General features: G+C 37.2%; 6 protein-coding genes and 2 long non-coding RNA genes across 19 annotated transcripts; 3 read left to right on the forward strand and 5 right to left on the reverse strand.

Annotated features, from left to right (window-relative positions):
• Positions 1–18,863: 18,863 nt before the first annotated feature.
• On the reverse strand, positions 18,864–27,675 carry LOC126624982 (uncharacterized). 5 transcript variants are annotated; one of them, XR_007624279.1, is made up of 4 exons: positions 27,623–27,675; positions 20,676–20,797; positions 19,856–19,914; positions 18,864–19,026 (listed from the first exon to the last, which is right to left on the reverse strand). It is a non-coding gene; the product is annotated as an uncharacterized LOC126624982 (long non-coding RNA). The 5 variants fall into 5 exon arrangements; XR_007624278.1 differs by lacking the exon at positions 20,676–20,797 and adding an exon at positions 27,366–27,487; XR_007624277.1 differs by lacking the exons at positions 19,856–19,914; positions 20,676–20,797 and adding exons at positions 26,547–26,605; positions 27,366–27,487.
• A 13,343-nt stretch (positions 27,676–41,018) lies between these two features.
• On the reverse strand, positions 41,019–45,442 carry LOC126626502 (uncharacterized). The gene is made up of 5 exons (XM_050295847.1): positions 45,014–45,442; positions 44,842–44,919; positions 43,503–43,584; positions 42,453–42,595; positions 41,019–41,302 (listed from the first exon to the last, which is right to left on the reverse strand). Exons 1-5 carry the CDS (start codon positions 45,317–45,319, stop codon positions 41,099–41,101), a joined length of 813 nt encoding a protein of 270 aa, XP_050151804.1. The 5' UTR covers positions 45,320–45,442; the 3' UTR covers positions 41,019–41,098.
• Positions 45,443–53,895: 8,453 nt separating this feature from the next.
• On the forward strand, positions 53,896–55,550 carry LOC126626501 (pentatricopeptide repeat-containing protein At1g77360, mitochondrial-like). Its single transcript, XM_050295846.1, has one exon. It carries the CDS (start codon positions 53,954–53,956, stop codon positions 55,400–55,402), a length of 1,449 nt encoding a protein of 482 aa, XP_050151803.1. The 5' UTR covers positions 53,896–53,953; the 3' UTR covers positions 55,403–55,550.
• A 2,951-nt stretch (positions 55,551–58,501) lies between these two features.
• LOC126627531 (uncharacterized) lies at positions 58,502–68,359 on the forward strand. 2 transcript variants are annotated; one of them, XM_050297119.1, is made up of 17 exons: positions 58,502–58,706; positions 58,919–59,080; positions 59,886–59,984; positions 60,144–60,235; positions 60,816–60,916; positions 61,623–61,713; positions 61,792–61,850; positions 61,996–62,116; positions 63,399–63,467; positions 64,704–64,756; positions 64,881–64,989; positions 65,126–65,296; positions 65,386–65,544; positions 65,967–66,062; positions 66,420–66,599; positions 67,237–67,442; positions 67,845–68,359. In XM_050297119.1, the coding sequence occupies exons 2-17, from the start codon at positions 58,948–58,950 to the stop codon at positions 68,215–68,217; spliced, it is 2,112 nt and encodes a 703-aa protein (XP_050153076.1). In that variant the 5' UTR covers positions 58,502–58,706; positions 58,919–58,947; the 3' UTR covers positions 68,218–68,359. The 2 variants fall into 2 exon arrangements, with proteins under 2 accessions (XP_050153076.1, XP_050153077.1); XM_050297120.1 differs by having other exon boundaries at positions 58,927–59,080.
• A 14,357-nt stretch (positions 68,360–82,716) lies between these two features.
• On the reverse strand, positions 82,717–87,178 carry LOC126627534 (uncharacterized). 2 transcript variants are annotated; one of them, XM_050297124.1, is made up of 4 exons: positions 86,833–87,178; positions 85,817–86,144; positions 84,538–84,717; positions 82,717–83,482 (listed from the first exon to the last, which is right to left on the reverse strand). In XM_050297124.1, exons 2-4 carry the CDS (start codon positions 86,057–86,059, stop codon positions 82,832–82,834), a joined length of 1,074 nt encoding a protein of 357 aa, XP_050153081.1. In that variant the 5' UTR covers positions 86,060–86,144; positions 86,833–87,178; the 3' UTR covers positions 82,717–82,831. The 2 variants fall into 2 exon arrangements, with proteins under 2 accessions (XP_050153081.1, XP_050153080.1); XM_050297123.1 differs by having other exon boundaries at positions 85,817–86,149; positions 86,833–87,176.
• A 7,716-nt stretch (positions 87,179–94,894) lies between these two features.
• On the reverse strand, positions 94,895–95,922 carry LOC126627537 (NDR1/HIN1-like protein 12). Its single transcript, XM_050297132.1, has 2 exons — positions 95,007–95,922; positions 94,895–94,956 (listed from the first exon to the last, which is right to left on the reverse strand). The coding sequence occupies exon 1, from the start codon at positions 95,706–95,708 to the stop codon at positions 95,094–95,096; it is 615 nt and encodes a 204-aa protein (XP_050153089.1). The 5' UTR covers positions 95,709–95,922; the 3' UTR covers positions 94,895–94,956; positions 95,007–95,093.
• A 1,177-nt stretch (positions 95,923–97,099) lies between these two features.
• On the reverse strand, positions 97,100–101,842 carry LOC126627535 (alkylated DNA repair protein ALKBH8 homolog). Of its 6 annotated transcripts, none has more exons than XR_007625036.1 (8): positions 101,441–101,841; positions 100,579–100,680; positions 100,388–100,474; positions 99,601–99,726; positions 99,093–99,383; positions 98,706–98,771; positions 97,386–97,572; positions 97,100–97,301 (listed from the first exon to the last, which is right to left on the reverse strand). XR_007625036.1 is itself a non-coding variant. In XM_050297125.1 (8 exons), the coding sequence occupies exons 1-8, from the start codon at positions 101,741–101,743 to the stop codon at positions 97,280–97,282; spliced, it is 1,059 nt and encodes a 352-aa protein (XP_050153082.1). In that variant the 5' UTR covers positions 101,744–101,841; the 3' UTR covers positions 97,100–97,279. The 6 variants fall into 6 exon arrangements, 5 of the variants coding, with proteins under 5 accessions (XP_050153082.1, XP_050153086.1, XP_050153085.1 ...); XM_050297125.1 differs by having other exon boundaries at positions 97,511–97,572; XM_050297129.1 differs by having other exon boundaries at positions 97,100–97,385; positions 97,511–97,572.
• Positions 101,843–111,504: 9,662 nt separating this feature from the next.
• On the forward strand, positions 111,505–112,724 carry LOC126627538 (uncharacterized). The gene is made up of 2 exons (XR_007625037.1): positions 111,505–111,590; positions 112,524–112,724. It is a non-coding gene; the product is annotated as an uncharacterized LOC126627538 (long non-coding RNA).
• The last annotated feature ends 6,094 nt before the right edge of the window (positions 112,725–118,818 follow it).

Raw genomic sequence — 118,818 nt, forward strand, 5'->3', positions numbered from 1 at the left:
ACCCTTATGCTTTTCTTTTTACACTCGGAGGAAGCTAATTAGGCACGAACGACGGCTTGATCACATAACTATACTTTTTTAGAAAATGTTCTCGCACTAAGAGAATATGAACTCGAATAAGTGATAATCATGTTATCATTTTATTTGATCGAGTGTTTTTTTATATACAATTTAACAATAGGACACACTTATATTATAATGCAACTTTGACAAGAAAATAATACTATTAGGAAAAACAAATTCCTTATCATTAAACGTATGCATTTGCATGATGAGTGAGATACCCATAAGACACAGATTACATATACTGGATGGCATCCAAACTTCAAGCTTTGCTCATAGTCCTAGCTAGGGACCGTGTATATAATGCATTACGTTACATACGTCGACTATACACACACACACATATGTATATAATGCATTACGTTACATATGTCGACTACACACACACACACACACACACATATATATATATATATATATATATAATTAAGGAGTGATGTGTTGATTAGTTATTAAATTCGTAAATATATAATCGAAGTGATTAAGTACGTAATTAGTAATTAAACCAACTCAAAATTCAATTGAAACTAAAACTATATTAAGGAAAAGGATCATTGCCGGATCCTTTTCCGGAAGATCTAGGAATTCCGTGATCGTGACCGTTCATCATACATCGTGCTTTCAGAAATCATTAGATACTATTTATATTTAATTTTTAATTTTTAATTTTGAAATGATTTCTAACCCCATGATGTACGATAAACGGTCACGATCACAAAATCTCATAGAATCCCAAAAAAAATGATTCGGCAAGGATCATTTTCCCTATATTAATATATGTAAAGAAGCATGCTCAACATGATTCACGTGATCATAGTAATTTGGTAAAGGCACCATAGGTAGCTAGCTAAGCTAAGCTAGGCGGTTGTACGTACGTGGTCATTGCGGATCTACATGTTGACTGCTATGCATGTCCCTGGACTTGAACGAACACAAAGGCTAAGTCAGGATTTTCCAAGTCTTAAAAGATCTCAGGCATAGGATGGTGAGGGCAGTGATGGAAAGTAATAACATAATATATTTTGGTGCATGTTTAATTCTCGCCGATTTTCTTTCCTCTTAACATTCAATTATATAACTCACTATCGTTATCGTATGTAAAAAAAAAACAACATTTTAAAAAGATTGAGACAAAGTTATTAAGAGATAGACTATGAAATGTAGATAGTAAAGACTAAGGATTAAAATGTTCTTTAGGAGCATACGAAAACATGTAAGATGAATTTGTAAAATCATTCCAAATAAGAATTTACAAGTCCTTCTCATGATTTGCTTTTGTAATGCTTGTGTAAAACATTCCTAGTGCTCTCGATCTAGCATTTTTTTTTTTTTCAACTCTCGACTTTACGGGACTTGGAAACCTACCCAAACATAACTTAGGAAACCAATAGTGCATGTCTAGCTCGCTCCACCACTCAACATATTATAAGAGATCATTAGCATCTAAGATTTTGTCGGCCTTAAATATAATTAAACACTAATAAAAAATTGGTCAAGTTGTAGAGTTGAGGTAAAAAAATACAAAAAATGTTAAATGCTAAGGAAATTCTCAAAAGTAATATTTTTCATAGACTTTTTGTAACCTCACGTTTTTTACTAATGTTTTATATTATTGACATAAGAATTGACATTCAACTGTAAAATGACATAGAATTTATAGAAAGTTTTATTTTAAGATAGTCTCATTGGCATATGTGTGCTTTGTAACCTCATGTTTGTTGTTAATGTTTTATATTATTGACACAAGAATTGACGTTAAACTGTAAAATGACAGAGAATTTATAGAGAGTTTTAATTTAAGATGGTCTCATTGGCATATGTGTGCTCTTCTGATATCATGGTCTTACTACCCGCACACGGAAACTTGTAACCATTGATGGTGTTGGGGTTGGCGGGTGGGAGAGGAGGTGGGGTGGGGGTTCGGGGTTCACAAAGCTGCTACTAGGGCTCACATTTGTAATAAAAAAATATTTGGGCTTATGTCATTTCTCATTCCTGACAAATTGCATTTTAATATGTGTGCTCAGTGGTTGATAATGGCATATTACCCCTTTAGCCTGTCAAGACTTTTCTCTTTTCGCTCTGCATGTATACCTAATATTGGACTTGGATTCTCTGCCCTCCAATTTTTGTGCCCTCCTCGTGCCCTCCTGTTTTTGTGGTCACGGTTAAGCCACGTCAACATTTTATATTACTATTTCTTTTTATTTTATTATTTTTATAAAAAAATAATATAAAATATTGACGTGGCTTAACCGTGACCACACAAAACAGGAGGGCACGGAGAGGGTACCTAAATGGGAGGGCAGACAATCCAAGTCCCCTAATATTAGGCCTTTCAAACTATGATATAACGTGATACTCTTTTTAGAAGAGTGTGTGATACTTATATATAAATTAGAAGATCAGAGTTCGATACTTATAACGTTATTGTTACATTATTTTAAGTTTAATATATTGGTATTACATTTATATTAGACTCATGAATCAATATATTAATATTGCACTCAATTTTTTTAATCTATTTTTTAATACTAATTCTTTTAGAGCAAGTTCATCCCTAAGGACTTTGTGCCAGCACCCAACCCATTTATCCACTAAGTGAACAGTAATAGACCCCAATAAACAGTAATAGGCCAAAGCATCTCCACTCTTAACAAAAAATAGCCTAGTCAATTTTATTAAAATATTATTATTTTTTATTATAAAATAATAATTTTATTAAAAACAAAAAAAGGATAAGTCAGGTTCCACTAGAACTCTCCCTTCCTCACCGCCCCTTCCGATCTCCCTTCCTCTTGTTCTCTCAAAATCCTAATGGAGCGGCTGCAGAGATGCCTCTCTGCCCCTCTCTCCTAATCGTGTCTTATCCCTCCATGGTCAAGCTGCTCACTTCTCACCAGATCGTCCCCCAGAAGGTCCAAATTCTCGACTCAGTCCAGACCCTCAACTTCTAAGGCAAGCTTTTAAAGGACGAGGCTGCAGCGTTCAAGCTGGAGACCACTACGGAAAGAAATGCGCCGTCTTTGAAGCTAGAATATTTCCCTTCGGCCAGCGTCATGGATGGGCTGGGTGTGGCGTTGTTGGCAGCGTGCGAAATCATGAGCCCCCCCCAGGAACGAGACAAGTCAGTCCCAAGGTGGCTAATGTCATGCTGGCGTCAGATAGGGCAGTCCCAAGGTCTATCAATTTTGGGCTAGCTTGGAGACCAACTTGGGCTGGGTGCCAAGCAAACACACGGGCTAGAATGGATTGGCTGAGTCCGAGGCTGTTTTTTCCACTGGGTGCTGGCCTCTTTTTGCTCCGGTGGAACTGCTCTTAAAGCAAGTCCACCCCTAAGGACATTTTGCCATCACCCAGCCCATTTATCCACTCCAGTGAACAGTAACAGACTCCAATGAACAGTAATATGCCAATGCATCTCCACCCCTAAAAAAATGCGCTGGCACGAACGATCTCCACCCCTACAAAATGCGCTGGCACCCAGCCCATTTAAAATATTTTTTAATTTTTTCTAAAAAAATAAAATAGTTTTAATTTCGGATAGGATTTTTAACCAATCTCGTCACGCCACGTGTCATTATCTGAACGTACTATTTTGTGAATAGATTTTCGCTAAGATTTTCAACCAATCTCGACACGCCACGTGTCACTTCCGTTGTACAATAATTTAGCCAAGATTTCAATAAGATTTTCAACCAATCACGTCATGCCACATGTCATTATCCGAACGTACTATTTTGTGGATAGATTTCCAATAGGATTTTCGACCAATCCCGACACGCCACGTGTCACTTCCGGGTTACAATAATTTAGCCAAGATTTCGATAAGATTTTCAACCAATCACTAGTGCCACGTGGCATTGTCCAGAACCTTATCCTTTCTTTTTTTTGTCCATATAAACCCTACATCCCTACATCCATCCTCACACCAAGCTCAATCCTTCTTTTTAGCTCAGAATCCTTGTTCATTGTTTTCAAATCTTGAGTTCTTATTACAATGTCTTCTTCAATAAGAGTGTATAAATAGTTGCAGGAGCAACAGAAAAGGTTGTTGGCATAACAGGCAGAATTGGCCAATCTCGAGGAAGGTGGAGGTGGAGATGAGGCTTTCTTCATCGAGGAGGATGAGGATGATCACCATAGAAGGCAGAAGGCCTCACATTCCCGCCATGTCATGGAAGCCGTGAGTCAGATAGCCAAACCAAGACGTGCTGCAAACCTCGATAGAAAAAGGGAAAAAAGAGGTAAAGATCTATTAGAAGATTATTTTATTCCCAATAACATATTCCCTGATCATATTTTTAGATGTCGTTTTAGAATGCAACGAAATTTGTTCGACAAAATCATGAGTGATATTTGCAACCATGATCCATACTTTGTGCAAAAAGAGGATGCTTTTCATGTTCTAGGTCTTATTCCTGAGCAAAAAATTACGGTATCCTTGCGAATGCTTGCATTTGGAGCATCTGCAGATCAAGTGGATGAGATTGCGAAGATGGGAAAAACAACTGTTCTGGAGTCCCTGATGCAGTTTTGCTCTGCAATTGAAGCCCTCTACACCAAAGAGTACCTCCGAACACCCACGCCAAGGGACATGAGAAGGCTTCTGAGGAAGGGTGAGATGCGAGGCTTCCTTAGCATGATTAGAAGCATCGACTGCATGCACTGGACTTGGAAAAACTGTCCAAGTGTGTGGCAAGGAGCATATGGCGACAGAAAAAGAGCCAAAAGCATCATTTTGGAAGCGGTGGCTTTATTTGATACATGAATTTGGCATGCTTTTTTTGGTGTTCCAGGAGCTCAGAATGACCTAAATGTCCTTGCCCCAATCCCCAGTGTTCGACGAACTGCTGCAAGGAAAATCGCCGAGATGCACATATTGGGTTAATGGTACCCAATACGAGGGATCATACTACCTTGCAGATGGCATTTACCCAAGTTGGTCAACATTTGTCAAAACAGTGCCACATCCACATACTGAAAAGCAAAAACACTTCGCAAAATGTCAAGAAAGGTGTAGGAAGGATGTTAAGCGTTGTTTTGGTATCCTGCAAGCTCGTTAGGCGATTGTCAGGGCTGCAGCTAGAATGTTTGATGTCAAGGCTCTTCGATCCATCATGATGACATGTATTATTCTCCATAATATGATTGTTGAAGATGAGTATGATTATGATGCCGTCGATGAATATGAGCCGGATCCGATGAATAACTCAAGAACACGTATCTACTGTGCTCATGATTGGACTGAAGATCCAGTGCAACATGAGCCGTTGGAACGCGATGGACGTTACAATGAATTGATCGTTCAGCGGTACACTGATGTGCAAGAGCCATACTGGCACGTAACCCGCCATAATGACTTGATTGAGCACCAGTGGGGATTGCATGAAGGCAAAGATAATTAAAATGAGGCATGTGGTTGAAGAATAAATTGTAGTTTTTTTTTTAAGTTTATGTAATTCTATGTAGTGTGTTTTGTTTTTAAGTTTATTTGGTGAGTTTATGTAATCTTATTTCATGTGTTTAAATAAAGTACAAAAATAAATAAATAATTACATTAAAATTGCATAATAAATTAAATAAAAATAAATAAAGTTTTAAAAATAAAAAAGAAATAACATAAAAATTACATAAGAAATTAAATAAAGTTCAAAAAGAAAAAAAGAAATAACATAAAAATTACATAAGAAATTAAATAAAGTTCAAAAGAAAAAAAATAGAAAAAACATAAAAATTACATAAGAAATTAAATAAAATTCTAAAAAAATAAGAAATTACATAAAAATTATACAAAGTCTCTCGAGTTAGGATATGTGGTGCTAGGATCTTGGTTGCCATGATTTATGTAGCTAGAACCCCCTTGACTTGTTTCTGCATCTCTTGCATGCCTCATTCGCATGACATCGCTTTTTTCCGATGGCCAAAAATATTTAGAATTCGGAGACAGCCGTACTAGAGACTTGCTCATAGTGTCACGATCTGCTTGAGCCATCCTTTCTTCTCTAAGCATTTCATTTTCTCGATGAAGTGCTTCTCTAACCAGCTCGTTCTCTTGATTAACTACTTCTCTTTGTCTCTCAGCCACCACACCACGGGCCTCAGTAGTTGCTATTATTACTGCCATAGCAGCAACTTTTTCCTCATCTCTAGCCTTTTCCTGTGCCATGTTCAGTTCACCTTGGCGAGTAAGTTCCTCCATATATTTAGTGTAGTCATTTTTGGAAGAACTACCTTTTTTCTTTGATGCCTTTTTACCTTGAGGCCTGAGGGACTAACGAGTCAGTTGGGTCTCGGGCACTTGTTCAGGCATCCTTTCCGTGTCTTGAAATGTGTCGGCTTTTTGTTCGGCCATGTCTGGTTCTGAAGAACTATGTAGACCCATATTGTGCATGACAACTTCTGGACCGGTTGCCACAATTTTGTATTTAGGGCAATCTTTGACAATTTGCCAACATTCCCATCTGGTGAATGATTTGTTCTGGTTCTTTGAATTGTAGAATGCTTGAGCTTGTAGTGTCTATAAAAATGTGGGATAAGATAGTGTTAAAAAATGCAGGTGTAACACAAATAAATAAATTCAAAATATTGATACGGGTGGAATGCATAAAAATTACATAAAAATGACATAAGAAATTAAATAAAAATTACATAAGAAATTAAATAAATTAAAATATTGATACGGGTGGAATGCATATAAATTACATAAGAAATTACATACAAAATTAAATAAATTAAAATATTGATGTGGGTGGAATGCGTATAAATAAATAAAAATATCGTCACCTGATCCGCTAAATTTGTCCCAATACGGAGGTTACCAGAAGCATGAGAGATGGCGTTTTTCCAACAAGTAAAGGTTGCGTTGAGTTTTTTCCAACGACCTTGAAGACCTTGACTAGTTCTGGCTTCTTTTCCATGTACATCGCAAAACGTTTTTGTAATTTTACTCCACATTTCTCACTTATCCATCTCATTACCCGTAATCGGGTCATGAGTAGTGTGAACCCAACATTCACACAACATAACATCTTCAATGAGCTTCCACGAAGACATTTTTTTCTCTTAAAGTGTAGAAAATATTGAAATGTAGATAGTATAGAAAGTGTAGAAAATATTGAAATGTGGTGTAAAGGTGGAAGATGAGGGTTAGGTATTTATAGAAAAAAAAATAACATTTTTTTAAATTTTCTGTATTTTTTTTTAATTTTCTATATTTTTTAATAATTTTTCTGTATTTTTTTATAATTTTTAATAAATTTTAATATAGTTAATTAATCTGGACTGTTGGATTTGAAAAATATTCAAATCCAAGAACCAGGGAGTTGCCACGTGGCCAACGGTCATATTTCTGACCGTTGGGCCTTTTTATTTATTTTTTTTTTTTGTGAAAAAAACGTGGACCGTTGATCTGTGATCGAATGGTCCATTTTAAAAGTTAAATTTAAATTTTTTTTACCGTTGGAAATCCAACGGTCTACAAAAAATAGCCGTTGGAAATCCAACGGCTATGAGCATGCCGCTTCACTCATGGGGCTCCGGAGCACAAGTGGGCTGACAGCCCTCTGCAACCTTGTCAGCTACTCGCCCTGGGCACGAGTGTCGTGCATGCGCCAGCCAAATAGGCCGGCTCTTAGGTCTGTCAAAATTGGGCTGGTCTGTTGCCTGGCATGGATTGGGTGCCAGGCAACTTTGTGGGCTGGAGCAAATTGACTAAGGGCCAGTTTGTTTTTTGGACTGAGGGCTGGGACATTTTTTCTCCGGTGGACTTGCTCTTATGAGTTCAATATATTAGTCACTTATCTTGTACAATCAAAATCAAGGAATGCGAAATTAAACTCATATGAGAGAGAGAGAGAGAGAGAGAGAGAGAGAGAGATTACATGCGTGCTAGTGTAAAGGGTCGTGTCCCACCCTTACTGTGATACGTTTTTGTATTTTGTGAGCTGCGTTGGTGGATTGGTCATTGAAAACGGCAGTTTAAGGAAAATGAAGCATTAAGAATTTGACAGGCACTTAGAAAACACTTGGGTCGCCATCAACCGGATCCTCCTTTTGTTAAAGGAAGCATAGTATTAACCCTAAGATCTGTGTACGCTGATACCCTAGGCCAGCCTTCATTGCTATTGTTACAAAATAATATTAAAAAAAATAGCTCCACCACTCAACATTTTATAAGACAGATCATTAGCACCTGATATTTTGTCGGCCTTAAATATAACTACACACTAATAAAGAATTGGCAATAGTCAAGTTGTAGAGTTGAGGTAAAAGAAAGACTTCTTGCCCTTTTCTCTGTGTGCTCTTCTAGCGTCGTGGTCTTACCACCCGCACAAGGAAAACTTGATACCATGATCGTTTGTGGGGAGGGAAGGGAGGTGTTTTCCACAAAGCTGGTACTAGGGCTCACATTTGTAATAACAAAATATTTGGACTTATGTCATTTCTCATTCGTGACAAATTGCATGTTAATATGTGTGCTCGGTGGTTTATAATGGCACATTATCCCTTTAGCCTGTCGAGACTTCTCTCTATTCACTCTGCATATATACCTAATGTCATGCTAGGCCTTTTCTAGTAAATTGAATGAGTGTGGTACTTTTTTTTTTTTTTTTTTTTTTTTTTATAGAAGAGTGTGTGATGCTTATATATAAATCAAATAACTTAAGTTTGATGCTTATAACACTACTACTACACTAGTGTGAGTTCAATATATTAGTACTACACTCATTTTAAATTCATGAATTCAATATATTGATATCACACTCAAATTATCTAATTCATTAGTGATTTATCATTTAGTACAATCAAAATCAAGAAATGCTAAATTAAGCTCATTTGAGAGACAAGGAGACATTTCATGCGTGCTATTGTATGCTTTTGTTTGAAGACATTGTATGAATGGTACTGAATTACCATTTAAGGGACCTTAAATTCTCCTTGTCGTTGAGTTTTTAAGGATATTCAAGAGAACAATGATCATCAATGAAACCACTGAAGAAAATAGAGTGAAATATATTTGCACCACCTCCAAAAATGAGCCTGAAGCTTTGATTTGGGGCCAATAAGTTGTCTCCCAACTGGGAATACACCACATGTGGCCGGCTTGGAGCCTGGTGATTGAGCAGTTTACTTGCTTTGGCACGACCTTTTGTAACACTTACATCGAACAATGATGCTACAATGCACACTTTGCCGAAGCCCGCTCGTTTGGGAAATTGATTTATATATCATTCCTTGCAAAGATACGACATAACTCTCTTTTCACAGCGGATTCAAGGGAATATATGTGGACTAATCCAACCAAAATGTGGACCATATAAATACTTATGGTTTTGGTAGATAAATAGACAAACTGGTCACATGTTTATCAACACACATTGCTGCTAAACCTCCTGGCAGATTAAAAGGGTTCACCACCCTACTTATCCCTTAAGGTTTGGGAGACTAGATAATGCCGGAGAATTTATATCGACGGTTTTTGATAAAGTATTGCATGTATTTTGGATTAATAATTGAACATCAAATTCTCATGTTCACCCCAAATAGCCTCGCCTAGTGATCATAAAGCACAAATTAAATGATCGCCCGAACGTTGGTGAGCGTACCAAGCTTTTTCGATTTTTGCCTAGGGCTATGCAATCTTGTACACAACTATGTTGGTCCTCCTTAAGGCCCATTGCCACCCAACCTATATGACGTTACAATTTGTTACTGGGTACAAACTTGATGATTTTCGTATTTACGCATTTGGGTATGCATTCCATGTGCCAAGTTGCACCACCGCAATGTACCAATATGGGTCCTCAAAGAAGGATGTGTATCTTTTGTCAATCATGATTCTCCTTCACACTAGCTCTCTTCGAGCCCTTGTATGCGATCTCTTTACCGTTCATTTGCGGGTTGTCACTTTAATGAAACAGTCTTACAGCCGTTAGGAGGAGATAAGAACGTCAACATTATTGTAGAACGGCTCGAATTTACGTGGACGTTGCCGACTATGTCTCATCTCAATCCCTATACCGCATAAGTATGATAAGCAAGTGCGATGAATTCTAGATTTCAGAATGTTACTCCAAACGCATTCCTCTGATCTAGCTAAAGTGATGAGATCATATATCAGCTACAAACATGTCTGCAAGGATATACGTACTTAACGGACGTCGAGTCAACATCCCTGAAAGGTGTGCCGTCCTTGTTGGACTGTTTGGACGGTCCGGTACACCGGCGGATAGCCAATCAATCTGTCTTGGCCTGGAGCACGACAGATTACTCGGTTCGTCATATTCAATTCCCTAGAAGAGGAAGACACAACACAATAATGAATTCATACTTGATCGCTGTCTCAAATCATTTCCATCTCATGAGATTAATCCGGATTACTCCCAAGACTTGAAGTTCTTGGTCCAGTATACTAATTTGGATGAGCTAAATGGATTTGAAATGAGATTACCATCGATGATGTTTTTACTTATATGGTAGCTACCGACATAAATGAAAAAAGCCACGATATTGAACCATGTTCCGTTGATTAAGTGACAACGTATAACTGATTGGACAACTGAAATTACAATCCAGGTCAAATTTCTTACCAAAGTGTGTTTGGACCTGTCGTTCCTACACTGCCCAAGGTAACTCTGTTCTGTTAAAAGTGGGAAAAGAAATGTTATGAGATGAATGAAATAGTGTGATACGATGCATGTCTTACGTCGTAAGGTTTCTCTCAAACGTCTTGTGATTGATAGCAGCATTATGAAATGTGGTTAGTGTTTTTTCCATGGGGATATAGATACGGAGATTTACATGTAAGTTCTCGAAGAATTACATGGACTGGTTCAAATAGTTCCTGTTTGTACCATACTTAGGGCCTCCGTATTTAGAACTCGTATAAATACTCGGGGGACTCAAATATAATTATGTAATAAATGAAGGGGAAAATATGTAATAAGTGAGGAGCCCTTATTCTATAAAATGACTCATCACTCTCCTCATTAAAGGGGCAAAGATTGAGGTCAAAGTTTAGGCCATAGAAAATGGGCTAGAGAGAAATTAGGCTAGAGAGCACACTGCCTCTAGCCTTCTTGTATATTCACCATTCAGAGTGAAACAATATCAACATCAGTGTGGACGTAGCCCAAACATTAGGGTGAACCATGATACATCTTGTGTTCTTTACTTTCTTGCAGATTTACGTTATTCCAAGACCCCTTTGATTTTGTGCATCAACGTTTGGCACCGTCTGTGGGAATCGACACGAAAAGCTATGTCAGTTTTCTTTCATTTTTTTCACCTTCACCATGAATCTGCAAAAACCCAAGAACCCAAAGCTTTCCCAGAAACCCACGGAGCCACCTCCTCTATCTCTCTCCTTTATTGGGTCTGATCGATTCTACAGAATAAGGCTATCGGATAATGAATTAACAGATCGAATGGGAATGGCAAAGTCTTCCTCCACTTGACGACTTTGTAAAATTGTTTTCTTCTGCTTCGCCGCGCTATTGGCAATCATTCTCTTCACAGCCCTAACGTGAACTTTATTGCATGACGCAAAGCTTAGCCCTGAATTCCCTGAGTTCTGGGTCGACTTGGTAGCCGTGTTGCCGTGCCCACTCACATCCACATCCAGCAGCGACTACTTAACAACCACGTGGAACTTGACGTTGGTTGCTATAAATCTCAACCGGAAGCTGGACTTGTATTACGAGAACTTTCAAGCTGATATCTTCTACGGCAATGTCGACGATAAGGAAAACAACAGCAATCTCAAGTTAGGAACGGCGTCGTTGCCTCCCATCTATGTATAATACTACATTGTTTGGACTGGATGCTTCCCAACTGACGCGCTGCTCTTGCGACCTTTTCCCACCGAATGGGATGGCATGGCAGTCAAGGGCATGCCGAGCTTTTTATCGAGGTCATAGTCATTCAGCTGCCCAGTAAGATCCAAGATCACCTGCTCAAGGTTTCTTCAGGGGATCAGAGAGAAGAACCAATGGCAGCCATAGGATTACAATCATCTGCGACCATGGCTACAGTTCTCGACTCCGTCATCTTTCCTCGATCCTCCGCTCTCCCTTCTTCAACCGCGCCTTCTCAGATCAACCCTCGTTCCTCGAAGTGCCTACTGTCAGTGATGCAACATAGCAATCACTTGTCCTAGATTCTGAATCCCCTGTTTTGGTTGAATTCTGGGCTCCGTGGTGTGGGCATTGCCGTATAATCCACCCCATAATTGATGAACTGGCAAAGCAACATGTTGTAAACCTGCAATGCAGCAGAAAAAGAAAAAGGGAAGAAAATGAGTACATAAAGGAAAAAGCCAGGATTGTATTTTTGCTTTTGTCGACCACCAAAGATAAGAAGATGCCCACCAAGATTCCCTATCTCCACATTCTGTTGGACCAGAAGATGCCCATCAACATGCTGAAAAAGATGAAACTTTCATCATGAAGGTGAGTGTAGTCCCCAATGACTGCTTTATTTTTTTTTAATGATATGATTTATTTTTCTTACCTTTCGGAGACATCTGTATAAACCCCATCAGAGGGTAATCATAAAAAAATAATAAAAATAATAAAAATAAAATAAAATAAAAAACGGCAAGCCCAAAATATTGAGCTGGAATGTTATGTGGAGGGCGAATGCCCATATGCCCAAAAGAGCCAAGCCCTATGGCTTCAAACTCCAACCTCTATCCCTCCACTTAAGGTTCACCTTCTATTATCACCAACCACGTGATCAAAAGTACGTCTAGTACTCCAATATTATTCGGCAGCCTGCCGCGATTATCACCAACGAGGTGATCAAAAGTACGCCCAGTACTCCAAAATTATTCGACAGCCTACCGCTATTATCACCAACCAGGTAATCAAAAGTACGTCCAGTACTCCAAAATTATTCGGCAGTCTACCGCTCTTATCACCCACTAGGTGATCAAAAGTACGTCCAGTACTCCAACATTATTCGGCAGCATTCCGTTATTATCACCAACCAGGTGATCAAAAGTACGCCCAATACTCCAAAATTATTTGGCAGCCTACCGCTATTATCACCAACCAGGTGATCAAAAGTACGTCCAGTACTCCAAAATTATACATAAGCATCACTCATGTCAAACATACATAAACATTCATGAGCATCACTCATGTCAATCATACATAACATTCATGAGCATCACTCATGTCAACATCCATGAGCATCACTCATGTCAATCAACATAAACATTCATGAGCATCATTCATGTCCATCAACTTTGAAAGCTTCATTTACAGAGCACCAACTTCGAGAGCTCCAGAGCTTCATTTACAGAGCTCCAGCTTCAAAGCTTCACTTTAAAAGCTTCACCTGCAAAGCTTCAGTGCATGGTATACAAAGACCGCCTCCGAACAACTGCCACTTCGGCCCATACATGGATTGAATTTGAAATCTCCAGCCAACAACCTATATTGACTGAAGACTTGGGGGACTGCACTATGTACCAATATATTGGGCTTCCATAACTGGGCCTCATGAAAAATACTTGGGGGACTCTAACCTATTATTCATGTATTGAGGAATGAACCCTTATTTTATAAAAGGGACTCCCTCACCTTCATTAAAGAGAGACTCTTGGCCCATCACTTATGTATTGAGGAGCGAGCACTTATTCTATAAAAGGGACTCCCTCACCATCATTAGAGAGTATCGCCGCCTGCTGAGCAACCGCCTCGCCGTGAACATCAACTCTAGCCTATTATTTATGTATTGAGGAGCGAGCCCTTATTCTATAAAAAGGACTTCCTCACCTTCAACACCACAAGCCGAGCCAACCAAGGCAACACAAGCCACAAGCCGAGCAGCCTCGCAACATGTGCTAGTTCTAGTTGAGCATCATTTCACATTGCACACCGCCTCATATTGAGTATTCAGTTCTAGACGACATCTAGCTATTTCAACCCACACATGAATTGAATTTCAAATCTCCAGCCAAAAGATTATCTTAACTGAAGACTTGGGAGACTAATGTTTGTACCATACTTAGGGTCTCCGTATTTAGACCTCGTATAAATACTCAGGGGACTCAAATGTAATTATGTAATAAATGAAGAGGCAAATATGTAATAAGTGAGGAGCCTTTATTCTATAAAATGACTCCTCACTCTCCTCATTAAGGGGGCAAAGATTGAGGTCAAGGCTTAGGCCACAGAAAATGGGCTAGAGAGAAAATAAGCTAAATAGCACAGTGTCTCTAGCCTTTTTGTATATTCACCATTCAGAGTGAAACAATATCAACATCAGTGTGGACGTAGCCCAAACATTGGGATGAACCACGATACATCTTGTGTTCTTTACTTTCTTGCAGATTCACGGTCGGATTTACGTTGTTCCAAGACCCATCCGGTTTTGTGCATCAACCGTTCCAAAACCACGGAACACCCTCTTAACTTGTTTAAGGCGTTTACTTACAATCCAACGAATGTGGTATACCTGTCTAAGTGATTATTTGATCAGTTAGGGATATGAATTATGCCATTGCATGTTAAACTATGAAGTCTTATTCCAAATTGCTAGAGTTATAGTTTATATCGTTGACACGAATCTCACTAAGACTTCGGAAGAGCTTGAGAAAGCTGTCTCGCAGCTGAAGATGGAATTTGAGATGAAGGATCTTAGAAAAACTCGTTTATGCTTTGACATGAAGTTCAAGTGTTGTTTTGACGGTATTTTGGTCTACCAGTCGAACTACACCCTAAAGATGTCACCTTTTGAGTATACCTTTGATCATCTATACGTTATATGCAAATGAGACCCTTAAAGAGGTTATGGAATCCAAAATTCCATATCTAAAGTTCAACTTTGCGCTTCGTTGTACTTAGCTCATTGTATTAAGACAGGACATCTCCTTCGTTGTTGATCTTGGTAAAGATGCAGCACCGTGCCTACACGCATCCACTGAATTGGTATTAAAGACATACCCTGAAGGTACTACGAGGGTAAATCCCAACGCATCTCGAGTGGATCCAACCCTTTGATCCTCGAAATGGTGCTTACCTTGTTTGTTATGCTAACGCTGGTTACTTATCAAACCCGCACAAGGAAAAATCCCCAAATGGTTATGTCTTTACCGTTAAGGATATCACAATATCTTGGAGTCCACAATATGACCTTAGTTGCAAAATCTTCAAATCATTCCAAGACTCACCTTACTTCACTACGTCACAAGTGAGACATGGTTAGGAGTTCTTGTTAAGCATATTCGAAGTACTTGCTGTGTTTTTCATCCATCGTTGAGTCTCAACGACGATCCATAAAGACTATGCCACATGTATCAACCAGACCAAGCCATGATACATCAACAAAGTCAACACCAAGACATATTCCGTCTACATCTACATCAGCAAAGCATCAGGAAATTGAAGTCATGCAAGCCGATCCCAGATAACCTTCCCGGCCTCTACACGATATCACTGCAGAAGTCAACCTTCCAGAAGCTTGTCCAAGGAATTGGTATGCCTAACTATCATATGCAATGCTTGTAGTTCTCATTTGGAAGTTATGTCAAACTCAGTGGGAGTATCCAGAAGTATACTCACTTGATCTTAATGTACTCTTTTTCCTTACAATTATGAGCATTTTTCCCATTGGGTTTTTGCTACCTAACTAGGTTTTAACGAGGCACCCATCCTGGGCTGATCATACCCTTGTGAGATCTTCTACTTGCATCCAAAAGAAGTATAGTTTTGATTTAATGCAACTTCTCACTTTTCTCCTTAGACTATGGGTTTTTCTCCCACCTTGGGTTTTACCATAGCGAGGTTTAGGGTTTTACCTTTTTATGCATTCTTCCGTTGATCTGAGACTTGCATTCGCTCATTGTGCCGACGACTTCATCAACTGTACTTACTTCATCGCTGAAGACCTGATGCGCCATTTACTTGAGTATTTACACACTCAAGTGAGAGTGTTGCAGTCCTATTAGATTAGGAATGTGATTGTGTAAATCCTAGTTTATCTTGGAATATCTCTTATATTTCTATTAGGAGTTGATTACCTATAAAGAGTTATAATTCTAAAAGGGTAAGGAATTAACCTTCCCTACTACTATAAATAAAAGCACAATAGGGTGGAATAGAACACCCCCACAATTACACATCTCTCTCTTCTCTCTACTATTGCCGCACATTTCTCTCTCTCTCTATGGCCTTCATAATCGTTCAATAAATTATACTTACAACACAATCGAAATAATACAAATAGCGAAATAATACAATTAATTCCAATAATACAATATATTGATATTGAACTCCTTCCAACATAACTCAACTTTAATCCAATTATGTAACAATCGAAATAATACAAATACCTATAAAAAAAAAGGAAAACTAATGAAAAGGGTTTGAAAACTTTGAGTTTTAATGATAAGGACAAAATAAAGGGTAAAGTGAATAGTACCAGGATTGACTTTTTAGTGTAAAAATATGGTTTTTCGTTAAAGTGAACAGTACCGGGTGCTTTTCGTTAAAGTTCCCTAAAAAAAATGGAACAACTAATTCCATGATTAACAGTATCCAAAATAAACAAGATACTCCTAATTTGTAGGCAATTCAAACTGGTTCCTAAAGAATAGGACTGCCACTATTTATTTGCAGATAATTAAACATCAATTATTAAAAAAAATAAAAATTAATACAATTAATTCCACTCGTACAACTAATTTTCAGAATAGTGCTCAATGCATTTTAGCGGTAGATTGGTGAAGATGGGAGAAAAACTTATGTATGGCTCATTTTGTCATTAGATTTTACTGAATGACACTTCAATTCACTCAAAAATCATCGCGTGGTAAGTTTAAATATAATATTTTATCATTCTTCTATTTTGAAATTTTTATAATTATCTTTTCTACTAATTAATATACACCATCATATCTGTCTAACAGTTCATATTTTTTGTTCTCATTCCTCTCTGTTTTCTTCCCTCTCTTCCATTGCAGTTTTCTTCGCCACTTTTTATTTCCTTTCTTCATAAGATAAAATATTATATTTAAAACGCATAACCTGGCAAGTTTTGAATAAATTGTACTGCTACTCAACAAAATCTAGGGCCAACCTAAGTTCCACACAATATTAAATAGTTCTTAATATTAAATATTAAATAGTTTTTAATATTATCTTGTACGCATGGCAATTATAACAAGAATAAAAAATACAATCATGTCACATAAGCAAATTTAACTATTATTAACTGAACTAACGGAATATGGTAAAATGATGTAAAAATTGAGTTTCAAAGTGCAAAATAAGATTGATAGTTTGAAGGACATACCATAAGATAAGCCTTTTTCTCCCTTCTTTTTCTTTGCTTGACCAACCCTAGTTCAGAACCATCGCACCATCAACTGCTGACCTAGACATCAAGGATAATATATTACATATTGCAATTTACAACTGATCAACTAGACATGAAGATTGAAGAATATTGCAACAGAAGTCCCGGTAGGCCGTAGTGGACCAGTAGCCACTCAAACCTGTGATACTTGAGCTCTCTTGAACTGCACTTTACACATACGCAAAGGCATAAGATTCTTTGGAGGCCACAAAAGCGATTTTAATGATCATCCTCGTATATAGTACAAATTTGGTAAAGTTCGAACGACTGGTTTGTTAAGTGTCGATTATTGTACAAATTTAGCATATACTATAATTCTGAGTTATATTATATATTCAAGTGCCGAATAACACTTTTTGTGGGTTCAATTCAAATAGTATTTTAATATGTCAAGCTGTTCAAGCTGTAATTAAAATGAGTGAATTGTCAATTTAGTCATTGAATTATCATCTGAGTGAAAATTAGGTCCTTAAATTATTTTTTCAGAAAAATCAGTCCTTAATTATAAAAATCTGCCAATTACATCCCCAATATTAGATTCGAAGCCACTATATTCAATTTTCCGTCAATTTAAATCACGTTACTTGTATGTGATACACAATGGAGGGTAGATTGGTAATTTTTCATAAAGAAATAGTGTATGGAGTTAACTTTGGATGGTAAATTAGACGTTAGATTCGTAACCTATATGAAGTGCAAAGGGCTTAAAGTGACTTAAGTTGACGAAAAATATGATAAAATAGCTTTGAATACAATAGTAAGGATGAAATTAACAATTTTAAATAAGTTTAGGGACTTATTTTAGCGAAAAAATAATTCAATGACCTAATTTTGCATTGAGATGATAATTAAGGGCCTAAATCAACACTTATCCATTAAAAATAGACAAACACGATCTTTAAACAAAACACAAAAGTGACAATCATATTGTTGAGTGTTTAAACAAATTCATTTTTAATCTCCGGATATATTCTTCTAAACTTTTTTATTCCAAAGCATATGAATTTTATTAGGTTCTATCTGTCGCTTTTACCTCCAAAGCGAAAGAAATATAGAGCCAAATTGACTCAAAATTATCCCATCTAAGATTTATTTTTATGCATTTTATTCAAAATGGTTGCTGACGTCCATGAAATTTGACATCAATAGAAATGGTCATTGAGTTTGTTTACCGTCAATCATTTTAGTATTTCCATATAAAGCTCTGTTAAATAAGACTAAAATAACAAAAATACTTTTAATTTAATAAACAATGGGCCAAAATGATTTGACAAAATTAAGGGAGTTTTGTCATTTTTTCCTCATTTAATATAGATTTTTCACTGAATGACCAAAATAATTGATTATGGACAAACTTAGAGACCAATTCTATCGATTTTAAATCTCAGGGACAAAAGTAAGGAGTTATGACACACCCCGTCCCGAATGAGGGCATGCTGGCCGTCACATGAGAGTGACGTAACCATTTACACATTTCGGAAGCTTTTAAAATACAATTATTAAAATGGAAACCCTCGAGGGTGAGTCCTACTTTTGTGAATTCTGTCAGAATACCGTTGGATTCCTCGTGGCCACCAAAACTCTGCTATCAAGAACCTGGAGGGGCGAAAAACAAAATTGAGTGGGTCAGTAAAACCAAGCTTTTCAAAAACATTTCGCCAAAAATAATTCTAACCCCTCACTGTAAAACCTGTATACTTTTCCCAGAAAATAGTATAATAACATAATACTTTTCATAACTCTCGAATCATCAATTTTTCTTTAAAACCCGAAAGTATGCCATGATTTAATTTCGAAAACAAAATAAATGATGCATCAATGTAACAGGTGAAAAGTTGAATTAACCGGAGACCCTGCAGTTGGTCCTATACGGTTAATTCCATAGCTCAACATCCAATCCAACCGGAGTCACCTCGATGACCTGTACGGCACTACACTGCAGATAAGTCGGAACTACCTGAAGTAGTCTGTACGACATGGATGGTGTAATAATACGCTCTAGTGCTTCTCTCATCAATCATCTGTGCACATAATCTAAGGTCACCCACTAGTCGGAATCACATCTAGTAATCTATACGACTAGCATGTCGGAACCCTCACTTGGTCTGTACGACATCCACCTACTTGGATCCAAGACGAGCGTGCGGTGTGGTGAATAATATAAGCACTAACACCATGATTGCAGGTTATGAGCTATCCACAATATACACATCAACAATGCACATGAATAATATAAAACTCACCTGATACTTACATGTGCGTCCACAGCACCAATTCACATATATATATATATGCATCATATATCAATTCATGCTTTTCATATACTTCTATGCATGGCATTTCAAATCATACTTTTCATTTAAATTCAATTTCTGGGAAAACTCAATAGTATATAGGTAATACGAAAACAAAACTGCCCACTCACCTGGAGTTCGCCCTACAACTCCCTAGCACAACACATCAAGGCGTCATGACGATCGCCGCCTAGAACAATAATCAAATCCAACCTCAGAAATCATATCGATAGGATATAACTTATATAAAACACATCACTACGCAGTTCGATCCGAAAGATCTGCAACTCAGATTTTAAATCTATAACTTATAGAGATCCACAATATATCTCTAGGACAACATCCTGAAATTTCATTACCATCCAACGGTCGGATCTCCGTCAATTTCCAAAACTAAGTGACGGTTAACATTTTATTTTATGAACTTACAACTCCAATTCCGGAAGATCCGTAACTCGGATTCCCAATCCGTAAGTTCCAATAATCCTCAAATATTACGTATTACAACGTATCAAAGTTTGGTGACGATCCAACGGTCGGATCGTCAATTCACATTTTCACCTAAATGCGAAAACTATAAAACGTTATTTAAAGCACCTAACCAATAATCGTAATAACTTTTTCATACGGTGCTCAATTTGGGTATATGAATATACCACAGTGATCTACTCGATGTCACGAACGTCGACATATTTTTAGATTATTTGTTTGATGTGCCACGCGCCCCCACGCGCCAGGACAAGCACGGGGACACGCGCCCCCACGCGCATCATCCCCAACCCTGGGTTCGCCGGACTGGTTTTTCCGGCGGCCGGTTTCCGGCCAAACTTCAAACGCCTTGTTCTCCTTCGTTTCTCAACCATTTTATTCGTATAATATATCAAATTGAAGCCCCAAACATGTAGAATCACAATACACTACTTTAAGGCTCTAAAAACAACTAAATCTCACCGGAAAAATCCAAGCAAAACCGGCCAAAGTCGAACTCGACGATCCCGACGTCCAAACCTTCCAAACGAACGTCCCCGAGCTTCCTTAGGACCTCACTAAGCTCACTATAAGCTTATAATTCCCTGAAAATCAACATTTCACGTGTGCATGAACAATACTCAAAAACTGGGGTTCGGGTTTCAGGGGTTTTTCGAAGGTTTCACTTCCTAAAACTAGCATCAATGAACTCAGGACGTCGAAACGATGAAGATACATACCTTATTTGCCTCGATCCGTCGAGTTTTTGGAGGGTTTGGGTGTGTGCCGTACGATAGGTGTGTGTGTGGGTGCGAAGTCGAGAGAGACAGAGACAGGAAAAGCACGGGGGAAGGAGAGGGAGAGAGTGAGGTCTTGTGTGGTCCAAACTAATCCACACCCTCCATTTCATCCTAATCATACGTACCAAAGATCAATTTCCAACACAAATCCCATCCAACCATATGACATTCTCTCAATTAACCAATGCCTAATTCAAAATAACGTTACATACTTACGTACCTTAGTAACGACAAGGGCATTCCCGCCATTTCATATTCCCGTCAACAGTACCCCCGGGACGGGCTGTGACAATCTTCCCCCCTTATAGAATTTCGTCCCCGAAATTCCCATAACCAAATAAATCATTTAATACTCGTAGAATAATCTTGGGTACATCTCTCTCATCCGGTCTTCCGTCTCCCAAGTAGCTTCTTCTACAGAATGGTTTCTCCATAACACCTTCACCAAACTCACCGTCTTGTTCCTTAGAACCTTATCTTTCCAATCCAAGATAGTCACTGGTTTCTCATCATACGTCAAATCTGGATTAATCTCTAACGGTTGAGGAGGAATCACATGAGAATGATCGGAAATATAATGCCGAAGCATAGAGACGTGAAACACATTATGGACCTTAGATAACTTCGGAGGCAACTCCAACCGGTAGGCAACTTCACCAATTCTTTCAGTGATCTCATAAGGTCCAATATATCTCAGACTTAGCGTTCCTCTTTTCCCAAATCGTACCACACCTCTCCAAGGTGACAATTTCAAAAACACCAAATTACCCACATCATAAACTCGATCAATAGCATGTCTATCTGCTATGCTCTTATGTCGTTCTTGAGCCGCTTTCAGGTTAGCCTTAATCACCTGAACATTTTGAGTAGTCTCATCCACAATTTCTGGGCCTTCCAATACTCTTTCACCAACCTCTGACCAACATAATGGCGTACGACACGCCCTACCATAAAGTGCTTCAAATGGTGACATACCAATGCTCAAATGAAAACTAATGTTGTAGACAAATTTCATTAAATCTAGGCGATCAGAAACAATATTCATTGGAACGCCATGATACCTCACAATATTGTGATGAACAACTTAGCCAATTTATTCAAAGGATACTTTTCTCCCACTGAAATGGAGTGTGCTGGCTTGGTAAGCCGATCTACAACCACCCAAACGCTATCAAATCCATTGTGTACGTGGAAGCTTATACACAGAATCCATAGTGATATTTTCCCATTTCCACTGAGGAACGGGAAGTGGCCGCATCCGACCAAAAGGTTTCTTTCTTTCTGCCTTCACTTGCTGGCAAATAATACATCCACTCACATACTCAGCAATTTCTCTTTTCATACCAGGCCAATAATAAAATGGTCGAATGGTATGATACATTTTAGTTCCTCCCGGGTGCATCGCATAAGCTGAACAATGCGCTTCATCCAAAATTTCCTTCCTCACTTTTCTAGGCGTCAAGTAGACAATCAACTAAAATCAGCCTAACTTGAAAATTAGCCAATAAAACTTCTTCTTAACTTTTACCTTAAGTTTCACTCCAGGGTCCCAAATCTGCAAGAAGGGAAAACACAACAAGCATACAAAACATTAATTCTTATTGGAGCCTTCCTACCAAGTGCATCAGTCGCAACAATTTCACGATCACCCTGGTCGTGTAATCATAATTATTTAGTAACTCAATCCACCTTCGTTGCCTAAGATTAGATTCATCTGAGTAAACAGATATTGGAGACTCTTATGATTCGTAGAAATCTTACACTTTTCTTCATAAAGATGATGTCTCCCAATCTTCCCAGCAAATATGATAATTGTTAATTCCAAATCACGAGTAGAGTAATTTATCTCATGAGGTTTCCATTTGTCGCGGTGCATAGACAATTACCTTAATACTTCCACTTTAACACATCCAACACCATACAAAGAAGCATCATTAAAACCTCATAATTACCGTTATCGTCTTGAAGTGTTAAAACATACGCATGAGTGAGGAAATACCGTAACTGTTGAAAACTTTACTCACAATTTCCTTCTCACTCAAACTTAACCTCTTTCCTTATCAATCGTGTCAATGGCAAGGTAATAACTAAAAAAAAAACTTCAACAAACCATTTATAACACCCTGCTAAGCCAAGAAATTTCCAAACTTCAGCCACGGTTCGCAGTTGTTCCAAATTCTCAATCGCTGCTACCTTTTAAAATTTCGCTTGAATACCTTAACCATATATAACGCATTTTATAATTGTTGTTTGATTCATACAACATTGACATTTGCTAAACTTAGCATACAATCAACGTTCCTTCAATCTTTGCAACACCAACTCGAAATATCTAACATGCTCTGCTCTAGGCTTAGAGTATCCCAGAGTATCGTCAATGAAAACAATAACGAACCTGTCAAGATATTCTTGGAAAACTTCATCCATCAACTTATAAAACAGCAGGAGAATCCGTCAATTCGAATAGCATCACTAAAATTCATAATGACCATAATGAGTCCTAAAAACAATCTTAGGAACATTATCACTAACTCTTCAATTGGTAATAACCCGACCTTAAGTCAACCTTAGAAAATCCGCAGACACCTTTAAATTGATCAACAATTCATTAATATGCAACAATGGATAACGGTTCTCAATCTTTACCTGATTCAATTGCCTATATTCAATGTATAGCCTTAATGTCCATTTTCTTCCTCAACAATAAGCTGGTGCTCCCTCTACGTGATGTACTTTGAATGAACCTTTATCAACTAATTCATGTAATCGAATTTCCAATTCCCTTAACTCATCATGAACCAATCTCTAACATAAAATTTGTACCTGGAGACAATTCAACATTGAACTCTACATCTCCGCCCGACAACAATCCAGGTAATTCCTCAGGGAAAACATCAAGAAAATGTCTAACCACCTTTACATTTTCCAAAATACTAGAAGCAACTCATTTAGCACCACACGAGCTAAGTATCCTTGGCAGCCTTTCAATAACAATATCTTTGCTCTCACAGCATAAATGATGGCCTAACTCAATCCACTTTGCTCAATCACAAAGGTAACCTTTGATAATCCATATTGGCAAGATTATAACCTAACCAATCTGTGCTTAAAATCACATCGAAATCCACAATGTCTAACAGGATAAGATTCACTGGCATAACTACTTCTTCCACCATCACTGGACACCCTGAAGGTGTATTATTATCATCTTGTTCTTCATTAGAAATACATAAATACGCCTCGATCGTGCTCCAACATTACTCTCTTTGGCAACATCGTCCATAATAAGAAATATATCAGCCGGAGTCAGCTAGAATGACCTGTACGGCTTACTCCTCAATTTTCCAAATAATATGTTCGCCGGATCCACCTCTTGTGGCCTGTACGGCTGGACTTATAACTCATCAAATATCCATGTACTCACGGCCCATCTGACCAAACTATTAAGTCCATAAACCTGCTGGATCGATATTGTGGTGTCAGGGAAGACTGCTGGGTAATAACTGATTCTAGGGACCATTCATAACTCTATGTCCCATCCGTCCACATGAACACATTCACTGATCCCCACACTTTCCAAAGTGTCTAATATTGTACCTATGGCACAAAGGTACATTTCTCTTATTCAAATCACCTTATCTCTGAGATCTGGGCTCACCAATAAATCTATCCCTTCGCCTCTGACCAGTGGCATCAAAATCTCAGCTGGAAGAATTAGTTCTAACTTCACTTCTTTTGAAGCTCTGAGTCTTTCGATGTCCTTGATATGACGGATCTTTAAACTTATCGTCTGTCCTCTAATCACCATTCTTTTCTTATTCTTCTTTACTCTCACTGATCATGTTCTCAGAGTCCTCAATTCTCAACAACATCTCGTAAATTCTTGGTAAATAGTACATTGGATAGTGATCGCCAAAGAACGCCACTTCCTCTTATTATCCAGCCTAAAACAACATAACACCTCAACCAACTTAGCAACAATATCCGAATGGAAACGAGGCAAGTCTAAAAACTTTCTATAATACTCATTTGTCGTCATCTTCCTTGTTTTCCATATGCAAACTCTTGTTTACTACCATCATAATATGCCGGAGGAATAAATCTTTTCTTTAACAATTCTTTAAACAATTCTCAATCGGCTGTTTCCTCCGGTGACGACGAATAATACTCCTGTTTCCACCATAATATAAATTCATAACCCACAACCAGGTAGTCGTCTCGACCCGACTGTCAGAAGGAAGATTCCTTTGATTGGCATAACCCAAAACGTCTTTTCCAAGTGAGTAAGCCAACACTCTGCTCCCTCGGGTTCATAATTTCCATAAAGTGATTCAAATTCAACTTATAACCAGTCTCAAAGAGTTTCTTAGATAATAGACTGAATCACAATAGTAATAGTTTCCCCCTAAACTGCTAAATTAGAGAAACTAAGCTTATCTGAACGGCGTGGCTCCCTACGAGGTGGTATAGTTCTGACAGAAGGCACTAGGGAATTCTCAAGATGTTCAGGATTGCAACCTATGCTCTGATACCAACTGACACACCCCGTCCCGAATGAGGGCATGCTGGTCGTCACATGAGAGTGACGTAACCATTTACACAGTTCGGAAGCTTTTAAAATACAATTATTAAAATGGAAACCCTCGAGGGTGAGTCCTACTTTTGTGAATTCTGTCAGAATACCGTTGGATTCCTCGTGGCCACCAAAACTCTGCTATCAAGAACCTGGAGGGGCGAAAAACAAAATTGAGTGGGTCAGTAAAACCAAGCTTTTCAAAAACATTTCGCCAAAAATAATTCTAACCCCTCACTGTAAAACCTGTATACTTTTCCCAGAAAATAGTATAATAACATAATACTTTTCATAACTCTCGAATCATCAATTTTTCTTTAAAACCCGAAAGTATGCCATGATTTAATTTCGAAAACAAAATAAATGATGCATCAATGTAACAGGTGAAAAGTTGAATTAACCGGAGACCCTGCAGTTGGTCCTGTACGGTTAATTCCATAGCTCAACATCCAATCCAACCGGAGTCACCTCGATGACCTGTACGGCACTACACTGCAGATAAGTCGGAACTACCTGAAGTAGTCTGTACGACATGGATGGTGTAATAATACGCTCTAGTGCTTCTCTCATCAATCATCTGTGCACATAATCTAAGGTCACCCACTAGTCGGAATCACATCTAGTAATCTATACGACTAGCATGTCGGAACCCTCACTTGGTCTGTACGACATCCACCTACTTGGATCCAAGACGAGCGTGCGGTGTGGTGAATAATATAAGCACTAACACCATGATTGCAGGTTATGAGCTATCCACAATATACACATCAACAATGCACATGAATAATATAAAACTCACCTGATACTTACATGTGCGTCCACAGCACCAATTCACATATATATATATATGCATCATATATCAATTCATGCTTTTCATATACTTCTATGCATGGCATTTCAAATCATACTTTTCATTTAAATTCAATTTCTGGGAAAACTCAATAGTATATAGGTAATACGAAAACAAAACTGCCCACTCACCTGGAGTTCGCCCTACAACTCCCTAGCACAACACATCAAGGCGTCATGACGATCGCCGCCTAGAACAATAATCAAATCCAACCTCAGAAATCATATCGATAGGATATAACTTATATAAAACACATCACTACGCAGTTCGATCCGAAAGATCTGCAACTCAGATTTTAAATCTATAACTTATAGAGATCCACAATATATCTCTAGGACAACATCCTGAAATTTCATTACCATCCAACGGTCGGATCTCCGTCAATTTCCAAAACTAAGTGACGGTTAACATTTTATTTTATGAACTTACAACTCCAATTCCGGAAGATCCGTAACTCGGATTCCCAATCCGTAAGTTCCAATAATCCTCAAATATTACGTATTACAACGTATCAAAGTTTGGTGACGATCCAACGGTCGGATCGTCAATTCACATTTTCACCTAAATGCGAAAACTATAAAACGTTATTTAAAGCACCTAACCAATAATCGTAATAACTTTTTCATACGGTGCTCAATTTGGGTATATGAATATACCACAGTGATCTACTCGACGTCACGAACGTCGACATATTTTTAGATTATTTGTTTGATGTGCCACGCGCCCCACGCGCCAGGACAAGCACGGGGACACGCGCCCCCACGCGCATCATCCCCAACCCTGGGTTCGCCGGACTGGTTTTTCCGGCGGCCGGTTTCCGGCCAAACTTCAAACGCCTTGTTCTCCTTCGTTTCTCAACCATTTTATTCGTATAATATATCAAATTGAAGCCCCAAACATGTAGAATCACAATACACTACTTTAAGGCTCTAAAAACAACTAAATCTCACCGGAAAAATCCAAGCAAAACCGGCCAAAGTCGAACTCGACGATCCCGACGTCCAAACCTTCCAAACGAACGTCCCCGAGCTTCCTTAGGACCTCACTAAGCTCACTATAAGCTTATAATTCCCTGAAAATCAACATTTCACGTGTGCATGAACAATACTCAAAAACTGGGGTTCGGGTTTCAGGGGTTTTTCGAAGGTTTCACTTCCTAAAACTAGCATCAATGAACTCAGGACGTCGAAACGATGAAGATACATACCTTATTTGCCTCGATCCGTCGAGTTTTTGGAGGGTTTGGGTGTGTGCCGTACGATAGGTGTGTGTGTGGGTGCGAAGTCGAGAGAGACAGAGACAGGAAAAGCACGGGGGAAGGAGAGGGAGAGAGTGAGGTCTTGTGTGGTCCAAACTAATCCACACCCTCCATTTCATCCTAATCATACGTACCAAAGATCAATTTCCAACACAAATCCCATCCAACCATATGACATTCTCTCAATTAACCAATGCCTAATTCAAAATAACGTTACATACTTACGTACCTTAGTAACGACAAGGGCATTCCCGCCATTTCATATTCCCGTCAACAGTACCCCCGGGACGGGCTGTGACAAGTTACGCCTAGACCCTGCAATTTCTAACACGACAAAAAAACGACATGAAAATAACGGGTTTCGGGTCAACACGATAACTAATTGGGTCATTATCAGGTGACCTGTTAAGAACCCGTTAATAACGTGTTCTTAACGAGTATACACACGGGTAACACGTGGGTAACCCATTAAGAAAAAAAATATTTTGATAATTTTAAAGTTTAATTACTAAAAGATTTATTATAAAATACAATAGTCATATTAATATATACAATATATTCTATATTAAATATATAGTTTTGTATTATTATTCTATATAAGTTATAAAAAAATGTTTTAGTCATTATTTATTTTTATTATGAGAGTTCCTTATTATCATTACTAGGATAAATTTTACTTAACATGTTGTTGTCCAAAATTAAAATAAACTAGTATAGTATTTGTATAGGCAAGAACTAAGAAGACATACATACAAGTATGAAAAATGTGAAAGAATATATAAACACTCGTGATTCATCGTTATTCCTCCACGAGTAGATAACGGTTACACTTACATTATCGTTTAGATTTTTAAAATCCTCCAAACCCTCATGAATAATGTTTTTATTTGAGGGAAAAATTAATAATAATTATTGTAGAAGTGTAAAAAATGTAAAAACAAATATACAATCACTCATAGTGACACGCTTTACAACTTTCATGAAAGGGTCAGCTTCGAAATCCAACACTAAAATCCATAAACCTTAAATTTATATTTAACCGTCAATTATCATTTACGCTTTAATATTCTTACTGATTTTTCTTTTTTTAATTTTCTTTTTTTGAAAACATGATCATCTGGCGGATGTAAGAAGATGAACAGTTCATATCTTTGATATCACGTCTCGATATTTACGGTTAACTGAAATATGAGTCGATGTCATATAATTTGTAGAAACTTTATAAACATCAAGCAATATTTTCAATAACCGTAAAACTCTGAATATAATATCGATGATCCAAACCGTTCATCTTCCTGCATTCTCTAATAGATCATGTTTTCAAAAAAGAAAATCTGAAAAAAACAAAATTTGATGAGAACAATGAAGCGTAAATGTAAACAACAATCAATGGTTAAATTTTGCTCTATGATTTATATGATTAATGTGGAGAATTTCGAAGTTAAGCTCTTTATGAAAGTTGTAAAACTTGTTATTACGAGCGTTTATATATTTTATATATATATTTTAGATTTCTACATTAATTAAAAACTATTAAAGATTTTACTTAAAAAAAAGGCGTAAGATAAATGAGAGTAAATATGTACCGTTGGATTCTATTTCACTTATATTATTAGAACTTTTTTGGATGAAAAAACCCCTTCTCTATTCCAATATTTTCCAATTTTACCTTTTGATCAATTTAGGTAAGCGAAAATATACTTAAAAGAAAAATACTTTTTTATGTTTTGGATATGACAATATGGTATGTATATATTTATTTAGTATTATGTTTTTCTTTTGATTATTTATTGGTTTAAAATATATTTTCCTTAACAGATAACGGGTCGAGTCATATTACATGTTAATATTATCGGATCGATTTCGGGTCGGGTCATTTTACCTTTTTATTTTAACGGGTGTTACACAACACGACCCATTAAAATATCGGGTATGACACGAACACGGAAAACACGACACGAATGCCAGGTCTAGTTACGCCAATCTCAGAGACCATTTTGACTAAAAAAAACCTTATTCTTATAATATTTATTTACTTGCACTAAGGGACCATTTGATAACAATTCCTTTCAATTTGCACTCCAAATTTTCTAGAATAAGTAAGAAAATTACACTTGTGAGGGATGTACAATGAGATATTTGAAGTGCTAATAACAATTTTCTTCAGTTTTAATAAATTTTTTTTACATTTTTGAAAATTGAAAACTAAAATCTTATTTGGTAACTACTTTCAGTTTTCAAAAAAAATGAAAAATAAAAACTAGAAACAATTTTCTTGAGTTTTAAAATTTTAGCCTTGAGTAAATGAAAACTGAAACTGAAAGTAATTATCAAATAAGATTTCAGTTTTCATTTTTCAAAAAAGTGAAAATTGAAAAACCAATAACTAAAAACTAAAAACGAAATGATTATCCAACGGCCACCCTAAGTCGATCATAATCGTGAATATATATATTCTTTCTAAAATATGGGTTTGACGGACCCATATATATATAGTAATCATTGTACACTAAACAATACAATTAGTCATATTTATACGTTGTTCAACGCTATATCGATTTCATGTTCCTCCCTTCTTTTCTTTGTATCTCTCTTGTTTTCGTTCTAGAAGGGTAATGTTTATATCCCCTCCCCTTATTTTTCGTGTATTGTTTGTGTTATCTATGATGTATGAGTGGTAAGTTTATGTCCCTCTTGATAAGATGTAATTTCTTTTTTTGTTATTAATAAAATTTATCTCCTACCGTCGAGGTTTTTCAAAAAAATAAAAAAAAACAAAAGTTTATCGATCCTAGGGTTTTCAAGTTTGTTTTGGTCTTTAGATTTCTAGGGTTCTTTCCTTGTGCCATGTCTTCCTTCTCTATACCTTCCATATTCCCGGTCCTAACATCATTCACTTTTTCAAACTCATTAGTTATAAGGAAAATTAATGAAAATTATTTTAAAACTTTGAGTTTTAATGATAAAAACAAAATAAGGGTAAAATAAATAGTATCATGATTGACTTTTTAGTATAAAAATATGATTTTTTTGTTAAAATGAACAGTACTAGAAGTTTTTCATTAAAGTTCTCAATTTATTACGTCGTCTGGTTTCGTCAAATCAAACCATTTCTTATAGGTCATGATCTTTGGAAGTTGTCGACGGTTCACATCCTATTCGACCTCCTACATACCAGTTCCAAGAACAAAGATAAGGATGGAGATCCTCCCGCCAAAGATCTTAACCTTGCTTATTCCCTTTAGATTCAACAAGATCAACTTGCTATCTAAATCAGAAGTGACACCGCCATTGATGTTTGGAATTTTCGTCAACAACATTTTGCCCAAAGTTTCTTTACTGGTGAGGCCAACCTTCGATTCCAACTCCCCGAAATGTCCAAAGGCTCTCTGAGTGTAGATGCATGTATCCAACATGCCAAATCCATCCAATAATATAAGCAGTCATTTCTACTATTTCGTTTTTGAGTACTTTTTGCATGGATTATCTTTGAATGGGGAAGATCTAAAATTTTGACGGTTCAAAATATTAATATAAAGTTGTGTGAAAAGTAAAAAAAAATATAAATATCACATCCCTTGACACTATGCAAAGTAGCTTTACACCCACATTCTTTTTCTTACCATCTATTGAAAGGACTTGGATTCTCTGCCCTCCCAATTCGGTGCCCTTCCCGTGCCCTCCTGTTTGTATGGTCACGGTTAAGCCACGTCAATATTTTATATTACTATTTTTTTTGTCTTATTATTTTTATAAAAAACAATATAAAATGTTAGCATGGATTAACCGTGACCACACAAAACAGGAGGGCACGAGAGGACACCGAAATGGAAGGGCAGAGAATCCAAGTCCCTATTAAAAAATGACTTCTATGAACTAGGGACACGGCTACCTTGGGGTTGAAACCTATCTGGAACGCCAGGCAATTAATGTTGAAGTACGTAAAGAAAAATAAAAGGTTTTGGATGCCAAAATGGCGGTGTACAAGCATGAGTGGTTCTATAAAAGGACCAATATGATCCTTTGGGCTCGTTTACTTATCAGCAATGAGAAAATAAAGAATTAATTAACTTTAGAATGAGAAATAGTAAGGAACTATGATGAGAAGAACTCATTCCTATTAAGCTTTTTACCAACCGCATCAGAATAAAAATGAAATTGATGCTCATGGTTATTGTTTACTAATCCTAATGAATCGGAATGAAAACAACTTGATTACTAATATACCCATGCATAAAATTATTCAAATCACTTTAAAAATAAGTGGACAAGCTAATCGAAATTTGAAAGCTTCTAATGAGAGTACAGCAAAATCGTTTGACATTTTAGGGGTGATGAGTCCATCTTTAATTGTTCAGATACTTTTTGTTTTTGCTTTTAACTGCTGTGAACAACAAAATCTTTGGAATTGGATCCTCTCCGAGGCAATGCCTCGGGATCCTCCTAACCAGACAATATGACTTCAACGGCTACAAACAGCAAGTCCCTCTAAAAGATATAATAATTGTAGCCGTTATATCAAAATTCAATGGCCCGTGTTATCGGGTCAAGAGGATCCCGAGGCTTTGCCTCGAAGAGGATCCATTTTATACTTTTTGTTTGTATATCACGAATGAGGATCCTCTTTGTGAGGATTCCGGAAATTCTTCAATCACATCCGTTCATCGTGTATCAGTCAGAAATCTTTGTAAATCTTTTTATTTAAAATTAAATATAAACAATAACTGACAAAAACTAACCGTACAATATATAATGAGCAAATGTGATTAGAAAATTTTCGGAATCCTACCTAGGATCGGGAGAGGATCCTTTCACCTCACCTCATGGCATGCTTTACTTGCATGTTTCTCATATCGTACATCTTGAAACTAGCAGTAGAAAGCTTCATAATCCAAGAGGGTATTTTCTTAGGTTTTGCCAGGGTATTTTGGATTATTATAGAATAATTAATGAGGATATTATCGGAAGACAACATGAGAGAAAAGGAATGAGAATCAGATTAACTACTCCCTCCAAGTCAATCAAGTTCCTGAAATTTGGCTATTCCATTACGAATTTTAATTTCTTACATACAAGTAAACACGGGAGAAGTCATAAAGAAAACTCATTCCCTTTCTTTTACAAGAATCCCATATAAGAATCTATGATGGAGAATCACTTATATTTTCCGTTGGATAAAACCGTTCAAAATGAACTATCATATATATGACCTAGAGTCAACAGTTGCCATTTCCATTTGGAAACCGAATGGTACTTCTCTGTGGAGAAATATGTCCAAATTCTTATTTAACCTTAGAACTTCCCAATTTCACTTATGGAAAGAGCTAAATTTCTAATAGCAGCATTAGAAGAACTAAATTAGCATCTATGATTGCACTATCGTGGATCATTCCGGTTGTGCAAACGTAATTATTAAGCACCGTAGCAACCGTTGTTTCTACCCCTAAACATTTTTAGTCTTCCTTATCCTATTCTAGTTGAAGTTCACGAGTATTGATATTGCGTTACCTCTAAACCATCAAGAAATCGTTTGAAAGGTTATAATCACTTTTTGTATCCAAATGCAAATGGGAAATATCACCATAAGCTCCTGGTACGAGGTATCTTGTACATGTGAAGATTATGATGATGTTTCGATGTTTATAGATTGATTTGACAAGTCAACCCATTTTTCATAGGTTCAAAAGGATTACATTTTAGACTACTCGGTAAAATTACCCATTCTTGAATTTATCGAATTTTCTGGCATTCCAATCAACATTTTTCTGATTGTGACTCCATATTCACTCCTTTGTGCTGGAAAGATATTCTAGTCAACTTTGAGTACGTGCCTACTCTACTGCAGTTTGCATTATTTCGAAGACAGATAGATTGTTCAAAAGAATTGCTTGGATGTTGAAATCGGGTTGTGATCATTAATTCTTCAATCACCCGTCAAATACTCCGTTGAATGGATCATTTCCGTTGGTGATTGAATATTTCGGAAGTCGTTTGTAGTGTGATGGCAGGCAATCAATCTAGATCTCTTGAACTTTAACTTTGATGAACTTGTTTTGATTCTCAAATTCTTGAGTGTTGAGACAATGATGAGTTATCGGCATTACAGGTTGCCGACTATAATATTGATGGCTTAATTGTTGGATTCATTAAGCAAGTGAGTAAGTTGGCTCCTCTACTACAACACTTATTAATTAGCTATGGTTCGGACTCGATTCATAACATACATGCTCATTCTCGAAGTTCATGACACGACAAATGTTTGGCAAGGTCCATTTTCATTTTGGGTTTTGACTTTTCATACAAATATTTTCTTACTACATTATTTTATTTATATGAGTATCTCTACCATTACAAATTTTGGGTGAGTTATTTCCACTCTTGGTTTTAAACTCCATACAAGTATTTTAATCATACATTTTTATATCTTGTTCTTGTCATTATCTTATTATATGCATATATTTTTGACCTTATGTTGTTACGTAGTATTACATATTTTTTACTCTATATTTTATACGGGTATCATATTACTATACTATTGAGGAAGGAAGAAGGTATGAGCTTGGAGGCATGAAAGAGGAATAATTGCAATCCGATCATGACGGAATGGCATTCTCTTTTATGCAGCTGCTCTAACTTGATTTCTTCTTTGTGTATGTATTTATATACATATTTTCTCCCTATTTTCAAGTATTTTACATTTAGCAAGTTATTTTAAATTTCGGGGACAAAATTTTATTAAGGGGGGTAGATTGTAACAACGCGTCCCCAATTATTAAGATTTTTATAATTTAAAAATGAGAAATTACGAAAATGCCCTTTGAGGCAAATACATTGATTTTTATTAACCGTCTTTTCGTGTCACGTAAGACTCGTTTTCTTGGCATATCCTCGTAGTACTCATCGCTACGAATGCGTGGGCGAAACGGAACGTGATTTGGAGTTATAACGAATGAGTTATTAACGAATCAAGTCGAGGGCAAAATTGTAAATTTATTATTTTCTGGAATACTTCATATTTTTGGAGAAAAATCTGATAGCCACGTGTGTGGCCCAGATTAAAGCAAAGAGATGATGGGCAGTGGAGATAAAGGATAAAGGAGAGAAATGAGGAAAAGTTGAAGCCAATCGGGAAAAGAGAGAGAATAGAGTGATCAATAGGGAAGAGAAGAAAGGAAGGGAAATGAGGGAGTGGAGTAGCACCGGATCACCTTGACCCGGTTCCTTATCGCGCGACCTGACCCATATCGACACTTCCCGTCACATTTTTCATCGGTTTTCCGACGATCTAAACCTCGCCATCACCTAAAAATCAGCCAACGTCTTCCTCTCTTCCATTTCCACTCAAACTTCATTGTGTTTAACCATGAACTCATGAAGAACAAATCGTACGGGTTCGTGGGTGCACGGCGGTGAATCCGCCGATCCTGCAACAATTTCCTTCAATTTTCACCACCAATGTACTCTGCCTAATCCCAGGAACAAGTCCCAGGCATTGGTAGTGGCGGCAAAGCACCATCGACATTGAATCGAAAGCCACCTATTCTAGGGTTTTGGCGGATTTTCATGAAATTGAGGCTTTTCCCGGCCAAATTGGTCTTAGTCATAGGTATGAAAGTTGCTCCACTCACTGACATCTTCATTTATGTGAAGTTTGAGAATTTTTAGAAATAATTGAATTTTCCGGCGAGTCAAAGCGGCCGACCACCACCGGTGGCGGCGCGTGGCCAGTGGACCACCAATGTTATTTTACGTTAAATCAATATATTGATCTCATATTTGATATCCATATGATGTGATTTATTATTGTGAATCTAGTTTGATTAAGGTGTGTTACTTGATAATTATATGAATCGACAATCCGACAGTTGGATCGTCACCAAAATTTAATATGTTGTAGTACATAATATTTGAGGATCATAGGAACTTAGAGATTGGGAACTCGACACATGGATCTTCCCGAATTGGATTTGTAAGTTCGTAAAATAAAACGTTGACCGCCATTTGAATTTGCAATTGGCGGAGATCCAACTGTTAGATCATATTAAAATTTTAGAATGATGTTTTAGAAGCATAATGTGGATCCTTGGAAGTTATTGATCAGAAATCCGAGAAGCGGATCTTTCGGATCGAGTTACGTAGGGTTGTGAACCCTACTGTTGATCGTTGACCGACGGTTGACTTTTGGTCAATGGGTCTCAAATCATTCTAGAACGTCCTTAAGGATGTTTTTTACGTAAGTTATATATTTGATCGATAAGAATTATGAGATATGATTTGATAATTGTTCTAGGCACCGATCGTTCAGGATGCCTCGATATTCGTGCTACGGAGTTGTAGTGTAGACTCTAGGTAAGTGGGCTTTTGTTTTCTATATATATGTATATATGCTTTACGATTTCCATAAACTATTTATAAATGAATTTACGAATTAAATGCCATGTCAAGGATGCATTATATCTTAGTATTTGCATTAGTATAGTTTTGCATATTATGGAATAATGCTGCGGAGGCCCAAGTAAGCTTCAAGTGAGTACATTATGATGATAGTGGTTGCATAGTGTATGGTTATGTTTACATGCATTTAGTGCTCATTATCCTGCACCCCAGTGTTAGTGTTCCACCCGAGGCCAGGGCCAGCCTTCACGTGATCGTTCACCTCCCACACCGTATGCTCACCTTGGATCCAAGGCAGGTGCCAGCCTTTCGTACAGACCACATTAGGTGGTTCCGACTCATAGGTGACTTACTTCACATAGCCTTCACATGATCGTAGCACTTGAGTGTATTTATTTACACCCAGCCTGTTGTACAGGCCACAATAGGTGGTGCCGACTCGTGTGCAGAAATTGGTTATGAGCTATAGTTTATGCCATATAGGTCACGTTAGGTGACTCCGGCTGATATATCATTTTATATTGATTTACATCACATGGATTACATATTTATCATTAAGATACTTGACATGGCACATACTTTGGTTTTCATTGCTTTTGAGCCTGATTTCTTTATACGTATGTATTATTATTTTCTATGAAATTATACGGGTTTTACGATGAGAGGTTATTATTTTTGGAAAGAGAAATGGTTTCAAAAAGCTTTGTTTTTTCCCACTCACGTTTTCTGTTTTTCGCCCCTATAGGTTTAGCTGATAAAAGTTCGTATCGACGAGGATTCTTGGTGAATCTCAGTATAGGTGGCTACCTCTGAGGGTATGATTCTTACCCACACTATTGTACCTTACTTATGCTCTAACGTCGCATGTGAAATGGGTTCACACCCTCTCACCGTGCACTCTTGTCTTTAGGCACTTTTAGGTTTAAATTTGTTCACATTTTCCACATCACTATACTTTATGGCTTCGTCACCTTCCAGGTGTCGACCAGCATAGCTCGATTCAAAGTCCTAGTGGACATTCCGGGTCGGGATGTGTCATAATAACCCTTCTCTTATTAAAAAAAAATCAAAAAATAAATAAATACATAAACATTCACACAAAACAAAAAAAAAAAAAAAAAAAAAAAAAAAAACCCTCACGAAATGGGAATATAGGTGATTTGTAAGTTCATTATTTTTTATGATAATTTTAAAAAATAAAATTAAAAAAGAACTAATTGCCAGGCTAGTCTATGTTATTGATGATTACTTCATCTTCAATACACTTTAATAGAGGGTGTGCTATCCACACATCATTTTTACTTCTCACACACTCCTTATTAATTTATGTTCTTTGATCGTATTCAATTCATCTGATCTGATGACCGAAAATTAGAAGAGTGTGTGAGAAGTAAAAAGGGGTGTGTGGATATCACACCCTTTAATAAACAGCAGCACCATCCGCCCCTTCCCCCACCTCTCTCTCCCTTCCCCTCACACCCGTCTTCCTCATCTCTCTCTCCCTTTCTCTTTCTCTCTTTCCTCCTCTCTTATGTTGGAAAATGACTTATGGGACATCAAACCTCACCAACTCTTAGATAAGAGTGGAGTTGGCAAATACGAAAATTAGAGTTTGCACCTTGTGGCAAAGTTAGGAATTGTCAAGTAGAGGGCGAAATTTAAAAGGACAAAAGGTCCCATAAAAATATAGACAACTATTCGATGTCTAAATCCATGGTTTGCCGGAAGATTAGACAATACTTCATTCAACTAAGTGACCTTACTTTATTGTGAACTATCTAAAATATTCGAATGAAGATTTATACTAACGAGAATATTCGATTGAGGATTTAGACTACCCGAAATATTCGAAGAAGGATTTGGACTAACGGGGAATATTTAAAGGAGGATTTTAAGCACCGTTTCTTATAGTATAGTTCCATTACATAATAGTATAATGAACATGGTTCTAACAAATGTTGTAAGACCCAAACTACAATCTCCCTGGAGTGAAGATAATATACGCTCGCTCCCTAGGGCCGGACCTGGAGTGAGCAAAAGGCTAAGCCTTCCCCCCAAGGGATATTGATCTAATTAGGTGGTTCCCGGTTTGATCGAATATAACTAGCTTAGCCTCCAAAGTGGGATGGTCCACTCTACAGTAAAGACTCAGCCAACTGTTTCCACCCAAGTAGTAGACTGTGCAGTACCTTCTTGCCTACATGAAATGTCAGACTGCATAGTCTGGTGCAATCGTGCCTCTCTCCCACGATGGAGAAGAGACAAATGGTCATTCTCCGACATGGCATCCGTACGTCAAAATGGTCTCCTCGCCAACCTCCATTATTCCTGGCAATTCAGAGGAATATCGGGTGACGTGGACTGACTTCGCAAGGTCTATAAATACACTTGGTGACTCCTCACCAGAGGTAAGACATGCAACCCTGGAACACATTATATCATTCTCTCTACAACTGCTAACTTAAGCATTAGAGCCTCCACGCCAGAAACTACCCTTCCCGGCGCTTGGACTCATGGTGTTTGCCTATTTTTGGCTTGCGCAGATTTCACCCCTTGACGGTTGAAAATTAGCTCCAACAGATGTTATTCGCTAGCCAGGTGAATTGATGTGCCCTAATGCCTAGCACCTAAGCAGTACCTAGACAGACTAGCCTGATTTAAGTAATTTATTATATATTGTATAAATAAGTGTTATTTATTATGATATATTTTCTTTAATATTTTTGTCAATTGTAGTATGAGATAATGGTTCAAGTGATTATGGACTTGTAATCCTTTACAGAATGTTTTCTGAAACTCGTATGAATTTATAATGAATTTCAAGAGGAATAACTATGTCAAACATGTGTTAAAAAAACATTGGCAAAGTAGGACACATAGAAGGGCACAACTTAATTAGACAATAACTATATTTAAAATAAAATATAAAATAAAAAAAGAAGTGGTGTAACTTGATTAGACAACAATTGAAAAAACAAAAAAATTGGTAGAAGTTAAGAGGTCACGTGGGTGGGAATTGGAGAGATAAACTCGCTTCTCTTCTGATCTCTTTTTAGTTGGAACCAAAACTGCAAAAATTCCATTTTTTTTATTCTCGGGTTTTAAAAACAGAAATCAAATTTTGATTTCAAATTATAAAATAATCGGATTGAAAAAATAAATATGGCGTGCGTAGCGCAGTAGCAACGACAACATGCTTCATTTAAGCATTTATTCAAACATTTTTCGTGCAGGTTTAGATGGGCAGATTCCTCACTTTTCTTTGGGATTTTGGACTACCAAGGGGGCGACCATCCCTCTTTGCTCTAGTGCAGCTCCACCCATGTTTCCACCGATCATCCCTCGTGTTTCATGTCAAAGTAACGGTGAGAGAAAGAGAGAGAGAAAAGGAGATAGAATAGTGAGATTGAGAACACATGGAGGTGGGTGGTCGATGCGTGATTGGTGCCTAACGTCACTTACATAAAGGGGTGTTGGTTGGGGCATTTTTTTTAATTTTAAAAATGAATTAGACAGGTGTCAAGTTTTTATTTATGGTCAGTTTTTTTATAAAGACATGTACACCACATATGCATTTGTATTTTTTAATACATGTCAGCAAATTCGATTGATGAAACGAAAACAAGTTAACATGGAGCGAATTTTGAATTTTAAGTAATAAAATAACCACTTTATACAAAAATAGGGTATGCCGATCTTATCAAAATTATCGATGTCCAATGATGGAGACAGTTTTAGGATAATCAGAGAGAAAGTGGATCTCACTAACTTCGTCTTGTTACGTTAACTCCTTATTATGCATGGATTAGTGGTAAATCTAATTAGCGTTATCCATGGACCCACTGGATTGGGATTAGTGTTAATCCGTCGATCAGTAATTTTGCGTGTGCCTAAGCTACATGTTGGGCACTGGTTCAACAAAAAAAAAAAAAAAAAAAAGCTACATGTTGGGCTTGAACTGGCCCACCAATTGCCTTGATAAAACAAGCATGGTTGAACTTGCTGTAATTAGATCCTAGGCCGAATTAGATCCTAGCCTCAAACGGACATTTTTGAGCTTCTCCTAGAGTTTCTTTAAATTTTTGTTTCACTACTGAACATGATTAAAAATTTATTTTAGCTACTCGGTTTAACATCCTCACTCTTCTCAGAAACTCTTAAAATTCGATTTTCTCCCTCCTGCTCCCGAGGACAAATTATGAGCTCGAGACTGAGACCACATGTCCGTGCGAGCTCTAGACACAAAAAACACCACATATCCATCCACTCTGATTTGTCATTCTAATCTTACCCCACTTTGATCCCCACTCTCTCTCTCACCCTCCAATCCGATTTCCCTATCAAAGAACTTCCTAGACTTAGGGCTGGTTTGGTATTGCGGTGCTTTGAAAAAAAACTGCTGTGAGAATAAGCGGCTGTGCTGTGAGAATAAGCGGCTGTGAAATAAATCAGCAGAGTGTTTGGTAAACTTTTTTGTAAAAGTGCTTTTGGAAAAAAAAAAAGTCTGATAGTGGGTCTTTTCATTAAAGGAGCACCGTAGTTCTGTGTGCTTTGAAAAAAAGCCAGTTTTCCAAAGCTACAAATGGCAGCTTCAGCTTTTTTCTTTGATTTCAGCTTATTCTCATAGCAGCTTCCAAAATAAGCCCTTTTTTTTTAGTTTACCAAACACCAAAAACACTCCCAGCTTTTTTTCACAGCAGCTTTTTTTAAAATCACCTCAACCCCAAACTGGGGCTTAAAAGTGCCACTAATCATCTTCTCAAGTTAAAACACCCTCTAAAGAGTCATGGAGATCAAATTTCTTGAAGTAATGCTGCACTTATCACATATTTGTACTTCTCTAATAGACGTAGAACCCAACTACACATGGATTACATCTCTTCCTTGTAGTTTATATGCCTGGAATTATGATACACGATTCGAAACAGCTCAAAAAAAGGACTCCCGCAAGTGATCTTTACGCATAAACATTTCATTGACAAGCTGTATGAAAGATATATGTAGCTGTGTCTATAGTGTGTCTTTTCAAGTCTAGTCGCTGAGCTTAGACAATAAAAAGAGGCAAACAGAAGAAAGGAGGACAGACGCGGAAAAATAAAGCAAGTCCAGAGGAGATTGTATAACAGCCTTCTTACTCTTCTCGAACAACCCAATTAGAAGTAGCATCACTATTACATGGCCAAGCTTCGTTTTCAGCTCATTCACGCTTGTGATATCCAACCATTTCGGTCGCTCCTGTAAAAACGAAATGAAACGAAATGTTCAATACAGGGAAAAGTTTAAGGAAACCAAATCAATCAAATTTCCTTCTAGTTTCGATATGTGACTTCCACGCGACCCCCTATTGAGGATATTTCAGTTCCTATCTTTATTCTCCTGTTTTATTCTCTCCTTTCCCCTTTCTTTTCCACTCTCTCTTCTGTGAGCTCTCAGAACAAGGGTAAAGGACTTGGTCATTTGGAATGGCTACGGTGGCTGTGAAATGGGCATGCCGAGGCAGCGAGACCAATCTGGTTGAACCACTGGCCAAGCCAACCAGGGAAGTCTGATGAATACTGATTTTGCAATTTTTATAACCACTTACGAAATCAAAGACCGGAATCAGTACTACCCTCCCCAATGGATGTCATAAGAAAGCTGCTCCAGTTGAGAACCACAGATCTTTGTTTTTGTCTGAAACTATGGTATGAAAACTTCAGGAGCCAGAATAAGAACTTCAAGAAGAACAGAGAGTGCACCTCAAAGAATAAATTTTGTTCCCACCTGAATTGTAGTGTTTTACTTTGTTTAGAAACTATTTCTTCTCAAGTCTCAACTCTTACGTGAAGTTACTGTTTCTCAAGTTTGCGATCAATCCTACAGCCACAACAGCAATTCCAGATGCACAACCACTTTACCCCAGTTCTGAGAATTTGCAGAAGAGAGAGAGAGAGGGAATAAATAAAATAAGGACTTAACCTAAGGCTAGGGGTGTGCATTGAGTGTTTCAAATCAGGTTGAACCCCAACCTGCTGACCGGTACAGTAAGCTCGGATTGACAATATTAAGGGCAAGTTGCATAAGATTTTATTTTTTCGGTTGACTGCAGAATAGCTTTTAAGTGTTGGTAAGATAGGCTGTTTACAGCATATTACGTTTCCTTAATTCAGGGCTACCTTGTTCACTTATTCTCGCCTGTTCTTATGATGCAAGGCTGATTTCTTAGAGCATCTTACTGGATAATGAACTACTAGCATTCTATGTAGATACTTGTTAGTTGGACACACGTACAATTTCATTCTTTTATCTGCTAGCAGTGTCCACTAATTCTAGAAAGGAATACCATTATTAAAAATAAATGTAGCTAAGAAAAGGGCTTGCATCCCGAGAAAATTCAGAGACGGACCTTTAGAATGAACATGCCAAAAAGATTCGATTTGTGAGAAGCTTTATCATCTGCCGAAGATTCCGAAGGACCAAGATTACTGACAAAGAGCTCATAAAGACCCATTCCAAACACCAACATCACTGTTCCCAAAAGATAAACATCTAAACATGCCATAAGAAAATAGTTAGTGAGTCATTTGCAGAAACATATGTTGTATTACAAGAAAAATTAACAGATGTTGGTCCTCTACCATCTCAAGTTCGTAGGGAAGTTCGATATCTAATATTGATGGTGTCAAGTATAGCCCTCCCTTATATGCTCCTCCTTAAAGTGCTTTTACGCCTAGTAAAGAACTCTACATATGACCTCCTTATATCAATTTGGAACTAAGTTGAAACAACAGTGGACATGTTAGTCCTATTTTTTAGATTAGAATTATTTTATAACCATTTTTGCATGCGAAACTTTTAAAGACATGAAATTCTAGAAACACAATGACCACCCAGTGCATGCGGGGATTATGGTAAAAGTTTACAATCTAAACCGGGGTCAGATAACCCGGAAAAAAAAAGAAAAGAAAAACAAAGAAACTAAATTCACCAACTAAAATGCAGACTGTCGTGATTGAACAGAAACTACAAAAGAGTTGTGCAACAACTATAACAATTGTCTAACAAGAGAGCAAATCATCAACTGTCTTAGTCATAACTCAACTAATCTTAGTTAAGCCCAATGAATGCAAATTTATTTCTTAATTTCCAAATCTCTAACATCTGATTGGTGAAAATCCATTACTTTTGGGGATGTGATAAAGTTTTATTAAGTTTTAGATAATATAATACGGACTTTTAGAGCTTCAAAAAAATCAATTCCTCTAGAAGTTTAAATTTCTTGGCCGTCTAATGAAAAAAAACTCTCTAGGTTTTCTTCTTGTTTGCTCTGTCTTTACGTTGAAAAATATCTCTAGTAAAACAAATGTTTGTTTCATGGTTCTTAAATCAAAGACAATAAAAATAAAAATAAAAATAACCATAAATCATGGAAAAAATATAATATTTATATACTCACCAATAGCCTCAACCAGCAACCAGATTACTTTACTGCGATTTACAGAGTACTCCACGAAAGACTGTATTACATAAGTGCAGCCCTGCATATTTAGGTAAGATTTTAAATCAGTGCATAGAAGAGAAAGCCCATATGTGTCAAGAGATCAACATAAAAGCATCATGTTATCCTGTATCATGTGATTCATAATTTCTAATCCCTCTTAAAGTTTCACTTCCTGAATCGAACAACAGGATGGCTATACATCGACAGCCACATACACCACCATGCATAATCATATCACGTGATACCCAAATTGTTGGGTATAAAAATGCAGATTGGCAGGTTGCTGATTTCATTACAAAATTACAAACCACAACTGGCTACGCACATTTGTTGAAGGAAACTTGGTTACTTGAAAGAGCTAAAAATATAATGTTGTTTCACGCTCAAGTACTGAAACAGAATATAGGCAATGGCATATAGCGAGCTAAATACCACATGTTAGCTAACAACTTTGGATTCATCTAATCATAGCTTATGCATATGCTCTGTTACAATCAAGCTAACCTGCATATTGCTTGTAATCCTGTGTTTACTGGAACAAAAAGAAAAAGAAATATGCGCTAGATTGTCATTTTGTACCGGGAAAAGGTTGAATATAACACTATTTAAACTCTGTACGTTCATAGTGATGAACAACAAAGGTAAAACACCAGCTCAAATTCAAGAGGTACTGTCCTAGCTTGGCTCAATTGACATTTTTGAGGGGGGATGTAAATGAGTTTTTTCAAAGCCTTATTTTTGCATTCATTGGTCTTTTATTAAGTGGCAGACGAGCTTACCTCATTTCGTCCTTACGCTATATTTTCTACCATTACCAAAATCTTCTTTTCTTGCATAATGCATTCTAGCCTTATCAACCATGCAAATCTGGAAATCGTCCCAATTGTGAGACCTCTCTCAACAACACAGGAAATTGGGCTGCCTTATATATTTTGAAAGAAAGAGGAACGAAACTCGGGGTTGCCAAGTAAAAATAACAATCATAATTTAGCAAATAAAACAAAAACAAAAAGCATAACTAAAACATGGTTCGGCTAATGAGCTACTTTGTACTGCAATATAAAGTCGGAGATTTTAGGTTCGACTCTCCTTGATTGGACGTTTGATACCAAATGCCCCAACCTTAATGTAATATATTCGTTGTATTTTTCTTTAACAAACAATATTATCTACACTAAGGAAGGAGTAGGCTAAACCTCATAATGGGCCAGCAAATAGGTGGTTCAAATTCATCTTTGGCCAAAATCGAACTAAAACCTCTTGTGTACAAGCGAAGAGGATTTAACAATCATACCTTGATGAAACAAAGAAATGACCCAATCAAAGACCCCAAAACTCCCATAAACGCCAAGAACCGAAATCTGTATACCACCTACAAATCCACCCAAAAAAACAGAGAAGTTAAAATCAAAGTATGCCAAAACCGGTAGAAGTTACATGATTGAAAAATGTAAACTTTTTCGTACCTTGTCTAAGTATTCCTCGACGGCTTCTACTTGATTTGCTGAATTTGCTGAATTCTGACCGACTCCGGCATCGGAAACGATATCGGAACTGATGGGCGGGGAGGATGAGTGTTGTGGGGCAGAAGAAACGCCAGGCCTGGAGCTGGCGACCATGAAGACGATGGGTCGGAGAGCATGGAAACAGTACCCAGATGCCCTATTCCAATTTGGGCTCAGTTTTGAGGCTTTGTTGAAGGATGATGGCAACGGCGGAGGAGGTGTCGTTGCTCGGATGGGTTTTGAGAGCAGAGGCCGAGGCGGTGTCATGAAGGACTATTTGACTGGTTTGCCGAGTTCGAGTTCTGACACTTGGGCGAGTCGGTTTCGGTTGAGGAACTGAAAAGCGGTTCGGAATTTGGAAGGAACGGCCTAAAATTGGATGGTAAAGTCGTCTTGTATGTTTGGGACAACAACAAAATTCATTTGGAAAATTTGGCCCATTGGGGCCCAAAAGAACTTTGCATTTTTCCTAACATTCTCATAATTTTTCACTTTTATACACGTGGAGATACTTAACGATCCTGTGTATTCTCTTCGTTTATAAATAAAAAGTTTAGATTTAAGTATCAAAAATGATGAGTTCGTAACTAATTTATTCGTTCATTTCATTAGTGTAAATATATGTGTTGACCTTAAAAACTATCAAGCCTACGTGGCGCACAGACCAAGTAACTAATGAGCTAACTACGTCATTCGGTTGTGTACGGGGCGTGCCAACTCGACAGCCAAGCTCGGCCAAGGAGTAAATTTGTTGATGTCGCGTTGAGCACGTTGTTGACTTCTTATTCTTGCGACTGCAGCCGAGGAAGGAACACGTATCGGCCGTCGAGTTCTAGAGCCTGAAGATAAGGCTGCTAGTTCTGCGAAGTTCAATATCAAATTCGACTCTCAGGGTGCCGAATGTAGTAATCTGGTAACATCTCACTTCATCGAGAAGGCTGATGAGATGACATTTGCCAATAAAGATTTGAAAATCCTTCTCGACCGAGACTTGGATAAATAACCAGTCGGCCTCGTCGCAGTGCTGTTTATCCAAACTGAAGGTGCTTCGCAATCGGCTGATTCTACGGCAACAATGTTGTTTATCCAAACTGAAGATGTTCGCCGGTTGCCTTCACATTGCTATTTATCCAAACTGAAAATGTGTTGGCGAAAAATAAAATAAAAAAATCTCAAGGTTGTTGAGTTGGACTGCTAATGAGATGACTGCCACTTGGTATTTATAGAGACCTGCATACCTAAGTCGTGGAAAACAATCCCAATTGCACTGTGATTCCAAATCTTTAATTGTTGCTGCTGACCACGCACTTATCTCATGCATAATCACAATAAACGAAACTCTGAAAACTTTATCTTTTATGCACCTAAGCCCACGCCTTAGGCCTTATCCCATCAATCAAAGTTTAATCCCATCCTTATCACGACCTTCCTTTTCAAAGATTCAATCTAATTACGTCATCACCATCGTTCAAAATGGTGAGATAATTTGTAACAACCCAATGCAATCTGTGTAACTAGATTATGCCAAGGATATTCGGTGGTGCTACTTATCCCATCACCTCTTCATAAGCTTTATCCATGCATGCATGGTAATTAAAATATCATGGTTGACAGTTTCACATTATCTGCAAAACCAACTGATTCCATCACATCACTTCATTTTGATTACTCCAAATGGCATATCCACATACTGATCATCCAATATTAACTACATTCTTGTAGTATCGTTCCCCGTGGTTTGCATGCAGGATAGGACTCTAATATTCACGACATTCCACACTTTTAAGGATATTTTCAAGATAATTACTATGGTAAAAAAAACAATAGTAATGTCAAGAAAAACATCTAATCATCCAACGACCTTGATTAATTGGGCCGATGGTGTAAATTTGGGTCCAGACAATATGATACATAAAAAATCACGCGAAGAGAATTAACTAAAGAAAAAGCTCATTCCAGCATAGTTCGAGCTTTGAAAATCAGTTGATTCTTAGTACTAGTTTGGTACTGAGGTGCTTTTATAAAAAGTGGGTATAAAAAAAGGTGAGCTCAAAAAGGTGTTTGGTAAACACTTAAAAACAGCTTATTTTCACATTTTTGGGTGAAAAAAAATACTGAAAACGTGAAGCAGCAAAAATGAGCTTATTCTCACAGCACATAAGAAGCAGTTTTTTTTTCAAAGCACAGCAATACCAAACCAACCCTAAGAACTCGCAAAGAAGGCGAGTACATTTTATACTTGCACACATGACTGCACATGGAAGCTGCAATGCCTGCGTGTGGGGTACACGGGCCTTCCACTTGAGGATGTGTCGACGGTGACCACGGTGAAGTTTGGGGAACTTTCTAGCGACATAACTCCTATGCGTGTCGGCGCGAGTTGTCCCCACGTGGGAGAGCATGAGGGGCACGTACAGTGGCACGTTGAGGAATCTGAGGTTGCTCCTTAGGTTTATTGACATGCCAAATCCTAATACGCTCTTTGTTTCTACAAATGCGACAATTTTAATGTAGTTCCTTCAATGACCATTGTTGATGCACAAAATCAGTGAGGACTTTGGTACAACAGAAAGTGTTAAGTTTGTGACCTTCGCTAGATTGCTCCGGTCACTAATGTGGATAAGTATGTAAATGGATAGGGACAGGGAAGCAAACACAAGATGTACGTGGTTCACCCAGATTGGCTACGTCCACGGAGTAGATGAGTTCTCATTAATTGTGAAGGGTTTACACAAGTACATAGGTTCAAGCTCCCTTTTAGTGAGTACTAGTGAATGATTTAGTACAAATGACATTAGGAAATATTGTGAAAGAATGATCTCTATTTATAGAAGAGAGCTTCTAGTTTCATTCTGACATTGACACGTGTCGTGTTGTGATTGGCTTCTGATGTTGACACGTGTTGCGCTATGATTGGCCTCTGATGTCGACACGTGTCGTGCTGTGATTGGCCTCCTGGTTGTAGGGAAACTCTTCTGGGTCCTTGATGGTATAACGTTGACCGGTGCTCAGTAGTTTCGGGATTGGTCAAGTATGGTACAAACAGTGCTTCCCTAAGTTCTCGAGTGAGGGAAGCTCCTCGGTTAGGGACTTGCAAGATCCAAGCCATTGAGTAATCACGAAACTTCTAAGTACCGAAGTGTGGTATCATTTTCACTTGCCTTATCTGTCTCATACGTAGATGTGGCATCTTCTCTGGAAGTATTTTTCCTCCATCTAGGGGTGGTATCTTTAACCGATGAAGATGCACAAGGTAATGTATCAATTTCACTTAAAGCTTACTTGTAGTTTTGGGCTTGGTCAAGTGCGATACAAAACCCTATAGTAGGAGTCCCCCAAGTCGCCGAGTTAGGAGATTTGCCGAAAGAGGTAACAGACAATGTAAGCAACCAGACTTCCAAGCAAGCAACCTGAATCGGAGGTTCGACTTCAGCTTCCGGTTGATTGTTCTCATTCTTCTTGTGTCGTAAACAGCAACAAGGATAAGGAGAAGCAAATGGAGAAGAGATGATATGAGATACTTTTGCTTTTGAAGAAGTAACTTTCAACAGGCTTATTCTTGAACTAGGCTGGAAGGTTTTCTGGTTTCCTCCAGAGTATAAGGCCGACTCAAGAATTTGAGGGTCAAAACAAGTCCATCAAATCAAGAATGCGTTCGACCTTGATGATATGGGATACTTTTGTTGTTGACGAAGTAATGGATGAATCGACATGTGTTTTGTTGCACTTGTCTGCACATGCTTCCTTGTATCATTCTCACTTGCCCTATCTGTTCCTTAGGCAGATGTGGTATCTTTTCTGGAAGCATAAGATGTTGAAGATGAGTACTCGAGAGCAATGCCAGGTAAGTAATCAGGCAAGAGGTTCCAGGCAGTCAGTTCCTGACTGGAAGCTTGATTCCAAGTGCTAACTAATTGCTCTCTTTCTCCTTGTCTTGCATGTAAGAACAAGGGCAAATGAAAAGACAAGGAAAAAGCATGATATGGGATACTCTTACTTTTGACCCTAATGATATAAGATACTCTTGCTCTGGTGTGGCTGATTTGCATAGGTGTTATTGGGGGGAAGAAAGCTGAGTATTTCGAGAGGCTTCGTTAGGAGTGCCCTCTCAGATATGAGGAATGGTTGAGCATTTTTGCAAGTCTGCCTGTCCGTGAAGGATGGAGGTCAACATATATAGGAGTCTCCCTAATAACAAGTAGTAATGTTATTCCTTTACCCTTCTTGGTCATAGCAATGTAGTGGGAGCTGCAAGCTTCACGTGTTTTAACTTTGTCAGAGCACTTTGAAAAAGTGGTACGTGGTATCTGGAAAGCTGATGTTGTGTGTGAAGATTATAGACAAGCTTTATCCAAGGAAATCTGGCTCTCGAAGTTCGGAGAGCGATGCCTCTTTGGTTTTCGAACAAGCAATCATGTCCGGGATCTGGCTCTCGAGATTCGGAGAGCGATGCCTCTTTGATTTTTGAGAAAGCAATCTTGTTGGGAGTTTGGCTCTTAAGATTCGGAGAGCGGTGCCTCTTCAATTTTTGAGAAAGTAATCCTATTGGGAGTCTGGCTCTTTAGATTCGGAGGGCGGTGCCTCTTCGATTTTTGAGCAAGTAATAATGTTATTCCTATACTCTTCTTGGTCATAGCAATGTAGTGGGAGCTGCAAGCTTCACATGTTTTAACTTTGTCAGAGTGCTTTGAAAAAATGGTATGTGGTATCTAGAAAGCTGATGTTACGTATGAAGATTGCAGACAAGCTTTATCCAAGGAAATCTGGCTCTCGAAGTTCGGAGAGCAGTGCCTCTTGGATTTTCGAACAAGCAATCATGTCGGGGATCTGGTTCTCGAGATTCAGATAACAATGCCTCTTCAATTTTTGAGAAAGAAATCATGTTGGGAGTCTGACTCTTGAGATTCGGAGAGCAGTGTCTCTTCGATTTTTGAGAAAGTAATCCTATTGGGAGTCTGGCTCTCGAGATTCATAGAGTGGTTCCTCTTCAATTTTTGAGCAAGCAATCTTGTTGGGAGTGTTTTCTCGAATCTGATTAAAGGTTGGACATTTTTGCCAGTCTACCTTGCCACGGAGCACTGAGGTTGACACACATTGGGACTTTCTAGTTATCAAGTAGTGGTGATGTTCCTTTACCCTTGTGGGTAATAGTAGGGTAGCTGGACCTTCAAAATTTATGTGTCTAAACTTTGTCAGAGATCTTTGACAAAGTTATCTGTGGTACCCGATGAGCTGATGTTGCGTGTGGAAAATGGTGCCTCTTCGAAATCCGGAGAGTGGTGCCTCTTCGATTTTTAAACCAACGTCCCTATTGCCCTTTCTTTTATAAGGGCACCAATTGTGTGCAAAGAGTACATTCAGAGAGTTATTGCTTGTAGAATTTTCCCCTTACTTCAGAGATTTATTGCACTTCATTTCTCCTTCATCATTTCTGAGAATGTCTGGCCCATCCGACCGTCGTTTTAACTTGAACTTTGGTGAAGAGGCAACCATGCCTTTTCAAGACAACATATGGCGCTTATCCTTCTTATCCCTTACTGGTCATCTTACCGTTGGGGACTCTGTGATGAAGAATTATATGACCGCTGCGGTGGTGGCCAGGAACCTTCTCACTTCCAAAGATAACAGACTACTTTCCAAATGGTCTGATGAGTTGGCTGTTAAGGATTCTCTGGCTCTCAGTGTTCAGTGTGCAGGTTCTGTGTCTAATATGGCCCAACGCCTATTTGCTCGAACCCGCCAAGTTGAATCATTCTTCATTGCTCCTGGAGCGTCTCAAATAGCTTCTCATACTACTCCTGGAAAACCTCATTCTTCATTGCCTTCTTGTTGTTTTGAGCTTCTAGCTCATCGATTTTAGCTTGAAAAGTAACCCTCTTTCTTTCCTTCTTTCATTGCTTCGCATTAGGTGCAAGAAGGGTGTCATTCTGTATGTTGTGGCTTTCTTCGCTCCCCATGTTGGAGAGGGATACTTGGTCAAAAGAGAGTGTACGAATGGTGGAAACCAGCTTGACAAAGCTGAAGATAGTGGGATTAAGTGTCGTTCCCACAGACAGCGCCAAATGTTAATGCACAAAATCAGTGATGACTTTGGTACAACATAAAGTGTTAAGTTTGTGACCTTCGCTAGATTGGTCCGGTCACTAGTGTGGATAAGTATGTAAATGGATAGGGACAGGGAAGCAAACACAAGATGTACGTGGTTCACCAGATTGGCTACGTCTACGGAGTAAAGGAGTTCTCATTAATTGTGAAGGGTTTACACAGTACATAGGTTCAAACTCTCCTTTAGTGAGTACTAGTGAATGATTTAGTACAAATGACATTAGGAAATATTGTGAAAGAATGATCTCTATTTATAGAAGAAAGTTTCTAGTTTCATTCTGACATTGACACATGTCGTGTTGTGATTGGCTTTTGATGTTGACACGTGTCGCGCTATGATTGACTTCTGATGTCGACACGTGTCGTGCTGTGATTGGCCTCCTGGTTGTAGGGAAACTCTTCTGGGTCCTTGACGGTATAACGTTGACCGGTGCTCAGTAGTTTCGGGATTGGTCAAGTATGATACAAACAACCGTATTTCATACAAATACACGATTTTACTTTTGATCTTTGTATTTACCGTAGTAGTTACATTTATAGGTGAAACGCAACTCAAGGACCTCTAAAACCTGCAAAGCAATGTCGAGTCGACGACTCAATTGTAAGTGGGTCTTTGCTAAAGACCTTTATGAGAACAACTAAGTTAAACCAAGAAACGATCAACAAAAGGCTCTTGAATATCTAAGTTAGACTTGATAAACGACATTAACCTCCCATTGTGAAATGTGATGTCCTTTTATACTAGTAAAGATAAACACGATGATAGAATGTAGAGGTGCATGTGGCATTAGCTTATTGGTTATTGTATGTGATAAACTTAATATTCAAGATGTATCTCCACGTCAACAATCCATGCCAAATGACTCCCCAAGTCAGCATCAACTCCAGCAGTTTGAATTAATCAACTCATGTTCATCAACTCAACAACATTGTTGGATAGCAATCCAACTCTTCATCAGATATAGAGGAATCACAATCCTTCCTCATCTGAAACTTCTTCTCAAACTTCGTTTTTAACGGTAATTGAACCTAAGACCTCTCACTTACAAGTTAAGAGGAATACCACTATATCGTAATACTATATAATACAACAAAAGAATGCTAACAACCCATATTTAATGAAATAAGCACATAAATTGGCATCAGTAACGGATCACACATTAGAATCATAAGTTCCCTAATGTTAAAGGTTCAAATTTTTTAGATAGATACAGAAAGGGAAGTGCGCAAAAACATTTTCAATTTATTCATTAAGGCATTTCGTCAAACAGTCGGCTTGTTTTCGCTGAACTATGTTGGGCAAATGTCAACAGACATCGACATATGTTGAAACAATCTGATAAGTGTTATCTAGAGCATTTGTTGAATGCAGTCGACGCAGCCTACCAAATGTTGTCAAGATATGCCTAGCAGAAAACCTACACGAAATGTTGGGTAAATTACCAATTTAGTCAATGAATTATCACCTGAGTGAAAATTAGGTCTCTGAACTATATTTTTTTTAGAAGAATCAGTCATTGAATTATAAAAATCTATCAATTACATCCCTAATATTAGATTCGAAGCTACTATATTCAATTTTCTGTTAATTTAAGTTACATTACTTGCATGTGATATACATTGGATGATAGATTGGTAATTTTTCATAAAGAAATAGTGTATAGAGTTAACTTTGAATGGTAGATTAGATGTTAGATTCCCAACCTATATGAAATGTTAAGGGCTTATAGGCGAGAAAATGACGGTATTACACTCTAAAATGTGTCAAGTGACTTAAGTTGATGAAAAAATGGATAAAATAGCTTTGAATATGATAGTAGAGATGAAATTAGTAATTTTTAATGAATTTAGGGATTTATTTTACCAAAAAATAATTCAGGAACCTAATTTTCATTGAGGTGATAGTTTAGGGGCTGAATTGACACTTCACCCAAATGCTTGGACAGTGTGCAGAAGACCTTCACAATATTTTTTGGCTTTCCAGTGACCTTGAGACCACTTGATCCTATGTATATCCCCTTTTGGCATGACATATAACACCTTAGAGCATTTCTAGCGTGCCCTAATTCCCTTGGGAATTGGCTGTTTAATGACCTAATGCCCCAACACTTGGCTCCAACCCATTCAAATAGCTTGGGCTCTAGGTGAGCTCGGGCTCTCCACCAGGCATAAATCCACGCCCCAACACCTAAGGGATATGACACAAGGTTGACGTCAGCCACTAATAAAATAAAATAAAAAATATTAATAAAAAATAATTATAAATACAATAAATTATAAAAAAATAATTAAAAATACAATCAATTACAAAAAATTAATTAAAAATACAATAAATTGTTTTATAATGAAAATAAAATTATTTTATAAAATAAAAAATACTAATATTTTATAATGAATTGTCTTGACTATTCAGTTTAGGGATGAAGATGCACTTAGACAATTACTGTTCAATAGAGGTAATTACTATTCATTTTAGGGGATTGGTTGCCTTAGCCCAGGGGAGCCTAGCAACACTGTAAGTGCTCTTAGAAGTTATACCAATATGGTAAAAATGTAAATGTAAATAAAAGTTTTTAAAATATTAGGAATTGTTATTATCTCTTCAAAAATCTCATTCTACACTCTTTCTTTCTAATTATAAAAAATTTAGGATGTTAAATGAAAATTTTAAAATGCTAATAATAATTCTCAAAATATTTAGGATTAATGTTTCGGTCAAGTTACCGAATTATAATAAGTTATCAACATGGAAAAAGTGAAAAGAGGTCCTCGTCCAACTTCATCTTCAAGGTTAACATGGAGGAGGGCATGGCGGAGAATGAAATATCACCACCGCACTCAATTCGCCCTCCCCCTTCTTCGCAAATCCCCATCTCACCGGAATCCATCTCATCAGCCGTCAAGGTCTTCCTCGACATCCTAATCCGAACCTCACCCCAGCAAATCGGCGCCGCCCTCGCCTCCACCGGAATCATCCCCAGTGCCGAAGTCGTCATACAAGTCCTCAAACTCTCCTACGACTACCCCTTCTCCGCCGTAAAGTTCTTCCAATGGGCCGGGTTGGCCCACAAGCACTCGGCTCAGGCCTGGAACCTGATGGTCGACGTCCTCGGCCGCAACCGGCTTTTCGATTCCATGTGGGACGCCATCCGCTCGATGCGACAAGAAAAAACCCTCTCGTTGCCCGCCTTCGCCGCCGCCTTCTCCAATTACTGCGCTGCCGGGAAGTTCAACGACGCCGTCATGACCTTTCAAGTCATGGACAAATATGACATCCCACAAGACGTTGTCGCCGCCAATTCCCTCCTCAGCGCAATGTGCCGCGCAGACGGAGGCGTTGAGAGGGCTCTGGACTTCCTCGAGACCATGAAATCGAAGCCCGAATATGGTCCGGATGGCGATTCGTTTGCCATTTTACTTGAAGGACTGGAGAAGGAAGGGGAGGTGGCGAAGGCGAAGACTACGTTTGGGGAGATGGTGGTGAAAGTTGGGTGGGGACTGGAGAACGTGGCGGCTTACGACGCGTTTTTGGCGACGCTGGTGAATGGGGGACAAGCGGAGGAGGCTGTCAAGTTCTTGAGAGTAATGAAGAAGAATGGCTGCTTGCCAGGTTTGAGATTCTTTTCCATCGCTCTTGATACTCTTGTTAAGCGAAAGGATTCAACGAATGCGATTTCGATTTGGGATGTTATGGTTGGTAATGGATTAATGCCTAATTTGTCAATGTACAATGCTATGATTGGATTGTTGTGTGATTGCAATGAGATCGATGACGCGTTTAGGCTCCTTGATCAGATGGTTTTTCATGGTGCTTTTCCGGATTCTTTCACTTACAATGCGATCTTTAAGTGTTTGATTAAGAACAACAAGGTTCGCGAGGCCGGTAAGTTTTTTGTGGAGATGGTGAAGAATGAGTGGCTTCCGACTCATGCTAATTTTGCTGCGGCCATCACCATGTTTTTTGATGGGGACGACCCCGAAATGGGGGTTGAGCTTTGGAACTCTATGCTTGAAAGCAAGGTCGAGCCTCTTGACGCCGCTGCCAATGCCTTGCTTTTGGGCCTTTGTAAATTAGATAGGTTGTCGGAGTTGAAGAGGAATGCTGATGATATGCTTGATAGAAGGATCAACATATATGAATCGACTATGGCGAGCTTGAAGAGTGCCTACTATAAGGATGGGAGAGGTGCAAGGGAGAAATATGATGGCTTGGCGAGGAGGTGGAAGACCTCACTGGTTCGGTAGAAATATTATTTTGATGTATATAGAAGTTATGTTCTTTTCGTTTTAGGCTTTCCTTGCATAGTATAATCACTGATGAATAGTGCATATTTCGTTTTCCATAACAAGCTGATTGTTTTTCTTTTGGTTGTCTAACCTCTTTTTAACTCTATCTTGTGGTTCCTTCCTTTTGTCTTTGTTTTCGATTTTGCTTTTCTTTTTCGACATATTCAGTTCAGTTTGATTTTGATTCCTTAGCGTTCAATCTTCAATGTGACTGTTTCTACTTGTCATATTCTTTCCTATATTGAGTTCCTGATATGAAAGCTTTCTTGTTACGTGTTGTGGAGCTTTTATTTTGACAATAGAATCACCACACTGGACATACATACTCAGGGTATTAGTTGCCGCCCTCTTTACTGCATATTGGTGCTTTGTTCCTTTATGATTGTTGTTGGTCCTTTAAGCGCCTTGTTGACAGTAACTATGCTTGACTTTTTCTAGATGGATTCTCATCCTTGTAGACTTGTAGGTTCCCGTCCTGCAACCGTAGATTGCGAGTAATTGCATGATACATCTCTCCTTTTTCTTCTCTTTGAATTTTTTTATTTTTATTTTTATGAGAAACGAGATTTTGTTAAAGATCTCAAACCTCAGTTCATGACTTGGTGAACCAGAGGTCCACCAACCAAACGAAGCACTGCCAAAAAACAAGGGAAGTTTTGTTAAGTTCCCTTTCCCTCCCACTTCCAACTTACCAGATGCTGATGCGATGCCTCACCAACGCATCACATCTCCCCCTCCCCGTGCACAGTTGAGAGCCACTTCTGCTTACGCCTTTGCTGCCTGTGTGTTATATGGGTTGTGCAACTCAAAATCCTACTTCATGAGGCATAATGAGTAGATTAAACACTCCATTCTTCTGCCTTTTTATTTTATAACCCGTCATCAACAAGAATCTATTTCCTTTCGCACGTTGTTTGCGCATTTGCTTTTTTAGAATATGATTTGTTTTTCATCTTAAATCGTCTTGCAGCGCATGATATTGTCCCAGTGCATTAGTTGATGTTATTCATATTTAAAGTCCGTTTTGAAACTTACATTCGTATATTGGCTGTCCCTGTGTATTCACTGCAGGAAGTCCCAGCAATGTACCTGACCATATACATCATTTTCTTTTGTTTTTCAGCAATTCGCTTGATATTTCATGTGTCAATTACAACCTACTAGTTATCAACACACAATAAAGATGTCGTCGTTAAGTCATTGATATATAATCTAGATATCGTTGATATTTCATGTGCTCTCAGTTTTGATATGCAAACGGTAATCAACACCGAGCACCCACAGAGTAGACATCCACATGCTTGCTTAATCCATCTCAATTCCTTATAACTTTGACGTTGCATCGACACATATCTATCATTAGTTGACTCAGGTGCCTTGCAAATACAGAGATATGCAACGAGAGATAGCTACGAATTTCGACGACTCACTCATCCTCTCCTACAAATATAGCTATTGGTAATGGTTTGTGACCGTAGTCTCTTGGTAAATTCATTCCGACTCTAATCTGGCCATGATCCTGATTTCCTGAATTTGTTGGACTCTATTTTGGAAATTATCCCAAATCGTGTCCTTCTGTTTAATTCTTTTTAGGTCTCTTTTAGTCTCTACGTTGTTCTGTTTAATTCACCTTATAAATTGTAACTGGAATCGTTCAATTTCGTAATCTTCATTAAAAAAATTATCCTTACAAAAAATCATTTGAAACAAAGATCGTTTAATTATTCATAAACAAATATACTTTGTTAACGTTAAAAGATGGGAGGCTAACAAAGACCAGTACGGTCGGTCCTTGGTGGGCTCGTAATTAAAATTGTAATAACTTGACAACAAGGATTAAGTAGTTCACCCCTTACAACTGGCTGTGTTCATTGTAGTGCTCGTATATATATTGAAGATTGGTTACAAAAAATGCTCGGTAAGAGTCTAATCTTTTTTTTCTTTCTTGTGTCCGACCGTTGATAAGAGGTGCTCATTCCCCTTATATAGGCCCTCAATGAGCCTCAAAAGCCCTGGGCTCAAGTATTCCATTGCTTTTGCATATAATGAACCAGATATGTCGACATAGCTTGTTGGGTACTCCTCTGCTCTTGTTGGGTACTACTCTGCTCTTCAGTCGACATGCAGTGATGAAGTGACATTTGTTCATGCCTAATTGCATGGTTTCATGGGCCAATGTGTACCGAGTGCCTTGTTCGGCCCTATTGAATCAAAGGTACACACCTCGAGCAGTGGGTGTGACAACCTTTAAGGTCCCTTCATAGGCTGGATGGTGCACACATGGCTTAGGGTTAGTGTCTAAGTAGGTTGGCTCCTAGGACTTCGTGCTATAAAGTTGTCAATTTGCCAACTTGCCTTACATAGTCGGAAAGTACTTTATAAGAAGGTGCTCGGCTTACTTGTTGAGAGTCAAATCAGACCATTGAGCGGTCGTTTATAGCGCTCGAGGCTATTTCCTCCAGTTTTTTTGAGCTGGTCAATGGTCCCTTTGTCTTGGTCTTATGTTCCTTCCTTGGGCCTTATTTGAGCCTTTCTCAAGCTTGTATTATTTCATGAGTAAAAAAAGACCCAGTAGTAACATACTTACAATGTTACATCTTAAGATCTTTGTTTGGTCTTCTACTTGAATCTTACATTTTAATTAAAAAAACAAATTTTCAGATTTGAATCCTTGCAAGAGTATTTTCAAAAATTGATGTTAAGACGAACTTTAAAATAGCTTTCTTGAAAACACTCAAAAGTGAGTGTTTTAAACACAAACCAACTCAGACTCAAATAAAAATAAAAAAATAAAAATCACAAACCCACTCCCACAGAAATCGCGCCTGAAGGCCAAATGAAAGAGGGGGGACGACCAACGTTGTTTCGGAGTACGACGTCGTTCCTCGGGAAACCAGCCCAAAAAAGGAAAAATCAAATTGTGACCGCAAGATTTGAGGGGACGGTCTGGATTACACGATCCGGACAAGTCCTGTTAAACAGATACGGATAGGAGAATGGGTTCTTTCCAGTTGGTTCCGGGTCAAATAGAAATGGGTCGGTTTGTGTTATAAACCCTAAACCCTCAACCGAAAAAACGTAGTGTTGTAATCGTCTGCTGCTCCGCACCACATCCCCACTCCGTAATAGAGAGGAGCCGCTGTCCGTCTCTCCCTACGCTCTCTCTCTCTCCGCCGCGGCCACCGCCAGCCGTACCTCCTGTCACGAGTTCCTCCCACCTAACTATCTATCCTCTCCAAACCACCACCGATTTAATCCCGAGGTACACACTTTTTGGTTTTTCATTTTTTTTTAAATTTTTATTTGTTTGATCGGTACAGGGTTTTGTAATTATTGTATTAATAGGAGAAATAACCTCAAAGAGATGATATTTTGTATTTGATTTCTGAGTATTTGTTGTTTTTGTATAAGAATCACTATTTGGATTAATTGTTGATATTTTTTTATTGTATTTTTGTTTGTTTATGCTTTAAGTTTATCAGAATCTCATTCCTTCCGGTTCCATGGCGTACGACGGAGGCAAACTCAAGTCGACCTCCATCAATGGTGTCAAGATGTACAGCGTTGCTTCCCAGCAACGCTCTCTCGCCACCTGGCTTAACCCTAAGAAGCGTCGAGCTCTTCGCAAAGACCAAAGTACCTTTTTTTTTTACTTAATTCTCGACTTCAGCTGCTAAGTTTTGGATTTGTAAAATGATTTGAACATTATGGTGGAATCTGTGATCAGTAATTGGATGTTATAGAGCACTATCTGTTTGTTTTCTCTTGTTTTTGAAATTTTATATGTGCTTTACAAATTTAACATTTAAAATTTGTCAGTTTGGGTCTTTGGATTATACCAAACGTTGTCTAATTTGCGTGTGAAGATTGAATCCCTGTTAAAAGGAAAAATAACAATTCTTATAGAAAGATCCTCTGTTAATTAAATGTTTAATATTTATTATGTAAAATAAAACCTGTTTATAGTGATACTCTGTGAGGATAACGTCTATTTAGTTATACGCAATTTTGGTCCCAACTCGGGCCAATTATATGAATAAACTCCACATTGTAATAAGTTATAATTTTCAGAGGTCCCGTCTTAAGAAACTTGCTTCTACATAGTGATAATTGTCAATAAGACCTTCAACATGACCCTTCTACTTATCTTTCTAACCATACATACATACACACAGTAGCTATTTGAGATAAGGTGTTTCTTTTTTCCTAATGCCTATATCTTTTAAAGTTGACATACTTTACAATTAATTTAGTACTTTGTATCCATAGAACTTACTGACTTCTGTTTTGTTTTTGTGGACATCTTGTCCGCCCTTGTATTTTTAGTGTTTTCTGCAATTAAAATTTGTCTCAATTTCCAAAAAAAAAAATAATAATTATAGAGATGCTTTTAGCACCAATTTTACGTAATGAGAGACTTTTATTCACTGTTTATTTTCAGACTATATGCAAAGAGTGGACTTGATCCAGGATCTGAGGTTTGAAACTGCAACGACCAAAATCAAGGCAACTCCTGACGGAGAGTTTCTAATTGCAGCAGGTGCTTTTAAAGTTTACTTTCTGTCGTGTTTGGTATGTAGTTTAATTTTCACAATCAAAGGGAATTCTGCACAGAATGTATGTTTGTGTGTATGTTCGCAAAATAGAGTTGCAAAATACTAACTTTTCTTAATTGTGTTTTTTTACTATTGAAATCCAGGTATTTACCCACCACAAGTCAAAGTTTATGAGCTGAGGGAACTTTCACTCAAGTTTGAAAGGCACTTGGACTCTGAGATAATCGATTTTCAGGTAGTTTAGTTTCACCAATTGGATTCATATCTGATGTAACAATGGTATTTGAAATACTTTTTCATGGTCTATTGCCACTCTGTCTTCGGCTTTGGCTGGTTTTATCAATATTTTATCATTCAAGTTCTCCTATCCTGGAAAATTTCTCAAATTTTTTATTATTGAATATTGCGCCATTGGTTGTTACTTTAACCTGCCTTACTGCTTGCAATGTCAGTCAGTCGTTCTTGCTCATTTCTATGGAATCTGATGAACTTGAAAAAAGAAATCAATTACTTGTTCTTACAAGAGTTTAAGTTTTATTAACTAGTAATGAAAATTGTAAGTTTGATTGAGTATTCTTTCTTAAGCAACTTAAGAACACCATATGGGCTCAAACCCTACTATTTGATCTTATAAGCGCAGCCTCTTTTTCCCCTTGGTTAAATACAGTTTCCTTTTAAATTGTTTTCTCCTTCTGAAATCCACAATTATTCAAGTTTGTATAGTTTCTATGTAACAATGACAGTATTGTGCTGTTCTTGAGATGTTCACTTGATGTTTGAATTAATACTGGCCTAACCTTTACTTGCTCATTTAGGTTTTGGCCGATGATTATTCAAAGCTTGCGTTTTTGTGTGCTGACCGTTCTGTTTATCTACATGCGAAATATGGAAAGCATTACAGCTTGCGGATTCCAAGGTTTCCTTTTATGCTTTGCTTATGTTTATGGGCCATGCATGAAATGTTGTGTAAACCATGTATTTTCTTTGCTTTGCTTATGGTTTGTACTCTCGCAGATTTTGACAAAGTTTTTGTATTTAGATTAGTGTGTAGGTGTTTGCGTTTGTCTGTAAATGTCTTGGTGAATTTTTAACATAGAACACACCACAAAATAGAGTGCCCTTTATTGTATCACTCAAAATTTGAAATTTTGTAGTTTTCACTCCTTTATTATTTGAAATGAGCCTGAAACTATTCAGATATTCACATTGGAAAGTAAAGAAGATTAGCATGGACTTTTAAGGAGTTGGGCTACTCCCCCATTTCCCGGATGTGGGATTTACACTCTCTACAATCATCATGTTAACACCATTTCAATCATCTAATGAGTTGAAAAACCACGAACTCATGAAAGAAAGGCTACCCATATATTAAAAATATGAAAAAATATGTAAAATAAATACATAAAAATGTTTGCATCTACTTTTTTTTGTTTTAAAACATAGTTTTGCATGTCTAGCATTTTTCCAAATTGTACTTTGTTTGTGCCCACTGCCCTCTTTATAGTAGATGAAAATCTTACCTTGACATTTCAAAATTTTTTCCTTGCAGAATAATATAATCATACCAGTTATAAAAGTTTGGTATTCATTGTCTAATGAGTTTATTTAACTTGGGTGTACAGAATGGGAAGGGATCTTGCATATGATTGCTGGTCTTGTGACTTGCTTTGTGCTGCCTCTTCTCCAGAATTATACAGGATTAATTTGGAACAGGTTTCTTGCTTTAATAGACTCCTTTGAATTCCCCTTAATTTATAAAGTCTGTCGATAACAGTTTTGCATTGGTTGCAGGGGCGATTCCTCTCTTCCCTTAGCACACAATCGCCAGCACTAAATATAGTTTCTCGGAGGTGGCTTGTTGATCTTTGTTTTCTTTCTATTATAGGGTCATTATATTCTGTAGTTATCAGACACATGCTGGATACCCTTATATAGCTATATTGGTTATTTTTCCTTAGCTGTCTAGGTTAAGGATATTTTGTTTTAAAATTTCAGCAAGCTTCATGGTCTTGTTGCTTGTGGTGGTGAGGATGGTGCCGTGGAATGTTTTGACTTGAGAATGAAATCTTCAGCTGGCAGGATTAATGCTGTCGCACCTGCTGGTGACTTTGACCAGGTAAGAGGCTTTTTATATATTTGTTAGAGTAAATACTCTTTTCTACAGACAGAAGTGTGCTTGGTTTCTGCAATGGAGTCAATGTCCTGGATAAGTGTGGAATAGTTATGGAGTGCAACAGTGGTTTGAGCTAGTGTGGTTTTGACTCATGGTTGTGAGTATAATTGAGCCATGGGAAAAGTCTAGTCAGATTGGCATGAGTAATTCCCTTTATCCAGAGACCATTTTCTTGAGTCCATCCTAGGTGAATGGGTCAGGACACTGTCCAGCAAGCACAGAACAGGCGAAAATGGACACCGTCCAGTAAGCACAAAACAGAAGAATCCTCATACACCTCACTGTCATTCAAATTTCTCCTGAACCTTAAATTCCAATTCTTCCTTGAATTATATAATTAGATAAAGTAATTTGTTTCAATTCTAAGAATAGACATGGAAATGCATCTTTAATCACTTATTCACAAACTCTTGTGGGGCTAATATTCACAACTCTTGTGCGGGAAGAGCTACGGCATTCTTTGCTATTTCCTCTTTTGTTTTATTTATGTCATACTTAACTTTTTATTGTAAAAACCTGTTGAACCTTTGGCTTTTCAAAATGATATACCTTGTTTATATTTCATCTCTGCGGTGATTAATTTTTCACTCCAACCATTGGACAAGTCCACAAAGCAAGAAGTGTCTGTGTTCCAATATCCAAATGAATTGTAGAGCGATGGAAACCGAGATTGAGAGGCGAATCCCCCAACCACGTATCTTCCCAAAACATGATTCTTTCACCATTCCGACAACAAAGTGACAGTTCATAATAAATGAGTTGTAGCCATGGGTAAGGTCCTTCCAAGGGCTATGACAAGTTCCGGTCAAAACAAAGTTGGAGTCCCACTCATTGGACGAAATCCCATATTTAATATTTATTACAGAATGCCGTAGTGCTTCCCGCACATAATGCAAACCTCCATAACCACTTAGCTAGAAGAGCTTCATTTCTAGCCATCAAGTTTCCAAATTCCAAACCACGTCCAAATTAACTCTTGGAGGCCGTCTCCTAGTTTAAACCAAACCAAAATTCCCATTTGTAATTGGATTAAATGATTTGGTCAGTTAACAAGTCCAATGAACAGATGCCTGGCAGGGGAATAAAGTTTTCTGTTGCTCTCTATTCCACTTGCTAAGACATAGGCATTGGTGGTATTTTTATGTTTCCGCTGATTACTACATTTTCTCTTCAACTTTGAATCAGACATGGCTGTCCTTAATCTGACTTCCTCCTGGATTTGCAGGAAGTCACCGCATTAGAGTTTGATGAGAAAACGGGTTTCCAATTGGCTGTTGGAAGCAGTGGTGGAAAGGTATTATGTCAATTTTCTTTTTACTAAAAAGTTATCCTATAATTTCACATTTTTGTGATGATATAGCTTTGATTTAATTTAATTATGCGTGTTATCAGAAGTTAAAAACTGTGCCATATTTTTCATTGCTAACAATGCAATATCTACTGCAGTTTTCTTCAGTTGTGATTCAAAAAATGTAATTTGAACAATTGTTTGGTTCCGTATATCTGTGTTTGCATGGGTAGGCTTGGCAATCATATAATTGCTTAAGACAGCCACTTGTTTCCGTGACACGTAAGGACAGGGAAACTTGAGATAAACTAGTGGCTCTTGAAAGGGTGACCTGTACTCTTTCAAGTGAAAAACAAATGCACCAACCAACTTAGAAGCTAATCGGCACTGTTTGTCAAATTGTCAACAATGTTTCATAAACCTTTCTCTTACAAGTCAAGTGAATTGTCTTCTTTTTGTCTACACGAGGTGAACATTTATTTTTTGTTTCTTAATATTGTTTCCTTGAGAGAGTGCGTAATTATTTGTCCAAATGGATATGGTCTTGACGTAGTGGGATGATGATTTTTCATTGGCAAAAACATTAGCATTGAAGAGAAAACGAGGTAATCGTCTCATATTAAAAAAGGTAATCAAGATTCAAGATAAGAGATAACTTGCCAAGCATAAGGTAGGTGTTGATTTTACATGGTAAAGTCTTTTGTGGAGTAGCTAACAATTTCATGACTACATTACTAATGTATTAGGTGTCAAATTACATCTTTAGAGTTCCTAAATATATTAATGTGGAACTTCAGTTTTCTGGATCCATGTGCCAATCACTCTATAAAGGGGATACTTTGTGATCTTTAAAAATAGTGTTAATGTGATTAATGGTGGTGTATGTGAGGCACATGTTTGGAGTAATGCTGGAATTTTTGTGATTTCTATGCTGGAAAAACTTTGGTGTGATGCCAAAGGCTGGAGTGAGTCCGGATCTCTTCTTATTGTCCTACATTGTAATCTGTGTCTGTATCCTAGTTTTGGCATCACCATATCTTATTTTATTGCATATCAGGTTTCCATATTCGAGAAACATTGTTTGCTTTCCCATTAAGTTGTAAAGACCTGTCTGAGGCATGCCCAATGTTCAAAAAAGAATTCAACTTTCATTTTACATTTTGGTTTCTATAGATTGAATCCAAATCCTTTCACTCATATGTCCACAGAAATCTAATTTCGATCATGTGGTTGAATTTGCAGGTGCTCATCTATGACTTGCGCTCATCACATCCTATACAGGTTAAGGATCACATGTGAGTATTACCTCCTTATGGTTTTTTTTTATTTTTTATTTATTTTTTATGATTAGAACACTGAGGGAGTCTGAATTGTTTCTTTTTAAAACTTGCTGTTGAAAACCCTGTCGTTGGTGTATAGGTATGGTAGCCCGATATTAGACATTAAATGGCATCAAACTCTAAACTCTGAGGGGCCAAAGTTGATTACCACTGATAATCATATTGTTAGAATATGGGATCCTGACACGGTAAGAAATTACATTTTTAAAACACATTATTTATTTATTTTTATTTTACGGCGTAACGGCGTAGATGTTTTTATATTGTGGTTGGGGTTGATGTTGGATTTTATTGTTTTGCTAAGTAGATTCCCATTGTCTGCAGGGTGAAGGCATGACCAGCATTGAGCCAACGGCTGGCACAATTAATGATATTTGTACATTCCCGGGCAGTGGGTTGATGTTGCTTGCTCTGGACTGCAGTCAGATTCCATCTTATTTTATACCTGAACTTGGACCTGCTCCGAATTGGTGTTCTTACCTGCAAAACCTTACTGTGGGTTTATTTTACATCCCTACATAGATTTAGTTTCATCTCGTTTGAGGTCTTCAGTTATATTCTAATGTTCGAGTTCTTTTTTACAGGAGGAGCTAGAGGAGGGTGAACAGACTACCATTTATGACGATTTCAAATTTTTGACAAAAGAAGACCTCGAAAGGTTGAAGTTGACTGGTCTCATTGGGACCAATCTACTTCGAGCTTACATGCATGGGTTTTTTATTGATTATCGGTTGTATAAAAAGGTTAGCCTCCCTTTTGTAAGTATGTTTTTTATTTTATTTAGCAATTGGTGCCATATTGCTACAAGAAACACAACAATTCGTATCATTCATTGTGTATAGCCTCCTCCGTCTTTCATTTACAATTAGGTTGAAACATTTTTTAGGGAGAAGCGAATCCAGGGACATATATGAAAAACATGAAAAGAGATCACACAGGCAATTTGTTGGTTATAGATATTATTTTGAAATGCATGTTTTGGGCAGTTGAAGGATTTAGTGAGCTAATGTGTTAAAGTTAGGGTTAGTGTATAAATCTTGTGTCAGTGATGAATGCATATCTTCATGGTCATTGACGTTCTCCATGCTCGATTAGGGTATTTCTTTGATTACTTCTAGTTATTGTACAAAGTTTGCATTATTTTATAGTATATACATTCTGGCAGGCAAAAGCTTTGGCAGAGCCTTTTGATTATACTGAATACAGAGAACAGCGGAAACGAGAGATGCTAGAGAAAGAACTTGCAGGAGAGCGAATTACGGTTAGCTATTCTCATCTATGATTATTTATTTTTGTATATATATGGGTCTATTTATACACGTGCCTGGCATTAATTTCTATGTATTCCAAGAAATTCTCTCTTGTGACCAAGGAAATCACAATATATAAGGATTTCTGATCCTGCATGTTAAAATTCTTTAAAGCTCTATATTATTTGCATATACTATGTCTACATCCATTATCAGGTGAGGATGGTTTTTAATGAGAAGTTTGAAATTGGTATCCTCTACTGTTTGTGCTATTTTCTAGCTGCGATAAAACTTTTGCAACTTAACCTTTTTTGTGAGTCTTTCTCCAAAGTACTTCAACCAGGCATGACGTCCATTTTTTACTGCAGATTAAGAGGAAATTGCCCAAGGTCAATCGAACTCTTGCAAAGAGTATTCTTGATAATGAAGATGCAGAGAATGAAATTAATGTTGATGACAATGAGACTAAGAAGCCAGCCAAGAAAAAGAAGGCACTTGCTAGTGATATTCTCAAAGACGAGCGGTTTGGAAAAATGTTTGAAAATGAGGTAATATAATCTCAACCTGTCTCATGTAGAAAAAGAGCGAGTATTTAAAACAAAATTTTGTTAACGCGGTTCACCATCCTTCCTGTATAATTTTTCTATACTAATTTCACGAAACTTTTCCCTAATTGGTTTCTGCATTTATATGATTGTAGCATCGAATGTGCTAGATTTTGTGGATCTATAATGGGGGTTTGATGCTTGATAGTATGTTATAATTTGTGTTGTTCAATCGGTCACCTCTTTTTTGCCATTGATGCACTATGTGCAGAGGCACAAGCAAAGTTTGATTGCCTTTTCTTTTTCACCTCTTTTTTTCGCCATTGATGCACTATGTGCAGCTGCACAAGCAAAGTTTTATTGCCTTTTCTTTTTTTTCCTTTCAATTTGTATGGGAACTAGATCTCTTATATGGTTATACCTATGGGTTTGGCTTTGCTGCATTCTGACTTGCACTGTTTTGTTCTGTTTAGTTTAGTGGACTGCTGGATATATTCTGTATAGCTCCATTTCTGTTTATGATGTCCTGTCATTTAAAAGAAAGAAAAAATTGATGAGAAGCTAGGGCCTACTCTTGCACCACGTTCATTAATTTGCATGATCCCTAACAGTTATAATGCTTTCTATGATACGTGTCCAGGATTTTGAAATCGATGAGTTCTCACAAGAGTATAGGGCTCTACACCCTATGCCTTCTACGAAGCAACCATCTTTGGTAGAGGAACATTTCAGACCTTCCATGGAGGATAATGATCCGGATTTGAGTGATTCTGATGCCTCAGCGACATCTTTGGATGAGCCTGGCCACGAAAACAGTAAACTGAGAATGAAGGGACGAACTCCAAGGTGAGGGTTTCTTGTTCTTTTGTAGACATTCGCCATAACGTCTCTTTACTGATACTGTACATCCAAGCTCCCTCGGTTTTGTGAAATCTAACCTCTTCTGTTTAGAACTCATTCTTTCCTGCCTTCTACAAGGGATTACACAATACCTTAGTGTTGGACATGGAGATTTCGCTTATAAAGTGGGTTTGAATCATACAAGTATTGGCTATGGTGTTAAAAATATCATAATGATCAGACACGGAGGAATTTTACTAGTCCCATGTCAAAAATCATTAATCTGATTTCTTTATTTTTTCTTAAGCTACACTATCGATTTCTGTGTATTTTTGTGCGAGTTTGTGATTTGGAGTTTTCAATCTTGAACTTGAGTTACTAACTATCTGTTTGTTGAAAATTCTATAGATTGTATGAAGTTAAGGATGAGCGGCATGCAGAAGCATTCTTGAATCGCGAGTCTTTTGCAAACGAGGAATCACTTCCACTGGGGGAGAGGGTGGCAGCCCTCAGAGATGATCGGCGAGTTTCTGCCATCCCTAGTGATGTTAAGCTCGGACCTGGAGGTTCGCGTGAGATTTCTTTTAGGGCTAGAAGCAGCTCTAAGTACAAAGAGGACGAGGATGACGAACACCGTGGAAAGAGGAGGGGAGTTCAATCGTTAGGACTAAAACAAAATGGGCCTGGATTCGGAGGCCGAGGAGGAAGAGGAGGAAGAGGAGGCCGAGGGAGAGGAGGGAGAGGAGGGCATCGCGGTAGAGGAAGAAGAGGTGGCCGGTAAACATTTCAAGCATTGTATGAATGATTTTGTTTCTTGTTCGACCAAGGATGCACTGAACATTGAGCCATAGTGTTGTGCATTTATACAACTTTGCCTTTCCGGGGACTTCATGATGTTCTTCGGAATCTGTCGTGTTCTTTAACCCCAATTTTTACCGATTGCTGTTTCATTTTTGTTGTTCAGACCGTAGGGATCAGGGAGGATGCTCTTTACACAAATAAAAAATAAAAAGGTTTTTATGACAAATGATCATTGAAATTGAACCATCCCATCAAGATGGTTTTTGAAATTGAAAATCAATCAATATAGTCTTTGAAAGTTGATGTCACAAACCAATATGGTCCTTTCGTTAAAATTTCTATTTTCTATTATGTGCTTATGTGTCACATAAGTATGTCTCATAAATATAATTAAATATTAGCATCTATATTAAAAATAATAGTAAATAATATTTTTTTAATAGTAAATAAGTAGGTTTCTTAAATATAATTAAATATTAGCATCTATAAGAAGAAGAAGGAAGAAGGAAGAAGGAGGAGGAGGAGGAAGGAAAAAAAAAAAAACTGAATCTGGGTAGATTCGGAGGAAGAAGAAGAAGAATAAGAAGGAGGAAGAAGGAGGAAGAAGAAGAGGAAGAAAAAAAAAAAAAAAAAACCTTCCCCAGATTCGGAGGAAGAAGAAGGAGAAGGAAGAAGAAGGAAGAAGGGGAAGAAGGGGAAGGAAGGAGGAAGGAAGAAGAAGGAAGAAGGAAGAAGGAAGAAGAAAGAAAGAAAAAAAAAATGTGGATGACACGTGGCATCCAGTCATTGTCCACATGGGTGCCACGTCACAATTAACGGCAGATTTAACAGTTTGACTAACGGATGTATGAGACTGTTCCAAAATTTACACTTTCGGTATGAATCTGAGACGAAAAAAACTTGATGTAATAAATGTTGAAAACCACGAAACATGAGGGTAGTAAACAGTCTTTTACCCTATTTTTTATTATTTAATTTTATAGTAATATTTAATAAGACTTGTGGAATCCACTTGTGACATATAAGCACATAACAGAAACTTTAAAAGAATTATAACGGAATGACCATATTAATTTGCGGTATCAATTTTCAATGACTACATTGATTAATTTTCAATTTTAAGGACCAGCTTGGTAGGGTTGTTCAATTTCAGAAATCATTTGTGATAAAAACCCAAAATAAAAATAAGAGGTCAAGGTTTTCGCTTTGCCACTCGAGCTTCTACAAGATTATAGTTAATTGTAGGTGGCACATTGATGGTCTACCTAAATAAGTCATAAAAGCAAAAAAAAATAAAGGAAAACTAATGAAAATAGCTTGAAAACTTTGAGTTTAAACGAAAATGACAAAATAAAGGGTAAAGTAAATAGTACCAGGATTAACTTTTTAATGTAAAAATGTGGTTTTTCGTTAAAGTGAACAATACCGGGAGCTTTCATTAAAGTTCCCAAAAAATAATGGCCCGTTGGCAGCTTTCATCCCCCTCCTCTTTATAAAAATTAATTTACTAGTGTGACAAAATATGAAAACCATGCGAACCCTCGTGAGCATGTTCTCTATACTTTGACAATAGGTACATTGTCGTTTGAATTTGTAAAACGGGGTGTGATATCCACACACCCCATTTTACTTCTCACACACCTTTTTAATTTTCGACCGTCGGATCAGATGAATTGAAGAAGATCAATGGACAGAAATCATCAAGGGGTGTATGAGAAATAAAATAAAGTGTGTGGATAGCATATCCCTTTTAAAACCTAACAAACTCTTGTGAATAATATTTTTAGGAGAGTTTAAAATAAATAAAAATTTATAATAATTAAGTACAAGTGTGAAAAATATGAAAGAATATATAAACAACTGTAATTGCATCCTCTATGCTTGGAAGACGATCACAACAAGCATTGGTAAATTTCGGTGAGAAGAGTGGAACATAAATTTAAAAGACAATCAATAGTTAAAATTTAAATCAATGGTTTATGGGATTATAACGACGAATTTCGGAGTTGACTTCTTCATAAAAGTTCTAAAACTTGTCATTACGAGTGTTTGTACACTCACACGCGCGCGCGCACGCGCACACACACACATATATATATATATATATTATGTTTGTTCTCATTTCTACATTAATTAAAAAAGGCTTTCTAGCAAAATGATCTCTGAAATTTGCATAACTCCTCACTTTGGTCAATGAGATTTGAAATCAATAGAAGTGGTCCCTAAGTTTGTCCACCATCAATCATTTTGGTCTTTATTTGAAAAATCTCCATTAAATAAAGATAAAATGATAAAAATACCCTCAATTTTTGTTAAATCATTTTGGCCCATTGTTTATTAAATTGAGGTTATTTTTGTCATTTTGGTCCTCATTTAACAAAATTTTATAGGAAATGACCAAAATGATTGATGGTAGACAAACTTAGGGACCACTTCTATTGATTTCAAATCTCTGAGACCAAAGTGAGGAGTTATGCAAATCTCAGATACCATTTTGGTTAAAAAGCCATTAAAAAACAATTAAAATACCTCACACAACATAGTCCTTACCATTGGATTCTATCTCACTTGTATGATTATAATTTATATCTTTTATCTTGTTCTCTTATGTTTTATGTTTGATTTGTCGTTTGGTTTTGGTTTGTTGTGTTTCTTTTCAGTCTTGATGGCTCTGGATTCAGTTTGTAAAGCTTAGGTTTATTTATCTTAGTTAGGCGTGGATCCCCTGGAATTTGATGTTCTGCGATTTGTTTATTAATGAAATTCTCATTTAAAAAAAAGAAAGATTTCATACATCATTTCATTTTTTTTCAAGGAAAATTAATGCTCAAAAAATACATTGTGCTACTTAGGCCATCTCCAACCGAAGGGTCCAGAGGGCCAGAGGGCCGAAAATAGCCCGAAAACCGTCACCAACCGAGGGCTAGGTCAAAGGGCTTTGGAATCTGGGAGGGCCACACAGAATCGGGAAGGGCTGGAGGGCTGGTCACTTCTAGCCAGCTAGCCAGCTCCAGGCTGGCCAATTTTTTTTTGAAGTGTTGGATTTCCTGTCGGTTAAAACCGACAAGAATAGTATAGAATATAATGAATTAAGGCTAACGGCTATTGGGATATTTATTAATTAGTATTAGTGTCGGTTATAACTGACACATATAGTGAATTTGAATACAACGGCTAGCTGACTGCTAGCCGTTGTATTCAAAATTTTTTATTTTATTTTTTGAATTTAAACCTTTTCTTTACTTCTATAAATATGGTGAAACTCTTTCAATTCTTCACTTCATTTGCAATATTTCCTTCAATATATTTTTCAAGATTTCCATCTGCAATATTTCTTTCAATTTTTCAATAATTTCCTTCAATATTTTTTCAATAATTTAAATAATAAATTATGTTTGACCTTATGACCCTTTGGCCATCAGTTGAAGACGGTTTTTTGTGACAGGGCTAAAACGAGCCCTCTGGCCCTCGGTTGGAGACGGAGGCAAATATGACCATGTACTGTTCATTAAAATATTAATATCTTGGAGAATCTTGGAGGGCCAGATGACTAAAATGAGCTCTCTGGCCAGCCATCGGTTGGAGATGGTCTTGTTGCCAAAAGCTTACGGCCAGTCGTTTTTATTCATGTTTGTCTTCTCTTTTTCACGCAATGATATACATATGTTCATGGCAATCACGATCACGATGTCGCAGTGATATACAGACATTCATGACAATCACGATTACAAATTGACGATATATGAATGGTGTTGTGGTTTTTGTATTGTGCTACATCAACAAACTAATAGAAAATATAACAAAATTGGACATGAAGGTTTAAAGTGATTTGTTAAGTCAATTTTAGAGACGAAACTTATCTATTTCAAATTTAGGGATGAAAGTGATGATATGTCTATTTCAAAAACCTTTTGTGATAAAAACCTAACATTTCGTTAATTTGAAAGGATGAATGTATCACCTTTCTCAACTTCAAGATAAAAGACAAGAAGCAAAGGTAAATAAAGCCTTGAGAAGGTAGTAGAAGAATTGTACATGAAACTATGAAAGATTATAATCGATTAGACCGATTAAACGTATTTAAGTTTTTGTTTCACACATTTTTTTTAATTTCTCCTTCCACTTTTTTCGTTCGCCATTCCTTCATGTGCACTCTTGAAAATAAAAAACAAAAATAATTATCAAGCGAGCACTTAAAGCGTGGTTTTTTTCTTTTGCTGTTTTTATTTTCTTATCGAAAATAAGAATTTCATTAATATTTCAAAGAACCCCTAACACAGAAGATGATCCTCTCTGGATTCACTTTGTGGGGATCCTAGGATCCCCATCCTACATTCTAGTTGTTCATCGTACATTGTGCGATTAGTTGTGTTTACTTTTAAATAAAAAAAGTCAAATGATTTCTGACTGTACGATACATAATAAATGATTAAGATGTGAAGTTCCCTAAATTCCCACAAAATGAATCTGAATGGGATCCAATTTCCCCAAACACAAGGAGATGCTAGTGGCCTCGTGGAAACCCTACAACAATTTTTTATTTAGTAAAACCTAAAGACTCCGAGTGAGTGTCTGAACACGCCATGCTTTTCTCATTCTTTTGAAACATTCTATTCTTTTCTCAAATTTCCCCAAAACAGTAACTCTGTTTCTCTATGTGAATGCAAAAAGGTGAAGGAGGTGACAAGAAATATCAATTATTTACATAAATAATTAATCTCGATAATCTGCTTATTAACACAAATCCCTCAACAGGATTTGGAAATTAAACACAGAAAATTACACCCTTTTAAGATATGAATTATATTTCCAAATGAACACCAAATGCAATTTGTCAAACCTAATGGGAATAATTTGATCTTAAATATTTAATTCTGGTGATATACCCATAGAATTAAATGAGCAAGATCTATCAATATTCCATCCATAAATTTATTTATTTTTTACTAACAAAAAAAAACCGAAATTATTTTATAAAAACAATAAGATAATCTACTATAAATTCATCTGAACTCCGATATTAATTCATTGCCATTAGCAGTAAGTGGTTGAATCAAACAAAAATAATAAATATTCTTTGGAGTGGCCAACCTGAGACGAGATCTGACGAACGAGCAAAGCAGGAACGCAAGATCCATGAAACCGCCTTCACCGCGGTCTCCGATTCAGTTGATGCAAGGCGGGACCTGTTTCGCCCCGCAGCCTCGAGCCAGCTGGTTTATAGGCTCAAACGGGGCGAAGCGGTTCCCGACCTGCACCAAGCGAATTAGAGACCGCCAGGAAATGAATCATCGTGCCCTACGCCTCCTACGCCTCTCACGGAAAAAACACGTCTGTTTGTTTTGATAGATGGAGGGGGCTTTTAATCTAACCCTATGTAATCTGTGACAGCAGCTCGGACGTGAGCGATATATACTCGTTGCAGACCAAGGCGATTGCGCCACGTGGTCTACCACCAGCTCGGATGGGCTGACGCTACAGGCGATTTTTATTTCAAAATAGTGGGCCCTCCCTCACGAGGAAATTGAGTTAAAGTTTGCGCGTCTGGCGTGAGGGGTATCGGAAAGGACCACAGTGTTGGGTTTATTTACGTGTATGCCATCATCTTTGAGCTCAGCGTAACAGTGCATTCACGTGCGTGTGTGGTGCTACAGCGACGTTTTGCGGTAGGTGCTGTCAGTCGCGCCGATTTGGGATCCAGCGGCTGATCTTTCTCAACTGTGGTTTCTGGTTGCGGAACTTTTTCAGAGGTCCAAATCCGGTATTGCCATCAATCGAAATTGTGGTAAATTCAGATTTGTGTTTTTAAGTAGGAATCCAGACATCAATTCCGTCAGATCACGTGATATATAAATCATAGTATAAAAAATAAGAATATTTTGGCTCACCGTTTTCAAGTAATGGTGATGTTCATTATCTAATTTATTACTTGTTGAATTTAAATTTTGAGATCTATATAATAGATCAAATCTCAAAATTTAAACTCACAATAAAAATAAGTAAATTGGTGAGCATTACCATCATTTGAGAGTGATGAGCAAAATTGCACCAAAAAAATATAGTCTCTCAAACAACTGATGAAATTGAGGTTCTACCATAAAACCAATTGATAATATAAGGAGTAGCCCAAAACCATATAAGCATATAACAAACTTTATCCCTCACCGATATATGACAACTCTCGACAACAACACCCTGGTTGTATTTGACTTTGTACTTCCTTTCTAATAGTTTTTAGGTTACTTTTGGATACTACTTTCACTCTGTACTTCCTTTCTAATAATTTTTAGGTTACTTTTGGATACTGTAGAAATAGAATGTGTAAGACTCTTTCAATTAAACTTCAAAAAAGGGAAGATACGTATATATATGAATAAATTGAAAATATTCAATTAACTTCTTAATCGTAAATAATTGAATTGAAACTTCGAATTTATAAAATTTATCACGATGGACAAAAAAATCAATACATTGATGGTTATGATAGTTACGTATCTATATTTCTTGTCATTTCTGTCATAATTAGTATGCGTGATGGGATTATGCATTATGCAATCTGCTTTTGGCTACTTTAGTTCATATCTCGACTAGTTGCATAATATGGTTTGTGAACCTCGTTCAACATCTGACACATGAATAAGACTTTCAAAATGGGATGAATCACGAGTTTATTTATGTACTGCAACTTTATCTATTAGGTTTAAAGGTGTGTTCATAATTTCCAAATGCCCATTGGCTACTCGAGCACCTTCCTTAATTGGTGGTGTAGTTTGACTAGTGCATATCGTTCATTTTCGGACAAGTGGATAGTTGATATTATTGTCCAAATAGAAATGAATCTCAAGATCATTGATGGTTATGACAGTTACATATCTATGTTTCTTCTCTTTTTTGTCAAAACCATGATGTGTGACGAGATTATACATTATGCAGTCCGTTTTTATCCGTGAGGTTTGAAGTTGTGCTTCTAATTGTCATGCTTCTGTTGGCTACTTTAGTTCATATCTCAACTGGTTGCATAATATAGCTTGTTAACCTCGTTCAAAATCTAACACGTGAATAAGACATTCAAAACGAGATGAGTCACGAGTTTATTTATCATTGCAACTTTATCTATTAGGTTTAGAGATGTGTTCGTAACTTCCCAACGCCCATTGGCTAATCAGGCAACTTTCTTAATTGGTGGTATAGTTTGGCTTGTGCACATCTTTCATCATCGGACAAGTGGATAGTAACGTTTGTGAATGGTAATGTCCTAATAGGGATGAATCTCAAGATCACTAATGGTTATGACAGTTACGTATCTATGTTTCTTGTTCTTTTCGTCATAATCAGTTTGTGTGAGAGGATTATGCATAGTGCAGTCCCCTCTTGTCTGTGAGGTTTAGAGGTGGCTTCTAATTGTCATGCTTCTATTGGGTACTTTGGTTCATATCTTGACTGGTTGCATAATATAGTTTGTGAATCTCGTTTAACATCTGACACATGAATAAGACTTTTAAAACACAATGAATCACGAGTTTATTTATGCATTGCAGCTTTATCTATTAGGTTTAGAGATGTGTTCAAAACTTTCCAATGCGTATTGGCTCCTCGTGCACCTTCCTTAATTGGTGTTGTACTTTGGCTTGTGCACATCTTTCATCATCGGCCATATAGGTAGTAACGTTTGTGAATAAAATTGTCCAAATGCAGATGAATCTCAAAATCATTGATGGTTATGATAGTCACTTATCTATGTTTCTTGTCTTTTTTGTTATATTCAAGATGTGTGAGCAAATTATATATTATGCAGTCCACTTAGAGGTGTGCTTCTAATTGTCAGGCTTCTATTGGCTACTTTATTTCTTTCTTGACTGGTTGCATGATGTTGATGCACAAAACCGGAGGGGTCTTGGAACAACGTAAATCCGACCGTGAATCTGCAAGAAAGTAAAGAACACAAGATGTATCGTGGTTCACCCCAATGTTTGGGCTACATCCACACTGATGTTGATATTGTTTCACTATGAATGGTGAATATACAAAAAGGCTAGAGGTAGTGTGCTCTCTAGCCTATTTTCTGTGTGCTCTCTTCCCATGACCTAGAACTTGGCCTCAATCTTGGCCTCCCTTAATGAGGAGAGTGATGAGTCATTTTATAGAATAAATGCTCCTCACTTATTACATATTTGCCCCTTCATTTATTACCTAATTACATTTGAGTCCCCCGAGTATTTATACGAGGTCTAAATACGGAGGCCTTAAGTATGGTACCAACAGTAATCCTCCAAGTCTTCAGTCAAGAGAGACTTTTGGCTGGAGATTTGAAATTCAATCCATGTGTGGGCCGAAGTAACTAGATGTCGTCTAGAACTGAATACTCGATATGAGACGATGCTCAATGTGAAATGATGCTCAACTAGAAGTAGCACATGTTGCGAGGCTGTTCGGCTTGCGACTTATGTTGCCTTAGTTGGCTCGGCTTGTGACATTGAAGGTGATGGAGTCCCTTTTATAGAATAAGGGCTCGCTCCTTAATACATAAATGATGGGTTAGAGTTGATGCTCGTGGTGAGGCGGTTGCTTAGCAGGCGATGATGCTATCTAATGATGGTGAGAGAGTCCTTTTTATAGAACAAAGGCTCGCTCCTCGATACATAAGTGATGGGTTAGGAGTGATGCTTGCGGCGAGACGGTAGCTCAGCAGGCGGCGATGCTTTCTAATGATGGTGAGGGAGTTCTTTTTATAGAATAAGGGTTCGCTCCTCAATACATGAATAATGGGTGCTCTCTAATGAAAGTGAGGGAGTCCCTTTTATAGAATAAGGGTTCGCTCCTTAGTACATAAATAATGGGCTAAGTCCCCCAAGTATTTTTCATAAGGCCCAGTTGCGGAAGCCCAATATATGATACATAGTGTAGTCCCCCAAGTCTTTAGTCAATAGAGTCTGTTGGCTGGAGACTTCAAATTGAATCCATGTATGGGCCGAAGTGGCGGTTGTTCGGAGGTGGTATTTGTATACCATGCACTGAAGCTTAGGGCCTTCGTATTTAGACCTCGTATAAATACTCGGGGGACTCAAATGTAATTATGTAATAAATGAAGGAGCAAATATGTAATAAGTGAGGAGCCCTTATTCTATAAAAGGACTCCTCACTCTCCTCATTAGGGGAGGCCAAGATTGAGGCCAAGTTCTAGGTCTTGGGAAGAGAGCACACATAAAATAGGCTATAGAGCACATTGCCTCTAGCCTTCTTGTATATTCACCATTCAGAGTGAAACAGTATCAACATCAGTGTGGACGTAGCCCAAACATTGGGGTGAATTACGATACATCTTGTGTTCTTTACTTTCTTGCAGATTCATGGTCGGATTTACATTGTTCCAAGACCCCTCCGGTTTTGTGCATCAACACATGATATGGTTTGTGAACCTAGTTCAACATCTGACATGTGAATAGGACTTTCACAACAGGATGAATCATGAGTTTATTTATGCGTTACATCTTTATCTGTTAGGTTTAGAAGCATGTGCTCATAACTTCTCTAGTCACATTGGCTACACCTTCCTTAATCGGTGGTATAGTTTGGCTTGTGTACATCTTTCATGGTTGGACAAGTGGATAGGAATGTTTGTTAGTAGTATTGTCCAAATAGAAATTAATCTCAAGATCACTTATGGATATGATAGTTAGCTATCTATGTTTCTTGTCTATTCTATCAGAATCATGATGTGTGATGGGATTACACATTATGCAATCTATTTTTATCCATGAGGTTTGGAGATATGCTTCTAATTGTCCTGCTTTTGTTAGCTACTTTGTTCATTTCTAGGGGGTTCTGTAGAGAAATCGGCAGCTTCCAATTTCTCTAAAGCTCGGGGAAAGGATAGGTTGCTTTGGTAACCATAGTCCAGATGCTGGTATGTGGTCTAGCTCGCCTAATCTTCTGTGACATTGACTAAGTTTTCTTCCATTTGGATATAGTCCTTATTCAACATTTATATTATTGATTTTCATTAAAAAAAAAAAAAACAAGTAACCATAGTTTAGAACAAGATTCTAGAAGATAGTACGAGTTAGGTTTTTAGATGCAAGAAGCATTGGAATTTAAGAACTAGTAGTAGGAAAAAAATAGATAAATCGAAGTGAAATTAACCTTAAGAAGAGTGGGAGTTGATGGTTTAGAAGTCAAAGAACACAACAGAAGACAATTTCATTCATCAATCTACTGTATCAATAACGAATTACATAGCACATATTTATAATAACCTACTTGCTGCGAACAACCAAATTACAAATAAAATAGGAAACTAAATTAATAAATTCCCAAAATATTATTCAGCCTCATTCTCCTTTGAAAATAAGAACTCAACCCCATATGACATCCTTGTAAGTGTTTGGTTATGGTAATGAAATTATATCGTCTATGTTCAAAAAAAAAAAAAAAAAGAGCTCAACTCCATTTGAGTTAAAGGAGGGGTCTAGGACATCATTGCCTAGCCATTGTCAAACGGATCCAAGACATGAACATCATGGGGAAAATATAGGATTCCAATCATTTCCTTACCATAATTGTCTGATGGTGTTGCAAAGGTCGCTTCAAAGTTTTACAATGCAAGTACGTAGGTCGCACGAAGCTAGGATAGGATATGTAGCATGATAACGGTGATACTTTGTAGAACAAGAACAACATCGTTGATTCGTCATATTGAACTATCTGAGCTCGTTTGCCCATCAATTGAGGCAGCTAAGGTTGCACGAAATTATTGGTATTCATGGTTCTTGTCACTTTTCTTTTTCAATGCATGTTTAGTAGTAGCCGAAAACTAGAATTTAGGAGATGGATGATCGAAACAAATTAGGGTGCCGCCGATTGAGGTTTTGGCTTTTATGCCAATTGATGTAGAACAACTAACCGGAATTTAGAATTTAGAATTTGGAAAGAGATTCCGGAAGAGAACAGTAAGTGGTTTCAATATACAATAAATAGAGGAAGTTTAGCTAGAAGTAGAAGACGAATCAGGACGATCATGCCTCAACGAAATGAATCACTCGATGATTCTTAATCCCAAGTGGTAATTCCAAAACATGCATAGATGTTAAGGAAAAGTTACTTTCCCGAAAGATCATTGAATATATTTGCAATTTATAATGTCTTAGTCATGTTAGTAGAAGTAATTTAAGATTAAACGAACAAACATGTTATCTTGATGAAGTGGTTTTTAAGGAATTAATGATAGTCGCTCACTCTTGAATTTGATTGATGTAAACGTGTCACCGTCAATTAGTGGAGGAATGAAATTGAATAAATTGTGCGTTGCGAAATCAAGTTCTAAACATGAAATTATGGATTGGGTGGGGAAAATGACCCAATGCATGCTAATTTCTATACATTTGTTTCAAACAAGGACTTTTTAAGTCTCGCAATAGTCACTAACTATTGTTGTCAGTATCCAATTGGCAATTTTATAATCAAGCGTGTGTATAAAAAGGTCTAAAGAATATAACTTCTTTACTTACTAAGTATTGTTTCAACCTGAGATTGATCTATAACATTATTGCTACACTAGTATGAATTCATATATTAACATCACATGAGTATAATATATCGAACTCATGAATTCAACAAATTGATATTACACTCAAATTCTCCAATTCACTGTAAGAATATGATTCCTATATGCATTCAATGTATTGATATGACACTCACTTTTTCAACTTACAGTAGAATTCCTGAAGGGAAATAAGTTGGTCAACCGTCCCTGTTGCTAATTATATCGGTTGCCCCACAAACCATTTGCTGTGGAGAAATCTTACAACAAGAGTGCAGGCCACATTAAAAATCCTAATTTGCAAAACTTGCACAAACAATCCAGCTCTTTTAAGGTTTTTATTTTGAGGTCTTGTGAGAATTAAATACATACTAGTCATAAGATTATAGATCAAAAGGTTTAACATATTTGACAATTTAATAAAGCAAAACAAGAAAATGAGTTTTCTATTAGTTCATGAGTTTTAAGTTGGTTTTGCTTTATTTTTAAGTGCAAGCACGATATTCTGATGAAATTGAGGTTCCACCATAAAATCAATTGGCAATATGAGGAGTAGCCCAAGATCATATAAGCACATAGCAAACCTTGTCCCTCACATATGTGGGACAACTCTCAACACGCCCCGCACGTGTGACGGATTTTCAAGCTTACACGTGGACAACAATTGGATGACGTGGAGTGCGTGTGGCCGTTTGGCTTCACACGAGGACAACTCACTCTGATATCATGATGAAATTGAGATTCCACTATAAAACCAATTGGCAATATGAGGAATAGCTCAAGATCATATAAGCATATAGCAAACATTGTCTCTCACAGATGTGGGACAACTCTCAACAGATGTCCTCAAAATGAAGATCATAGGAGAGCTGCTTACAAAAAAATGTCAATTAAAACAAAATTTAGTAATTTCTTTTTATTTATAATTACGAGATCTTAAATTCAAATACCGTCAATATTAAATTCAAATTGAATTATTATGACTAACCATTTACATGTAATTTGAAAACTTTGAAAAAACTTGTCCACCTTGTCCTTGCAAGATGAAAAGGCACTTTGCCATTGCCAATTAAACCAAGGAATAACTAACTAGTGCCAATGTATAGTTCGAGTGAAGGAAATTGGCATAAATTGACAAGTTGACAAGTCCACTTCCAGATTTAATTGCACAGATTAAGGGCTGGTTTGGTATTGCTGTGCTTTGAAAAAAAGCTGCTGTGAGAATAAGCGGCTGTGCTGTGAGAATAAGCGGCTGTGAAATAAAGCCAGTAGAGTGTTTGGTAAATTTTTTTGTGAAAGTGCTTTTGGAAAAAAAAGCAGGATGATAGTGTGTCTTTTCATTAAAGGAGCACTGTAGCTCCGTGTGCTTTGAAAAAACTGGCTTTTTTTCAAAGCAGCAAATAGCAGCTTCAGCTTTTCCTTTGATTTTCAGCTTATTCTCACAGCAGCTTCCAAAATAAGCCATTTTTTTTCAGTTTACCAAACACAAAAATGACCCTCAGCTTTTTTTCACAGTAGCTTTTTTTAAAATCACCTCAATCCCAAACGGGGCCTAGGACGGGGAGTTGGAAAGTCAAATACCATCTCCTCCTTTTAGGACATCGATTTAGGTAACTAATAACTGAGAGTCGTAGCCAGACAGATGTCACTAGCTAGAGATGAATACAAACTCCATCACCAAACCAGAAACAAAAAATTGCGTCAGTTCTTTATCCAATCACCTATACGTGTGCATCACTCCTTCAATTGCGTTACTCATCATGTCCCCGCGTTCTTATCCAGATTCAGATTTAGCTAGCGTCAATTGCTCATGTGTTAATGACACTATTTTTTATGCGAGTATTTATAACTGTATCAATTTAAAATTTCACTTTAAAGTAGGCATGAAACTCTTTTAAATGGATGTTAAAATGTCTTGTAACACTTTAAATAGGCATGAAACTCTTTTAAATGAAGGATTTGTTATATCAAGCGTGCCACTGTTGACAATACCAACAGAAAAGTTGAATTGTAATGTTCGTCATGATCTTAGACTTTACTCATTCAGTTTGTGTACCCGGAGAAGGAAGTGCATTTGAATGTAAACTTGCACCACAAGTAAATTGAGCTTCTATTCAAAAGGTTGTGCTATGAATGGGGTTAAAATCAATGTTATGTTCTTTTCCATGCCTTATCTACGAAAGAACTTCAAAAAAAAAAATTTATGTATGCCAAATGAAACTAAAAATCAGTTACCACTTGGCTCAACTTAGTTTGCAATTCTCACGTAGATATAATCACAGAAATGGTCATTCAGTTTGGGACCAAGTGCCTAAGGGGTCATACGTGGCCTAGGCAGGGGCTTAGGCGGGCTAGACGGACACCTAAGTAGTCTAGAAGCACTTTCTTAATTTTCAAATGCCTAAGGACTAATCAGGACGGTAACCAACCGCCTAAGTGGCGCTAGCTGGAAATTTTTGGAACATTGACCACGTACATATTCGTCCAAAATCTGACCGGTCATATTGTGCGGTTAGAAATAACTCCACATTTCTGTATGGGCGGTAATGCACAACGAATAGACCATAGTCATTGGATGTCACCACATTGCTTCCCTATAGGGCAAAATCATCGTCACCATTGATTTTGGCAACTCGAATGTGCTTTGATCATCGTCACCACTGATTTTGGCGACTCGAATGTCCTTTGAAGCTCAAAACACAATCGAGTTGCCAACATCACTGATTATCGAATTTGTGGACGTAGGGTTTGGGAATCCTGTGTCGAATTAACCCCAAGTGGCGTTCGAGAGTGAAGGATGCTTGTGGGGAGGAGGACAATTCCGGCACTCAGTTGGATGTTGAGAGCTAAACGAACACGAGGAGTACGCCAAAATTGACCCATTTCTCCGGTGCTCATTCGAGGGAACTTAACAAAACAATGCATGCGCAAGATAAAATCATATACTGTAGAGCAACCTTTCAACCTACAAGCTCTCAAAACGATTATATACAAAAGACCACCGTCGAATTCCAAGGGCTATATAGTACATGCCAGTGTATGAAAAGGAGAGACAGACTTAAGCTAGGAAAAAAGAGAAACCAAGCCAGCTCAACGCTCGGTCGACAAAATTTAATGCCAATGGAGCCACCATATGCGCAGCCTTCGGTAATGCCGGGTAGGTAAGTGTTCCAAGTATGAACCAGTTGAAGCTTAAGAGAGCAACAGCGTCGGTAGCAGGTCTATTCCTTATGGTCGAGAAAAACTGAACCACGCTCTTGAGCGACATACCAACCACGAAGAAGAGAGCCACGACAAGGGGCATGCAAGGGTCTTCAGCTTGCCAAACGATAATCCCAACCACAAATGATAACACTGCACTGAAAAGACTCTGTTTGACTGCAATACCCCTTCGCTGGTAAAAAAGTTCACTCATATCTAAATTTCTGAGGCTGATTTCAGGCATAACAGGATGTATAGGTCCACTGGATACTGGTTCATTTCTTAAGGTTTTGAGCAACTCCATTTTAGTTTTGCTTTCGTCCCCCCATGTATCTTTGTGCATCAGAAGGTCTTGACGGATGAATTCACTTCCATCATAACGGGATTTCCATGATGGGATCCCAATTGCTGTACTCTGGGCATTGCCCGTTTGTTCTCGACCTTTATCGTTCCATCCTTTGCCCTGAATTTCTTTTAGCCGCAGATTTTCAGTTTTCAGATCGTGTAACTGCCAAAGAACATAACAGGGTCAGCACTCAGTGAAGTATAAAATGGGACATAGTAATGCATATATGTATAGAAAGACAGTCTAAATTTGCATTGCAAGCAACTTAATGACCGTGTCTCTTGTTGTGTCTTGTTTAAGAATTGAGAGACAACGCACCTATCCGTTTGAACATAATGTAGTGTAGTTAGGGTTTCTTGTTTTCATTTTCAGAAGTAAGAGCAAAGTCTGTAAGTGGTTGATCATTGAACTTAAATTAGTATCAAAAGAAAAGCGACCCAATTTTCCAAACAGCTCGGAAACCACCTAGTCATCTAACACCACAAAAATAGTAGACAATGTTTATTGCAAAACTGAGATACTCGTGATAACATCAAACGATCAAACAATTTTCAACGTTTGCTGATTTTGTCATTGATAACTGTTAAATGGGATCTAAGAACTAGATGGTGCAGGGTAACCACAAGAATAAGATCTCTTTTGGTTCTCATAAAAATGGACTCTCTTAAGAAGGGGATTCTTAGTTTCAATTGTTAAATTTAATCATTACAAGAAATATATATTCAAATCGACAATGATGTTATTATTTCCTCATAAAAAGGTGCAGGCTCACACATACATATTGGCATGAACTTTTTTTTTTTTTTTTTTTTTTTTTTTTGAATCTAGTGTCTCCAGGTCTTTGACCCGACTACTCACTAGGCCACCCGCCTGACCCCACAACATTTGGTAGGCAAGAAACTCTAGCAATTGCTAGGTGGGTACCTTGAGAGGTGTCGAACCCCAGACCTCTTGGTAACAAACCAAGGGCCTGACCATTAGACTAAACACTCTTAGGTCATGTCCTTATTTTGGATCGCTAGATATTGGCATACCAAACACCAGAAACAGAGAGGACACGCAAAATTCTTGTTCCACAAACTATCCTAGAGAAGTTACAAGTTAGAAGTGTTTAGTCATATCTGATAAGAAATACATACATAAAGTGCAGCCAGAACAGTCGAATGCGGTTTTTGCCACTAGCTCAAGGCATGCAAGGGGATGATATAAGTCATTACCTCGCTCACTAGCAGATCAGTTTTGGCAATGGCCTTGTCATGTTCCTCTTCAAGTTCTGCTAATATCAACTCCATCATTCTTTGTTCTTTAATGGCTGTAATTAGATGCTCCTGAAGTTCTTTTCTATCCCATTCTAGATTCTCCAACTCAATTTGCATATCGTGTAAATGTTTTTCCAGCTGTTAACACAACAACATTCCTCGTAGCTTAAGACATACTGAGAGAAGATGAAATTTAGGAACCATAATACAATGAGGAAAATAACCATCTAGCAGATGAAGCGTAAACAGATGCAAAGTAACTAAGAGCCAAACAACTGGAAATAAACATCATCAAAAGCAAGAGCAGACATAGTAAACGAACAAAAGCCATCACCCTAGTCTCCAGCTAGAGCACAAATCATAACCATCCATTATCTTTGACACACTTGATTTCAAATTGGAGTACCTTACAGAGTCTCGTAATAAAAGAGTTAATCCCTTCGACCAAAAAAATAATAATAATAACAACAGACGGCTAATTCGTGTCACTATGACTATAAAGTCAATCCAGAAAAAGGACTCAAGAGAAAACAACGGTAACATTTCTAGTCAGGTTTCTCAAACCTGAAAAGAGGCACAAGAATGACCCCACACTATACGCATGCACACATACACACAATCCTTTTGCAAACTTTCAGAGTTAAACAAACTGGTAGTAGTATGCAGCAAGTGATGTATCAGAGGTACAAGAAGGTTAGCACTCTCAGAGTTTATCTCGTAGTTTCTATACATTGTGTCACTCGTCTATAATTTTTGTTCCTACTTACTTTTCTTTAGAACCGTTTCCTAACCCTGTAGTCATCGTCCTCCCTCATTGGTTCATGGCTCTTTCAATGGAAATTAAACATGAAGTAAAATGAACTACAGGAGTCCCCTTTTCTCCTAAACGTTTGTGATCTGAAATGAATAAAAACTTACAAGCGTGAGATTTATTAGAAAGTTATGCTCACATCACACAAGCAACAAAACAACATACAAAATAAACAAACAAAAATTTATAGTAAACCGTTCATAAATGGAACCAAAACAAAAAACAGAATGGGTGAGGATGGGATGTTTCTGAATGTAGTTACATGCCAACATACCAAAGCGAACCAAAAGAAAAACACACAAAGTGAGAATCTTCGTACAATTACATGTCAACATGCCAGTCTACCTTTCCTTAGTAAATGTCATGCTCGAAATATGTGTTTCCAAAACAGGAGAGTAAAATTCACAGAAAGCAGATAAAACCAACCTGCCTCTCCCTCTGTAAGGCAGTCAAAACACGCCCGGGCAGAGATATAAGTGCCAAAGTCCATACCATGATTCTCCAGAATATGTTCACATGGAAGCAGACTGCTGCGCTCAACAAATCCATCCATGCATGAATGACAATAAAAGTAGTCTTTGTGCCAAACAAGCATAAGAGCTTCAAAAGTGAGAAAGGCCGAGTCACCAAGATTATTGAGGTAGTTATTAACTCAGAAAGCAATGCCATCACATCGACCGGTATTAGTGCCTTTTCTAATCAATTAGTTTGTCACAGTTTGCAAGACATGATGTAACTTATTTTTGAGTTCCTACTATCCTGCAGAATCAATGAATCCATAAGAAAAACGAAACAAAAGAAAAAACAGAAACAAAACTAAATAAATAATTGAAAAGGTTCGCAGAAATACAGATCCGAATTTCAGTTCTAATGACGCGAGAGATCTCAAAAATTTATCGACTACACGTCCCATAAACTTTGATAACAAAGTGTCAAATTTTAACAATGCAAGTGGTGGATGCCGCCTTTCTATTCAAACCACTGGATTCCGAGTTCAAACCCTCCCACTCCCCTTAGTGTCTTAGTGTAATTTAGAGCAGTAATATCTTCAACCTCAGATCGAATCGAATCGAATCGAATCGAATCAAACTACTTCGGACTATATTAACTAAAATGAAATGCACAAGGAAAACCCAAAAAATTAAAAACAAAATAAAACAGAGTGTTAAATCATACCCAAAACTGTTAACCGGAAAAGTAGCAACAGACCACAAAAAATTCCATCTGGGGAACAAATATGTGAAAAACCCAGTAACCCAAATTCCTTCAAACCCAAAAATACCACAGAAGCATGCCGAGGAACCATTCAAAGCACATCCATTAGGAAATTCTTATGAGAAAAAACGAAAAGAAACTCTAACCGAGAATTTTCGGATAACCAATGAAACGCAAAAAAAGCAGAAGACGATGGCAATACTACAGAAGAGGAAAAGAACACTTACGCAGCAGGGCGCAGAGAGTGCGAGTTGAGCTTTAGAGAGAGAGAGAGAGAGAGAGAGAGAGAGAGAGAATATGTGCAGGGCTTGTTTGTTCCTATCAAAAGCAGTTGCGGGAATGCAGAGGTGGCAGCAGGAGCATAGCCAATGAGTGACACGTTTTCGGTGAAACATATTGGGACTTCAAATAGATCGAACTTCCCTCATCCAATATTAATCTCCTTTCTAAGTGCAAAATTACAGAGTTTGGATCACTCGGTGACATCATTCGTTGCAGATTTCTATAACTGGAAAGTTGGCATCAAATTTAAAATTTTGGGACGTTCGAAATGGAGCAAAGGGAGTATCAAACCCATGTATTTGCTAGTCTCAAAGCATAGCACGTGATTAAGTAAAAAAATAGGAAGTACGCTTTGGGAATGGAACCTTGGAGTGCCTTCTACCTCCGGGCACACATGCTATGTTATATGCGAGTTTCGTTCTTATACGTATCGTTTGGTATACAAACAGGACATGACAGAACGGGACAGGACGGGACAGGATGGAACAGAACGGAGAGGGAGCAAAAATGTCCTCAAATGGAAACAAGGAGGAAGAAGAAGGAGACGGAGAGGTTATAATTTTGTGTTCCACGGGTCGTTCCAGTGGTGAGGCGGGACGCAACGGAGTGGGACAAGGAATTCCGTCTCACGTTTGATGTGCCAACGATTCGTTCCACATCCGTGTAACACAAAATTATAACATCTCAATCTCCTTATTCTTCTTCCTTGTTTCCATCTGAGGGCATCTTTGCTCTCTCTCCAATTCGTTCCGTCTTGTCCCGTCCCGTCCCGTCTGCATATCAAACGATACCATAGGCTTCATGCTAAAGGAATTGTCAATCACCCGGAGTTCGATTTTTAATTTAAGAATGAAGGAAAAAATACAACAAAAAAATTAATAACTACCTATTATTGTGTTAAGAATGAATGGTGAGTACCACAATTTTTTTAGACCACAGAGGCTAAGATAGGGGGGACACATTTTTCTGGAACATTTTCTTAAGGCTCACTTTATTTCTTTAAGACCATCTCCAACCCTGGGCTAAAAGCCAAATTACCCCCCCCCAAATTACCCCCCAAACACTCTCCAATCCATGCTAAAATTTTAGGCTAAATGCCAAATGCTATTTCTGGGCCAAATACCCCCCAGCTTTCCCCCCGGGCTAAATGCGAAATGTTTATCGGAATTTAAATTTTTTTAGATTAAAATGTTCATAAAATTAATTTACAATAATCTACATATTTATTTTTTTTTTAAATTGATTTAAGAAAAAAATTTAGGCTAATTTCATTCTTTAATAATTCCGGGCTAAAATTTTAGGGTAGAAGGGTTGGAGCAGAAAAGATGTTTCTGGGCTAAAAGCTAAATTTTCCGGGCTAAAAAATTTGGCTTTTAGCCCAAGGGTTGGAGATGGTCTAAGGATTTTAGCTGTTTATATTTCAATTCAATAGTCATAAATTATCCTTTAAAAATAATTAGACAAATTTAAAACTATTAAAATATTTATTTGCAATGAAAAAAATTTGACGAATATGGTTCCACATAAACAAAAAAAACACTAAAATGCAACTAGCACTTTACTGAAATAGCTGAAAGCAATCATAACTATGCATTCTGATGCAGAATTGATTCCCACTTATTCACCTTCCTCCTACCAACTAAATATTAACCCACTAACAATATCCTTATATTAAAAAAAAAAATTAAATTAACTACTTGGAACATGAAATTTCCTATGACAAATGAAATAAGAACGCGTGCACAATAAATGATTTATGTTAATGTAAGGTTTAGGGTTTTAATCCTCTGATTCAATCTCCATGACGCAAAGTGTAGGGGTAGGGTGGTTGATCCGACTCTCGTAGTGATTTTACCTCGAACCCACTAATGCTACAAGGATTTGATTTGTGGCGTTGGAGGAACCAGGACATGTAGTGATGCTTTATGGTTCTTCCCAAGTATGGCTAAGAATGCAGAGAGCTTTCTGAGCATGTAGAGTGTTCGAGAATTTAAGTGTGGTGAGGATTGTGAGTGTGAGCGAGGGCCTTTCTTTGTCTTGGAGGGTTATAGGCTCTCCAAGTCTTAATCGAGGATTGATTTAGTTCTAATTTTGGACTTAATTAATTGAAAAAATAACTAAGACTTGATTTAAGCATTGCTCATGAATTACTTTATCAAATAATCTTTTATTTAAGTCAAATAAATTTTGAACAAACGATATTATCTATACTAAGGGGGAAGAGGGGCTTAGCTAGTTTCACAATGGGCTAGCAATAATGTGGTTCGAATTCGCTTTTGACGAGAATCAAATCTAAGACCTCTCATTTACAAGTGAAAATGAAAGATAATGTGGTTCAAATTCGTCTTCGCTAGAATCAAACCTAAGACCCTCTTGCTTACAAATGAAGAATAATATCACTATATCATAGTATTAAGTGGTTTCATAAATTTGCATTTTGCTGACATCGTGTTCACCCCTCCGAACGATATTACCTGTTCCACCACTAGACCGTAGTACTAAGTAGCCGCTCTATGGAATGTTAATTGACAAAAGCAGCAGTTTGCTAGAACATCATAATAATTAAGACAATATGTCGGTGATACAATTCGTTGCAGGTCAATTCTATAAAGGGAAGGTTCACGTCAAATTTGGATTTTGGGGTCTATGAAATGGAGCAAAAGGAGTGTCGAGTCGATTTGTTTCTGGCAAGATCAAATGGATATATTAATCTCAAAGCATACATTGCATGTGATAAAGTAAAAAAATGGGAAGGCCTGCTTTGGGTTTGGAATGCCTTCTTCCGGCACAAATGCTCTTTGAAACTCTCAAGAAAAATCAGATATGGATATTTTATGGCAATGGTTTTTTAGTTGGTAGATAATAAGTGTACAAAGATAATTACAACTGAAAAACGCAAAAATAAGTAGATGAGATTTAATAGAGTACTGTCCTGTTGATTCATAATGTAATGTCATATGAACAAAAGTTAACATTGTATTATTTAATAATATCACACTGATGATAAATTTGTTCCATGCGAGTTCTTATCAGGATATTTATAACTGGCTCTGCAGCTCTGCGCCCAAATTATCTCATACAGATATGTGAAATTGCTCTACCAGATTCTTCTTTGTGGAGACACTACTGGAACTAAAATTGTTGACTGTCATGGCCTGCCGCGGTCAAATTGCTCTGAAAAAATCAAGTTCCCTTCCTTCTAGTAAGGCAAAATGAAAAAAAAAAGTTGTTTCTTGCAGAAGTTTTATGGTGAGCGGTTAGATCTTCATTCTTGTGTACCTTTCCAAGCTGCTTGCGTTTCAGTCACTTCACACTATGTATGTGAGTTCAGTTCATTTATATTTTTGGAAATCCAAATATATGAATGAATTACAAGTACTTTTACATGGTTATTTTACCGATGTCCGACAACAAGCCTATGTACAACTTGACTAGTATATACATATATACAAGTCACAACACTTCTCCTTAAATTGGAGCAAATATATCACGCATATCCAACTTGTCAAGCGAGTTAGAAAACACACTACTAGACACAACCTAAGTAAGCAAGTCAACAAGTTGATTTTCAAACCCCACAAACGAAAAGCAAGAACTCTAGCATCCAATTTTTTCTTGACAAAGTGCCGATCAATCTCCATATGTTTTATACAATCATGTTGCATCGGATTATGAGCAATCTCCATAGCAGCCTTATTATCACAATGGAGATTTATAGCACCCTTGGGTTTAAACTCAAGATCCCTCAACAATTTCTTCAACCACAACAATTCACATACATCATGGGACATAACATGAAGTTCAGCTTCTTGCTTGACCTAGCAAATAGTTTCTGTTTCTTGTTTCTCCAAGTAACCAAATTACCACCTAGAAAAGTAAAGTATTCATATGTAGATCGTCGATCAATAATAAAACCCGCCCAATATGCATATGTATACCCTTCTATATTCAAATGACCATTCTTAAAAGAAAAAAACATAGTCTCTACCAAGAGCCATCTTCAAGTACCCTCAAAATACGAATTACCGCATCCATATGAACTTCACTAGACAAGTGCATAAATTGACTTACCACACTAACTACACAAGCAATGTCATGGTGAGTGTGAGACAAATAAATTAATTGCCCCATAAGCCTCTAATATTGTTCCTTATGAGTAGGAAATTGATTTGGAAAAAGCCTAGACGATGATTATGCTCAATTGTAGTATCAATAGGTTTGCAATCTAACATACCTATGTCAACCAACAATTCAAGAACATAGTTCTGTTGAGATAAAAAAAAAAAATTATCATGCTTGGATCTTGCAACCTCGATTCCAAGAAAATACTTCATTATTACTTTGTTATCATTATGCTCGCACCCGTCATATTGAACTTGATTATCACTTTGTTTGTGAAAAGGCGACACTTGGCAGTCATCAAGTTTGTTATATTTCCTCTACTGATCAGTCAGCTGACCTTACCAAAGCTCTTCATCAACACTTCCATGTTCCCTATTCCAAACTTGTCTAATCCAACTTATCTAGTTTGCGGGAGGGGGTGTTAGAAGAGTGTTAATTAAACAGGAATCATCTCCGTAATTTTAAGAAAGTTATTTGATAATTGTATTTATTTTAGGATTCTTCCACTTATGACTTTTGTCAAACCCTATATATATTGTAACCATTGTAAATTATCAATTAAGGAGTCAAATTTCTACAATACCCAAGAAGCACACATCGAAGAGCACACACATCAAGTTTATTCCATTGAGAAGAATAGATGACATACACCACACCTTAGGAGGAAGTTTGGATACAAAGACATGAGAGACATGTTTTTGTAGCACATCAAGCGTCTGAAAATCCAGAACCCAACTTGGAACACCGTTGATCAAATACAAACAGCCATAACAGCATGCAATATACAGACTTATTCAACATCAAGGAGCGATCAACCTCCACTTTTTGAAGATTCTTCTGTTCGAACAAACCATTTTGTTGGGTGTAAGCAGAGTTGTCGTGTAGTGAATAATACCCTGGTCATAAAAGATGCATGCCAAGGTGTTATTCACATATTATCCTTCGTTATTAGACTTGAAGACCTTAACTTTAGTTTGAAACTGAGTAGACACCATTACACAAAATTCTTGAAGAAAAAAAGGGACATCACTCTTATTTTTCGTCAAGAACACCCAAGTTAATCAAGTACTATCATCAATAAAAGTAAAAAAAATAGCAAAATTCATTTAATGGATCCCACACATCAGAACGTATCAAATCAAATGGTGAAGCAAATTTAGAATCACTTAATGAAAATGAAGCACGATGACTCTTAGCCATGACACATGTTTCATACTTGAACATTGAATAACTACAACTGTGAAACAAAGAAGGAAACTGATGCTTCAGATAACAAAATGATGGATGACTCAAATGTCTATGCCACAACCCAGTTTGATGTTTGTCATCCACTTTGACACTTTAGAACTCTATGATTACTTGAACTTAAAATAGCTGTATCCTCCAAGTTGAATTATATTTTGGAATTTTTTTTATATATTTCATTAATTTCCAATAGGCTAAATCGTGAAAATGGTCCCTGAGATTTGTATAACACATCATTTTGGTCCCTGAGATTGTCCACCATCCATTATTTTCGTCATTCCGTTAAAAACTCCGTTGAGTGTCCCGGAGCTCTTGGCCGGAAGTTTAGACAATTTTCAAAATTTCGTAACTCAATCGTTTCTTAACCAAATTTGACCCAAAATATATCAAAATGAAGATAGGAAAGTATAGAATAAGATTATACATATTTAGAAGCCCAATGGTTGCTGGAGATAGCCGGAAAATAACCTCAAAGTTGATTGGTCCGAGGGAAAACTGGAAAACTCGCAAGAAATTGGGTAAATTTTAAACGTTTATAACTTCTTCAATAATCAATGAAATCGAGTGATTCAAGATCGAAAATCATACTTCTTGACGAGATGAAGATAATGGTACCTTTTTCAGCTACTAAATCGCAATGGTTTGGCCGGAAAATGGCTCGAAATTGGATATCTTGGTCTCAAGTTAGCCACTTTTGAGCCCTTTTTTCAGCCAAACCACCGTGATTTAGCCGTCAAAAAAGGTTCCATTCTCTTCATCTCATCGAGAAGTATGATTTTCGTTTTTGAATCACTTGATTTCGTTGAGTATTGAAGAAGTTATGAATGTTTAAAGTTTACCCAATTTCAAGCGAGTTTTCCAATTTTCCCTCGGACCAGTCAACTTTGAGGCTATTTTCCCACCATCTCCGGCAACCATTGGGTTTCCAAATAGGTATAATCTTATTCTACACTTTTCTATCTTCATTTTGATATATTATGGGTCGAATTTGGTTAAAAATCGATTGAGTTACGAAGCTTTGAAAATTGTCCAAACTTCCAGCCAAGAGCTCCAAGACACTTAACGGAGTTTTTAACGTATTGACCAAAATGATGGATGGTGGACAATCTCAGGGACCACTTCTATTGATTTGAAATCTCATGAACCAAAATAAGGAATTATGCAAATCTCATGGACCATTTTCGTGATTTAGCCTTTCCAATATGGAGTGTACATAGGAATTAGAAGCATTGTTACATGATTATTTTGCTGATGTGAGGCATTAAGCCTATTTAGAACGTAATTAATATATACATACAACTCGCAACAATGTGTATAATGTACCTTTCTCAAAACCCAAAAGTAATGACAATTAAGTTCTATAAGTGTGAATAAATGGTTGTTTCGCCGATGTGAGACATTAAGTCTATTTACAACTTACCAAATATATACATACAACTCGCAACAATGTGCATGATGTACCTTTCTCAAAACCCAAATTAATGACAATTAAGTTCTATAAGTGCGTATAATTTGCCGAGTTGCTAGCCAATGAGTTGTTCAGTTTCCACGTATTATCAAATTGGTCTAGGTCATAGTCAAATTGGTTAAAGGCACACCATTGGCCTCATTCATTAGTACCACCTCGAAGCAACTCCAAAAGACCTCCAAACAAAAAGCCAAGAAAAGGCAATCACAAAAGCAAAATAAAGAAAATAAAGGTGCTTTCTTTAGGCCCCATTTACACAGATTTCTGGGTATCTTTAGTTGCTTCTAGGTAGCTTTACCTTCTTTCGCTTAAATTGCACGATTGTCGTGGGTGCCGTCAGCTTGCCACTTGATTACTGAATGCCCAAAGCTTCATGTATTTCGCTTCTTTTCTTATTGCCTAAGGTCATCCTCAAAGTTATATCCTAGCCAGGAAGGGCTATATCTTAATCAGCAAACATGTTACTTTCAAGTAGCTCTCAGGTTGGCCACTTATACCCTCGAGCATGCTGCTTTTAGTACTATGACAAAGCCTTTGTGGAGCCTTGTGGGCTTCCTATGTCTTTTTACCTTTTTTTTTCTCTCCAATTAAACTAAACCGTTACAGTATAGTCCTGCATTAGAGGAGGTGAAAATAATGTAACCGAGACTGCACCCAAAAATAAAACTATAGGGATCTAAAACATAGCCCTCTCTTTGGCCCTTCATTGTTGCTGGTTGAGGACTAAATGAGCTTCTCAATAAACATTCCGAAACTAAATACAAGTGTAAACATTTTTAAGAGCTACATTACCAAATCCATCATTTGATTGCTGAAATCTTGATAAAAAAAGTTTTTTGGAAAATTAGCTATAATAAACATATTTTTCATTTGATTTGCAGAAATGAGTATTTTTAGTAATGACGACATATTGATTATATATCAACAACATAAAGATGACATACCGATAACACAACGATGATATAATAACAACATAATAACCACTAAACTTTTTTTTTTTTTTTGCAACTAAATGTTAAAATATGTTTATTACAGCTAATTACCCAAGTTTTTTTTTTATTGCCTAAGGAGCTTCTTATAAAAGTTGTGTTTGTGCTCTTCCAATAGGTTTATGAAATGACAATTAACCCTTTCTTCTTTTTTCCAGAAAGTATAAAAGTTTATAGGATCAATTATATGTAATCGTTACTAAAAATTGATTATTTCTGTAATTAAATCTCAAAATGTGTTCATTGTTGCCAATTGCCTGAGCAGGAGAGAGATAGATGAACAAGAAGAAAGAAGAACTTAATTTGTGTACATAAAAACTGAAAGATAGTAATTATAATATTATAAAGAAAAAGGAGGAAGAATTAATCTATTGATTGGATACTATTTTGCCCTTGAGCTGCAGGGAGAGCGTATGTAGGTTCCATTTGAGGGATGAAACTTGAGCTGACAATTCAAGTGAACCCAGAACTTCACTGAACCAAGCAGCCCTACTCTCCACCTTGCCCTCAGGTTCCCCTTCAAGTTAAAAATAATTTTGTCCCGCTTCAACGAAATGTCGACTTGATCCATCAGCTCCGGACTCAGAGGAATCGACGATGATTGCACCAAGTAATGAAAATCAACTGAACTATTTTTCTTGACTTCAAACGGATACGCCACCAGCTTGGCAATGTTCAGCCCTTGGAAGCTTAGAATGAAGCTCGTGTCCGAATACACTGCGTGCGCTTTGGTGTTGTCGTTCTCCGCCCTTACCACAATGGTGATCTCCGTATCAACAAGACCGGCCACGGAGTTTTGGAAGTTGTCGAGATGAGCGGAGGTGACGGTGATGAAAGGCACCCTCGGATGGATGATCATGTAGCCGACAAACACCGCGATGCCCGCGATGATCACGGCTATGGCTATAACGGTGCAGATGATGGCTGCAAACCAAACCAAAGGGTGTGTGGTTCTTTGGTGATGCGGACCATGGATTAATTTTTTTGGTTTTGTCATTGAGGGCCAACCCGAAGAGCGACAACATATAGGGCAAGAGTGTTTCGGGGTTTTACGGGCAGCTTTATGTTGGATCAGGTGGCGGTGGTGGTGAAGATTTTAGGGTTGAGTGGCTTCCCCAAAGACGTGGAATTCAGTTGAGGTTGTTCCTAGTTCTTAATGGTAGGGAAGGTTTTGGTATCTTACTTTCCTTGTTTGAAAGTATTTGTGTTGTCTGTATTTATCATATTATATAAATATCATATATATATATATGAAATATTTTAAGGGAAGAGATTTTTATTTTTTTATAAAAATAGGGATTAGTTGTGGGGTCCACATTACATCGAACTTTAACGATCCAAACCGTCTATTTTTCAAGTTGCACCTCATAGATCATCCTTGCAAAATATTAGCCAAATCGGAAATGTTTAAAACATCTAATTGGGTTCAAAGAAATTAATGAATACTTTGTTATATAAAAAACAATGAAATTTTATCTTGATAATTAAATAGGCAAATGGTTTTGGAGTGAATTGAATTTTTGCAAGGATGATCTATGAATCGAGACCTACAAAATAAACAGTTCGGATCGTTGAAGTTCAATGTAGCGTGAGCCCCACACCTAATCCCTATTTTTTGAAAAAAAATGAAAATCCCTATATAGATATATATATATATATATATATATATATATATATATATATATATATATATATATATATCCATCTAGGTATCTTGCTCACTACTTTACTCTTATAAAGCAAAATATACCAAACTTGCATTGCTACGTACACTTGTTGCCTTTCAACTGTTTGCAGATGTGCCAAACATTAAACTTCATGTACTATGTAATGTAATATGACCAAGAATCATACAAAAAACTGTATTTCATACGTTCATTCTTTTACGATTAGACAGGACGGTTTTACTTTTGATTCACCTTTTGCGCTTTAGAATAATAATCACTGTTGGATCTGTGACACATGTTACACAATATTTGTAGAAAGACTCGTATGGAAACCCAATATTTTTCATTTTCTTTTTAAAATATGAAAAAGATAGGTGCACATACAGAAGTTGTCTTCACTTTTATGTGCCTCCTTGAGAAAAGAAACACAAATCTCCAACTAGAATTTTGTAGAAATTGGCTTGATCTTTCCCTTTTGGGATTGGCCTTTCTTTTCTTGTAATTGGTCGGTTCTTTGTCTCATAAGTTCATTTACTTACCTACAAAGAAATGGGAATGGTATGTGTACCCCCATAGATGTGATATGCACACCCATATGTCAAAGTCTATTATACCCTTTGTAAAATGACTCAAATCACTTAATTCCATTTTGAAACTCAACAATTATGCTCTAGCAATTGCTTTAAGCAACAGGATTTTCCAATTTTCAGAAAGAAAAAAATGGCCAAAATATTTCACTTGATGTTTTCTCCTCAGGTAAATTTCGATAATTCTACAGTATAAGAAATTGTTACACCAATCTGTAAATGCTTCGGACAACAAAATCTAAGTTTGTCTTCCTTTTTTCGTGATTTCTACTCCTTGTAAGACCAGCAGCGAACTTCGCTACATGGATTGCCATTTACTGATCCTGGAATTTCATCCTACAAAATCATACGCGGGATCATCGATTGCTAAACTCTTTCCTTGAAGATCTAAGCGACCAACTATTAACAACACAGGGTTACCTGTTCAGAGATCAAAGAATCAAGTCCGCTTAATCACCTTAGACCATGCTAACCATCTCTTATGAAATAAAGCTATTGAATGAAGCAGAATTCAAAGCAACATCTTCTACCTTCAAGAAACGTACCCATTTAATCTCTGAGAGTCGCAATATTCCGGAAATTCACATTGGCAAGGACTTGTTCTAATCTGAAAAGCACGAAAGAACTTAGTTTAACATCATAAATCTAATTATTAGAACATAGCGCAAAACCGGATGGCATGGAAACAATTTAAGGTATTGAACAACATGCACATGCAATGTACGCTGAAGGAGATTAGTTCGGTATTTAAATACAACTATGAACACGGGAAGAAAGGGAAAGCAAGGAACTCAGTTGAAGCACTTGAATTCACACCCGCACAGCCATTCAAGTACGGTCGCAAATACAAGAAGTAACAAATAAAATGATGATATTTCATTAGTGCACGTATTTGCTCGGTTCTTGCAGCATCTTCAGTCATAATTTTAATATATGACTAAACAAGTTTATGTATCCTGATACGTGTTATATCATTGAAGATATAGAATGTATACTATGTGCCAACATATGCTACATCACTATTATGACGACAACGGTGATTTAACAATAACAAAATCAAGTATGAGTCGGAATGTTTTTTCTATACAACTATGTGCCCACATACATTAAGGCTCCTTATTTCTAATCAGTGAGAAAGGTAACCACATTACTGCCCATAGCGGGAGCCATTTTGTTAGAGCCTGTGAGAAAGTCATATAATTCAATACAACAACTTGTAATTTTATAGATTATTAAGATTACAAGCCATTGGATTGAATGACATCTGACCCCACATTGTAAACCAAAAACCTGAAAGCGATTTATAAAATATAATTTTGAATGGATGTGGGATCTTGCAAAGCAGAACCCCTTTTAACAAAATTCTATTTTAAGTTTGCACTTTTTTGCACTCTATATCACAAGTTCACGACATACATCAGTCACTCTAAGCTATTGCACAAAACTTTCATAACTGCCCTCCACAACATTTTTTAATCATAAGTTTCCGAATCCAAACATAATATAAGTGCAAATGTGATGGTTTTCAAAATCGGTTATATGACACTATTGATGGATTTTTCATACATAAAAGAGGGTAATATATTAAAATGGCAATTGAGATGCTTACTCTGTATCGTCTAAGGCATAGCAATTTATTTCCTTCTGTAACTCACATTCAAGGATTCTGAGTATGAATTTGAGTTTCCACAGTAGCAGCCAAAATAAAAACAAAAGCAAAAGACTTTGGATGTTATGTACCTTACGAAGTGTGAACGACACCCTCCTTGAGCCTCGCCTTATCACACTGTCATTCACCATGTCAATCTGTGAAAGAAGCAATTAATGAACCTTTTCCATCAATGAGAATGACAATCCACCAATGTGTGTGTGTGTGTGTGTGTGTGTGAGAGAGAGAGAGAGAGAGAGAGAGAGAGAGACAGAGAGAGAGAGACAGAGAGTGTGTGTGTGTGTGTGCATGTGGTGGTGAATGGTGTGATGATGAGATGATTGTGTTTGATGCCATATATGTTCAATGGTAAGTAACATTTCTAACACATTCTTACAGTAGTGTAAAATGGTTTAGGTGATTAGCAGGCAAGACCCCAGCACACAACCAGTTGATAATTCAGAAAATATATAAAATACCTTATGGTGTGGAATGTAATGATTCCACGCATAGCGCGCCTCCCCAGATAACAGTAGCATAGACCGAGGAGGAAGATAGATTGCCCTCCTTAAAAAATTTGAATTCTTTTCAGAACATTCCACTTCAAAATCAGAACTTGAGGAAGGTCTAGGAGGCAACCCGCCTTCCAGATATCTTCTAAACTCCATAATGCAAGGTCCTGCTAATGAAAGGCTGAAAATTAATCCCTCAAAAGCAGAATGGGTGTCTATATGTGGGGACAAACCCACCCCAGATGGGTAATCATTAACCTGTAATATAATAGTCTAGCTTCAGTATGCATATGATGATGCAATAACTCGTATTCTTAAGACATACTAGTTCATGACATTCCATATCTAACAAAAGATAACAGCTATCTTCTTCCAATAACTTCATTCCAACACAAAATAAAAGTACGAAAACAAAATCTATTTTGTCAAATGAAAGAACAATCACAAATAAAGTGCACAATATATAGTTTTATACCGTTAACTGGTCCAAAACAATAGCTTCATCATCCTTGCAGTTTGGAAGCATAGATATCCTTTCAAGTATAGGGGATACAAATCTTGGAAGTTCACCTAAGTTCTTTCTAGAATCAACGTTCCTTGTCTGTAGCAACAAGAAAATTAGAATTATACAGAAAGTCAGAAACGCTTGGAAAGTCATCCATATTCCTAACTTAATTATAGTCATCTAGTATTGGGTAACCCTTTCTTTAAAAACAAAAAGAAAACAAAGAGTAGGAAAAACAACAGAATATCTAGTAAATATTCCAACACAACTACAAATCATTTTAGATTAAAACAGCGGATAGAACCCAAGTGACATCTTAAACTACACTGTAAACACGAGGAGAAACCACTATCAATATAACTGGTTTCAAGAAAAAAAGGAGATTCAGTTCTAACATTCCAATAGCATGCTTTATCATGGCTCTGTTTTAAACCAACTTCCAAATTCTTCCTCTGGTTTAACCAATTTCCTGTTTCTTGCTCTGTTTCAACCAATTTCCAAGTTGTTACTCTGTTTCAAACTGATATGGAAAAAAATATAATGGAATTTTGAGAATTTTGACAAATTCACGAGAAGAAACATTCCCCCACTCCCATGTTTTAACAAGTTGCATGGACTGATACGTCAAATGTAATGATTAGATTTCAAACGAGATATTGCTGTCCAACAAAATAATTGGATATTTTCACAATGGTGTAGTTTATGAACAAATAATCAAGTTTAGGAGGAGGCAAGCTGTGAAATATCTGAGGCTTACTTCATAACAAAATTCATAGCCATAATGTTGAACCCTTCTTTTCGAAAGATTATTCCAATGCCTTTCATCAACTGCTGCAAGTAACTCCTAAAGAAACAAAAATAAGATACATATATAAGGTGAAATGCGGAAAACTAAGTTGATGCCTCACAAGTTTAAAAAGAAAATGTATGTGGACAAGGAGTGAACACCTCCTCTTCTTTGGCAGTGACAAAGTCATGAAACAAGTAAAGGCCAGGAATGTTTAAATCTGAAGCCAACAAAGATACGGGAACTGAATCATTTGCTCGGCCCTAAAAAGACATCAAATATATTAATGTGAGAAGAAACTGAGGAATGATATACATACTCTGGGAAATCAATTCATGCATCAAAACTAATAACAAACAATTTGCGGAACCACGCAATGTAACGGTTTGTTTCTAAGCGGGAACCATGACATACAACATCACGGAAAAGACATTAAGGCTATGTTTGGGTAAGAGATTTCTCAGTCCCAAGAGATTGATGCCAAGTTAGTAAGGAATTGACAACAAAATGTTAGATAGAGGGGATCATTGCAAAAGGCATGTAAGAGCGATTTGTCAATGACTTATTTCAAGTAGTGATTTGCAAATCCCCGTCGTGTGCCTTTGTAATGTTCATGAACGTCATGTCTAATCTCCGCTATCTAACACTTCGTAGTTCATTCCTTGCTAACTTGGCGGCCACATTCCTTCCTAAAAGAAGCTAATTTCTTCAATACAATAAAATTAAAGGTCGTACCGGTGCACAAGGCTCCCGCTTTACTCAGGGTCTGGGAGAGGTGAATGTCGGCTAGCCTTACCTCCATTTATGGAGAGGCTGCTCCCAAGTCTCAAACCCGAGACCTACCGCTTATGGGCGAAGGCATTTGCCATCGCAGTGCGACGTCTTCTTCAATACAATAAAATTAAATTAAAAAAATACACACTATTCCTGCTACCCTAAAGATTCACCAGAACAATGATGAGCATCCAGTTTTACCAAATCAATGAAAACAACCAACAAACAAAAACGAGTTGAATTCCAAACCTGCGAAGTGGGCTGAATCACAGAGTACCGAATGTGCAAGGAGCGCCCTCCAAGCTCAGGGCAAGGCCGACCGCCCAATGCATTCAAGGCGTTTTGGGCACAACCCTCTTCTGCAAAAGACACAACAACCCGAGCGCCGCTCTCGTCAGCCGCGTACACTCCTTTGATTTCACCGAAGGCCGCAAACACCGCCGCTATGGTGTCGTAGGAGAGTCCCACTGCTGGCCCACAGTTGGCCACGTATAGGTTGGGGCTCGACTGCCCTTTTCCTCCCTTCGGACGCCCAAATCGTGTTAAACCCATGAATGGTGTTCGCTCCACGGCAACTGCAAAGTTATCTCTGGATGTTTATGTCGTAGCCCTTTCCTTTTGAAAATTCTCTCTACCCCAATAATCTAATTAAAACTTAAGGCTAATTACCATTTAAGTTTGAGATGATTTTCAAAACGTATCATTCAATTTTCTCATCCAAGTATTAATGAAACTCTTTTTATTAATTAAAAGAGAGTGAAAATATATTTTTATCTTTAATCATAACGAAAATGTTAAGAACAGTAACGTAAAACCTCATTCCCTCTCTTCTCACCCCCACGTTCTCTCTCGCCCCCTTCCTCTCTCCTTCAATTTTAAAAACAAAAGTCGAAAATTTGGCACATTTTATATGTAGGCATATACTAGTTTTAAATTATAAAGTTTTAAAATTATATCAAGTTAATGCATCTTCAATAGAAGATGTAATATTCTTGAAATTGCTACCTTACATATTTAGTTGTCTGAAAAACAATTCAATGACAGGGTGTAAAATATTTATTCACCGGAAGAGATATATAAAAATGAATATTTACATACTTTCGAAAGGATAAAAAAAAGACTGTAAATATAAAATCAAAAAAGAAAAGTAAAGTTTGGTACTTCATTTTACGATTCCAAAACGACTATTTGACTCTATACATGTACTTAGTTAAGGTGTATGGAGAAAAGTACGAAGTTGGGAGAAAAAGATGAAACAGTAGAAAGTTTTTTGTTCAAAACAAAAGGATTCGGGTTGTGTGGAGTGTAAGTAGAAATATACTTTTAAGTTTTAAGCGATACTAGCATTCATGTACGTACTTACGCATGTGTAAAAGATATTTTTTAAATCACGAAGTGTTATGTGCGACTTATACATTTTTAATGTATTTATATATGTAAATTGTTTTAATTTTTTTTATGCTAGTGTGTTAATAGGGGAGGAAAGGGATCCTCGTCAGGATCCGGAGGATCTCGTAATCTTATTCGTTCATCGTACATCGTGCGGTCAGTTTCCTTAGATATTATTTATATTTAATTTTAAATTTTAAATGATTTCTGATTGTACGATATACGATGAATGGACATGATTACGGGATCTCCTAGATAGGATTCTTTTCCAACAGGGGAAACCTAATAATCTAATGACTTTGGCCTTTGCCATTCATAAGCTACCAGGTAGCAAGCAATCATGGTATATATGATTGAAACATTTTCCCCTAAATCATATTATCTGCTCTTCAATATAAAAGCCCCTGAGATTTTCATCACATAACTTTGGTCCCTGAGATTTAAAATCAATAGAAGTGGTCCTTAAGATTGTCCACCATCCATTGTTTTGGTCATTCCATTAAAAAATTCTGTTAAGTGGTACTTGAGCATTTTAATGGAATGACCAAAGTGATGGATGGTGGACAATCTCAAAGACCAAAGTTATGTGTTATGCAAATCTCAGGGACCAAAATTATGTGTTATGCAAATCTCATGGACCAAAGTTATGTGTTATACCCTTAACTCAACGGAGTTTTTTAACGGAATGACCAAAATACTTAATAGTGGACAATCTCAGAAACCAAGTCTATTGATTTTAAATCTTAGGGACCAAAGTTATGTGTTATGCAAACCTCAATGACCATTTTAACTAAAAAGCCAATATAAAATAAGGGTTTGATTTGAGTGGGGTTGGCTTTTTGGCCTTTGTGTGATGATGGCGGTGAGCTTCCACTGCAGTAGCAAAATGGAAGACTAAGGTCATCTCCAATCGAATGAGGGTCAGAGGGCTCCCTTTAGCCCTATAGCCCTCCAAGAAATTAATGTTTTAATAAACAGTATCATGTCATATTTCTTACTATCTCCAACCAAGGGGTCAAGGGTCATAGGCCAAACATAGCCTTATAATAAAAAAAAAATCATCTCCAACTAAGGAGGCCAAAGGGTCATAGGCCAAACATAAATTATTATTTTAATTGAATTAATATGGTTACTTAAATTAAATTATCTTATTAAAATAAGGTTTTCAGACATATTAAAAACTACAACAACTTCAATTTAAAGATTCAACTACTTCATTTTAAAAACTACAACTTAAATTTAAAGACCACAACTTCAATTTACAGACTACAACAACTTAAATTTAAAAATTACAACTTCAATTTAAAAACTACAACTTAAATATTAAAGACAACAACAACTTCAATTTAAAGACTATAATCATCATCTTCATCCGCCATTGTAGGAGTATAGTCGGATGTAAACAACTCTTGGGCCATAATTTCCCTCATTTTGCTATCAAAATATGTCTTACTCATTGAAGTGTAATTCGAAGTGTTCCTTTGCATGTTCCTATCATCCATCTCTTCTTGTATTTGTTTTACCTGTTCTTCGTGCCTACGGTTCCTTTTGTCTGCGTCAAAGGCATTTTGCTCTGCCATTAATCGTAATGAGGACTCCATTTCTTGTTGAAAGGCATAATCATCATTTGCCTTGCCCTTTTCCTTCAATTTTCGAGCCTTGTTTCGTCCCATAACCCTAAGTATGGAACCTTCACTCGAAGACGGACTTTCTACCCTTATTTCTTGAATAGTAGGAGATCCATGTTCATCCCCATCTGCATTTGTGGAAACATTTTCGAACACCAGCATAGGATCAACTTTTTGTTGAGGTGGATCTTCAAATAACACCCACCATTTACAAATTTCCCAACAACCGTGATGACTAAAGGGTTTCGTAAAAGATATTTATATATGTAAAAGATATTTTTTAAATCACGAAGTGTTATGTGCGACTTATACATTTTTAATATATTTATATATGTAAATTGTTTTAATTTTTTTTTATGCTAGTGGGTTAATAGGGGAGGAAAGGGATCCTTGTCGGGATCCGAAGGATCTTGTAATCATGTTCGTTTATCGTACATAGTGCGGTCAGTTTCATTAGATATTATTTATATTTAATTTTAAATTTTAAATTTTAAATAATTTCTGATTGTACGATATACGATGAATGGACATGATTACGAGATCTCCTTGATAGGATTCTTTTCCAACATGGGAAACCTAATAATCTATTGACTTTGGCCCTTGCCATTCATGAGCTGCCAGGTAGCAAGCAATCATGGTATATATGATTGAAACTTTTTCCCCTAAATCATATTATCTGCTCTTAAATATAAAAGATTTTAGCCAAAATGGCCCCTGAGATTTTCATCATATAACGTTGGTCCCTGAGATTTAAAATCAATAGAAGTGGTCTCTAAGATTGTCCGCCATCCATTGTTTTGATCCTTCCATTAAAAAATTCTATTAAGTGGTACTTGAGCATTTTAATGGAATGACCAAAGTAATGGATGGTGGACAATCTCAAAGACCAAAGTTATGTGTTATGCAAATCTCATGGACCAAAATTATGTGTTATGTAAATCTCAGGGACCAAAGTTATGTGTTATGCCCTTAACTCAATGGAGTTTTTTAACGGAATGACCAAAATACTTGATAGTGGAGAATCTCATAAACCAAGTCTATTGATTTTAAATCTCAGGGACCAAAGTTATGTGTTATGCAAACCTCAATGACCATTTTAACTAAAAAGCCAATATAAAATAAGGGTTTGATTTGAGTGGGGTTGGCTTTTTGGCCTTTGTGTGGTTGATGGCGGTGAGCTTCCATTGCAGTAGCAAAATGGAAGACTAAGGCAATCTCCAACCCAATGAGGGTCAGATGGATCCCTTTAGCCCTATAGCACTCCAAGAAATTAATATTTTAATGAACAATGTCATACCATATTTCTTACCATCTCCAACCAAGGGGTCAAGAGGTCATAGGCCAAACATAGACTTGTAATAAAAAAAAATCATCTCCAACCAAGGAGGCCAAAGGGTCATAGGCCAAATATAAATTATTATTTTAATTGAATTAATATGGTTACTTAAATTAAACTACCTTATTAAAATAAGGTTTTCAAACATATTAAAAACTACAACAACTTCAATTTAAAGATTCAACTACTTCATTTTAAAAACTACAACTTAAATTTAAAGACCACAACTTCAATTTAAAGACTAAAACAACTTAAATTTAAAAATTACAACTTCAATTTAAAAACTACAACTTAAATATTAAAGACAACAACAACTTCAATTTAAAGACTATAATCATCATCTTCATCCGCCATTGTAGGAGTATAGTCGGATGTAAACAACTTTTGGGCCATAATTTCCCTCATTTTGCTATCAAAATATGTCTTACTCATTGGAGTATAATCCGAAGTGTTCCTTTGCATGTATTTGTTTTACCCGTTCTTCGTGCCTACGGTTCCTTTCTTATGCGTCAAAGGCATTTTGCTCTGCCAATCGCAATGAGGACTCCATTTCCTGTTGAAAGGCATAATCATCATTTGCCTTGCCTTTTTCCTTCAATTTTCGAGCCTTGTTTCGTCTCATAGCCCTAAGTATGGAACCTTCAGCAGGAGACGGACTTTCTACCCTTATTTCTTGAATAGTAAGAGATCCATGTTCATCCCCATATGCATTTGAGGAAACATTTTCGAACACCAACATAGGATCAACTCTTTGTTGAGGTGGATCTTCAACTAACACCCACCATTTACAAATTTCCCAACAACCGTGATGACTAAAGGGTTTCGAGTTGTCCTCCATATACAATTCCTCTGCTTGGCGTACCTAGAAAATATAGTTACAAAAATTAAAGGAAATTAATTTATGAAATTAAATGTGATATAATCAAATATTTAAAATAACTTGTGAAAACACTTACTTCGTCGTAGCAATTGGCTCTGCTTTCATGTCTGCTTCCGGCCTTTAACATTGCTTGATGCCATTTATTCAAAATTGGATGAAGATGTTTTTCTCATCTTAAAGAACAACTCTCGTGGTTTCGGGAATTCGGTGGAGTGGTGCATTCGTAGAACTTATAGTACTTTTTGGATGTACGAGTCCAAACACGTTCACTTGTTTGAGAACTCTCCCTCACACTATATTCTGAAACCCATATATAAGCCCTGCAGAAAGCTTCATCTTCTTTTCGGGTCCAATCCCTACATTTCATTGCAGATGTGGCCATTTGAAAATTATTGAAAAAAAATTGAAAGAAAGATTATTAGAAGAGGTAAGAGAATATAATGTGAAGAATTGAAATAAAATGAAGTAAAATGGTATGGAATGATGAAAATTATGTGAGAAATGGTGTATGAATGGCTTATGTATTTATAGGGAAAAAATTATAATTTTTTTTTAATTGTCCGGAAAAAAAATTTCAAATCCAACGGTAACCTGGCATCATGCTGACGCCAGGTAGCTGTTGGAGTTCAAAATTTGGGCCAGCCCGGGGCTTGTTGGCTAGCTCCTTTGGGTCAACCGATTGGCCTAATTTAGTGGTTTTAGCCTGGTGGGGCCCACGAGTCTTTTGGCCTAGCCCTCGATTGGAGACGGTTTTCATGTCATTTTGCTATTTTTAGCCCTTTGACCAGGTCGGTTGGAGATGGCCTAACATACGAAAAATTAGTCATTCAGTATTATGGTTTGGTAGTATTTCTCTTCATTTGTAAGTGAGAGGTTTTAGGTTCGAATCTCATGAATGGCAAATTCGATCTCAAATTAGGTTGCTCATTATGTGGCTTAGCCGAACTCTTCCACCCCTAGTGTAAAGTATATCATTGTACTAAAAAAACATACGAAAAACTAACAACAAAAGAGTTAAAAATTGTCAAGGGTAAAACTGGAAACTCATTAGGTTATTTTGCTTGGGTCATGTTAATTGGACTGATTTAGGTTAAGCTTGGTCCTAACCATTAAATTGTTGTAAAATCGACGGTTAGTGCAGTGGAATAAATAAACAAGACACAAAATTTACGAGGTTCCTCTACAGTCAGTATGATTAGAGTACGTCCTCGGGGTAGCAGTGGTGCTTTCATTATAATTTGGAATAATAGGAGTATAAAGATAACTCTCTCTATTCTCTCCTCACTTCTTCCTCTCTTTTCTTTCTTTCTCTTCCTTCCTATCTCTGTCGTGAGTCTCTCCACTTTGGTGTTGTGTGGGGTTTGTATTTATATAGAAAATAGGAGTCGTAGGAAGCAAGCTTCGGCAGATAGGGGTGGGTTCAAAAAATCGAAAACTGAAAAAAACCGATATCCGAACCAAACCGAGGTCGAAAAAAACCGAAGCGAAAAAAAACCAAACCGAACCGAATCTGGCCAGTTCGATTTCAGTTTTTGAGGTTCGAAAACCGAACCGATATATATATATATATATATATATATATATATATATATATATATTTAATTATTTTTTTTCAATATTTCTAAATAGTTTAGTCATACAATCACAACAAAACAGAACTTGTTGCCAAGTTGGTTTCAATGAAACTTTTCAAGTTTGAGCGCATGGGTTCGAACCCTCATGCCTCTAGGATTTTTGAGAATTTTTTTTATTTTTATGAGAAATCAACAAAACCCTTTAACCCTAGCCACTAATAGTAGCAGCTACACTTTTCTATTTTTAATTCCCTTCTTCTCTCTCTCGTTCCCTACCTCTAGACTCCCTCCATGAACCCTAACCCAGTAACCCTCTCGCGCAGCCTGAGCCTCCTCTCTCTCTCACTCGGTCTTCAACTTCAATCGTTTGTCTCTCTCAATCTCTCATGAAACCCGCGATGGTGCGACCCTTCTCACTCTCAATCTCTCACACCTCGCCCTCGCCGTCAGCATTTTCTTGCCGTTTCGAGTCTCGACACTCGACAGCAAAAGGTTAGCCTCTCCTCTCTCTCTTTCTCTCGGTCTTCAACTTCAATCACTCTCTATCTCTCTCAAACTTTTTGTCTCTCTTGGTTTTGAATCATAGGCGACCCGCGAGTTCGCAACGGCACGACCCTTCTCAATCTCTCACACCTCGCCCTCGCCATCAGTCTTTCATCTCGCCATGAGCTTCTTATTGCCGTTTCAAGTCTCGACTGCAAAAGGTTAGTCTCATACTCTCATTTCTCTGTATTAAATTTTCTATTCTATTTATCTATTAAAATTGGTTCTGATTAGAGAATGATTCATTTCATACTTTGCATTTACTACTTACTCTTGGATTTATTAGTGTTATGAAGTGACTGAGATTTATGAAAGCACATGTATCTGGGTTTCTGCTTACTCTGAGCTTTTGCTTACCGATTCTTCCAGATCTAGTATTTTATTAACTTGTGAATTTCACACAGTGTGCTCATTTTCAGTGTGATTGTTTCTGGGTTTCTTTCTACCGTTACTACTCACTTTTCGAATTATGGTTAGAATGATAGGACTTTGTGACTCCATATCTGCCTTTAAAATTCAATGTGATTGTTTTTCATTTTCTGGATTTTAATCTTGCTAGAAAATTATAAAAAACAGTAGGCTAAAGAACAATTGGGCGAGCTAGAACAACTGGGCAATGGGAGAGCTAGAACTGGACAACTAGATTTTAATCTTGCTAGCAAACTAGTATATGTTTGTCATGTTTAAGTGTACTACCAGTCCACTGGGAGAGCTAGAACAACTGGGCAATGGATCACTCCCTAATTAGAAACCTAGACAGTTAATTGTCGACTAATTAGTTTTTATAAATAAGCCAAGTTTAGGTTGATCCCCACACTAATGAATTATGATGTACTTGATACTTTCTCTCCTACACTTTTTCTTGGGGTTTTCCAGAGATATTCTTGCTTTTCTGAGTATATGATCTTCGTGACAGAAGGATGCCACAGTTCTTATGTTGGTTGCAGACTCAGAAGCAAGACCAATAAGATTGGAATCTCCAGCAACTGCATCACCTTCGACTTCTTTGGCATACTTGGCTTGAATCAAACCGCCAATGAATTGGCAAGGCATCACACCTCAAGCTACCAAGCCCATTCTCCAGTCAACAACCATGCTGATAACTTTTCCAATCAATATGGAAGAGATGCACTGAACAATAACGGACATACGATCAACAATTATGGTCTTCACCATTAATAATTTTTTTTATTTAATTATCTATTTTGAGTATTATTTTTTATTGACAAAAAAAAAAGAAAAAAAACTGAATCGGAAAAAACTGAACCAAATACAAACCGAACTGAACCTAAACCAACAAAAAATCAAACCGAACAGTAATTTCAGTTTGGTTTTCAGTTTTGGCAAAAAACCGAACCGAATGCAATTGAACCCACCTCTATCGGCAGACAGTGGAAGGGCAACTTGCCCATTATTTAGTTATTTGAGTGGACATCCATTATTCTACAGCACTCCCTCTTGAATGGCCACAAGTCTTCGATTGACTCGTTAAAATCTTGATCTGTTGTTTGATACTCCCCCTGATGAGTAGTACCATATATGATGTGCTTGTTGACTTTCCACATGCTTATTCTTGAACTAGGCTAAAGGGCCTTCTGTTAGACTTCCTCCAAATGTCTGAATTTACTTCTTTTATCTGTAGCTGAATTTGATTCAAGGGTGTTAGACAATTGATCTTGAATCAGACTTGTGATTTGTTCAAGGGTCTTGGGACTTGTTCTTGAATGAAATGGGACCACGAGCAGCTATACGTGACAAGTGATCTTCGGCTCCATCGGGGATGAATCGGCACGTGTTTTCGTTATACTTGTCTCCACATGCTTCAATGTATCATTTTCACTTGCCTTATCTGTTCTTATTGCAAAAGTGGTATTTTCCTTAGTTTCTCCCATGCATGTGTGACATCTTCTCTTGCAATATTTGTCACCTGATGCAGGAGTGGAATGCAACCTTTGCATTTGAATGGTCCTTCAGAACATCACTTCTCAGCGACTTATCATGCTTACCAGCTTCAGTGTAAGTAACCAACATCATATCAACAGTTGAAAATGAGTACTCGAGAGCAATGCAAGGTAAGCAACCAGGCAAAGGTTCTGGGCAATCAGTTCCAGATCGGAAGGTTAATTCCAAGTGCCGGCTAATTGCTCTCTTTCTCCTTGTCCTGCAGGTGAGAACAAGGACAAAGAAAAGGACATGAAGAAAGTATGATATGAGATACTCTTGTTTTCGACCCTAATGATATGAGATACTCTTGATATGGTGTGAATTATTTGAAGAGGTATTCTCGGAAAGGAAGAAAACTGAGTATTTCGAGATGCTTTTTTGAAGATGCATTCTCGGAGATGAGGAAGAGTTAGGTATTCTTGCAAGTCTGCCTTGTTATGGAGAACAGAGGTCGACATATATAGAGATTTCCCAATAGCAAGTAGTGGTGATGTGCCTTTACTCTTGTTAGCAATTGTGGTGTAATTAGAACAGTAAGATTTACGTGTTTTCAACTTTGTCAGAGATCTTTGACAAAGTTGCACGTGATATCTGAAAAGCTGAGATTGCATCTGAAAAATGCCAAAGAACTTTATTCAAGAAAATCTAGCTTTTGAAATTCGGGGGGGGGGGGGGGCGGTGTCTCTTTGATTTTTGAACAAGTGCCCATGTTGCGTCTTCTTTTATAGGGACATCAATTGTTTTCAACAGGCCCGGCCCAGGCCCAGTGCCACAGGGGCAACTGTCCAGGGCCCAAACTTGAAAGGGGCACCAAAAAACATCCAAATAATTATGTAATAGGTATAAAAATATCCAGAGCCCAAAATAACATAGATCGGCCCAGATTTTTCTGTCCACCTCACCCCTGGAAACACATAGTTATAGAATTTTAAGACAAAAGCATCCCTTATCTTTTTTAATATTTACACCATCTAAATCATAAAACAAACCCTAAAATTCTCTCTCTCTCTTCTCTTCCCTTCTCTTCACTCTTTTGTACCCTGTAAGATTCGCAGCTTGTTTATGATTGCCTCCTCGATCCCTTCCCAGATTTTTCTCTTACTCGGTATGCATTATCTCTCCCTCTCCCTCTCTCTTAATTTTCTTTTTCATATTATTTGTTTCTGGACTTTGTCTGACTTGAATTTGTTGGTTTTGTTTGATGGGTTTCTCTTTAATTTTGATTTCACGTTTAGAACAATGATGGGTTGGTTCCTTTTCCCTTCCTTTTTTTCTGTGTTGGGGTTTCAATTGCCATATTTTAATGTGATTTTATTATGTCTGTGATTTCTAATCCCTTGAAAATATAACTGTTTCCTGTATTCCTGGTAATTAGGAGTTTTTATTTTATTTTTTCCCCATCTTCTGAGTTCTATTTGCTTGGAAAAAGTTGTTTCTGGAACCTAAAGTGTATATCTTTGAATGTGATTTTCTATAGAGAAATTTATTAATGGAAGTGATTGGTGGTGGCCATTTCTACCATTGTCTCTATTCATGTAGGGAAAACCCTTGTTTGTAATTCTCCCACTGGCGATTTTTCGATTTCAACTGATATACATCCTATACAAAAACATGTTTCAATTGCGAAACATTAGCTGTTAATGGTTTGTTTGATCAATATTACAAAGAACTGGGAATTTTCTACCATTGATCATCTTCACAAATGATTAGGCATCCTCATGGTACTAATTTGTTCTCTTGAAAATCAATTGTCCTCTAGAATTTCCTCTGAATATCTTTAAACCTGTTATGTTTTGGAGACTAAGCTTTTGAGTTTTGCTATCCTTGCAACCTTAGAAGCCTTCACCTTGCACCCAAGGTCCCGACTTCAATTCCCCCCTCCCCGGTATCGTTTGTAGAAAAACAGAAAGCCATTTGCAGGTTCAGGGGTAAATTGATGAATACCTCTATTTTATATGATTGGATGAATATCTGATTGGATTGGGATCTATTGGATGTGTGTTTAATACGTTATGTGATTGGTTTTTTTTTCTTGCAGCTGCTACACCAAAATAAATTAGAGAGTTAATGAAGGTTGAAGGGATTACTAATGATGAAGTCAAAAGCCATTTGTAGGTTTGTATATGTGATTATCCATCCGTTTTGGATCATAATTTGGTTGATGTGAATAAAATTTTACACATACATGACAGAAATTGGAAGCCATTTTGCATGCTATTAGTGATGATTTTTTTTTACACATACATGTGATTATCCTTGTTAAATATTTTTTTTTAAAATATATGTTTCCATATTAAAAAAGGGCACATTTTGAGCTTTCGCACCGGGCACCAAAAAACTCAGGACCGGCCCTGGTTTTCAAGAGTATGCTCAGAAAGTTGCTGCCTGTAGAAATTTTCCCCTTCTTGCACTTCTGAGATTTTATTTTACCCCATTTTTCTTTCATCATTTCTGAAAATGGCTTACCCATCTAACATTTGCTTAGATTAGAGTCTCAGAAGTGATACAGATGAGCTACGTCATGATAATATATGGCACACATCCTTCTTATCTTCTAATGGTCCTCTTATGGTTAAAGACTCTATGATGAGAGACAATACAACGGCTACAGTAGTAGCTATGAACCTTCTCACTCCCAGAGATAAAAGAATACTTGCAAAGAAGACTGATGAATCGGTTGTTCAAGACTTTTTGGCTTTAAGTGTTCAGTGTGCGGGCTCTGTTTCCAATATGGGCCAAAGCCTACTTGCTCAAACTTGCCAAGTTGAATCATTGATGGCTGAGGTGGCAAGTCTAAAACAAGATATTAGAGGGCTCAAGCACGAGAATAAAGAGTTACACGTGCTTGCAAATAATTACTCCACGAACTTGAAAAGAAAGCTCGACCAGCTGCTAGAATCCGAAAGTCGGATTCGAAGTGATCACCAGAGATACGTAGCTAAATTCTGAAAGCAACTAATGCCTTCCCCTTCTGGTGTTTTTCCAAGTACCGGGGCGTCACATGATCAATCTCCAGTGCCTTTCCTTTCTGGGGTACTGCCGAGTACTGAGGCTTCACATGAGCAACCTTTGTGAAAGTTTCATCCTGTTTGTTTGTTTTAACTCATGTGTATGCACATATCTGTAATTTCTCGGAGATATTAATAGATAAGCATTTTTTTCATTCTATGTATTGTGCTAAATACAATAAAGCATATACTTCACTAAGATGTGGTACTTCTGGGTCAAATATCAATTTATATTTTCCCTCATGAAGATAAATGATTGTTCTTAGTGTCTAAATATTGGTTACTCACTTAAGTATTTAACTCATAATCTTCAATCCATATGATTCTTTAATATCATAAACATCATAGATAAGATTCGTGTTGGCGTATTGTTCGATCTGTAGTTCGAGACAATATTTCTCTCAACACTTTATAATCTTTTCAGACTCTTCAAGAGTCCCAATCTAATATCATCAACTCTTCATGAGTTCTAATTTAATATCATCAACTTCTTGCAAGAGATTTTAGTATGTTGCAACAATATCATAATGATAGTACTCACTAAAGCAATTTATACCATCCATTGGTATTGAGTACATAATTTATGTTTTACCCTTCCGGGTCTTACTTCAAGCAATTTGAATCCTTCAGAGATTTTTTACACTTTATGACATATTTTCCTTTCGAATTTATACAGAGCAATTTTGCTCCCACGTAAACTTGAGGGATTTACTTATAAAGATATGATGTGGGCAACTCATAACCCTTCATATATAATTCTCCATTCATATGAACTTGTTTACAAGGGTATAATTTCATGTTTCAATTAGTAACCTTGTGTCATATTATGTGAGTGTATTTTACTGTATTACAAATGCCCATATGTAACCTCGTTGGTTCAACATCTTTTGGCTATTTGTATTGTATTCAAGTATATAGGTCCATTTTTCCATGTTCATACAAAATTGTAATGGAATTGACCTTCTCCATTTTTGGCCAATAATTTTTGTTAATGGAAAAAGAACAGGACTCAATATCAACATAGCTCATTGATGAATTTAGTAGCTACTTATAAAAACTAAAATTACCATTGGTTATCATCAATTCAAGATCCCATATTCTCATGTGCATGTGCATGCATAAAAGCTTTTCATTTCTTTGGATATCCATTGCCTCTTCAAGGGCATTACACTATCTCTTCTAGGATAGTCGTAATTTAGAGAATGCGGATCATAACCTCCTCTTGAGCGTTAGAGAGCTTGGATTTTAATCTCCACTTCCGGAAGTTGAGTCATTGGAACCTATACGTCTATCATGCTTCATGCATGAGACATCAAAATTCCCATGTCCACGGATTGTCCTTTCTGGGACTTATATCCATGCAACGACTATCATGCTTATGGCATGCAATAGTTATACTTCGAGAATGCAATAGTTCAGTAGTGCCATATTCTTCTTTTTTTTAAATGACTAAATCTTTTGAGTCTGAAGGTATGCCACGCTTCAGGTGACACACCCCGACCTAAATCAAGGCATGTTGGCCGTCATGTGGGAGTGATGTAATCATGTGCACAGTGCAGAAGCAATAGAGATAAAAGGGAATTTCAAAGGAATAAAAACCAAACTATTAGCAGAACTAGTTAAGATAGAGTGCTAGTGAGAGATTAAGTGCGAAATACACAACCAGAGCATAAATAGTCTAAGTGCAGTCAAGCAGGACAAGTACTAATAATACAACACCCGAGGGTGTTCCTACATGGTGATGTTGTGTCAAAACCCCTGTCAGAATCCTCGTGATCCACCAAAGCACTTCTACTTAAAACCTAGAAGGGCGCAAAACAGAAAGTGTGAGTGGGCAAAAACAAAACTTTTCAAAATCATTTCATTTCTCAAAAGTTCTAACCCCTCGCCGTTAAACCTGTATAATTTCCCAGAAAATAATAATAATAATAATAAGTTGTATCTGAAATTTTACTTAAGATGAAAATCCATAGAAGTATACCATGCCAAAATTTCTCAATGCAATGCTATAGGTAAACCAGGCAAAATATATAAATGTCAAATATCGCATCAGCCAAATCTCTCTAACTGAAACTGCACTGCTAAGTATATAGCTCGTAACCAATCTCAATCATATCAAATCAAATCCTGCACACGAGTCGGAACCACCTACAATTGTTTTTATGACAAGACAAGGTGTAAAGTAAATTTGCTCTAGTGCTACGATCATGTGAAGGCTGTGCAAATGATCGCGAGTCACATATGAGTCGAAACCACCTAAAGTGGTATGTACGACAAGCTTGTGCACCTAACTTGGATCCAAGGTAAGCATACAGTGCGGGAGGTGAACATCACGTGAAGGACTGTACCCTAACTCTGAGCAGAAGCACTAATACCGGGTGCAAGTTTATGAGCTCTCAAAACACCACATCATATTTCACATAACTGAAGTAATCTCAATCTTTAATTTATGAACTTACCTGGCACTTACCTGTACGTCCGCAGCACCAATTATAAATATATGCAACTACTAATGCATAAATAAAATAGGCAGATACTTTGCATGGTATTTCAAAATGTATAATCATTCAAATTCATTTTCTAGGAAACAAATCTCAAGTATATAAGTATATACAAAAAACTGAAAGCCCACTCACTGGTATGTCGAAGGGTCGTAGCCTCCGAGCCTCGATTAATGGCGCTCATCCACAAGATAGGTCTCACCTATATGCGAAATAACTGAATAAACGTTATTTAAAGCACATACACAAAACTATGAAATAATTTCTCATACATTGATCAAATGGGGTATATAAATATAACATCGTGACCTACACAACTCCATAAACATCCCCAAATTCTTAGAAATAATTTTGGAGTTGTCACGCACCGGCGAGGGCACGACACTACACCCCCCCCCCCCCCCCACGCGCGGCCAACCTTGACGGAATCCTAACTGCCGTTAGGAATATTCCGTTAAAATCAACCAACGCCGTTAGTCGCCATTAGGAATATTTTGTCAATTTTGACGGAATATTCCGTTGTCTCCTACCTTCGAACTCCGACGACCGTCGCCATCGCTGGAAACTGAAAAAACTTTAAAACCTTATAACTTCTTCATTTTTGTACCAAAATTCACCAAATTTATATCAAATTGAAGCCTTGAAGGAGTAGAATAAAACCTTACCACTTTTAGACCCTAAAACTTCAGGAACTTGCCGGAAAAAGTTCCGATAATCCAGCCAAACTTAAAACTCGCCAATCTCAAATTCCCGACGTCCAATTTACTTGGTTTTTCTTCTCCGAGCTTCGTAAGGATGTTCTAAAACTTCCTACAAGTTTCAAATCTCCTGAAACATCCATAATTACGACCACATGAATAGTACCCCGAATTAGGGATTCTTGTCCTCGTGAAATCGAAGGTTTCACGTCTTACAATTAGTATAAATGAACTCAGAAGCTTGCAAGGAGTTCAAAATTACGTTATTGACGTCGATCCGTGCATGAAAGCTTGAGTTCGAAGTTCGTCTGTACGGCTTGTACGGAAAATGGAAAGAAGTCTAAGAGGGAGGAGAGAGAGAGAGAGAGTACGGGAGTGATGTGTATGTGTGTGAGTGAATGTGTGGTCCAAGTTGGCAACAACCACCAACCACAAACTAGGAAAGTTTAGTTCTAATTCGTCCAAAATAATTAGAACTTAACATATTGGTCCACAACCCAAGTCTAAACCACACAACACAACTCAAAACGTCCAAGGGCATATTTGAAATTTCATGCCTAAAAATATAATATTTCAGGACGGGTTGTGACATCAAGCGTGCAACAGATAAATCATTTACTGGCTCACTATATTGTCCAACATGGACATTAATTCTTGTAGGCACATTTGTAGCAAGTATATGTGATTTCATCACTTTTGTTGAATCATTAAATGCATCTGGCATTTGATTGACAAATCATTGCATCATTCAATTATTCTTACTTCATTTTCATATTGATTGCTTCGTGAATTAAAATAAGACAAATTCTTTTCGTTCTTCTGGAATGATATTTTCTTATCGTTCTTCTGCAACTGTGTTATTTTCTCCCCTTAACGGCGGGAAAATTGTCTTATCAAAATGACAGTCCGCAAACCACACAATAAACATATCCCTAATCAAGGGTTCTAAATATTGAATGATAGATGGTGTTCAACATCAATGCCCAATTGGCAATGAAGCCTCATTTCAGTACGTTGTAACAGTGCAATAAGCACTTGATAACACAATCAAAAACTCGTAAATGTATAATGTTTGGCTGGTTCCTAAACACAAGTTGTACTGAGAAGTATTGATGGTTCGTAACAAATCTCAACCAAATTAATAATGCATCATGCAAAATAGCATGTACCCATGTAAAAACTGGCAATTTTGTTTTCTTGAGCAGAACGCGAATAATCAATTTCATCCACTTAATAAATGTTTCTGCTAAACCATTTTGAGTATGGACATTGGGAACTTCTGGTCCTTATTTAATAGTCTATGGATTGACACTCTTATATCCTTTATTACAATTAAGTTGAGGCAATGCGGCACTTCAAACTTAACTACTCATCAAGGAACTTCATGTCCAATCTTAAAGATCAAGGGACTTCATGCCCGATCTTTTTGCATGATGGAACTTCAGGTCCAATCATTTTTATACGATGATGATCAAGAAACTGCAAATTCTGATATGATCAAGGAACTTTGGGTCCTATATATACTCACCGTAACCAAAGAGAAGTACAATAAATAAATTAAAGTAATATGCGGTAATTTCAGCCATAGTAAATAAATTGCATTTAAGTAAATAAAGCTTGTGGCAAGGGCTTTAATTCAGCATCATTCACATTAATCAAAACTTAAAACAGTATGCGGTAATACCGTCCATGGTAAATAAATTGTTTTAAAGTAAATAAAACTTGTGAAAGTGTTTTTTTAAACCAACATCATTCACATAAATAAATATTTTTCCTTCTTACTTTTTAGATGGCGCAACATCATCCAAAAGTCTTTACTTTTTATTATTATTATTATTATTTCTTATTCATTCACATGCACCATTCCAAAAAGCCTTTGCTTTTTTGTCTTTTACATAGTGCAACACACCTTTTCAAAGCCTTGGCCCCATTTCTATTATTATTCTTTTCTGTTCACAATTCCAACACATCAAAGTAGCTTTTTTGGAGCTTTATGGCTGCTGGCTTTTCTTTGCCCTGAGCAGAAGCCATCATAATTATCTTTTAACTTCTTGTAGGTAACAAGGAGCTCTGGGGATTTTTCAAACTTAATTAAGACACAGAGAGACTAATAGGGTCTGAAACGT

The sequence above is a fragment of the Malus sylvestris genome, chromosome 6 (assembly GCF_916048215.2).
Source record: "Malus sylvestris chromosome 6, drMalSylv7.2, whole genome shotgun sequence".
Taxonomy (NCBI): Eukaryota; Viridiplantae; Streptophyta; class Magnoliopsida; order Rosales; family Rosaceae; genus Malus; species Malus sylvestris.

Bases quoted from the DNA above. Each gene is read 5' to 3' on its own strand.
- LOC126626502 (XM_050295847.1), bottom strand. From the start codon at position 45,319: ATGACACCGCCTCGGCCTCTGCTCTCAAAACCCATCCGAGCAACGACA. The intron at 44,920-45,013 runs GTACGAAAAAGT...GTGGATTTGTAG, and splicing joins TCGAGGAATACTTAGACAAG to GTGGTATACAGATTTCGGTT. The intron at 42,596-43,502 runs GTGAGTATATAA...TGGCATGTTTAG, and splicing joins GTTGCTGGTTGAGGCTATTG to ATGTTTATCTTTTGGGAACA.
- LOC126626501 (XM_050295846.1), top strand. From the start codon at position 53,954: ATGGAGGAGGGCATGGCGGAGAATGAAATATCACCACCGCACTCAATT.
- LOC126627531 (XM_050297119.1), top strand. From the start codon at position 58,948: ATGGCGTACGACGGAGGCAAACTCAAGTCGACCTCCATCAATGGTGTC. The intron at 61,714-61,791 runs GTTTCTTGCTTT...CATTGGTTGCAG, and splicing joins ACAGGATTAATTTGGAACAG to GGGCGATTCCTCTCTTCCCT. The intron at 63,468-64,703 runs GTATTATGTCAA...TTGAATTTGCAG, and splicing joins TTGGAAGCAGTGGTGGAAAG to GTGCTCATCTATGACTTGCG.
- LOC126627534 (XM_050297124.1), bottom strand. From the start codon at position 86,059: ATGGCATTGCTTTCTGAGTTAATAACTACCTCAATAATCTTGGTGACT. The intron at 84,718-85,816 runs GTTGGTTTTATC...TTGTGTTAACAG, and splicing joins CCTTACAGAGGGAGAGGCAG to CTGGAAAAACATTTACACGA. The intron at 83,483-84,537 runs GTAATGACTTAT...GTTCTTTGGCAG, and splicing joins CTGATCTGCTAGTGAGCGAG to TTACACGATCTGAAAACTGA.
- LOC126627537 (XM_050297132.1), bottom strand. From the start codon at position 95,708: ATGACAAAACCAAAAAAATTAATCCATGGTCCGCATCACCAAAGAACC.
- LOC126627535 (XM_050297125.1), bottom strand. From the start codon at position 101,743: ATGGGTTTAACACGATTTGGGCGTCCGAAGGGAGGAAAAGGGCAGTCG. The intron at 100,475-100,578 runs GTGTTCACTCCT...TTGTTTCTTTAG, and splicing joins TCACTGCCAAAGAAGAGGAG to GAGTTACTTGCAGCAGTTGA. The intron at 99,727-100,387 runs GTAAGCCTCAGA...TTGTTGCTACAG, and splicing joins GCTATGAATTTTGTTATGAA to ACAAGGAACGTTGATTCTAG.